This window comes from Homo sapiens, chromosome 1 (genome assembly GCF_000001405.40).
Source record: "Homo sapiens chromosome 1, GRCh38.p14 Primary Assembly".
NCBI lineage: Eukaryota > Metazoa > Chordata > Mammalia > Primates > Hominidae > Homo > Homo sapiens.
In genome coordinates, this window is record NC_000001.11 from 226,356,147 (window position 1) to 226,494,473 (window position 138,327).

General features: G+C 46.6%; 1 protein-coding gene and 3 pseudogenes across 1 annotated transcript, besides 29 other annotated features; 2 read left to right on the top strand and 2 right to left on the bottom strand.

Moving 5' to 3' along the window:
• Positions 1-4,544: 4,544 nt before the first annotated feature.
• PARP1 (poly(ADP-ribose) polymerase 1) lies at positions 4,545-51,947 on the bottom strand. Its single transcript, NM_001618.4, has 23 exons — positions 51,664-51,947; positions 46,068-46,233; positions 36,053-36,168; positions 34,264-34,478; positions 32,510-32,609; positions 30,180-30,296; positions 29,358-29,534; positions 26,890-27,037; positions 24,922-25,062; positions 23,776-24,018; positions 23,427-23,495; positions 22,996-23,128; positions 20,962-21,157; positions 18,080-18,208; positions 14,288-14,371; positions 12,053-12,175; positions 11,334-11,462; positions 9,808-9,906; positions 8,856-9,008; positions 7,797-7,924; positions 6,953-7,014; positions 5,823-5,937; positions 4,545-5,395 (listed from the first exon to the last, which is right to left on the bottom strand). The coding sequence occupies exons 1-23, from the start codon at positions 51,781-51,783 to the stop codon at positions 5,314-5,316; spliced, it is 3,045 nt and encodes a 1,014-aa protein (NP_001609.2). The 5' UTR covers positions 51,784-51,947; the 3' UTR covers positions 4,545-5,313.
• Positions 14,264-14,423: an enhancer, noted in NCBI's record as "active region_2648". NCBI's record gives its function as "activates an Ori minimal core promoter by ATAC-STARR-seq in GM12878 lymphoblastoid cells {active_cell/tissue: GM12878}" and the evidence as "EXISTENCE:reporter gene assay evidence [ECO:0000049][PMID:35858748]".
• Positions 15,174-15,233: an enhancer, noted in NCBI's record as "active region_2649". NCBI's record gives its function as "activates an Ori minimal core promoter by ATAC-STARR-seq in GM12878 lymphoblastoid cells {active_cell/tissue: GM12878}" and the evidence as "EXISTENCE:reporter gene assay evidence [ECO:0000049][PMID:35858748]".
• Positions 15,254-15,323: an enhancer, noted in NCBI's record as "active region_2650". NCBI's record gives its function as "activates an Ori minimal core promoter by ATAC-STARR-seq in GM12878 lymphoblastoid cells {active_cell/tissue: GM12878}" and the evidence as "EXISTENCE:reporter gene assay evidence [ECO:0000049][PMID:35858748]".
• Positions 22,963-24,162: an enhancer, noted in NCBI's record as "BRD4-independent group 4 enhancer chr1:226566810-226568009 (GRCh37/hg19 assembly coordinates)". NCBI's record gives its function as "activates an origin of replication core promoter dependent on BRD2, P300/CBP, MED14 and CDK7 cofactors, and independent of BRD4, by STARR-seq in HCT116 cells {active_cell/tissue: HCT116}" and the evidence as "EXISTENCE:reporter gene assay evidence [ECO:0000049][PMID:35650434]".
• Positions 46,782-47,683: an enhancer, noted in NCBI's record as "H3K27ac-H3K4me1 hESC enhancer chr1:226590629-226591530 (GRCh37/hg19 assembly coordinates)". NCBI's record gives its function as "activates a minimal SCP1, AML or CMV promoter by ChIP-STARR-seq in primed H9 embryonic stem cells {active_cell/tissue: H9 hESC(primed)}" and the evidence as "EXISTENCE:reporter gene assay evidence [ECO:0000049][PMID:30033119]".
• Positions 47,324-47,468: an enhancer, noted in NCBI's record as "145 bp 1:226591243 sequence used in MPRA reporter constructs". NCBI's record gives its function as "activates a minimal TATA-containing promoter with rs1417765 allelic activity by MPRAs in C283T melanocytes {active_cell/tissue: C283T}" and the evidence as "EXISTENCE:reporter gene assay evidence [ECO:0000049][PMID:36423637]".
• Position 47,396: a transcriptional cis regulatory region, noted in NCBI's record as "rs1417765 or 1:226591243 MPRA-significant variant associated with a GWAS melanoma risk locus at 1q42.12". NCBI's record gives its function as "allelic transcriptional activity by MPRAs in C283T melanocytes {active_cell/tissue: C283T}" and the evidence as "EXISTENCE:reporter gene assay evidence [ECO:0000049][PMID:36423637]".
• Positions 50,512-50,571: an enhancer, noted in NCBI's record as "active region_2651". NCBI's record gives its function as "activates an Ori minimal core promoter by ATAC-STARR-seq in GM12878 lymphoblastoid cells {active_cell/tissue: GM12878}" and the evidence as "EXISTENCE:reporter gene assay evidence [ECO:0000049][PMID:35858748]".
• Positions 51,522-51,621: a silencer, noted in NCBI's record as "silent region_1883". NCBI's record gives its function as "represses an Ori minimal core promoter by ATAC-STARR-seq in GM12878 lymphoblastoid cells {active_cell/tissue: GM12878}" and the evidence as "EXISTENCE:reporter gene assay evidence [ECO:0000049][PMID:35858748]".
• Positions 51,872-52,131: a silencer, noted in NCBI's record as "silent region_1884". NCBI's record gives its function as "represses an Ori minimal core promoter by ATAC-STARR-seq in GM12878 lymphoblastoid cells {active_cell/tissue: GM12878}" and the evidence as "EXISTENCE:reporter gene assay evidence [ECO:0000049][PMID:35858748]".
• Positions 52,162-52,291: an enhancer, noted in NCBI's record as "active region_2652". NCBI's record gives its function as "activates an Ori minimal core promoter by ATAC-STARR-seq in GM12878 lymphoblastoid cells {active_cell/tissue: GM12878}" and the evidence as "EXISTENCE:reporter gene assay evidence [ECO:0000049][PMID:35858748]".
• Positions 52,470-52,614: an enhancer, noted in NCBI's record as "145 bp 1:226596389 sequence used in MPRA reporter constructs". NCBI's record gives its function as "activates a minimal TATA-containing promoter with rs1341336 allelic activity by MPRAs in C283T melanocytes {active_cell/tissue: C283T}" and the evidence as "EXISTENCE:reporter gene assay evidence [ECO:0000049][PMID:36423637]".
• Position 52,542: a transcriptional cis regulatory region, noted in NCBI's record as "rs1341336 or 1:226596389 MPRA-significant variant associated with a GWAS melanoma risk locus at 1q42.12". NCBI's record gives its function as "allelic transcriptional activity by MPRAs in C283T melanocytes {active_cell/tissue: C283T}" and the evidence as "EXISTENCE:reporter gene assay evidence [ECO:0000049][PMID:36423637]".
• Positions 54,733-54,877: an enhancer, noted in NCBI's record as "145 bp 1:226598652 sequence used in MPRA reporter constructs". NCBI's record gives its function as "activates a minimal TATA-containing promoter with rs1104893 allelic activity by MPRAs in C283T melanocytes {active_cell/tissue: C283T}" and the evidence as "EXISTENCE:reporter gene assay evidence [ECO:0000049][PMID:36423637]".
• Position 54,805: a transcriptional cis regulatory region, noted in NCBI's record as "rs1104893 or 1:226598652 MPRA-significant variant associated with a GWAS melanoma risk locus at 1q42.12". NCBI's record gives its function as "allelic transcriptional activity by MPRAs in C283T melanocytes {active_cell/tissue: C283T}" and the evidence as "EXISTENCE:reporter gene assay evidence [ECO:0000049][PMID:36423637]".
• Positions 58,367-58,511: an enhancer, noted in NCBI's record as "145 bp 1:226602286 sequence used in MPRA reporter constructs". NCBI's record gives its function as "activates a minimal TATA-containing promoter with rs1865220 allelic activity by MPRAs in C283T melanocytes {active_cell/tissue: C283T}" and the evidence as "EXISTENCE:reporter gene assay evidence [ECO:0000049][PMID:36423637]".
• Position 58,439: a transcriptional cis regulatory region, noted in NCBI's record as "rs1865220 or 1:226602286 MPRA-significant variant associated with a GWAS melanoma risk locus at 1q42.12". NCBI's record gives its function as "allelic transcriptional activity by MPRAs in C283T melanocytes {active_cell/tissue: C283T}" and the evidence as "EXISTENCE:reporter gene assay evidence [ECO:0000049][PMID:36423637]".
• Positions 58,637-58,781: an enhancer, noted in NCBI's record as "145 bp 1:226602556 sequence used in MPRA reporter constructs". NCBI's record gives its function as "activates a minimal TATA-containing promoter with rs2695235 allelic activity by MPRAs in C283T melanocytes and UACC903 melanoma cells {active_cell/tissue: C283T | UACC903}" and the evidence as "EXISTENCE:reporter gene assay evidence [ECO:0000049][PMID:36423637]".
• Position 58,709: a transcriptional cis regulatory region, noted in NCBI's record as "rs2695235 or 1:226602556 MPRA-significant variant associated with a GWAS melanoma risk locus at 1q42.12". NCBI's record gives its function as "allelic transcriptional activity by MPRAs in C283T melanocytes and UACC903 melanoma cells {active_cell/tissue: C283T | UACC903}" and the evidence as "EXISTENCE:reporter gene assay evidence [ECO:0000049][PMID:36423637]".
• Positions 59,978-60,122: an enhancer, noted in NCBI's record as "145 bp 1:226603897 sequence used in MPRA reporter constructs". NCBI's record gives its function as "activates a minimal TATA-containing promoter with rs9426568 allelic activity by MPRAs in C283T melanocytes {active_cell/tissue: C283T}" and the evidence as "EXISTENCE:reporter gene assay evidence [ECO:0000049][PMID:36423637]".
• Position 60,050: a transcriptional cis regulatory region, noted in NCBI's record as "rs9426568 or 1:226603897 MPRA-significant variant associated with a GWAS melanoma risk locus at 1q42.12". NCBI's record gives its function as "allelic transcriptional activity by MPRAs in C283T melanocytes {active_cell/tissue: C283T}" and the evidence as "EXISTENCE:reporter gene assay evidence [ECO:0000049][PMID:36423637]".
• Positions 61,308-61,452: an enhancer, noted in NCBI's record as "145 bp 1:226605227 sequence used in MPRA reporter constructs". NCBI's record gives its function as "activates a minimal TATA-containing promoter with rs2695239 allelic activity by MPRAs in C283T melanocytes {active_cell/tissue: C283T}" and the evidence as "EXISTENCE:reporter gene assay evidence [ECO:0000049][PMID:36423637]".
• Position 61,380: a transcriptional cis regulatory region, noted in NCBI's record as "rs2695239 or 1:226605227 MPRA-significant variant associated with a GWAS melanoma risk locus at 1q42.12". NCBI's record gives its function as "allelic transcriptional activity by MPRAs in C283T melanocytes {active_cell/tissue: C283T}" and the evidence as "EXISTENCE:reporter gene assay evidence [ECO:0000049][PMID:36423637]".
• Positions 61,994-62,545: an enhancer, noted in NCBI's record as "NANOG hESC enhancer chr1:226605841-226606392 (GRCh37/hg19 assembly coordinates)". NCBI's record gives its function as "activates a minimal SCP1, AML or CMV promoter by ChIP-STARR-seq in naive H9 embryonic stem cells {active_cell/tissue: H9 hESC(naive)}" and the evidence as "EXISTENCE:reporter gene assay evidence [ECO:0000049][PMID:30033119]".
• Positions 68,498-68,547: a silencer, noted in NCBI's record as "silent region_1885". NCBI's record gives its function as "represses an Ori minimal core promoter by ATAC-STARR-seq in GM12878 lymphoblastoid cells {active_cell/tissue: GM12878}" and the evidence as "EXISTENCE:reporter gene assay evidence [ECO:0000049][PMID:35858748]".
• Positions 72,744-73,625: an enhancer, noted in NCBI's record as "H3K4me1 hESC enhancer chr1:226616591-226617472 (GRCh37/hg19 assembly coordinates)". NCBI's record gives its function as "activates a minimal SCP1, AML or CMV promoter by ChIP-STARR-seq in naive H9 embryonic stem cells {active_cell/tissue: H9 hESC(naive)}" and the evidence as "EXISTENCE:reporter gene assay evidence [ECO:0000049][PMID:30033119]".
• Positions 76,519-77,371: an enhancer, noted in NCBI's record as "H3K4me1 hESC enhancer chr1:226620366-226621218 (GRCh37/hg19 assembly coordinates)". NCBI's record gives its function as "activates a minimal SCP1, AML or CMV promoter by ChIP-STARR-seq in naive H9 embryonic stem cells {active_cell/tissue: H9 hESC(naive)}" and the evidence as "EXISTENCE:reporter gene assay evidence [ECO:0000049][PMID:30033119]".
• Positions 82,392-83,248, top strand: RPS3AP7 (RPS3A pseudogene 7; annotated as a pseudogene).
• Positions 89,792-90,025, top strand: RN7SKP165 (RN7SK pseudogene 165; annotated as a pseudogene).
• Positions 98,911-99,118: a silencer, noted in NCBI's record as "fragment chr1:226642758-226642965 (GRCh37/hg19 assembly coordinates)". NCBI's record gives its function as "represses an EF-1alpha promoter that drives an FKBP-Casp9 reporter gene in an ReSE screen in K562 erythroleukemia cells {active_cell/tissue: K562}" and the evidence as "EXISTENCE:reporter gene assay evidence [ECO:0000049][PMID:32094911]".
• Positions 129,003-129,173: a silencer, noted in NCBI's record as "fragment chr1:226672850-226673020 (GRCh37/hg19 assembly coordinates)". NCBI's record gives its function as "represses an EF-1alpha promoter that drives an FKBP-Casp9 reporter gene in an ReSE screen in HepG2 liver carcinoma cells {active_cell/tissue: HepG2}" and the evidence as "EXISTENCE:reporter gene assay evidence [ECO:0000049][PMID:32094911]".
• CDKN2AIPNLP1 (CDKN2A interacting protein N-terminal like pseudogene 1) lies at positions 136,292-137,348 on the bottom strand (annotated as a pseudogene).

Genomic DNA, 138,327 nt, shown 5'->3' on the forward strand with positions numbered 1-138,327 from the left:
TGCCTGCTGGCTCCATAGCTTGGGTTCTTGTTGGTTCACAGAAACAAAATCCTTTAAAATTATATTTCTGGAATCTTATAAAGTGCTAGGCAGACACAGAGATCACAACAGCTCCAAACTTTGTTATTGGCTCTAAACCAAAGTTGCACACTGGCTTATTCAAATCTAAAAAGCCCAGCCTGGTCCCTGGGTGAGTACCACATGGCTAAAATTAGCCTGGCCATCTGCTGAGACAGCAGCTGGGCTATTCTGAGCCCCAGCAGGCCTGCCTGAAGTGGAGCTGGGCCTGGGAGTAAGTGCTGGAGAGGCTGGACACTTCACAGTTAAGGGGACTACAGGGAGGGACATGGAGGATGAGGCCACACTGAGAGGGAAGGCCAGTGTCATGGTGATGGTTTCACAGGATAGAAAAAACACAGGATGGTTTCTGTGTCCTGTTCTCTAGTTTCTCCTCTTACCTGGAGCTTCCTTTTTGGATTCAGACTCGAGCAAAACCACTCTTTGGGATTTTAACAATAATGACTAAGATTTATGAAGCACTTATTATAGGTCAGGAACCACACGAAGTACTTTAGGAGAATCAGCACACACACTCTCAAGACAATTCTAAAAGGTAGGTACAAGATCTGGGGGATTCAGAATGGCCTGATTGTTCCTTTTACAGAGCCCATGAGAGAGGTTTGGTTGAAAGCACCAGACAGGCATGAGCCCTGGCTCAGACAACCCCAAGAATATAGGGATTCCCTTCTGTGGGCCCTGACCCCTGCCTGCCTTCATCTCTGGAAAGGACCAAGAGTATCCTCAGAATCCAGAATCCACTGAACTAAAGGGCAGGACTTTTAGGGGTACAAATGTGATGTACACATTTATAGGTACCCTATAATAAAGAACTCGATTTGAGTGTATGCATAGCCATTGTAACTCACCATCAGAAACCCTACACTCAGGCTAGACTTGTTCTGTGGCTTAAAACTGCAGCGTCTCAGCCGGGTGGAGTGGCTCATACCTATAATCCCAGCACTTTGAGAGGCCGAGGCAGGTGGATCACTTGAGGCCAGGAGTTTGAGGCCAGCCTGGCCAACATGGTGAAACCCCATCTCTACTAAAAACACAAAAATTAGCAGGGCGTGGTGGTGTGTGCCTGTAATCCCAGCTACTAGGGAGGCTGTGGCGGGAGAATCCCCTGAACCCGGGAGGCAGAAGTTGTAGGGAGGTGGAGGTTGCAGTGAGCTGAGATGGCGCCACTGCACTCCAATTTGGCCTGGGCAACAGAGTGAGACTCTGTTTCAAAAAACCCCAAAACACAACAACAAAACCCCCTAAAACCTGCAATGTCTCTGCCCCTCTAACTGGCTGCTTTGGTCTTTTTTTCTGTAATTGGTCATGAAGCCATAGTGGACATCTGTGACATTCCTTCTAGCACCCATTCCTTACTTCCTTTGCCCTCAGCCAGAACCTGTTGACTAGAGTGACCCAAGCCTTCGTTCCTGAAGGGTCTGAATTTTCCACAGTGCTGTCATTTTTTGGAGTTGCAGTGTTTTTGGTTGCTGTACTTCCCCTTGCCTTTACCACTGGACATGGTGGCACTAAAGCCCTCCCGAGAATCTCCTGGGCTCTAGACATAGTCCTGCTTGCCTCCCTGTGCAGCATCCCACTTTCCCCTTGGTAATCAGGATCAGTCCCTTCTGCCAGCAAGGTCACCCCCTCCTCTGCACATTGCTGCAGTGGTACAAGGAGCCCCAAACAGCCATATGGTAGCCTCATCTTCTAAGTCGATGAAACCATAATTGTGTTGTCCGCTAGAAGCATCTCTCCCTTAGGGACTAAGACCTCCAAACACAAGCCCTGTGAGGGGATATCAGATGTGGTGACAGCAAGAGGAACTACTCCCACCTCACCCACTGGTTCCCAGACCCATGTGCTTTGGCCGGGGGGGAGACACCAGGTTGGTCTCTGATTTCAAGCCTCTACTGCATCCGTAAGATGAAACCCCATCCCTTCAGGACGCTGTCTCACAACTGGCACCATCATGAGCCATTCTACTCTTCATTTAGGTCATTTCTGGGTGATGGGGCATGTGGCAAAACCAGTTAATTCTAAGTACAAGCCTGATGCTGAACTCTGTGCTGTAGAATGAGGTCGCTGATCAGAAGCAAAGCTATACAGAATGCCACAGTGGTGGGTGGCATTGAGTGCTCTGAGTCCACATGGCCCATAGGACGCACACCAGCTGTCCCTATTACCAGCACTGTTCCCTAGTCCAGTGGGCAACATTTTTCACATAAGGGCTAATTCGCTGAGGAGGAAGGTGTTTACAGGCCACATTTTCTTTACTTTTGAAGTCTCCAAAATATATCTTATAACCTAGATGACCTGCTCTAGAGAACAGTAAAGAGAAATGAGAAAACCAACATTGACCTCTTAAGCCATACAAATGGGCATATTTGGCACATGCCAAAGGGAAGCTGCCATCTAACCTTCCATGCTGAGGCTGAATGGCAGAAGTGAGGGGGCAGTGGGATGCTAAGCACTGTATCAGACCTCCCTAAACCTCAATGGCCTCAACTTAGACTCAATTTGGCAGGCCCTGCCTGATGAAATGGTGGAAACACTATGCCTCAAAAAAGCAACCACCAATCTCTGAGGAGTCAAAACAGAATTTAAGGGAAAGGCAATGACACCACTTTGAGAAATGCGAACTCCTAAAGCACCTGGGTGTACTTTATAGAGCGGAATAAAACCAGCCCAACAGGTCAGAGGTGAATGATTCCCAATGTTCAGATCTTAACAGTTAAGATACAAGGTTTCTGAAGGCCAAAAGACAATGCAGCTTCCAGGCTTTTGGTGTAAACAATTAACACTGAGTACATACTATGCCCGCACCAGGGACAAGGCCACCATTAGATTTCATTCCTAAAAGCAGTACTTGAGGTTTGCCCTAAGGCAAAGTTCTAGGCAAATCATTCTATAGCAGCTTCGCCTTAGAGCTCTGGGACGCTTGAAGGAATGGTTCTTCACCTCTTGTGTAGCAAGAGATAACCACTGATGCAGAATTCATTGGCTAGCACATTGGCTAAAACACTACTGTGTACGCAGCGCATCTTTTATAGATGTATGCATGCACCACTGTGTGCAACAGTGTGCTCTGACATGTGAGCCCAGTACTGCCTTGGGCAACTACTGTTGGCCAAGGGCACTTCCAGGCACAAAGGCGGGAGGAGGGCAGCTCACCAGGAGGGGCAGAGGGCTATACCTCTCTCTTCTCTCATGGAGCACCCCGAGTTTCTATGCAAGGTTGGCTTTAATTTTTTTTTTTTTTTTTGAGACGGAGTCTCGCTGTGTTGCCCAGGCTGGAGTGCAGTGGCGCGATCTCGGCTCACTGCAGGCTCCAACCCCAGGTTCACGGTTGGCTTTAATTTTTAAACGAAATTCTCACATTTTAGTTGCTACCCTGAGATAGGACTTGAATTTTTTTTTTGAGACCGGAGTCTTGCTCTGTTGCCACACATGATCTCAGCTCACTGCAACCTCTGACTCCCGGGTTCAAGCGACTCTCCTGCCTCAGCCTCCTGAGTAGCTGGGATTCCAGGTGAGCGCCACCATGTCTAGCTAATTTTTGTATTTTTAGTAGAGATGAAATTTTACCAGTTGGCGAAGATGGTCTCCATCTCCTGACCTCGTGAACCGCCCGCCTTGGCCTCCCAAAATGTTGGGATTACAGGTGTTAGCCACTGCATCCGGCCAGGACTTGAATTTTTTTAAAGTGAAGGGAGAAAAGCAGAATGTGTATACTAAAACATAAAGTGCTAATTTCTCTCTTTTGAAAGGAAAATAGATTGAGAAATGTGAATCTTCCTTAAAAAAAGAAACCAGTTTTGATTACAGGGAACTCACTAAGTAATCACTCCAACCTAAAAATACTTATTTCATCAGGTACTGTGAGGGTAATTGCCTTTCTCTGTGCTGATTAAAAAAAAAGGTAAAGAGTGCAGAATACTCAGGAGCCCAAGAGCCGAACAGCCTGGATTGCTGGATGATCAGGAGAGAGGGTCTCCAGGTCAAAGGTGCTGGTCTTGAACTCCTGGCCTCAAATGATCCTCCCACCTCGGCCTCCCAAAGCACTGGGATTACAGGTGTGAGCTACTACCTCACTTGTCCCCTTCCGTAAAAGGTCAGAGGTGACATAAGACACTGGCCCTGCTTTCAGGCAATTGAAACGTAAACATTTAAGTATGATTCTCAAATGCAGAGCAGTTGTACAAGGCAATGTGGTGTATGAAAGGCAGTCCTCCAGAGAGCAGGATGAGTTCATCACCACAATGCATCTGATAAGCCGAAAAAAAAAAAAAGTGTCTCCTATGCCTGGTGCTTGGCCCACCCTTAGGTGGGGCATTCCCATTAAGCAATGCTATTTGCTGCCTGGCACGTTCTGGGGTTTCACAGATTAAGGGTAGAAACAATCCCCCCAAAGTCTCTTGGGACCTTGCACTGTGAAGATTAACCATATCTGTAGTCAGAATGAGACCAGACACGCAATACACAAATAGAGAAGGCATCTGCATTTTTAATCGAGTATTACTATTAGCCCTTGGGTAAGTATATTTGTGGTAGAGTTTTAATTTGGAAGACAAAAGTGCCCATAAGAAAGTCAAGAATTTCAAATGCAACTTTTAATACTACATATTTCAAGAGCTCCCATGTTCAGTATTCCTGGAGAAGGAAAGCTCTTTTTGTTTCTAAGTATGAGAAATTGTTAGCGTTCCTTCCTTTGGTCTTCCCACACCCCTCACCACAAGAGGCAAACAAAAAAAACTAAAAAGGGGACAATAAGTGCAAGATAAAAAAGAAAATCTAAATAGTATGAAATTAGTTTTTATTTTTAACTAAAAATAAATGCTTAACATCTTTCCAAAATCAAAACTAAAGACGAACACTTAGAAAAAAGGGTGGAAGTGTATTTTTCCTTCCCTGGGGAAACCAGTAAGGCAGACATTCTAACGAAGCTTGGTTTTTTCCATAGGACTAGTCTATGCAACAGAATCTCTCTCCAGCCTTTTCTCTATGTCAGTTTTATCTACCTGGCAAGAAAAAACAAAAACAACCCCAAAACAACCCCTCCCCACAGACACAACACAAAACAAGGGACTTGAGAAGTTAGAGAAAACCTTTAACACGTTTCTGTAAAATCCTTTCTGAGGTGGTTTAGTACAGGTACTACCCATCAGCAACTTAGCGGCCAGGTGAGTTGGTGCAGAAGCGCTTCGGGTGAATTCATACCAGAGCCACCGGGTGTGACTCGGCTACCTCTCCCAATTACCACAGGGAGGTCTTAAAATTGAATTTCAGTTTCAGCAGATACTTCAGATTTACCTGAGCAATATCATAGACAATGTACCTGAGGGGAAGCTTGTTAAGGAGCCAACAGCCATACAACAGAGGGTATGTACATGTGCCTCATCTCCCCCAGGCTGGCAGGACGCTCAGTGCCAGCCTGAAAGTCACTCTAAGGCCTCTTCATGGGGCTGGGTTGCCTCATCTCCCCGGGGCTGGCAGGATGCTCAATGCCAGCCTGAAAGTTACTCTAAGTCTTCTTCAGGCAGACTGAGGAGAGGAGATCATCCTCTGGAAACTGGGGGAAGGCTCATACCCTGTAAGCCAGGCTATGCACAGGGAGGGACCACAGAAGGGAAACAGTCACCATGGGACACACTACAGGACAGCCTCTAATCCTTGTCTGCCCCAGGTAATCTGACAGCACATAAGTGACTCTGTAGCTCGAGAACATCCCTTTGTGCTCACACAGCATACTCAAGAAAGGATACTCGTTATATAGTAGAGAGGTGTCATTCACACCAGATGAAATCCCGGTCCCAAGAGGAACGTCTACACCATCCAGACTAATGTTAGCTGAAGGATCAGGGGTAGTTTTGCCCAAACCTGAAAAACAGAAGTCACAAGTGACATGAACTGTGAGTACAGATGTGGCAAAGCTTCCAGGGAGATGAGCTCTATTTGATGTTGGGTCCATGTGGTCTTTCTTTTTTTTTTTTTTCCTTTTTGAGATGGAGTCTCACTGTCGCCCAGGCCGGAGTGCAATGGTGTGACTTCAGCTCAGTGCAACCTCCGCCTCCCGGATTCAAGCAATTCTCGTGCCTCAGCCTCCTGAGTAGCTGGGATTACAGGTGCGCGCCACCACACCCAGCTAATTTTCTGTATTTTAGTAGAGACAGGGTTTCACCATGTTGGCCAGGATGGTCTCGAACTCCTGACCTCAGGTGATCCACCACACCCAGCCTCATGTGCTCATTTTAAAGACATGCTCTATCTTTCTTCAGATATAAAACTAAGGCAATAAACCAAAGTTCCCAGGGCATCAACCTTCACTGAGTTTAATGAGAACAGTGGCAGTACCCTCCCTACAGGATCACATTTCGGCTCAATAGAATTTCAAAGCGGCCACTTCAACCAGGCAGTGGAAGGTTCTAAATCATATGCTGCAAATTCTAGCAATCCAAGATGCTCCAGGCACTACTATGTCACGAGAGGTCCCTCACTGCTGTAGCTACAAGTTAGGTTAAAGCCGAAACCCGTGCATCTGGTTACTGGTGCCTGCACCAAGATTCTCCTGTGGCATCTGTGATACCAGCTGCAGCCACAGAGAGTGAACTGTTTTTAAAAATGAACCTCCTGCTATAGAGCTTGCCTATTTTTTTTTTTTTTTTACAAAAATAAATAAAATGAACCTCCAATCATGGTCAGTTGCAGCATATTAACCACCACCACCACCCCCCAAACAACAACAACAACGCACACACACCCCTCGAAAAGATAAAATGAATCTCCAGCTGTTTGACAGCCAGCCACAAGGCAGCCTTCTCAGGACAGCAAGCCCCCGGCTTCTGTGCTGTCCAGGGTGCCTCGGGCTGTAGCAACAGCTTTGGAAACACTTTACCTTTGACACTGTGCTTGCCCTTGGGTAACTTGCTGATATGTGAAGCGTGCTTCAGTTCATACCTATTCAAAAGAGGACAGTCTCAGAAGAGGCCTTCACACTGGGCTCTCGAAACCAACAGTTTGATTAGGAGAATAAGATCAGATACAGAGATGAGATAAAAGTCCACAAAACCCAGACCATCTAAACTGCTCAGGCTCCCTCCTGAGTTTCTGGAACTGTTCCAGAACCTGAAACTGCAGTTGCGGCTGAACATAGTTTGTGCCCAGCGATCACTGCTATGGGGCCATTTTCAAGGCAAGGCCCTATTTGGAGTGGTGGTCAGCAGCTCTAGGTTTCCGTCCACATTCCACAGTCCCCAGACCCCTGGCCTTTTACATGACCTTGTGCTTTTGGTTACAGTTCACAGGACTAGGGTCGATGTCCAAATCAAGCTGGACTAATCAGATCTTTCTCTATGGAGAATCTGGAAGTGGAATTAAAATTCCAGTTCCATTTGGGTTGGTCTAAGAAAACTGAAACACTGGTGAGTGGAGGAGGCGGCCTGGGGGATCATCCTTTGTGCAACTCAATCTCTCTGCTTCCCAGTCCATGGAGAGAAGACACTGCCAGCTCTGGAGGCCTGGCTGCGTTCCTGCCCTTGCATTTCCTGAAGTATCCTTGTATCTCCCTTGTTCCCTTAACTTGAATTGGATTCTGCTACTTATAAGAAAAGAATCCTAATTGGTGCGTCCAGTAACTGCAGTGGGGAATTTCTACTCTCCCAGCCAAGGGGAGTTCTGCCTATAGCCCATTCCACCTGTCCCCATGAAATGCCATCAGTCCCAGAGCCAGGTTTACTCACATGTTTCCAAGGGCAACTTCTCCCAACAGGATTAAGCCTATTGGGTCTCCCTGAGACGTATGGCAGTAGTTGGCACTCTTGGAGACCATGTCAGCGAAATAGATCCCTTTACCAAACATGTAGCCTGTCTGGAAGGTCGGAAAAGGGAGAGCTGAGAATCTTCTGATGGGAAATTAGGAGCAGCTGTTCACTGAGTGCCAACTTGAGCAAGCCACCCAGCTAAGTGCTGCAATCCATCACTTCTAATTCTCACAATGCCCATGGTGAGGAAATACCAAAGTTTTAGCTCACAAGCCAGGCTGTCAGATCCTAGCTCTGCCAGGTGCCAAGGAGCTGCAAGAAGCTACGTAACCTCTCTGGACTCTACTTGCCTCTTTTCTCAAATGGGGAACACAGTCTCATGGAGCTGCCATGAGGACGGAATGAGCTCATCAGTGTTACTTAAACTAGCGCCTGTCAACACCCAAGGAATGCAGGCTGGTATTTTTATTCCCTTTTGTAAATGAAACACGAGGTTCACAAAGGGTAGGCCATTTGCCCGTTATACACTACTGCACAGCCCCAGAGAGAATCATTTAAACTTCTCTCCTCCTCATTCTACAACTGTGAAACAAGAGGCTTAGAAGGTCCTGTCCAGGTGGACCCATCTAGAATCCAGCAGGTGGCATCACGATCCCTCGTGTCTAGGTAAAGCCTTACTCATTCATCGCTACGTTTTCCTGCTGAAGACACTGACACTCAGAGGTGGCCCGGCTGGGAAGTGGTAGAGATAAGCCTGGACTCAGCTTGGCCTGTAGCCACGTGTCTGTTCTTTGCTTGTCAACACACCCGATTAGCATCTGCAGCAGGCCCTGGCCTGGATGCTCTGCCTCCTTTGTTCCAGAAACTGTGTTTGAAACCCCTGACAGGGTTAGGGTCAGGAGGATAAAAGGGTGAAGGCCCAAAGAAAGGATGTCTGGCAGAATCCCCCTAAACCAACTAGACCTCTTGCTCAAAGTTCTTTATGGAGACACCTGCAGAGACAGGCATTGCCCACCCCTCGCCAGGCCAGGCACATACCACGGGCGCTTCAGGCGGGGCTATCCGAAGACCCTGGGACAGGATCCCAGCAAAGTTGGTGGTCCTGGACCCGTGCCACAGCAATCTTCGGTTATGAAGCTGCTTAAAGGGCTTGTAACGCTGGCATTCGCCTTCACGCTCTATCTTAAAGATCTGGTTGGAGTAGTAAACAAAGGGAAGGACAAAAGAAGCCATTTGTTACTCTGGTTGACTGAAAGACAGGACTGGATACACGAGAAATGACCGGCTGTCCCTAAGGCTAGAAGACTTAAGGTCTGCTGCAATGTAAAAAGTGTTTTCCACAAGGCTGGGATGGAAGGTCCAGGTCCTGCCCAGCAGCGCCCAGCCATTGCTGGTTAGTATTACTGTGCAGCAGATGTGCACTTGAGGAACTTTATCTTGGACATCTGATAATCTATGTTCTGAGACCAGGTTTGGGGACAGGAAATGTCCTTTAAAACAGAATAAAAAGCCATCCCCAAACTACTGTATAAGACTGCTAATTTTATAATCCCAGCACTTTGGGAGGCCAACGCAGGCGGATCATCTGAGGTCAGGAGTTCAAGACCAGCCTGGCCAACATAGTGAATCCCTATCTCTACTAAAAATACAAAAATTAGCAGAGTGTGGTGGCTCACGCCTGTAATCCCAGCTACTCTGGAGGCTGAGACAGGAGAATCACTTGAACCCAGGAGGCAGAGGCTGCAGCAGGCCGGGATTGCACCACTGCACTCCAGCCTGGGTGATAGAGTGAGACTCCATGTCAAAAAAAAAAACAAAAAACAAACAAACAAAAAAAAAACTACTAATTTTTCTGCTGAACAAATGAGTCACTTCTTTGGGTTATTTAAAGTAAATAAACTGCTCTTTTCTACCCAGGCCCAGGTTGGAGGAGTGGGCAGGGAAGAGCTGGCAGGACACAGAAGGAAGTGGGGGAAGAAGGGATTCTTACATCGATGACTTCCAAGTCATACGCATTGTGTGTGGTTGCATGAGTGTTCTTAACATACTTCCTGATGATCTCGGCTTCTTCAGAATCTCTGTCAACCACCTGGATAAACAGAATCTTGGGATTAGCACAAAAGAGACCCAGGAGAGCTACAGAGGAGGAATGCTCAGGCTCAGTCAATGCATAGCTCAACACCACACTCCTCAAAGGAAGCCGGGCATGACCGAGAGCCTGTGTCCCAGGCCTGTGGGCTGGGCAGATCCTGGGCCAGTGGCTCCACTTACCTAAGCCTCCACCTCTTCATCTACTTGGGCTGCTAGAGAATCTCAGGGTTCCTTTTTGTCTTAAAATTCTATGTTTTGGGATATCAGGGAAGCTAGAATGTGGGATTCACTGTCAGTGAACAGGGCATCTCCAGAACAAGCAATTGGCTCCTGGAAGAGAGTCCAGCTCAGCATGAGTTAAAACACAATGGGCCAGAGGAAGTCACAGCTATGATGTGCAATGAAAATTATCCCTGGCTCAGAGCACAGGCCTAACAAGCATCTGTCAAATAGCTGATGTAATCTATGCTCAGTAAGCCTGAGTATTACGGAGGAGACTAGTTATGTTTTATTTTCATATTTATATTCAAACTTCAGAAAACCTAGAATGCTGGTCTACCTCCCTGTCTTTTAATTAAAAGGCTTCAGAATTGTAAAAAGAGAATAAGAATCCCTTCACGAAGAACCACACCTACAGTTTTCCCATCAGGAAGGTGCTCTAGGGGCAAAACAAATGACATGTGGTGTCTTACCCTGCTTGGACCCATAGGTCTATACTTTGTCCTAGGAAAGAAGCCAAGGCTCTTTCTTTAGCGATGTAAACACCTGGTACCAGACTCAACATACTCTCGCCCACCCAAACCCCTGCAACACTGCAGGGAATGGGCTGAGGACAATGGGGCACATGAGTGTGGAGATAGGCTCAAGGACCGGGCCATCTAGAAGCTGAGGCAAAAATCCCTCCTCTAGTTGGTCTAAGCGGGGTGTTCAGAGACTGTGTGTGCCAACACAGTCCACTTCAGCACCAGAGAAAAATGAACGCAAGCATTGTGTTTTTATTACAGGTGCCATCAAGCATTTCCACTTCTGAAATGGACACCGGTAATAAGTCTTCTAAAAGTTCACGCTACAAGGGTTTAGAAAAACAGAGCTCCTCTCTAGATTAAGGAGAGGAAACAAACAAACAAACAAACAAAAAAGAACTTTTGGTAAGACCCTCAAAAATAAATTTGTACGCCAAGCTGAGGTGCTGGCTTGGAAGGCTGCCTTGCAAACAAGGTGCATTATCTACACGTGAAACGCCCAAAGGTTCTCAAAGGACCACCAGCAGCAATGTCCGGGAACTTGTTAGAAAAGTGAATTATTGGGCGCCAGCCACCTGTGTTTTAACAAGCTTTCCAGGAGATCCTAACACACATGGAAGTTTGGGACCGCTGCTCTCAGGATGAGAGGTTAAGATGCTTGAGGAAGGCCTGACCCTGTTACCTTAATGTCAGTTTTGAGCTTCTCATAGTTGACATCGATGGGATCCTTGCTGCTATCATCAGACCCTCCCCTGAGCAGACTGTAGGCCACCTCGATGTCCAGCAGGTTGTCAAGCATTTCCACCTTGGCCTGGAGGAGCAAAAGAAAGCCCCCGACTTAGGTATCATGGTGAATGAGACAGACTCACCCAGGTGGCAGAGAAAACCTACATGCAGAGAAGGTCCAACACAGTGAATGGCAAACCCTCCTGCTGGTCAGGGCCAGCCTGTTACCTGCTGCACATATTGAGAGCTCATAAGGACTTTCTGGAATGTTAACAAGGCCTTGTGGCCTGGGGGAGTTGAGAGGTGGAAGAACTGTCTTTCCTCTCGTACATGCTGACATTTGGGACCTACAGTGAAGGTACTTTAGACAAATGGGTCCTGAGCCAGGAGCTGTCTTAAAAGGCAGGGAGGGAAAATGGGGAGGAAGATGCTGTTATGAGGGAGAGGCTGTCCCTCTCCAACAGCTCTTTCCCCAGTGGATTTGGTAGAACAGGGGCAGGAAAAACAGCTCTGCCTCCATCAATGTGGGTAGAAACCCAACTTCAAAACAAGGGCAAGAGGGTGGCCCTCCCAGCATTGGTGCTGCCCTCAGGGATCATGATGGGGAGGGACGGCTGCAAGGTAGTCACACCCCAGCCCAGCAGACCTGCAGTCCCTTCTGAACCCTTGCGCTACCTGCACACTGTCTGCATTGTTCAGGAGCGGAGGCTTCTTCATCCCAAAGTCGTGGGGGATCAGGGTGTAAAAGCGATTTGAGAGATCCAGGATCTGAGAGTCGCTGCTGCCCTGAGACACCGCCTGGAGAGGAGGGGACAGAAGGAATGCAAGACTGAGGGAGCAGCTCCAAGCCCCCGGCCAGGCTTTCTCTTTTAGCAGGTGGGTGCTGCAGCAGGTCCAGAAGTAGCGTGGTATGTGCACATGCCAGGACACATGGGAAACGACCAGAAGACCATCTTCCTGTTAAAGAGCAGGGCAGGACCCCCATCCTCTAAAAGCACTGCTCAACACGTGATGGGCTTCTCCCATGAAGTTTCATTTGTACAAAGAACTGTGCAGTTACAGACATTTGAAACCCCGCCACAACTATGCAAAATGTTAACTGTAAAATCTAGGTGGTGGGCTAATGACTATTGCTGTAAAATTCCTTCAACTTTTTGTATGTTTGAAACATTTTCATAATAAAATGTTGGGAGGAGGTTGCCCATCGCTATAAAATTCAGTCAGGCTCCCTGCCTCCACTGACCTTCATTGGAATTAGTTTTTACTGTACCTGGAGGTTGAGGTGGCCAGGCACAGAAAGGCTAAGCAATCCTTACACTCACTGCCAGTGTCACTTGGTGCTCTATATGCAAAGGGTGCACAAAAAATGCACAGAGATGGAAGAGCGGGGCCACTGGGATTCCAGGAATTTCGCAGACAGCCTAGGTGACCACAGGAAGGTCAAGGGAATATGAAGTGGCACCCAGCAGGTCCGAAGCCCCACGCCTGCTTCTCGCTGTGACATGGACTTCACCAAGTTGTACAACTTCCATCTGTGCTGCCCAGGTGGCTCTGGCAATGGGTAAGGATGCTATTCCAGCTCTTCTTCCTGAAGACTATTGCATGGGAAGAAGCTGGGGCCGAGGAAAGCCTTGTAAGTTCTCAGTCAGTAAGGAACAAGGAGAGAGGTTCACTGCTCAGAGCCAGCTGTAACTGAAGTTGACAGATCCGGTTCAGCGCCTTTTCTCCAGCACCAGCCAGAAAGCCCGCTGCCTGGGCCCACTTCTGCTTCCTGTGTGCTTTCCTTCTTTCTACAGGCCAGGCCTGCACCCACCCACAAATATAAGCGGAACCCTCCAGCCCCTCCAGGATGTAGCTGGAAGGCTCCGGGACTGGTAGACCTTGAAAGATGCTCAAAGAATGTTGAAATAACATGAATGAAAGAGGCTTCCATTTGATGACTTCCTAGTAACTGCAAAATAAACTCTGCCTAACTCTTAAGGACACATAAAATAAAAACCACAACACAGGTGACCCTTGAACAATCGATTTGAAGTATGCGGGTCCACTTATACACAGATGTTTTCAATAAATACAGTTAGCTCTCTACACCTGTGGGCTCTGCAGTTGAGAATTCAACCAAACTCAGATAAAAAATATAGTATTCTCAGGCCAGGTGTGGTGGCTCATGCCTGTAATCCCAGCACTTTGGGAGGCTGAGGCAGGCGGATCACTTGAACCCAGGAGTTTGAGACCAGTCTGGCCAACATAGTGAAACCCCACCTCTACTAAAAATACAAAAAAATTAGCCGGGTGTGGTGGCCCATGCTTGCAACCCCAGCTACTTGGGAGTCTGAGGCACGAGAACCGCTTGAACCTGGGGATGGAGGTTGCAGTGAGCTGAGATTGTGACACTGCACTCCAGCCTGGGGGACAGAGCAAGACTCTGTCTCAAAAAAGAAAAAGAAAGAAAAATCCCACCAAAAAAAAAAAAAAAAAATCTCAGGATGCGAGACCCACAGATGTGCAGGGCCAACTTTTCTCCTCCATGGGTTCTGCAGGGCACTCTAGGACTTGAGCATGAGTGAATTTTAGTAACCCCGAGGGAGTCCTGGAACCAATCCCCGAGGATACAGAGGGATGACTTCACTTTTAACAGAGAGGGTAACCAACGTCTTCAAGTTTATGGTCAGTTTACTAAGTATCTGACAACTGAAAAATGTTGCTCTTCATTAGTTTTGTGATAAACTTTTGTAAGTAGCAGGCACTTGTCATTTATTGAACTGAAAAAAATCGAAACCCTCGTGAAGTGCAGTTCAGTACTTCCAGTTTCTTAACCTTGAGTAAATGTTACCCCTGCCACCCCCAGGTCTCACCCCCTAAGTCGGCCAGAGGAGGGTTCCAGGAGGCCCCTGGTAGCCCTGTGCTTACCTGCTGGACCTCACTGAGGATGGAGTATGCGGCCTGGATCTGCCTTTTGCTCAGCTTCCCCAAGGGCATCTTCTGAAGGTCGATCTGAGGAGACAGGGGATTTCGCTCTGAAAGCTGGGCACTGTGCAGTGTGATCGCAGGAGAGCTGGACCGGGCAGCCCACCCTCAGGCCCCCAACAGGAGCAGTCAGGAGCCTGCTGGGATTTCCTGAGGACACCAGTGACCCAAATCCAGAGTCTGTAGCCCCACCCCACCATGAGGGATGGCAGTGTGTCTGAAGATTCTTGCTCACTTCCTTTACGGCTGGGCTTAGCCAACCATGTCTCCTCTGCCCCTATGCCCAGTTTCAAACAGTCCAGCACGTCTGGACGAAGATATAGCATAATTCCCATCCAATTCTGATGTGCAGATGAGGGCTCATAAATCATGCTGACCACCCCACCCAGCGGCCTTCCCTGGGGTCCCAGAGCCAAGGCAGTTAGTTAAGTGCACCCCTGGGTTCCCACCTGGAAAAGAACCAAGAGTTTTCAAGTGTTGAACACTATTTTTAAAAAGGACACACTCCTGAACTTATGGACTTACATTCAAATCAATGCTGTCCCTTTCAGATCAGTCACCTCCAACAAATATTGCTACTGCTCATATCTTGGGAACTGCCTGCCATCAAGAGAAGCTGCAGTGGAAGAAGCATGAGATCTGCAGCCTTCATTTTCCATTTGTTAAGTGGGGCCACCTTCCTTAAAAGGCACTCACTCCCTTTTGCGAGCAGCCCTGCCTATTTGGCTCAGCCCCTGCGTGGAGACACCTGTGTACCAATGGGCCCCACACTCTGTATCCTGAGACATCGTCTCTGGGGCTTTGCCAATAGACCCTTCTGAGCTCCCTGGGGGCCGTGACTGCGCCTTTCCATTTCTGCATGTCCAGCACTTCCTGCAGTGCTTGGAACAAAGAACTGAACAAGAATCTTAGAAATGGAACTGCTATGGTGATAAAATTAAATAAAAGGATGTGAAAAGTGCTCACAGCTCATCAGACACCTACCAGGAGCCAACAGCTTCTAATAACATCCACAAGCCCTGGCATGGGCTTCCCTGTACCCTCAACACTGCAAACTCCATCCTAAGGGAAGATCTGATTTCTGGCAAGAATTAAGTAGCCGGAGCCACATCTGGGGAAGAAGGTGGATAATCTATTTCAAGCCAAGAACAAGGTACAATAAAAGAACAGAGTGACTTTGGTATGGACCCTCAATCAGCTCTGAAAGCAATTCTCAAGAAGGAATCCCAAAAGAAGTTCTGACGGCAGAGCATGGCCAGAGTGAGGGCAGAGCTCTGAAGGGCGCGACATTTTCCACGCTGTATAATTCTGGTGTTTATGTAAAAAAAAGAAAATACCTAGTTTCCCTAATTGTACACCCCTCAAAACATACGCACAGACTAAAAATAAGAGGTGGGCTCCATCCACACAGGCCGCCCTCACTACTGGAAAAGAAACTCAGGCACAGCGCTGGACAGCGGGCTGGGAGCAGTGGCTCCACAGCTGCCCAGTTGAGAGAGAAACAGAAAAGTGGGAGAAACACCTTGGCACTGGGGACCCACGAGCCCCAGCTGCAGCCAGGAGGAGGCTTCTAGGGCTGCAGCCTGGAACCCTGCCCCCTGCCATGTGTCGTGACTGCCCGGAACCCATTCCCTTCTGGACTCAGGATGTGCCCTCCTCACAGGGAGAGTCAGGTTCCCCTGGTGCTGGGGATGAAGCCCCGAGGGCCACTGTGTCTACTTCTCCACATGGTTACCCCAATCCCACGTGGACCCCGCTGAGGTCAGGAGTGGGCACCCCGCTTTCCACACACTTCCAGCTAGCTGCCTTTTAGCTTGTTTCAGCAAGCAGCGCCCCTGTCCCTTTTCTTCCTGCTAAACTAGTTACCTGTCCAGTGAAAAACATTAAAATGTCATTTCAGGCTGGGGGCCATGGCTCATGCCTGTAATCCCAGCACTTTGGGAGGCTGAGGCAGGTGGATCATCTGAGGTTAGGAGTTCAAGACCAGCCTGGCCAAAATGGTGAAACCCCATCTCTACTAAAAATAAAAAAACAATTAGCCAGGCACAGTCGTGCACGCCTGTAGTCCCAGCTACTCGGGAGGCTGAGGCAGGAGAATCGCTTGAACCCAGGAGGCAGAGGTTACAATGAGCCGAGATCGTGCATTGCACTCCAGCCCAGGCGAAGAGAGTGAAACTCCGTCTCAAACCAAACCAAACCAAACCAAACACAAAACAACAACAAAAACAACATTTCACAGGAAAGGACTTGGGTTTGAGAATAGCTGAGAACGTCTATGAATCACAGATAGACCAAGGTGTGGGAGACTGGAAATGAAGTGCAGGACTTCAAAACGTGAATGAAACGAGCCCCTCTTCTCCCTTACCGTAGCACCTCTCAACCTTTCCCTCCACCTCCGTCCCTCATTCTCAGTGAGCCCACCCATAAGTTGTTCACACTAGTGACCTCATAAACAAAAGTCAGATCACACAGCGATTTCAACAAGCACAGCGAACAAGCCCTGGCCATTTTTTAAACCCGTTAGAGGATGTAACTCAACACTCCACTCTACAACAGCACAGGCGTGAGCATTCCTGCCAGGCTGAGCTCTTGGCAGGGAGATACGGGGTTGGCCCTGATGTCCATGCGGCTTAGGCTGCCAGTGGTTTATACTGCCCAGTTTTGACCCCCTGTCCTCCCAGCTCTAAGGCAGGCCAGGAGGTTCTAGGAGGAAGGACTTGGGAAGACAGCAGAACGTGAGCGTGAAGGGAGCAACCCCATGGAGAAGGGTGGAATGCTTAAGGCTGATCTGAGACTCTTAACCTCCACTGGTTCCTAGGAGCCTAGAACAAAGGGAATAACCAAATGCATCACAGCTGCTTGTTTTTCAGAGCAGCCTGAAGCTTCTGGGTTCAGCAGCTAGGGTAGAGAGGAGAGGGTGTTTGCTGGCCAGGTGGGACCACCTCTGCTCTGAAGGCCCCCAGGGTCAGTACTTAAGAGCTCTGATGCTAGGAGCAGCAAGAACAAGGGGGCCGCCCTTTTGCACTCATCTCCCGGGCGGAGAGCGGAGATGAGAAGGAGAACAGACAGGAAACACGGAGCCTCTGCCTGCAGTCTCTGCCATTCTGCCCTGGACAGAAGCATGACTAATCCAGCAACCACCACCCCCACCCCACTGCCAACCTTTTAAAAACTGGTATGAATTTTATCTTACGAATCAAGCGTCACAGCAATTTTCTTTTACTCTAAGTGGGCTATCTTGCACTTCCCATGGTAACTCCAGTTGGTTGGTTTGGTTGGGCCACAAAGGAAGCATGGCTAATACACCTTGCCACAGCATGAAGAAGGGGAAAAATACAAAGGGTGGGCCGGGCACGATGGCTCACACCTATATTCCTAGCATTTGGGGAGACTGAGGTGGGTGGATCACTTGAGCTCAGCAGTTGGAGACCAGCTTGGGCAACAACATGGTGAGACTCTGTCTCAGAAAAAAAGTACAAAGGGGACTAGGGACCAGGAACAACTCTCTCCAACACAACACATGCTTCACTGCAAATCAAACAACCCTCTGCAAAAGTGCAACCACTCCAGGCCCCAACACTCACACAATTTAAGATTGAAGGACAGGTACAAGAAGCTGACAGCCAATGTATTGTTTTTGAAACAGAAACAAGAACAGGCAGACAGCTCTTCACTAGCTCAGCAAATAATCATCCACAGCAAATGCTCACAGATAAAATGATAAAGCGCAATAACCTCATACTCCACCATGGCTTTCTTCATACTTTCCACATCAAAGATCATCTTGATGAGGTCCTGAACTGGCTTGGGGAGCTTGGACTTGGTGCCAGGATTTACTGTCAGCTTCTTCACTGCCTCTTCATCCTTCAGGAAAAAAGCACATTGCTAAGAGACCCAAATCAACAACTCAAGCAAGGTATCTGCGTCTGTGGGGCTGGACTGCAGACAAAGGACACAGGCTAGAGTGCCACCAGCAAAAAAAGCTGAGTGTTAATCAAAAAGGTGTGGAAAACAGTGGCCAGGATGAGTGTGCCTGATGCTGCACATGGGTCAGACTCTTCCTGTGCCTGCCCTGAAGTTCTCTTGGCTGCTCCAGATTCTTATTCTAGTTGCCACTGCAGCGTCTGCATGGGCTGACCCACCCTGGGGTTGCTGGTCCCTGCCTGGGAACCTGTCTAGTGCCCACTCATGCCCAACCTGGAAGTGCTGGGCAGCTGTAGAAGCAAACTTTGGAGCAATGGGACATGAAACTGATGGACAAATTCCTTCTCTTTTCTCTTACACTTCCTCACACAAGGGCCAGTTGCAAGACTAAGTTTATATAGCCTTCTCTAAATTCCCAAAGTACCAAGCAACCAGTCCCATGCGCTGCCAGCCAGGCTGACAGTGTTAAAGCACATCGTAGCATTAGCTGTCCGTCCTCTTCCTAAGCTGCCTAATAGACTATTGAGACTCCACCCCCCACTGTCTGAAGAACCCAGGTTATATCAAGATCACACTGTACTGAAACTGCTTTAACTCTTTAGACTTGAACTGTATGAGGGTATAGACGGTGCTCTGTCCAGCACAGTGTCCCTAGCAACTAAAACGGAATTTGGTATTTGGAGTGAAAGGAATTGGCACTGGGCTTTGAACCTGGAATCAGACTGGCTTACCCAAGAGCTAACTTGCGTTGTTAGTGTTCATGGCTGCTGCTGTCACCTTCATAGTAGACCTACTCTCAGTGTTGAAACACCATCTTAAATGTACTCTGTTATCTTCTGGGTGTAACTTCATTGGAGGGCAAAGTATCTATGTGTTCAAAACCCCTATTTAAGTGCATCTACCTTATGACCCAGTACCTACTTGTAATGACAACAATCACAGAGGCACACAAATATTTAAATGTATATCAGCATCATTACAGTAAATGCCCAGAATCAATCTAAATGACTAACAGGAGGCAGGAAGCTGTTCTGATTAATGATAAATTCCAGCCCACGCACAGGACGGGATTCAATGCAGCCTTAAATAATGCTCTGGACTGGTGCAGCCAGTGGCCAATACAGTAGCCACTGGCCAAACTGAGGTGTGCTGTAGGTGCAAAATATACACCAGATTTCAAAGACTTAGTAGAGAAAAAACTAAAAGGGAAATTTTCTCATTAATAATTTTATTGGTATTGATCAGGTGTTGAAATTAGAATATTTTGGATATACGGGGTTAAATAATGCCAAGATTAATTTCATTGGCTTCTTGCTTTTTAAAATGTGGCTATAAAAAACTTTAAATGTATTGAAATGGCTTGAATTATAATTCTATTGGACAGCACTGCTCTAGAAGACATAAGGAAATGCTCCTGGTACATTAGGGCAAAAAGCAGATGGTTGTAACATGGTACATATGGTGGTGGGAAACGTACATATGCAGTGAAAGCTGACTGAAAAAGATATCTACCATTACTTTAACTGTGGTTAATTCCGGGCAATCTTAGTTTTTTGTGCCTTAGTATTAATATTTCTCAAAAATTTTTAAAGTATTTAACTCAGTAAGGGGCGCTACCGAGTCAGGCCAAATCTGTCCTGAAAGTCTACTGTCTGAGCCTCATCATTGTATAAGCAAGATGTAAATCCTATTTTTAATATGGAGAGTTCATGAGGCCCTCTGTAAACTAAAGAATTCCCCCTACGAGACATGCTAGGCCTCAAAGATTTAGAATTAAAATCTCTACCCACCTACAGATCTTTTTGTAAAATAAATGTTTTCTTTTATCTGATTAAAAAAGTGATAAATTTTCATTTTTAAAAAGGCAAGCATTTTGCAAAGAAAAAAGACAAAACAGAAAAGTTAAAAATGTCAACCAATAGACAAATGAATGCTGTGTGCTAACAGATGTAAGGAGACGCCCAAAACTACAGAGACAGCACTAGGAAATAATTTGGGACTAATAAAGTGTGACCTAGCAGAGCAGGTCAAGTTACTATAATTCTGTCATGACAGACCAGTCACATGATCAAGGGTGACCATGGGTTCAGATAAAAAGCCTTATCTGGAATCTCTGAATTACGTCCTATTGTTTCAGGAGTAACTGAAAAGACTGTTCCTCCTCGATATCTCAAAGATGCTACCACAATTCTCATTTAAGCTCTATCTCATACTTCAAGGTGTTGACTGTATTAAATGCTTTTTCTGCCATCTACTGAGATGATCATGTGGTTTTTGTCCTCCATTCTATTCATATATTACATTGATTTTTAAATGTCGAACCAACCTTACATTCCTGGGATAAATCCCACTTGGGAGTGGTGTATAGATCCGTCTATGCTGCTGGATTCGGTTTGTTAGGATTTTGTATCTCTATTCATAGGGTTTCTGCATGTCTATTCACAGGAAACTGCTCTGTAGTTCTCCTGTGCTGCTTTGGCTCTGGTATCAGGGTGGTACTGGCCTTCATGCAATGAGCTGGGAAGTATTTTCTTCTATTTTTGGGGGAGAATTTGTGAAGGACTATTATTCTCCTTTCAACATTTGGTAGTATGTTTACTATGATGCCACCTGATCCACGATGTGGATTTTCTAGAATAAGGTGTCCCTTCCTTTTCCTAGAAGCAGACAGTGTAAGGGCATTATGTGGTTACCTGGCCATAGTCAATCTCCAGGGGGTAGAACTTTTTGGGATACTTCGTGAAATTTTTGGAGTGCCAAGCGTTCCCGGTTTTTTCTTCATATAATTTCATGAAGTGCTCAATGGCATCCTCCTTGGACGGCATCTGTTCCAGTTTGTTGCTACCGATCACCGTACCCACACGGCCCCAGGACCTGAATATCCAATACCTGCAGTGGGAAGGAGGGTGTCAGATACACATGTGTGGGTCAGCTGTCCCATTTCAGGAGCTCCCCTTTCCTGCCATTACATTCACGTGGGGAAGAATTTTACACACCCCAAAAGGATGGTGATTAACACAGAACAAACACAACTGCTATAACAATAAAGGGTCTTTATTTTACTTTTCATTAAACTTTCAAATCATATTGACTACAAAAAATGCCAAAGAATAGTTTAAACTTGGTTCTGGCAGCCAAGCCTGAGGACTGAATCCTGGAGTCTGGAGACCTTTGCATAAAAATGATTCTAGTCCTCTCCCCAAAGAAATACAAAGTACTATCTGGAAGTCATGTGTTCAAGGAGTCAACCCTTACAGCTGTACCCTAAAAATAATGAAACTTTCAACTCAGATCCAAGGCCAAGACATGATGAAATGAGGGGGGCAGTGGCAATGGCTCCTCAGGTCCGGTGACCTAGAGATGCAGGCTGTCATGTTCAAATTCCATCTCAATTGAGGGTACACATCACACACACCCAGCTGCTGTGCTGCTCAGCTTTGGATGAGCTAATTTTTGATTAACTCAAAGCAGAGGTAATGCAACACTTAATTGTCATTTCATAATAAATATATATATATCATAAACCCACATACAAGATTTGTGTACATTTTAAAGATAGAACTACAGATTTCAAAGAAAATTTGGGACTCCCTGGCCATTCTCTGGGCTACTGAACAGGGGTATAAAAATTCATTCTCTGCTTGGTTTTTCCTGTGAAAATTTTTGAGAAGCACTACCTTGATCTACGTTGAAAATTTTTTCTGACCCTAACAGCCTACACCACCCTTTCACTTAACACCAGGAAATCTAAGCCACCAGAAAAATGTCCACATCCACAATCAACGTTAGAATTTAGTAAGAGTTCCTTCCACATGCCTTTACACTGACACATAAATGCTATTTTGTGGTGGCTGTACTGAGGGGCAATGAACTCACTAGATAAGGACCACTCTGCCTAGAAACATAAGGACAAAAGCCAGCCCAACCTCTCACCACCTCCCAGCTGCTGTACCCCACCATCCACACTCCAACCTTGCCTGTCTCACCATGTTAAAAAAAAAAAAAGGCAAATCCAACCTCTTTAGTTACTAGGGAGTTTGAACATTAAAGAGTAAGTTCAACGCTTGCCAACCTTTATTTGCTTCAAAGTTTTAAAACATATGTAAAATCAGAAAATCTTGATTCAAGTAGCTGAAAGAAAAGCCAGCTGGGGCTGGGTGCAGAGGCTCATGCCTGTAATCCCAGCACTTTGAGAGGCTGAGGCGGGAGGATCACTTGAGTCCAGGAGTTTGAGACCAGTCTGGGCAACACAGCGAGGCCCGTCTCCATAAAAAATAAGGCATGGTGGTGCGCACCTATAGTCCCAGTTACTCAGGAGGCTGAGGTGGGAGGATTGCTTGAGCCTGGGAGGTCAAGGCTCCGCTGAGCTGTGATTACGCCACTGCACTCCAGCCTGGGTAACAGAGCGAGACTATTTCAAAAAACAAAACAAATAGTTGCAAAACAACAACAAAAAACAAAACACCAAACAAAAAGAAAAGCCAGCAGAAGAATATGTGAAACCATACCTTGGGACAACTGTACAAGGACAGCAACGCTACTGGTTAGTAAGTGGCTTCTTTCTCCCCTTTAAGCAAAGGCCTTATAATTTGTTTTTGATCTCTGTGATTAGATTTCATTCCCCAGGCACTGGGCCTAACGGGTTTCACAAGGCTGATGGCACAGCACTAACCAATGCAGGACGGGCCCATGTCTCTGCACAACCAGGCTACACCTGCAGAACTCACCTGTTTTCCTTGTCGTCCTCCAGAAGCTGCAGCTTGTAGTAGGAGTTGGTTCCTTTAACGATGTCCACCAGGCCAAGGGTGGCACTGAAGACCTTCCCACCTTTCTCCAGGACATGCGCAGAGTGTTCCAGTCCTGTCCCAGAGGAAAAGCACCTACAGTTTTCTCTCCCCTTGAGGTGCTAGCACTCTCACGGAGAAGGGATCTGCAGGCCTGAGGTTCACGCCTCTTGGATACACTACCACCACCCTCGGGAGGCTCCCCACAAATGTGTGTTCTCAGGACTGGGGGAGCTGGTGAAGGAGGCCTGAGTGAGGACAAAGGCACGACCACACTGCCCCAGGTATGCTGCGGGCATTTGGATGTGTGCTCCTAGTCAGCTGGGGGTTGGGGGGCGGCACAGCCCACTTTGCTGGCAGTCCTGTTTGCTTACCAGAATCAGGATCCACAGCTGCTCCTCCTTTAAGAGTTAATTTCATTCTCTTTTCAGATTTGTTGATACCTTGGAGGAGAACAGAAAAATGTAAACATGAAGTTAAATGTAACTAAAAAGTAAGGGGAAGGTAGAAGGCAAATGAGTTGTTCTCATTCCCATCATCTGTCAACTCGGCATCTATATACACACTACTCCCGCCACCCCAAAGCGCCTGCCATTCTGTGTCCTGCTCTGCAGCACTCAACAGGCCATGTCAGGGACACAAAGGGAGAGGTTCCGTGGACAACAACCTGGCCACCAATGTCCCTGGCTTTTGGCCCTGGAGGGGGCAGCTTGGGGCCCTCACCTTCCTCCTTGACCTGGCCCTTGCTTTTTTTGGAGAGCGCAGCCCCTGACTTCCCTCTTGGGGCCACAACTTCAACAGGCTCTGCCTTCACCTCTGCCCCCCAAGGGGACAAGATGTGCGCTAAGAACAACTCCTGAAGGCTCTTGGTGGAGGCGGAGACGTCCTGGAGGAAGTCCTCAGACACAACTCGGATGTTGGCTTCCTTTACTTCCTCCATCTTCTTATTCATCTTTTCCACCTCCTCTGTTCAAATTGAAAGGAAAAAAAACCAAAATACAAGTTTAAAACAAAACTGAAACTTCAAATTACTACAGTTATATTTAGTGTGTACTTCCAAACCCTCAGCATTCACAGCTCTCCTTTGCTTCCAAGTCTAATGCTCCCAAGAGTGTTTTTATCAGCAACATTCCCCCTTTTCTAAGGTATGATGAGCCAGGGCAGCCTTCTCCAAACCATTCTACAGCACGATGTTAACAAACACTCCAAAGAAAAAACACCCTGATGTCAAATATGTATGGGAAATCCTGTATTCTATTTCTCTGGTTCCTGAAGACCTACAGTGGTAATCAGCATAATAAACCCACACAGAAACCTGTTTAGCTTTGTTTTACCCTACCTTTTCCAAACATACTTGAACCTTGAACTTCTGTTTTGGCAGATATCTATGCACATCTTACAGAGCAGTGCGAAGTGATGAGAATACAGGTTGAGCAGCTTCCCTTATCCGAGATGCTTGAGACCAGAAACCTTTCAGACCTTAAAATACTTGCTTCATATTTACTGACTGAGCATCTAATCCAAAACTCTGAAATCTGAAATGCTCCAATGAACATTTCCTTTGAGCATCATGTTGTCACTCAAAAAGTGTTGAATTTTGAGGCAATTTGTTTGGGCTTCGGGACTAGGGAGACTCAACCTATAGTAGCTTACCGTCTTTAGTTGAGAACACGCAATGCATGTGAATCTACAGTACAAAGCAGCAACACTGAGAGCAAATACTGGTTTCCCTTCATAAAGAACCACAGCGATGATGATGTTAAGATCCAGTTTTTCAGCGCTGTGTTCGACTCTTCCTCACTTACTCGTCATCACAATCATAAGATACAGAAGCATTGTCCCTGTTGCACAAATTCAGATTCAACTCACTTTTGGTGCTGATGCACAGGGAAGCCTTGTTGGCCGTCCCCGTCAACTTCCCCCCGAGTTTCTCAATCATGGCCTTCACTTCATCCTTGTTCCGGGACAGCTTCCCGAGAGTCAGGATCTTCATGTTGGATAATGGCTTATCTGGGATGAAAGGAGAGAATCATTCAGCAAGGCCAGCTCTGGTGCTGCTCCCCAGTAAGGGGAGGTGGAGGAGCAGGTGAGCCAAGCAGCGAGCTCCTGGGAAAAGCCTATGAAAATACACTCGCGAGAAAACAGGACGGGACAGCAAGCTGCCACCTGAGTACCTACAGATGTCCCTCAGCACAGAAAGGACTGGGCAGGGAGCAAGCCACAAAATGCCACTCCATGGCCAGGCCAGCCTCGCGGCGTGAGCCAGGCAGCTGCGGGTTACCCCAGGTCCGCGCCAAGGTCAGGCTAGGAAGGCTGCATCTGCGGACGAGGGACCAGGAGGCTGGAGTCGGATGGGAAGAGGGGTAAGGTCACATGAACCCCCAATTCCTTCTGTTATTCTCCCAAACAAACTGCAATTCTTATGAATTAACCCCATTTTAAAATGAGACATGTCCATGATAGTCCCTCAAAGCAGTGGCCAGCACAATCACACGGAGCTGAGCTAACTGATTCTAGGAGAAAAGCAGCAGCCTGGTGTGCACTGACCCAGGCCAGAAAGGCCTGGACAGGGGTGTGCCTTCTGTTCACAGCAAACAACACAGTGCAGGTGACACCCGTCCAGAACTGGAGTAGCTGCAAGGAAAAGTCCTTCCTGCCTTCCCTGTGAGGGCAAACAACTAGGAAACACTGACAGTTTAACTGAAACTGCTGAGGTCTCCAGAGAACAAAATTATTGACTCATGCTGAACTGCAAGTCAGGGGAAAGCAGAGGAGGGAACCCTCCATGGAGGGGTCAGAATGCCAGCCCCCAACTGGCCCTTCATGTGGGCACCTGGACCCAGGCTGCCAGCAGCACAGTGGACTCGGGATGACCACCAGCACACACTGCAGTGACCACTGGTCCCCTCTCAGGATATGAAAAGGAAGTCAATAACAGGTTTATGTTCAAGGAAGGAACCCTCATCCTCCACCCACCAAACTGTGACCTTCACCAATAGACTATGCCACATGTCTCTGAGTAAACAAGCAGCGGGTCACTTCTCCTGCCAAAAAAATACGTTGCTCTCACTGTCTTGGTTGGCTTGGGGCATTTCTCACTAGTGCTGATTAGTAACTCCCTCTGCATACAACAGAGACTTGAGCATCACACCAGGGCCCGGATGACTGGTGGGCGCAGGGCAGCCTGGAGAGTGAGGCCTGGGATGCTCCTCTGCAGTGCAGTCAGGCAGGAGACCCTGCGCCCAACTCCAGGTAAGGCTGTCGACCTAGCCTTTCTTAGGAGCCCCTCTCCTAGCCTCCCAGAGTAAGAGCTGCTTGTTCTTCTACAATGTTTATTTTATTTTTAGAGATAGGGTATCACTCCATCGCCCAAGCTGGTGTGCATTAGCGTGATCATAGCTCAGTGCAGCCTTGACCTCCCAGGCTCAAGGGATCCTCCGCCTCAGCCTCCTGAGTATCTAGGGCTAAAGGCACATACTCGGATTAATTTTAAACATTTTTGTAGAGATGGGGTCTCACTACATTGCCCAGGTTGGTCTCAAACTCCTGGCCTCAGCAATTCTTTTGCCTCAGCTTCCTAAAGTGCTGGGATTACAGGTGTGAGTCACTGCTCCCAGCCGATGCTATGTTCTTAACACTCTCCCACCTTGCTGTGGTCAGGGGTGTAACAAGCCAAGAGAAGAGGCCTATCCCCTGCAGGGCAAGGCTTCCCCATGGTGGGGTCAGCAAAGAGAGACCCTTGACGGATACTTTCTTCACCAGCTCCACACCACCAGCAAGTAGTGGGCAAACAATTCCTGCAAAGCAGCTCTAAGACCGGGGTCCCAAATGCTGTACCTGCTGAAGCAGAGGAGTTCACAGCAGCAGGAGCCGAGGCTGTGGAGGGCGGAGGCGTGGCCGCCACGGAGGCGCTGGTTTCTGGGGGGAATATACGGTCCTGTTTTTTAACCTTCAATTTCTTGAGGTAAGAGATTTCTCGGAATTCCTAAAAAATATTAAGTTTTAGTTAAGAAGCCAGCTCTCCCTTGAGGTAACCACCCCATAGACCAAAGAGGATTTGGCTTGTCCAAATCAAATAATCTCTTTTTTTCTTCTTACAATAAAGAGTAACAAAAAATAGAAAAATGTGAGGCTTTAAGGATGAAAGACAGTATTATTGCTGCTACAGTACTTATTTCCGGTACTTTTACATTTATAATAGGGCTAATATTGTGGCTGCTTTAAGAGAAAAATCTTTCCCTAAAAAAAACAAAAACAGAAACCAGTGGCCAATTCGGTCAGGGAACCACCACTGGAACTGCTGTATGACTACAACCTCCCTGGCCTCATTCCTGAGTTGCTCCCTTCGAGAGTTAATAGGCCTCTGTGGGATCACATGCCTACTCCAGAACTCCAAGACCCCGAATACTATATACACACTGGGAGATTATTACCCAAAAGGAAATCACAGTATTTGCTTTCCTTTTTAGAAGAAGGAAAAATGAATGCAGGGAGCCCTATGGTATTCACTATAAATTCTTCCATCAGCACAATTCACTCTTCACTCTGACTGATTTACAAGGGGCCTTGCTCTAAATGGTCACTCAATAAGTATCAAATACATGAAGCTCAGGGAAAGATACTGTGCTCCCAGGTCTTCATCCAATCAAGAAACTGCCCTTTCCAGCTATGCCTGTGTTCAGGATGTCAGTTAGATACAAGAGGTCACAGATTGCTTCCGACACACACAGACCACCTAATATGTGCTACCAACCATAGTCTGGTTAAAAAGACAGTTTCTGCTCTTCAGAAAGTATCTCATTCGTGACTGAGCATCAGCTATAGGAAGGTGAACTTTAACAAAGGAGCTAAGCTATGCCAGAGGTGTGCCAAGGTGATGTGAGACAGGGAATGCTAGCATGCACTTGGAGGCAGTGATCTGCTAAGCCCACTGGGAGCTGAAAACACAGGGGACTGCCTAAGCACAGCCATCTGAGTAGCACACGGTGGCATGTGGGGTGCCCTGGCTAGGCGCCCTATTGCTAGGTACTCCTAAAAAGAATGAGCAAGACTGGCGGTGGGGTGGGGAGAGGGGTATGTGAGAAGGAAGAAAAGGGTGGCAGAAAAAGGCTGCAGAAGGCCAGCAAAGCCGCATCACAGAGGGCTCTGAGGACAAGCTACAGAGCTGGCCTTGATTCTGTGGGACAAGTGCCTGGGGGCAACAGTGTCACTGCCTGGGCAGCAAGCACTGCCAGACCAAAAACTTGTCTCGCACATGCACATAACCTTTAAAAATGTATATAGATGCTCTACAATTGATATATAAAATACAAGGAATGGCACATTGCTTATTGCCATCTTACTATTTCCCCATCAAAGATAGTAAAAGAAATACAAATACCACGTAAGGGTCTGTAAGATTTGCATACCCAGAAAAATCGGGGAATCAGTCTAAGATTTTAAGGGTGGGGGAAGTGACAAGGTCAGATTTATTTTAGAGGAACCACTCAAACGCACAGAGAGAAAATTAGGAGGGATCATGCAATCATGGCAGTGAACAAGTGAGCCAGGGGCCAGTGGAAATGGAGTTCAGTTGTAGGTGTAGAGCGAGTAATGTCGATAGTTACTCAGGTAACGATTCCTGAGTGTGTACTGTGTGCCGCTGTTCCAAGTGCAACAGCGAGGGAAGCAGCTTGGTGAGTGGCAGAGCTCTGCACCTACCCAGGCTGCTGGGCCTGGGTCCTGCTGAGTCTGAGGGAGCACAGGCAAAGGCCTCGGAGCAGCCAGCCCCACAAAGATACTGCTAGAACCCCACCAGCCGGCTCCAAAGGAGGCTCCCCATGGAGGTATTTTGCGTTGAGAATTCCATAAGCAGTTCCATTAAAAAAAGAGAGAACGTGCGATACTAGGAGATACGTGAACCCTGGATCCAATTCTCCTGCTAGCACTAAGGCAAGGAAATGTCCTTGAAAAAACCTTGTATCAGAAAGCAGGAATTACTATCCATTTCTTCACCATATGTCCCTCAAGCCTAGAACTGTGCCTGGCACATAGGAGGCATTCAATAGATAAAAACTATTCATGGTCTTTGCAAGCAACATTTTACACCAAATGGACCTCTACTCCATACTTAGAGGAGCTTCGGTTCTACATTTGCGTAGTTTGCAAACATGTAATTTTATATTCTGGTAAACAGGATGACGCAGCTGTAAAGAAGTCTGAGGAACATGGCCCTGCAATCTCAGGGACCTGAAGTATAAACAAGCGCAGAAAGTGGGGCCAGGTTTTTCTCCCAACAGATCCCAGGATCTTCCCCTACCCCTTACCTTTGGGGTTACCCACTCCTTCCGGTTGGGTGTCTGTGTCTTGACCATACACTTGGTCCAGGCAGTGACGTCCCCAGTGCAGTAATAGGCATCGCTCTTGAAGACCAGCTGACCCGAGCATTCCTCGCAGGGAAGGAGGGCACCGAACACCATGCCATCAGCTACTCGGTCCAAGATCTGCAGCCAGTGGAGAAACATGTCAGAGGGCAAATGCGGGACTACAAAAAAGGACACTTACTAATGTGGGATGGAGGAACTTGCACAGATTCCACTCACTACAAAGAAGAGAGGCTTCTTGCTGTGGGCTTGCTATGGGGCTCTTAACACCCCACCCACCCTTGGTTTACAATGGAGCTTGGATTCTTGTAGGAGACCTTATTTCCAAGTGTTCCTGCAGCGCCCCCAACCCTCAGTGATTTAGAAATGAAGGGAAAGCAACCACTGGCATTGCAGAAAGTACAGTGCCAAGCCAACTCCCAAGAATGACAGCAGAGAAGGGCCAGCTGGGGACACTGATGGGAAACCATCATGCCACCCCTCAGGAGGGGGCTCTCCTCTCTTCACAGGCCTGGCACTCTAGAGCAAGCACTAACATGTGGAAGATGTCTGGTGGGGCGTGTGAATGCCGGCCCCATCCACCCCGGAAAAATGGTGACCACGATGGTGGTGATGACCGTGCAACACAACCACGATTTATACTCCTTGCAATTAATACCAGCAGGTGTTCACACGGAGGGCCTCCCACACTCCATTGGGACAGTCACTCCACAACGACGGGGTCGGCCTCACATGCGTGTCCCACTTAACACAAAGGCAGCTCACCGCCGACTCCCCAGAAGGCACTTGCTGCTTGTTGAAGATGAGTAGCTCCTTCAGGTCATTAGTTGAACACACTTTCTTTAGCTCGTCCTTGATGTTCCAGATCAGGTCGTTCTGAGCCTATGGACAAGACCCAGTGGCTGAGAGGCTAGCTCTTTTCAAAGGAAGAATCCAACTGGAGGAGGAGCCCTGGTCATGCTGAGCCTCCAGTTATACCCTTGTGCACCAGCGAGCTGCCCCTGCAAATCTGGGTGATTAGCACAGGATTTGACTCCCAGTCATGCTCCTGTGGACACCAAATTAAACCTGCTGTGTGGTCTCTCAGAGAATACTGTGGAAGGTGATGAGGAAGCCCTAAGGGTGTGGGGGAGACTGCACCAAGGCTCCTGGAACCAACCCTCAGAAATCAATCCCCAGAAACACCAGGTAAGAGCCTGGAGGTGCTAGGCTGAGCCCACGGCCCACGTTTATCAGCAACTAGAGGAGGCAGGGTATGGCCATTCTCCACCAATCTTAGAGTAGGAATGATTCGCAAACACCAATTTCCTTGATGGTATATTATATTCAGTATCATGCAGGAATGTATTTAAGCTCTTCTGAAAATGGAAGTTTTAATCTTTATTAAGTGCCTACTCTTGGTTGGATGCTTTTACGTGTCTTCTAACTTATTTTTTCTTTGAGATGGAGTCTCACTCTGTTGCCCAGACTGGAGTGCAATGATGCGGTCTCAGCTCACTGCAACCTCCACCTTCTGGGTTCAAGCAATTCTCCTGCCTCAGTCTCCTGAGTAGCTGGGATTACAGGTGTGCACCACCACGCCCAGCTAATTTTTGTATTTTTAATAGAAACGGTGTTTCACCATGTTGGCCAGGCTAGTCTCAAACTCCTGGCCTCAAGTGATCCGCCTGCCTCGGCCTTCCAAAGTGCTGGGATTACAGGTGCTCAAGCCACTGCACCCGGCCTCATCTCATTTATTCTCATAACAATCAAGCTTGCTGAGGAAGCTATCAGCCTCTCCATTTTAAAGGCTGAGGTAAGTCTCCTCCTTCCCCAGGAAAATGGGCAAGTTATTCGCCATCTCTGCTCAGATTCCACCTCTGCAAAATGGAGACAAAAATGCCAGCCCTATCATATCCTATAGGGTTGCTATTAGTATCAAAAGAGGATTTTAACTCCACTGGCAAAGGTACAGGCACACACGTCTGCACCTGTTTCCCAGCTTCATTTTTAAGGGGTCTCTCGACATCTCCTCTCCATCACACACAGCATACACTGGGACACCAGGAATGGAGACATGAGAGGATGAGGAAAAGGTCTAGTGATACAGGGTTAAATGGAAGAAGTACAACAATGTCACCTGGGTGACCAAGGGGGGAGAGCCAACAGACACAGATGTGCCACAGTGGGAACGCTGAGGGGCATTTTAATTTTCTGACTCTCTATACATCTCTGATACCACTAGGGAAGAGAGAAGGACACTAATCTCACCAAATGGCCAATGTGAAGTGGCACCACAGTTCTCCTGCAGCCAGTTTTGGTGCATGACAGACACTTTTTTACCATAAGACAATTGAACAAAATGTGTGATTCTTATTTAGCAACTAGAACCATATCAGAAACTGCTTTTAATTTTAGTACCACTAGTAAAAACTGAATACTCATAGAAGAGACACAAGCAGATGGTTCATAGAAATCATGTTCTCAAGAGAGACCAACTGTTCTCCCTCAATTTCCCAGACATCCAGCATTTTCTGATTAATAATTTTTGCTTTGCTTCAACATGTACATAATCAACACAGGGATGAATCTTTCTGGTCAAGGACCACTGATTTAATGGATAGTTTTCTTCTGTCATTATCAGTCTATTCCTTTTTTAAAAATGAAGATCTTCATTTAAAAAATGTGGAGACACTTGATCTCTTCAAGCCATTTGTCTATGCTAAGAATCTTTGGCATCCTCTAAGTATTCAGTTTCCAAAGTTTGCAAGTGACCACAAAGGTGCAGGGTGTACAGTTGTGCATAATTTGGCCAAAGCATGAATCTCTGTCATCCCAGTATGAGGCTGGTGAGCGGAAACAGAGCACTCAGCCCTTGCTCAAGCCTGGCTGCAGGTCAGACACCTACAGCCTAATGTGGATTCTCTTCCAAATAAAAATGGTTTCTTTTGGAGGAGGAAAAAGAATCTGGGGAAAAGCCATGCTATTTAATAACTGCCATCAATTTGCTAAAGGTCTTAATAAGTGGGACACAACTCCTTGAATTGTCTTCCCAGAATGAGAAAGAGAATCCAGACAGCAGAATGTCGAAAGGAGACACAGAGCTGAGAACTCACCTTTAGGGCTTTTTCAAGCTTACTATCCTTGTCTTTTTCTTTTTTAGATTTCTTCTTCGCCACTTCATCCACTCCATCCACCTCATCGCCTTTTCTCTTTCTGAAGGAGACACAGGATATGAGAGACAGCCAGAGCCATTAAAAGTCTGACACCCAATGACTTGCGGTGATGCAGTATCTTAATGTCATTCTATCAACTCCCTGTAGGGCCTACTCACACTTGTCACTCCCTAACCCCTGCCCCACTCAGTGCCCTTAGGCGATCACTGTCTACTCAGGGAGTACTTGCAGCCAAGATGGCAGAAGACACCATCCAATTCAGAACATACTCTCCCAGCCAGGGAGAGGGGCTAGGGTTGTTCCAGGGACTCAGAACAACCCATTACAAGAATCCAGGGCTCAGACCCCGTCTGAGGTTAAAAAAAAAAAAGAAACCCATGTATCTCCTGGCCTGGAAGGTTCTAGCCGGGACTAGGCTAGAGGTAAGCCCATGGCTAGGGGGTAGGGATTGCAGAAAGACAAAGCACAAGTCCAGGGAGCTAGGCCTTTTGAGCTAAAACACAGAGCAAGGGAAAGAGGCTGCTCACAGAGGTGGGGCTGTACTGCCATATAAAGCCCTGACAAGAAGTGACAGTCAAAGCAGTGCTAACCAGCCTGCCCCAGCTGGCTCAGCAAACACAGCTCTGAGGCTATCACCTGCCCCCAAAATACAGGCGCAGGACAGCCGCAGTGGTCTGTCAGTCTCAGCTATCACATAGACCTGAGCACAAACCCTTGCACTTTCCTCATCCATAAAATAGGGAAAAGAATACCATCTGCCTCACAGAACTCTGGTGATGGGCAAATGAAACAGTCCAAATACAGGGCTTCATATAGTGTCTGGCATACGAAATGTGCTCAACACATTCTGGCAGTTATCATGGCATAAGTGGGAGCTGATGAACTCCAACACCTATATCACATGCTGCAATGCCCTGTGGCCTTTTTGACCCATGGCCTGATTTTTCAGTTTTCTTCCACATTCTAGAGCCCCATGTGCTGCTGCAATGAACAGGCGTTATGAACTGAGATAATGTGTGATGGCTGCTTGATGGTTGCCCAGTCACCGTTCAAGGAGCAGGGTGCATACCAGGCTCTGCCACACCACCCCTGGTGTGCTTGTTAACAAGCAGTTCTCCAGACTGAGGCTGAGGGACCAGCAGAGGGTAAACTGGAGAGACCAAGAGGTGTCCATGGATTCAAGACAGTCACTGATGGTCCTTCCCATTCTAAATTTTAACACCATGCAAAACCCTTATCATTCTCAACTCTAAGCCAGGAAAATTATCCACTGCCCATCCCCTAACTAAAAATGGTCACCATTCTCCCAGCATTGTTCCGAATAGTGATCAACCCAGGCACAACAAATACCCAGGGAAGGAAGGTGGTCTTTTAAGTATCTAAAGGGTTGTGGTGGGAAAGTGTAGTTAGCCTGTCCATGGAGCTCAGATGTTGGAAGGGGAATAGACCACCAGGAAGCAGGTCTCACAGGGGAGAGGGCTCTCAGCAGAGGCCATGGGAACCCCTGGCTGTCTTTCCCTACCCTGTCCTTTGCCCCCACATCTCTGCTGTCACCATTCCTCAGTTTGCATCTCCCTGGCTTACTGACAGTCAGCGAAGGGAAACAGAGGAGTGGTATGGAACCTGTAGGGCCTTTGGGCCTCCCTTGAACCCCTCACTGAACCCCCAGGGCAACCCCGCAGTGCTCCACCCACCCTTCACTCTTGACTCCTGGGAGCTGCTTCTTCAGGGCTTCTTTATCCTCTGTAGCAAGGAGGCTGAAGCCCTTGAGCTGACTCGCACTGTACTCGGGCCGGAAACCCAGCTCCTCCCTGTTCTTGACAAAGCAGCCTGGATGGTACCAGCGGTCAATCATGCCTAGCTGTGGCTTCTCCGGGTCCACCATCTTCTTGGACAGGCGCACCTGGCCCTGCAGGAAAAACCATATGTGGTACCAAGGGAGCGACAAGCAAGGATAGTGAACATGATACGGGCAGCCTGTGCTCCAGCCAGTGAGGAGCTGAGGGTCCAAGCCAAGGCCTGCCCGCCAACTTGAAGACTCATGAGCTTTTGAGAGGTTTAGCTCTCTCAGGTCATCAAGGATTGTGTGTTACCCACCCTCAAGACTCAGGGTTCCTTAAATTCCAAATGGCTGGCAACCTACCTACCTGCCTGGACATGTGAAGAATTGCTAACATTCCCCTTAAGATGTTTCTGCTGACCTGGGGCAGGCATAAAAACACATGGTATGGTGTGCTGGGCAGAGCTAGAGCCTTGCACACCTGCGTGGGCTTCCAATGCAGCACTTTTTTTTTTTTTTTTTTTGAGACAGGGTCTTGCTTTGTTGCCTAGGCTGGAGTGCAGTGACTTGATCTGAGCTCACTGCAACTTCTGCCTCCCAGGCTTAAGTGACCCTCCTACCTCGGCCTTGCCTGGCTAATTTTTTTGCAGAGATGAGGTCTCACTATGTTGCCCGGGCTGGTCCAGAACTCCTGGACTCAAGCAATACTCCTGCCTCAGCCTACCACCCCACCGTGCCCAGCCCCCAATGCAGCACTTTTGTACTAGCAGGGACTTTCTGTCCACTCCCACCCTCCTATGGCCTCCTTAGTCTCTTTACAGATGACACCCCCTAAGGAGTAATAAACCCACAGGCAAGAATCCAGTCCTGCCAGCCTGCCCAGGTCCCCAGTCCCCAGGCCTGATATTCCCAGGAGAGTTCCAGGCCTGGGAGGCTCAATCCAGAGAATGCAGCAGGAGGGGTTCCTGGCATTACATAAAACCAGTAACCCAGCAGCACATACCATCCGGCATTCCCCTTGAGGTAAAGAGGATCTTAATGTTTGCCTTAAATTTTTGGTGGTTGAAGGTAGCTGGAGAAGATACAGCAATTCCATGTTTTTCTTTTCTAAATACCCATTGGCTCACCTCAGTTTTCTGTACAATACCTCCGGGAGGCAGAGACTTTCAATTAATGCCTTAAATGAATCAATTAATATGTGCATGTCACATTAGAGAAGGGTGAGAAGGCTGCGGGGCACAAGCCTTCCCTTCTACCTGTGTGTCCATCCATTTTCTCTGACTGGCTGTCAGCCTTCAAGGGCTAGAACTGGTGGGAAAGCCTGGTTAATGAAGTTCCTTTGATTAAACAGAAGGCTGGAGGCTCATAACAGGGTAAACACACTCCTTATACCTAATTCTACCATAAAACACAGACAAACAGTCTCTCCCCAGCCACTGCTGGGTCCAAAAGAGACTCCTTTTGTTAACATTTTCCAAGAGCAGATGCATACATACATGAGAACTGGACCGTGATAAGGAGGACCAGACCTGTCTGGAAGTCACTGACGTATCTGGTCAATACTAATGTCTTCACTTTATTTTTAATCACTTACGTTGAGCTAGCACCCTAAAGCCCCCATTTCTTCTTTTCTCTTGAGATAGCCAATAACATCATTGCAAGCAATCCATAAAGTTCAGGGATCTGGGCCCCCAAGATCTTACCTTTTCTATCTTCTCCATACACCCCTTGCACGTACTTCTGTTGGACTTGGCATACTCTGCTGCAAAGTCACCCAGAGTCTTCTCTGCCTTGCTACCAATTCCATCCTGGCCTTTGCCTGGAGAATCAAACAGACAGCAATGCTCATCTCAACAGCCCCAAAATGCAGCTCAGAGGAGCCCCGTCCTCTTCTACCTCCCCAGGATCCTTCCACTAGGACACCTTATGCCTTGGGAGACTACGATTGGTCCATCTCATCTGTCTGTTTGTAACAACCGTGGTCAGCTAATAGAGCTTCTTTTCTGGAGATAAATGACCCTTCTCAGACTGAGCTCCTTGAAAGAGCAGCATATCAGGGGGTGGTCAGCTGTCTGACATTCCATCTCCTCCCCTTTCTCTGGAGGCCCCTCCCACACTTTAGAAAGCACTTATTAGGTGCTTACCTTAAAAGCCTGGAAGCATACTGACGTCTCACTAAGGCTTCTAATTTCCATTATACTTCTATTTACCAAAGTGTTGAATTAAAGGAAATATTTTGATATAAGTCAGACACAAGTATATGTAAGAATTAAATATGTACTAAAGGTATCATTTCAAATTAGTGGGAAAAGGTTGAATTATTCAATAAAGAGTTCTGGGGATCACTGGCTAGCCATTTGGGACAAAAACTGGATTCTTCTCTTATTATAAAAATAAATTCCCAGGTTGAATGTTTCTTGCCTAAGATTAGGAATAAGACGAAGCTATCTTCCCATCACTTCTATTCCACATGGTATTGGAGGTTCTAGTAAGTGCATTAAGGAAAGAAAAAGAAACACAAGGTGTAAGTTTGGAAAATAGTAAGTAAAGCCATCTCTACTTGTAGATGATTCTATTTGATATTCCTAAGAGATATCTTAAGAAATCTATTTTAAAACCTACTAAATTAAGTGAATTTAGCAAATACGCAGGGCACACTGTCAATATACAAACATACAAAAATGTCTAATACTAGCAATAAACATACTGGAAAAGGCAAGGACACTGGTATTTAAACAGCGTTAAGATACATAAAACACTTAGATAAATTTAACAAAAGATGTGCAAGATCTCTACACTAAAAGCTGTAAGACTTTGCTGAAATCAAAGAAGACCTAAATAAATGAAGAGATGCATCATGTTCATGGACTGTTAAGATGTCAATTATCTGCAATTTGATCCATGGATCCAGTGAGATGCCAATCAAATTCCTAGCAGCTGTATTTGTAATAGCCCCAAACTGGCAACAACCCCAAAGTCACCTACAGAAAAATGGATAAACAAATGGATATATCCAAACAAAGCACTACTCCCCAGAAATAAAAAGAACTAATGACACACAAGATGACCTGGATGAATCTCACAGGCATTGCTCTGAGTGAAGAAAGCGTGTAAGAGGGTATACAATTCCTTTTCTTCCTGAAATTCTAAATCAGGCAAAATTAATCTATGGGGATAGAAATCAGAACAGTGGTTACCTGAGTCAGGGAAAAAAGACTAGAAAAACTACAAGGGAACTTCACAGGGTGACAGAAATGTCTATAACTCAACGGGGTCTATGCTAGATATGTATAAGCATTTGTCAAAACTCACTGAACTGTATACGTAAGATCTGTGCATGTAACTATGTAAATCATTTTTAATATTCCAGATATAATACCAAAGACACACCACAAATGAGAAGACAGACATGACTACACAAACGTTAGTGAAAGATGAAACTTTAATGAGGCAAAAAAATACAATAGACAAAACTAAAAGAAAATGTCAAACTTGGAAAAATATTTGTAAAAACATGTTATGACAAAGAATCAGTATCTTTTACATTTCCTTAAGAAAAACACAAGGCCAGGCATGGTAATCCCACCTCACACCTGTAATCCCAGCACTCTGCGAGGATGAGGCAGGAGGATCACTTGAGCCCAGGAGTTCAAGACCAGCCTGGGCAACATAGAGACCTCCTCCATTTAAGGAAGAAACAAACAAAACAACCAAACCCCAGCATGGTGGCGCACGCCTGTACTCCTAGCTACTTAGGAAGCTAAGGTAAGAAGATTGCTTAAGTCTAGGAGTTCAAGGCTACAGTGAGCTAGGATCGTGCAACTCCACTCTAGCCTTGGGTGACAGAGTGAGACCCTGACTCCAAAAAAAGGAAACACTTAGGAATGGTATGTTAGTAGAGAAATGGGTATATTATATACTGCTGGTATAGTATGTGCAATTGAAGCAACCTTTTCTGGAAGGCAATTTGGCACATACATAGAAAGCCTTAAAATTGTTCATCTCTTTGAACAGTAACTGCACATCTTAGAATTAAAGAAATAACTGTACAGGTGCGTGGGATGTACAAGAAGTTTGCAGCAGCTCTACGTGTAATATAACTAAAAGGTTAAAATTCTAGTCTCAAAGAAAGACAGGGCTGGGTGCGGTAGCTCACGCTTGTAGTCCCAGCTGCTCAGCAGACTGGAGGATTGCTTAAGCCCAGGAGGCCAAGGCTGGAGTGTAGGCTGTGATCGTTCCACTGCACTCCAGCCTGGGTGACAGAGCAAGATGTTGTCTTGAAAAAAAAGAAAAAAAGACAGACTGGATTTGAATCCTGGCTCAGGAATTTACTACCAGTATAACCTTGGGTCAGTTACCTAACTTCTCTGTGCCTGAACTTCCTCACCTGTAAAAACTGACAAATGACACGATTAAATTAATATGTCAAGTACTTGGAATACTGGATGAAATTTAGCAAAACCTCACTAAATGACTACTGTGCACTTGAATCTGTAACTTTTAACATGAGAAGAGTAAATATCAAGTTGTAAAAGTACTAACAGGTCAACATCACTAGTCGTTAGGGAAATGAAAATCAAAAACCACAGTGAGATACTACTTCACACACATTAGGATGGCTATTATTTAAAAAAAAAAAAAGTGTTCATACGAATGAGGACAAATTGGAACCCCCTTGTCTTGCTGGTGGAAATGGAAGAGCTGTTATAGAAAACAGGATGGAGGCTACTCAAAAAATTAAGCATGGAATTACCATGATTCAGTGATTTCACTTCTGGGTATACACAGCAGACAAGTGAAAGCAAGGTCTGTAACATATATCTGTATACCGATGTTCATTATAGCATTATTAATAATATTCATTATCATTATTATGAATATTATGAATACCATTCATAATAGCCAAAATGCAGAAACCTGGCCGTGTGCAGTGGCTCACGCCTGTAATCCCAGCCTGGCCCATGTGGTGAAACCTTGTCTCCACTAAAAATACAAAAAATTTAGGTGGATGTGGTGGTGCATGCCTATAATCCCAGCTACTCGGGAGGCTGAGGCAGGAGAATTACCTGAACCCAGGAGGTGGAGGTTGCAGTGAGCTGAGATTGCACCACTGCACTCCAGCCTGGGCAAGAGTGAGACTCTGTCTCAAAAAAAACAAAAAACAAAGTGCAGAAACCACCTAAATTTCCACAGACATACAAATGGGCAAATGAAATATGGCATATTCGTGCAATTAATGTTTATTATGTCTTTAAAAAGAAGGAAATTCAGACACATGCTGCAACACGGACGAACCCAGAAGAACTATGCTGAGTGAAGTAAGCCAGACACAAAAGGACAAATACTGTCTAACTCCACTTACATGAGGTGCTAGAGTTGTCAACTTCACAGAGACAGAAGCAACAGCGGTCATGAGGGGCAGGGAGAACAGGCAGTTATTGCTTAATGGATTGGGAGTTTCAGTTTGGGAAGATGAAAAAGTTCTGGAGCTGGATGATGGTAATGTTTGCCTAACAATGTGAATCTACTTCATGCCACTGAACTCTACACTTAAAAATGGTTAAGACAGGCCAGGCGCAGTGGCTCACGCCTATAATCCCAGCACTTTGGGAGGCCGAGGCAGGTAGATCACCTGAGGTCAGGAGTTCAAGACCAGCCTGGCCAACACAGTGAAACCCCATCTCTACTAAAAATACAAAAATTAGCCAGACGTGGTGGCGCACACCTGTAATCCCAGCTACTTGGGAGGCTGAGGCAGAAGAATCGCCTGAACCCGGGAGACAGAGGATGCAGTGAGCCATGATTGCGCCACTGTACTCCAACCTGGGCGACAGAGCAAGACCCTGTCTCAAAAAAATTTTTTTTTAAAAAAAGAAAAGGGTTAAGGTAAATTTTATGTTATGCCTATTTTGCCACCAAAAAAAAAAAAAAATCAAGTAAGAAAAGTGATACTTAGAGTAGGATCTCAATTCTGCAGGAAAGAAAGAAAATCAAGCACACTCACAAGCAAATTAGTATTTTCTATGGAGATATCCCACATGTTAATAAGTCATTTCTGAATTAGAGGATTTGGGATGAATTAAACTTTTCATATATCTAAAAATAGTAAGTTAGGCTCTCTGGATGAAAAATCCCTGGACAATTAGTAGGTAGTATCCTAACTGTATGGTTATGATGGTTTCACAAAAAGACACATTTTCAGTAAAATCATTATGCCTTTTCATATTATAAAATTACACTTAGGTCAGCCTGGCCAATATGGCAAAACTCTATCTCTACTAAAAATACCCAGCCAGGTGTGGTGGCACACACCTGTAATCCCAGCAACCCGGGAGGCAGAGGTTGCAGTGAGCTGAGATGGCACCACTGCACTCCAGCCTGGGTGACAGAGATTATCTATGTACTCAGGTATATTTAAATTATAACTAGATATAACATATCTATGCCCCTAAACCTACAACTTCCCCTATCCTGAATACAAAAGAGAAAACAGCCACAGAACAACAAAAATGTCAGCCAGGTGTATTTGCTCATGCCTATAAACCCTGTGCTTTGGGAGGCAGAGGTGAGATTGTTTGAAGCCAAGAGTTTGAGACCAGCCTGGGGTCTTGCCAAGCAAGATCCCTTGGGCAACACAGTGAGACTCTGTCTCTATCTTAAAAAAAAAAAAAAAAAAAAAGTTAAAAAATTAGTTGGGCAACTGTAGTCCTAGCTTCTCCAGAGGCTGACGTGGGAGGATTGCTTGAGCCCAGGAGTTAGAAACTGCAGTGAGCTAAGATCATGCCGGTACATTCCAGCCTAGGCAACAGAATGAGAGCTGTCCTCTGTTAAATCTGACATACTCACCCTCTGAACCCTTTCTTGGCAAATTTATTTACTTTTTAAAATTCCCAATTCTGAGCCGTTACTAACCTGTTTGCAGTAAGCAGCTAGTCAGACATACCAACAGCTGCAAGGACCAGCTGCTGCAAGGGCAGACAGTGATATGGTTTGGATCTGTGTCCCCACTAAATCTCCTATCAAATTATAATCCCGAATGTTGGAGGTGGGGCCTGGTGGGAGGTCACTGGATCACCGGGACAGATTTCTCCCTTGGTGCTGTGTCATGATACTTGTGAGTTCTCCTGAGATCTGGTTGTTGAAAAATGTGTAGCACCTCCCCTTTCACTCTCTTCCTCCTGCTCCGGCCATGTCAACTGCCGGCTTCTCCTCTGCCTTCTGCCATGACAGTAACAAGGTTGGAGGACTGACACTACCCAACCTAAAGACTTACTATGAAGCCACAGCAGTCAACACAGTGTGGTACTGGCAAAAGGATACGTAGATCAGTGGGACAGAACAGGGAGCCCAGAAACAGAGCCACACAAGCACAGTCCACTGATCTTTGACAAAAAAGTAAAGGCAAAAATGGAGAAAAGATAGTCTTTTCAACAAACGGAGCTGTAACAACTGGACATCCACATGCGAAAAAAAAAAAAGAAAAAAAATAAAGGAATCTAGACACAGACCTTACACCCTTCACAAAAAGTAACCAAAATGGATAACAGACCTAAATGTAAGACACAAAACTGTTAAACTTCTAGAAGAAAATCTATATGACCTTGGGTCTGGTGATGACTTTTTACAAACACCAAAAGCCCAATCCACTAAAGAAGTAACTGATTAACTAGACTTCACAAAATTAAGAACTTCTGCTCTGCGGAAGACCAGCCACACACTGAGAAAAAATATTTTCAAAAGACATATGACAAAGGGCTGTTATCCAAAATATACCAAGAACTCTTAGGACTCAACAGTAAGAAAACAAACAATGTGATTTTAAAAAGAGCAAAACCAGGAGTTTGAGACCAGTCTGGGCAACAAGGTGGGGCCCTGTCTCTACAAAAAATTTAAAAAAATTAGCCAGGCATGGTGGTGCGCACCTGTAGTCCCAGCTACTCAAGAGGCTGAGGTGGGAGACAGAGGTCAAGGCTGCAGCGAACTGTGATCACACCACTGCACTCTAGCCTGGGCGACGGAGCAAGACAGTCTTAAAAAAAAAAAAAAAAAGTGGGGGTAGGGGCAGGCAAAAGACATTTCACCAAAGATATACAGATGGTAAATAAACGTATGAGAAGATGTTCAAGATAATTACAGTATTAGGGAAATGCAAATTAAAACAATAATAAAATACTATATATCTATTGGAATGGCCAAAATCCAAAACAATGATAACACCAAATGCTGGCAAAGATGTATAATGATACGAACTCTCATCTATTGCTGGTGGGAATGGAAAATGATTCAGCTTTTTGAAAGACAGCTTGGCAGTTTCTTACAAAACTAAATATACTCTTACCACATGATCCAGCAATTGTACTCCTTGATTACCCAAAGGAGTTGAAAACTTATGTCCCCATAAAAACCTGCACATGGTGGGTGTTTCTAGCAGCTTTGTTCATAATCACCAAAACTTGGAAGCAATCAAGATGTCCTTCAGCAGGTCAATGAATAAACAAACTGTGGTAATCCAGACAATGGAATATTATTCAGTAATAAAAAGAAATGAGCTATCAATACGACAAGACATGGAGGAATCTTTTTTTTTTTTTTTTTTTGAGATGGAGTTTCGCTCTGTTGCCAGGCTGGAGTGCAGTGGCATGATCTCGGCTCACTGCAACCTCCGCCTCCCAGTACAACCAATTCTCCTGTCTCGGCCTCCCGAGTAGCTGGGACTACAGGTGCACACCACCACACCGGCTAATTTTTGTATTTTTAATAGAGACAGGGTTTCACCATATTGGCCAGGCTGGTCTCGAACTCCTGACCTCGTAATCTGCTGGGCTCGGCCTCCCAAAGTGCTGGGATTACAGATGTGAGCCACCGTGCCCGGCTCGACATGGAGGAATCTTAAGAGCACATTGCTAGTGAGAGAAGCCAATCTGAAAAGGCTACCTTCTGTATGATTCCAACTATATTATATTCTGGAAAAGGAAAAACTATGGAGAAAGCAAAAAGATCAGTGGTTACTGGAGGTTAGAGGGGAGGGAGGAATGACTAGGCAAAGCACAGAGATTTCCCAGGCAGTGAAAGGACTCTGGAGGCTACCATAAAGGTACATGCATGTCAATGTATGTTTGTTAAAACTGACAGAATGTACAATGCAAAGAGTGAGCCCTCATGTAAACTACAGACCTCGAGGGATAACGATGTGTCAATGTGGCTCATCAGTTATAACCATGGACCACTCCGATAACGATGTGTCAATGTAGCTCATCAGCTATAACCATGGACCACTCTGGTGGCGATGTTGATTGTGGACAAAAGTCTGTGTATGTGTGGGGTGGGTAGGGCTAGCGGGTATATGGAAACTCTGTACTTTACTCAATTTTGCTGTGAACCTAAAACTGCTATAAGAAAAAAAGTCTACATACAGAAGAATGTCATGAACCTGGGAGGCGGAGCTTACGGTGAGCCGAGATCACACCACTGCACCCCAGCTTGGGTGACAGAGCGAGAATCCGTCTCCAACAACAACGAAAAAAGTTTACATATAAAAAAAGGTTAAACAGACAATGGAACAGAAATTTTTAAAAGGACCCCAAAATACAGAGATTTTGTGCATGATACAAGACACCTCTCAATGGGGGAGATGAATAAGCCAATAAACAAAGTACAAAAAATTAGCTGGGCATGGTGGCAGGCACCACGCTACTCGGGAGGCTGAGGCAGGAGAATCGCCTGAACCCGGGAGGCGGAGGTGGCAGTGAGCCAAGACCATGCCACAGCACTCCAGCCTGGGCAACAGAGTGAGACTCCATCTCGAAAACAAAACAAAAACAAAAACAACAACAAAAAAACAAAGTAGGGAAACTAGATCATCATCTGGAAAAAAATAAAACTGGAGTCACGCCTCACACCACACATCAGCACACACCGGGATAACTCTCAAATAGAGTAAACATTTAGATGTTAAAAGAAATAAGGAACCATAAAATTACACGTACTGGATGTAGTTCATCTGTATCCCCAGGGTGGGCTACCTGACAGTGGCTGCTGGTGCCACAGCCTTGTTCCCTAGCACTGTCACTGCCTCAGGGTAAGGGCCACACCCTGGCATACCCACCCTGTAGTGACCACCACAGTAACAAACACAGCACTGTCACCAACAGGCCAACTCTTTCAAAACCAGGGACTGAGAGTCCTCCCGCCACTTCCAGATCTAGAGGCAGCTCTGGCTGCAGGGCGTGACTGTGCAGAGGCCAGGAACACAGTCTGGAAGTGCAGAGAACCACAGCACCTCCAGCGAGCTAAAACCAATGAGAAACAAGAGGCAGAAAGAACCAATGGATAATGCTGCTCCCTTCCTCCTGCTCCGAGGGGCTTTTCTGAAGCTTAGTGGCAAAGGACTTGCGTGAGGGCATCCTGCATGACCAAGCCATTGGCTGTTTCTCATGAAGCCATGGCCAGCTTGACAGCGTATGGCACTGTGCTTGCCCTCCTGCCTCCCCTTCCTCCCTCTCTCTTGCTGCCCTAGGATTACCTCTCCTAATAAAGCTTTTAATAGCTTTGCTTTCTGCTCTGCTATGTCACCTGACGTGACCTGTACTAAGACATGGGAGAAGACATAAAAGGAGAAAACTGTGGAGACAGTAAAAAGAGCAGTGGTTGTCAGGAATTAGGAGGGATAAACAGGGGATTTTTAGAGCAGTGAAACTGATGCAGGGCAGGCCAGCCCTAAATTGGGGATTGGCCTGGGCGGGTCCTTGGCTTCGCTCTGGAAAGCATTTAAGAGCGAGCTCGTGGTAGAAGAAAGCAGCTTTATTGAGGCAGCAGTGTTATGGCTCTGTGACTGCTCCTGCAGAGCAGGGCTACCCCACAGGCACTGTGCTGAGAGCAGCAGCTCAAAGGCAGTTCTGAAGTCATATTTACACCCACTTTTAATTATATGCAAATTAAGGGGCAGACTATGCAGACATGTTAAGAAACGGGGTGGTAACTTTTAGGTCATCAGATTGTTGTCACAGAAAGGGGTGGTAACTTCCGGGTATTGCCATGGCAATGGTAAACTGATATGGCACACTGGTGGGTGTTTTATGGAAAGCTGCTTCGTCCCTGTCCCTGCTTTAGTTAGTCCTCGGTTTGGTTTGGTGTCTGAGCCCCACCTCCTACCTCATTCCCCTCTCAGAGATGAGCTATTCTTCCTTAATCTTAAGGGGGCTGCAGAAGGGTGCAGGTCTGAAACTACTCTGTATGATACTATAATGGCAGATGCATGTCATCATACATTTGTCCAAACCCATAGAATGTAGAGCATCAGGAGTTTCTGGACTCTGGGCAATAATGATGTGTCAGTGTAGGTTCCTCAATTATAACAAATGTACTACTCTGGTGGGAGGTGTTGACAAGGAAGAGCCTGTGTGGTGGGAGGGGGAGGGGGTACTGGAAACTCTTTGTTCTTTGCTTACTTTTGCCATGAACAAAAATAAAGTATATTAAAAACAAAACAACTTTAAAGGCTACATTCCAAGCACCTGGAAAAACAAAATACCAAATATCATGCAACAGATGATGCTGAGTCCAGGAGGTGTTGCTGAAATAACATGGGCACCATACGCTTGATCTGCACATGTGGGAGAGGGCAAGCTGGGGGAGGTTTGCTTTGCTCTCTGAGACGAGGCCCTCCTGGGAGCTTCAGGGTGGGGGCTGAATGCCCATGCTGCCCCAGTATGTACACACCTGTCACTCCTCCAGCTTCCGCTGTCTTCTTGACTTTCTGCTGGTCATCCCACCGAAGCTCAGAGAACCCATCCACCTCAACGTCAGGGTGCCGGATGGAGTGGCCCACCTTCCAGAAGCAGGAGAAGTGGTACCAGTGTGGGACTTTTCCATCAAACATGGGCGACTAGAAGGAAGAGAAACAGAGGGAAGTAAGTAAGCAGTTAACTTTTGACTTAGACCCACTAGACCTTGACCTTGACCTCGACCCCAGTCCCAGCCCCAGCAGTGGGATAGCACATGAAACTTTTGTTCTCCTATCTGTGAAAGGAGGACAGCCTCCGCTCTCACATGAAGAGCTGCAGCATCCTTCTCACGATCTTCCCCAAGGGTCAGAAGACTGTAGCCCACTGTTCTTGAGCTCATTCTCTTAGGACACCAAACACAGCCACGAGAAAGGTGGCCTTTTACCACTGAGCTCTGCCCCACGTCCCTTTTGACCACACACTGCTACATTTAGTGGTGAGCTGCCTCATGGCCTAGTGAAATGCACAGAAGACACTTGTGCAGAGTCACAATCCTGCAGCATCTGCTGGGAATGGCCAGACAACTGCTCCAGGCTTGCCTGGACTCAAAGGGCCTGTGTGCCCCAGAAAAGGGCTCTTTAAGTGCCTCTGCAGTTAAGAATAACAAGGAACAAGTCCCAGATAATGAGCAAAGCAGAGAAAGTGTGTCAGAAAAAAGTGTCAAGCTTGCAGCAGCCACACAGATGGGAGTGGAATGAATGGAGGTCTTTGAGGCAACTGTGACAGCGGATGGTTCGGGGCAGCATGCCTAGAGCTGGAGTCAGCTGCTCACTGGCCTTCTGGGGCGCAGTTTCCCAGGCGTAGGACCTGAGAAGTCTGGCCACAGGGAACACAGTTCCCCTCTCCAGGTGGTTTGCTTCCCACTAGGCCTTTCATTGTGACAGGGTCAGGTTCTGCTCCCAGGCCTCGAGCACTGTCTGGCTTTGTTTTTGAGACCGAGTCTTGCACTGAGTGCAGTGGTGCGATCTCAGCTCACTGCAACCTCTGTCTCCTGGGTTCAAGCGATTCTCCTGCCTCGGCCTCCTGAGTAGCTGGGACTACAGGCACGTGCCACCCATGCCTGGCTAATTTTTGTATTGTTAGTAGCAATGGGGCTTCACCATGTTGGCCAGGCTGGTCTCGAACTTCTGACCTCGTGACCCGCCCGCCTCGGCTTCCCGAAGTGCTGGGATTACAGGCATGAACCACTGCACCCAGTCCTGGCTTTACAGAGTGGACGGTGACAGCGATTGGGAAGAAGGGGAAGACACAGTATGTAGTGTGTGTCCCTGCTCCTTTCATAAGCCATCCTGTGTAATCCCACAATCTGCCTCTGGGTGGGAACCAGCCCTTTCATTCACAGATGGAGACAGTGGGGCTGGAAATCCTTGCCTGGGGGGTTGGGAGTCACAGAGGCAGCAAATGAATGATTTGACACTATGATTCCTCCCACCACACTCCACTGCCCGGCAGGAAGAGCTACTTAAAAATACACCAACTGTGATCTGACTAAAGTAAGGGAAGTCCCAAACATCTGCTTTTATAGAACATAAAGCTAAATGTCACACAGATGCAATAAGACTATTAAAACAGCATTAAAAGTAAATGTGCTGAATTTTTAGGATGGAGTTGCGGGGACAGGGAAAATACTCTGGAAAAGCAATGATAAGGTACCCCACTATCTCTCTCCACTGTGAGTGGCCTCTTTCTGGATGTGATGTATTAAAATGCACAGCTAAGACTATGGCAGCACAAGGACTCCTCAACATCAGCTTTCCCCTGGGTCTGGAATGCTCTCCAGCCCTGTTCAGAGCACTCCCTCAGATCTCCCAATGCTCCTTCCACAGCTCCCCTCACTAAGAACTATGCATTTGGTGATTATTTCATAAGGGCCTATCTTGCTATTCTCTAGCAACATGTCACAGAGGGCACGCAGTGTTTGCTTAGGGCTCCAAGTCAGATGGAACAAAAAAGGAAGGATGGGGAAATTCCTGCTGTAGAAGAGACAACAAATGGCATTTCTGAGAGCATACTCATGTTCCAACTCTCAAACGTTCCACCAGATCTCAATTAGGCTGCTGATACAGATCCCTAAGCATCTGGCTATCATGGAATATTTGCAATGGCCTCGACCTGGCTCTGCCTGCTTGTCTACCCCTTGTCTACCCTTCCTGTGCAATGTTCCAGTTACCCTTGTATAAAGAGCACAGGTAATGGCTATGGCACTTCTTCCTGGCTCTGCCAGGGGCCCCAGACCTGCTGCCCTTTGGTCTGGGTGCTGTCTCCCCCAACCACCGGCACAGTGCTGGACACCCTGGAGGTGCTGCCCAATGGTGCAATCACAGCACAAGCTTAGAGGACAAGAGCCTCAGCAGAAGCACCCCTGACCAAAGCAATGCTTTGCCCTAAACTCAGGACTGAGAATGATGTGGCAGAAAGGCACCAAACCAAGGTCACAAGACTATCGACTCCATTTGTTAGCTGCACAGCTGAGGCAAGGCACAGAATCTTTGGCTGTGCACCCAAGCAAAAACTGAGCACCTAACATACCAGGGTCCTCACCCAACCAGCAGCTGGTGAACTGGGTTCCCTTCTGTGCAGAACAGGCCATGCTACCTGTCCACCTAGGCCACAGAGAGAATGAACTGACCTCACTGCATGCCTCCGGGTGCTCAAACCCTCCCAGGACAGAGCAACTCAAAGGTCTACCGCCATCCTCCTCCCACCAAAATGCTGGAGGGCCCAGCTCATCCCTCCCAAGATGCCCCAGGCATGAGGGCTAAAGTGTCAGGTATCAGATACTCAGAGAACAATACTCCCATGTAAATGTAAAAGAAGGTATTTAAATTCAAGCAAGTGAAAAGGCTTCTTTCTTTTTGGCCTTCACCAGCTCAGTCTACCAGACCAACTTTAAATTCTGAATTAAAACTCTGAATCCACCCTTAATCACCATTACATAAAAATCACAGTTACTTTTAATAATAAAGAGTTTCTTTCACTATCAAGTATACCAAAGGAAAGCCCAGAATGTTGTTATTACTATTTTTTTTTTCAGACAGGGTCTGGGTCTGGGTCTGGGTCTGTCGCCCAGGCTGGAGTGCAGTGGCACTATCTCAGCTCACTGCAACCTCCACCTCCCAGGCTCAAGCAATCTTCCAGCTTCAGCCTCCGGAGTAGCTGGGACTTAACAGGCACGCACCACCACGACCCGCTAATCATTGCATTTTTTTGTAGAGACAGGTTTCACCATGTTGGCCAGGCTGGTCTCAAACTGCTGAGCTTAAGTAATCTGCCCACCCCAGCCTCCCAAAGTGCTGAGATTACAAGCATGCGCCACCAAGCCCGGCCCCAGAATGCTAAACTTGATCAGGTTCAGTTTCCTCCATCCGGCCTCCCCCACAGCTAAGCCTCCTCTAACTTCCTCCACAGCGGTGTTGTTCTAGCCTCAACACAGTCTGGACTTGGGTTTTGTTTGTCTTTCCACCAGAACACGGTACTCTGCCCACCTGTTAAGGCGCCTGGATGTCCCTTTCTCAGAATAACATTTAAAAATGCGTAATAAAAAGGCTCGCAAATGGCCAGTCACGGTGGCTCATGCCTGTAACCCTAGCACTTTGTGGGGCCGAGGTGCATGGATCGCTTGAGCTCAGGAGTTTGAGACCAGCCTGGGCAACATAGTGAGACCCCATCTCAAAAAACAAAACAAACAAAAAGGCTCGAAAAGGAAACACTGAGATAATTATCAAAACATTTGAAAGGTAATTTGGGTACAGTAACCCGTGAGCTTTTAAGCATTAAATAACAAGATCTAGTACAGCCTCTAATAACTGTGATTTTTGTAGCAATGAGAGTAAATTATATTTTGAAAAACTTCCAACTGTAAAGTGATATGAAAATATCTGTAATTATCACTGGTGAAAAAAAAATAGGGACTGCTAATATGCCTTTGCTTTGCTGCTTACATTTATGATTAGAGGAAATAATTTTATCTAGAGGTTAGTGGAGATGGAGATATCAATTTTTTCTTATCTAAACTCATGGACCTCTTGCCTTCTACCTACCATCCCACAGACCCTGGGTTAAGAGCTCCTGCACCAGGAGTGAGAACTTCATAACAGGCTGCCTTGTATATTCAAAGTAAGTTCTAGGTTCCTTAGTGGGCAACAAGGCTCTTCAAATTGTAGGCCCTGTCTACTTCCCTATTCTCATCTTTCTGCTCCACTTCTGTGAATTAACGACTCCTAATCAAGCTTCCACCCTTAGCTGGGTCATCTCGGACTCCTAGGCACACAATGCCTAGAGCACAGCTCCATCAGGTGGCATCCATCCTCTCTTACGGTAACGTTTGTTTACCAGTCATTTCCCGTTTAACCAAACTGGAAATTCCCAAAGGTGGATTCTGTGTCCTTAAAACCTAACAGAGTGCTTAGAACTTAAAAAATGCCTACCAAATAAGCACTGTGTGCCACGTACTGACTTAGGTATGCCCCGAGGACACCAAGATGACAGGCATATTGTGAAATAAGATAACGGAAGTACACCTGGCACTTGGGTATCCACTCGGTAAATGTCGCCCTCCCTTGTACTAAGTACTGAAAATCCACTGAGGGATATCTGGTCATTCCTAAAACACATTACAGCTCATGGAAGGGAGGAAAATCAAGCTACCTTGACCATGAGCACTAAGCTTGGGTAATATGTTGGAAGCGAGGAGGAACAGGGCAGATGAGAACCAGAATTATTAATACAAAGGTAGACATCGGCAAACTGGAAGCTGGAGGCAGGAGCCCCTGGGAAATGACAGGGGCCTTCAAGCCCACCACCTCACAGAAGGCTCAGGAAACCTCAGAAGGGGATTCAATCTATCAAAAAGCCCACATGAGAAACCCCCCTGGAGCCACTCTTACTCAAACCAGACAGCTGCAAATGCACCAAGAGAACGCGTCTGTGAATCTGGAAAATTTGGGGAAAATGTTACTTTAAAGCACAAATTAGGCTCAAAGTGAATGTACTGTACAGAAATGACACCTTTCTGCATAGTTCTGCCTAATTAAAATAAAAAATGAGAGTGAGCGTTTAAATGACGTGTTGAAATGACTGCCAAAAATAGGTTTAACAAAAAAAAAAAAAACCCACATGTCAGTCGCCACCATCCATGTAGAACAAAAACCCTCCAGAACAAGATAGGTCAAAATCAGATTAGCTTAAAGAGACCATGTACAATTCCCCCCCAACCCCTGAGGCGAACGGCAGTAATAAAACACCGCCACCCAGAAAGGAGAAGAGAAGAGGCTCCTCGTTTTCACAAAGCGAAAGGCAACACCAGCTGCAGACTTTATTTCCCGGGCTTTTCCTGCAACATCAGCAAAACCTTCCGGAAGGGTCGGCCGGGCCGCTCGGGAGGAGGGGCGGCCGCGGCCCCATAGGCCCCAAGTGCCGCTCCGAGGGCCCGGGCCCGCTCGCTCCCTGGGCCCGCCCTCCCCCAGCCTTCCCGGACACAGTTAACCCGGGGCGCCGCGTCCCCGCCCCGCCGCCCGCACAGCGGCCCGCACCTGCACCATGATGGCCATCCGGAGCGAGTCCTTGGGGATGCTCTCGCTGCATTTCTTGCAAGAGGCGCGCCCGCTCTTGGCGTACTCGACTCGATAGAGCTTATCCGAAGACTCCGCCATCCTCCCCTAGCTGCCGCCAAAGCTCCGGAAGCCCGACGCCACGACCTAGAAACACGCTGCCGCCTCGCCGCCTCGCGTGCGCTCACCCAGCCGCAGGCGCCTGAGCGGCCAGAGCCGCCACCGAACACGCCGCACCGGCCACCGCCGTTCCCTGATAGATTGCTGATGCCTGGCCGCGGGAACGCCCACGGAACCCGCGTCCACGGGGCGGGGCCGGCGGCGCGCGCGCCCCCTGCCGGCCGGGGGGCGGAGTTTCCCGGGCGCCTGCCGGGTGGAGCTCTGCGGGCCGCTGCCCTGGGGGCCGAGGCGGGGCTTGGGCTGAGCTAGTAGCTCTTTGGAGGACCCGGCGCCACCCCTTTGATTGTTCTGTCCCAGGAAGTCTTACTTGATTTCACAACTAATTTTACCCCCAACCCCTCCCCCTTTTATTTTTGAGACTGAGTCTCACCGCGCTGGAGTGCAGTGCCGCCATCATGGCTCACTGCAGTCTGGAACTCCTGAGCCCAGCGATCCTCCCACCTCAGCCTCCCGAGTAGCTGGGACTACAGGCGCTCACCACAACTGGCTAATTAAAAAAAAATTTTTTTTAGGGACAGGGTCTCGCCAAGTTGGCTAGACTGGTCTCAAACTCCTGCTACAAGTGATCTTCACGCCTCAGCCTCCCGAAGTGCTGGGATCAGGGGCATGAGCTACCACGCCGGCCCCAAACTCTTAAGTGTGTCCTCTCTCCCCTGAGGGCAGCTGGGTCCGGGAAGCGCAGGCCCCCGCCTCGGGAATATAGTTGATTGGCCCGAGGTGGACCCTGCAGTGCTAGGTCCACCCTCCTGGCTTGGACGGGCGTTCTAACCTGCCGTCCACAGACCGTCGGGACAAAATACCAACTGAAACCTAGCATTTCCTTTATTATGAATTTGACTACAAATACCAGGAGTATTAGCAGTACCTGTGACTTTGTGGGCAATAGTCATCACAGACGTTTTCATGTTACTTTACAGTTGTTGGTGATAACTCGAAATATTATTAAGCTCATCACTACTCGAAATTGTGGTAATGACTGCACCTGTTGCTATCAGATATTTTGTGTGTGTGTGTGTGTGTGTGTGTAAAGAAAGAGATGGGGAATCTCTCCATGTTGCCCAGGCTGGTCTTGAACCCCTGGCCTCAAGCAATCCTCCCACCTCGACTTCCCAAATTGCTGGGATTACAGGCATGAGCCACTGCACCTGGCCTAGATCTTGTTGTTTAATATAGAACTATACTTCAAAATATAGTTTATTAAAATTGGTTTCTTTTCTAATCCTATGCATTTTTTTTTTTCATTTCAAAGATTGTAACATGAGTGTGCTTTATTTGAAAATATTCAATTCTGGTATAGAGGATAAGAAAAATAAGCAGATGAATAAAACTCATAAAAAGTGTTAACCATAGAGAAGAAGCTAGTGGCTTAAGAGACAAGGATGTTGAGTAAGCAAGAAGGTTGTGAGACATAGGCCGAATCCTAAAAGTTAGTAACCAGTTAGATACGTTGAAGGTAGGCTGGGCACAGTGGCTCATGCCTATAATCCTAGCACTTTGGGAGGCTGAGGTGGCCGGATCCCTTGAGCCCAGGAGTTCAAGACCAGCCTGGACAACATGGCAAAACCTTGTCTCTACAAAAATTAGCTGGGGGTGGTGGCAGGTGCCTGTAGTCCCATCTACTCGGGAGGCTGAAGTGGGAGGATCACCTGAGCCCTGAAGGTTGAGGCTGTGGTGAGCCATGATAGTGCCACTGGACTCTAGCCTGGGTGACAGTGTGACCCTGTCTCAAAAAAAAAAAAAAAAGATATTTTGAAGGTAAACAGAATAAGTGGAAAATATGATGGAACAAATAAAAGTTTTACTTAGAGAATGACCAAGTCAAAAGGCATGATCATGCCATCTCTGGGTTGACAACTATATCATCCCTAAATGGCCACTCATTGGTGATAAGATTATGGTCCCATCCTGGCACCCATATGCTCTGCCCCAAAAATGCAGCTAAAGTTCAGGTCTGTTCAGCAGGCTGATTGGTGAGCTGCAGCTGTGGCTGAGTGTGCTTGCACTTGTGTCTCTCTGATAGTGCAGTGTGAGTTGCTCCAGGTACCCTCTGTTGAGCCGCCTTGAGCATCCTCAACTCTGTCAGTGGGACAGGCTGATGCGGCAGAGAGAGGGAAAACATATCAATATTAGCCAGGTGCAGTGGCTCATGCCTGTAATCCCAGCGCTTTGGGAATCTGAGGCGGGTGGATCACCTAAGGTCAGGAGTTCAAAACCAGCCTGGTCAACATGGTGAAACCCCGTCTCTACTAAGAATACAAAAATTAGCTGGGCATTGTGGTGCGTGCCTGTAATCCCAGCTACTCGGGAGGCTGAGGCATGAGAATCGCTTGAACCCAGGAGGTGGAAGTTGCAGTGAGCCGAGATCACGCCATTGCACTCCAGCCTGGGCAACATAGTGAGACAGTCTCAAAAAAAGAAAAGAAGAGAAAAGGGGAGGGGAGGGGAGGATGGGAGGGGAGGGGAGGATGGGAGAGGAGGGGAGGAGGGGAGGGGAGGGGAGGGGGAAGGGGGGAGGGGTGGGAGGGGAGGGGAGGGGAGGATTCCCTAATTCTAGGTTCTGGTGGTGTGGTCCATCTGCCTCGCCTGTACCCTATCCTGTGTATGTTATGCACCCCATCGAGTTCTTGCTGTAAGTGGTTTTAAACTGATTCAATAAACCCTGCAATTCAAGCATCATAATTTGGTCTGTGAGGCTTTCTGTTTTGTAACTTGTGGGATAGTTTGCCTGATAATGTACCTAGAAGCTACTATTGCATTAAGGTAGGTTCCTCCACAATATTTATTCTGGAAAGGGCTTCATGGACCACCAAAGGGGTCCTAGGCACACACACAAAAGGTTAAGAATTCCTGCCCTAGAACCTAAGGAAAGCCAACTATCACCTACTGCCTTCTCAATATTTCAGTTTGGATGGCTTATATGCATCTCCATTTATGTCCAAAACTACCCTAGTGCTTCCCATCTCAGGAAATGGCCCACCATTCTTTGCATTACTTAGGCCAAATGCTTTGTAGTCAACTTGACTCTTCTCTTTTGTCCCATGTTCAATCCATCCCCGAATTCTAACTTCCTGACTTTGATCCTTTCTCATGGCCCAGCTGCCATCCTTTTTGGTGGCTCTGTATCCCTCACCAGAATGTAAGCTCCATGAGGGCAGGAGCTTGTGTCTGTTTTGTTGCAATAGCCTCAGTGCCTGGAACAGTGTCAGGCACTCACCAATATTTGTTGAATGAATGACTGAATCCCACAGTTGGCCCTCCCTTCGCACAGGCCAACAGTTTAATTAATAATGTTACTTCACATTTGTATATAACTAACTTATACTGTGCCTTAAATTTGAAATTCCCATGCTGATTTATAACCCCTATAGTATACCAGGCAAAGTTGGTGGCTATACAAAATACCACCAGGACAGGGTTGTCTGAAGAATTACTTGATAATTCTTGTTAATAATACAAAAACAGAAAAAGAACGCCATCATGCAGTTTACAAATAAATCTTAGGTGGCTTTACATTTCAATTTTTTTCTTTAAAAGGAATGAGCTGTGTCCAGGTAGGTTAAATGCTTTATAGACAAGAGAAAAAAAAAAAAGCTGCCATAGAACCACCTTATTTGTCATTATCATCGACTTCATTTTTTATTTTCCTTACCTTCTCTGTCTTTCTCCGCTTTGTTTTTTTTTCTTGCCTTTTTCGGCCTTGACAGCATCATTTTTGCCACATCAGCTTTCCTTTGGCTGGATATGCAGCATTCTGCTCTTGGTACTTTTCCTTCAGTTGAGAAGCCTTCTTTTTGGGCTGCTTGCCATCTGCAGCATGGTCACTCATGTCCCTCCCAGGTTCTTGGCATCACTGCCAGTGGACAGACCGGGATCTCCTTTGATTTGAGGGCAGTACTCAGAACACAAAGTGAAAGCCCAAAGGAGGCCTTTCGGGTGCATTAGAATCTCTGAATTTCTGTTTTACTTCTCTTTTAGGAGGGATATCAGTTTTCATTTCTTTTTCATAAAGGGCCTTGAATACTTTTGGCCATGCCTCCAATTTCCTTCTCTTTAGCAAGTAAGGTTTTCCACCTTTCTGAACATGTTAATGAACATTCTGAGAAGATGAATGAAGTGTCTGGTTGCTTCTCCTGTATCCTGGCAAGCGTGCGCAGAATGCCCGTGATGACATTTTGTCCCTGGGATCATTGGGCTCTCCTTCGCCCATGTTTAGTTATTTTTGCTCAGTGAGGCACAGAATCACTCAGTGTCCACTTGGCCCTCACTTACCTTGGCAGTGTCTCTAGGTAAGGAGTTCTAGATCAGCCTGGACAACATAGCACGACCCTGTCTCCACACACACAAAAAAGTAAATAAACTCACAACAAACATTTGGTGTAAGGTATGGGTCCAGCTACATTCTTCTGCATGTGGAGATCCACCATCTGTGGAAGAGACTGTCCTTTTCCCACTGAATGATCTTGGCACCCTTGTTGAAATCATTTAACCATATATGTTGAGGGTTTATTTTTGGGCTCTCTATTCTGTTCCATTGGTCTATATGTTTGTCTTTATTCCAACGCCACATCATAGTAAGTTTTGAAATCAGAAAGTGTGAGACCTCCAACTTTATCTTTATTTTACAAAGTTGATTTGTCTTGGTTTGGTTTTATATTTTGTCAAGATTGATCAGGAGTGGAAAGAAGAGATGGTGGCTCGTGCCTGTAATCCCAGCACTTTGGGAGGCCAAGGCAGGCGGATCACAAGGTCAGGAGTTTGAGACCAGCCTGACTAACACGGTGAAACCCTGTCTCTACTAAAAATACAAAACAATTAGCTGGGCATGGTGGTGCATGCCTATAATCCCAGCTACTCAGGAGGCTGAGGCAGGAGAATCCCTTGATCTTGGGAGGCAGAGGTTGCAGTGAGCCGAGATTGCACCACTGCACTCTAGCCTGGTCGACAGACCAAGACTGTCTCAAAAAGAAAAAAAAGAAAGAAGAGAGACACACAATTCTGACTGCTGGTGTATGTGTGTGTGGTGGTGGGGTGGGGGGGATGTCTAAAGCCCCACACCAGGGATTTCCTGTTAAGCAGGTGAGGCAGAAGTTGCACAGAGGAGCTGGGCTCCCATTTCACACCTAGAGACAAGGGAGATGGGAGTGCAGGCTAGCCTATGTCTGGGAAGAAGGCAGGGACAGATTTCCGTGGACAACTAGCAGTGTCTGCCACAGTTGTATCTTACATTATTCTTCTTCCTCAGGACTAAATGGCCCTGCAATCCAAAAAATCAGATCTTCAGATGTGGGGACACTTTTTTTTTTTCTATCATTGATTTGACTACTTGCTTTGCTTCATTTTTAGAAATACCCTCCCAATTTCATAATGTTCTGTTTATCTCTTTAACTTTTGGCGAGTTAATGAGAAGCTGTCTCAGCTTAATTTCTTGGGTCACTGACAAAAGCTTCTGCTGTGTCCATCTTTCATTAGATTAACAAATTTTAGCCATTACATGTTTTACTTTCCAGTATCTTGAGCTGATGTTTAATGAATGTAATATAGTCTAGAAGTTATTGCTCTCTTAATGATATGTCTTTAATTTTTAGGTTTTGTCAGTTCTGCTGAGTTTGGTGTAGTAAGACCCTTCCATAATGTCGTGTTCCAAAACACAAATGGTAAGATGTGGGGTTGTGTAATTGTGAGGTTAGTGAGAAGATTGCTCTGAGCCTCCAACTATAGCTGGTTCTCAGGATGTGGCTGTGGGTCCAAATTCATCCTGGTCATGGCTGTGGTTTGATACTCCCGGGTAGCAATTTTCCACCCCAGCTTACATATTGATGGGTTCAATTTGGGGTCTTGTGGCTTCCTGGGACTTATGGAGAGCAGCAGCGTTTTCAGGAGTCTCCCCTGTTTGTGGCCTGATCCAGGGAGAGTAGATCTGGAGAATCTTTGGGACAAGAAGGACCGTACCACTTCCTCCCACTTCTGAAGAGGGTCACGTGTTATTTCCCTACCTGGTTGTGCTCTCTTCCATGCTCTCCTCCCTTATCCCCTTATCGCATGACACGATTTATCTTGCTCCTATTTGAAAATGAGGTGTGGGGGAAGAAGGACGCCATCACCAGTCACCGTAACACTGAATCCGAGCTCACTGCGTTTATTGTAGGTGTCTTTCACAGTGTTGACGGTCTTCAACAATTCAGTGGTTCTTGCTTATCTGCTCATTTGTGTATTTGAGACGATCTTGATACCTATCTCCTGCTTTCTTTCCACAGCTACGTCTGGTGACTTTGTGTGTGGGGAGGTGAGGGTGGGTGTGTGCCCCTGCGATGGGGGTGCCAGTGGGTTGTCTCTGGCTGTGGGAGTTCCATCTTCCCCAGGGGTTGGTAGCAGCCTGGAGCCACAGAGCCTCCCTCATCCCCACACTGGCTGTGCCCACACCACCTTGACAGATGCCAGGACCCCCTCCTCCTTGCCTGGGTTTGCAGTTTCCTTACTCGCTCCTGGCTCGGCAGCAGGCCCCTCCTCGGCTGCTATCTGGGAGTCTCCCACATGCACCTAATCCTGTGTGCTGTCCATCCTGCAGGGCTTCCTGATATATAGGTCCACTGCAGATTGTGAGGCCTGTGATTCCATCCTTGGGCCTCACAGGGCCTAACATGAATTCCCAGGCACTAACTAGATATTTCCCCACCCAGCAGGAAAGGCTCCCCGCCAGCCGGTTCCCCAGTCAACTGGATCAGCTGTACCCTACCTACCTAGACCCCAACTTAATGGATTTCACCTTCCTGCCAGCTGGGCAAAAGATTCAAACAAGCCAATTGCATCCTCATGTGGGATCCAAGGGTCACCCCACCATCTTGTCACTACAAAGCCTGCCTCCCACAGTCCCTGCTGGCTCACTCTGCTCCCCACGGCAGCCCCTATGTGGCCCTGCAGGGTGGGCGGTGTCCTTCTCCCCCAGACTCTGAGCAATAAGCTGCTGCCAGCCTCTTCTGTCCAGTGTCAGGTACCATGTCCTTGACCATCACATGCTATTGAGGGCGGGAGATCCCTCCTCCACCAATGGGGTGAATAGGAAGTGATCCAAAAGCACTGATGGCACACTGCTGTATGCTTTTCCTGTTCTATTAGGGATACATTAGTTTACTTTAAGATACTTCTTCTCTGACTTCATGGGATTTGGGACATGAGGGGTGTTAAATGACATGTGCTCAGTCTATCTTCCCATAAATTACTTGGTTTTAAAAAAAAAATTAGATTGTTTCGGTTGTTTCCTTTTTTTTCTTCTTTTTCTGTTAAAAAACGTGAAAAATAGGCCGGGCACAGTGACTCACGCCTGTAATCCCAGCACTTTGGGAGGCCGAGGTGGGAAGATCACCTGAGATCAGGAGTTGGAGACCAGCCTGGCCAACATGGTAAAACCCCGTCTCTACTAAAAATACAAAAATTAGCCAGACGTAGTGGCCCACCCCTGTATTCCCAACTACTCTAGAGGCTGAGGCAGGAGAATTGCTTGAACCTGGGAGGTGGAGGTTGCAGTGAGCTGAGATCACACCACTGCACTCCAGCCTGGGTGACAGAGCGAGACTCTGTCTCACAAAAAAAAAAAAAAAAGTGAAAAATAATGCTGTCATTTTCACCCTTCTACATTTGTCTTTGTATACCTTTACTATGATTTCTTTGAGATGGATTCCTAGAAGCTGGGTTGCTGATGAGGTGTGTACATTTAAAATCTTTAGAGATTCTGGCAAATTGCCCTTTGGAAACGCTGTACCCGTTTATACATCCACCAGCAACACACCTGGGATTATAGGTGTGAGACTAACAATATCCACAGCTGTGAACATATGTGGAAATGCACAATCCTTTGAATTTTGAGAAGTAAATGGTTTTCTGCTTTTATTTTATTGTATTTCATTTTATTTAGACAGAGTCTCACTCTGTTGCCCAGGCTGAAGTGCAGCGGTGTGATCTCGGCTCACTGCAACGTCCACCTCCCACATACAAGCAATTCTCCTGCCTCAGCCTCCTGAGTAGCTGGAATTACAGGTGCGCGCCACTACGCCCGGCCTGTTTTATTTTTTTTGAGACAGGTTCTCACTTTGTCGCTCAGCCTGGAGTGCAGTGGTGCCATGGTGGCTCACTGCAGCCTTGACCTTGAGGACTCAAGCGATCCTCCCGCCTCAGCCCCCCAAATAGCTGGGACTAATTTTTGTATTTTTTGTAGAGATGAGACTTCGCCATGTTGCCCAGCTGGTCTGGAACTCCTTGACTCAAGTGATCCGCCCACCTTGGCCTCTAAAAGTGCTGCTGATATTACAGGCATGAGCCACTGTGTCTGGCCGATTTTCTAATTTTATTTGTAATGATGTTTTTGAAGAATAACATACATACAGTGACATGTGTGTACCTGGAGTGTACAGTTTGATGAATTTTTTACTGAGGGATTCACCTCTATGACCACAAGCCAGGTCAGAGTGTAGAACACTCCCAGCTCTTCCCCAGCCACAGTTCTGACTTCTATTGTTATAGTTTTGCTTTTGAGCTTTTTTATAAGTGGAATTATATACTATGTGATCTTTTGTACTTGACTGCTTTTACTCAACATTATGAATGTGAGGGTCACCCATATGGTTTCGTGTGGGTGCACTTTGTTCATTCTCATTGCTATGTACTATTTCATTGGGTGACCAGTCATCAGTTTACTTTCCATTCTTTTGCTGATGGAGGTTTGGGCTGTTTTTATTTTTTGGGGGCCATTTCAAGTTTTTTTGCTATCCACTTGAAGGTACATACCTTTTGGTTCACCTTCATATCAGTTTCGGTTAGATGTTTATTTGGGAGTGGGATTACCAAGTCATAGGGTTTGCATATGTTTAGCTTTGGTAGATTCTGCCAAAGAGTTTTCCAAGATGGTTGTATCAAGTCACACCTTCAAGAGCAATATATGAGAGTTCTAGTTGTTCCACAGTTGATACTTAATATTGTTGTATTATCAATTATTTATTTATTTAGAGACAAGGTCTCAGTCTGTCACCTAGGCTGAATGCAGTAGTGCAGTCATAGCTCACTGCAGCCTCAAATTCCTGGGTTCAAGTGATTCTCCTGCCCCAGGCTCCTGAGGAGCTGGGACTACAGGTGCACACTATCATACCCAGCTAGTTTTTTTTTTTTACTCTAGAGATGAGGTCTTACTCTGTTGCCTGGGTTGGTCTCAATCTTCTGGCCTCAGGCAATCCTCCCGTCTTGGCCTCCCAAAGCAGTGGGATTACAGGTGTGAGCCACCATGCCTGGGCTGTATTATCAGTTTTTAATGTGTGTTTTCTTTTTTGAAATGTTTTTTAGACAAACATCCTCAGGGTGTGGTTTTTGGATGGGGGGAATTTGCAGCGTCTCCTTCCCTCAATTATGTTTTTTTTGGGAAGGACAGTGTCTTACTCTGCCCCCCAGGCTAGAGTGCAGTGGCGTGATCTCAGCTCACTGCAACCTCAGCCTCCTGGGCTCAAGTGATCCTCCCACCTTAGCCTCCAGAGTAGTTGGGACTACAGGCTCGTGCCACCACGCTTGGCTAATTTTTTCGCCATGTTGGCCAGGTAGACCTTCTGGACTCAAGCAATCCCCCCTCCTTGGCCTCCCGAAGTTCTGGAATTACAGGCATAAGCCACCATAATATTTTTATTTATGTAGATTTTGGTTGGCAATAAGGTTGAATATCTTTTTATGTTTCATTGGCTGTTGCAATTTCTTCTGCTGTGAATTTCCTGTATCACCTTGTGCCCATTAAAAATAATTCCCAATGTTGTTTGCTTTAAGCTTCACAGTCTTTTTAAAAAAGTGATATAAACATGTCTTACTTTATTTCCCTTGTTTGCTCTTAACTTCCAAATGCTCTTTAACATGCATTATGTTGCCTGGTTTATTAAAAGAGTGAGACTAGAGAAAAAAGATGTTCTCGCACGATGAAGGAAGAAAGAAATGCTTAAGGGAGCCTGTGGTGGGTGGATTGAAGCCAGAGGCCTGTGAGGTGTGAGAGGCAGAGGGGGCTTGGTTTCCATGGCTGCCTCTACCACATACTGCCTCCTCTTCTTTTCTTTTTTTCCTTTTTAAAAAAAACCACAATGTAAACAGCCTTGTCTATTTTTCTGATTATATAAATAATGCACAAAGTCTGTGAAAACAAGACAAAACCACACTCTTTTGAAGTATAAAGAAGAACATCTAACACCTGCAATCCGACCCCCTTAACACTTTGGTGACTACCCCAGAAGGCAGGCATCCTGCAGGCAGGAGCCCTGGGTCTCATTCTCATTCTTTACTGTAACCCTCAAGCCAGGAGCAGAGCTTGGCATAAACATGACCTCATGGATGACCCCAGGGCTCTCCCCTTGCTTTGATGACTGCTTCCCAAGCCTCTGCAAGGGAGAGATGTATGGTTTGCACTAAAGGAGCATCTTGGGCACAAAGCCCTCCTGGGGCTCAGGGTGGAGGAAAGGGTATAGCCATGAGATTCTTTTTTTTTTTTTTTTGAGACGGAGTTTTACTCTTGTCACCCAAGCTGGAGTGCAATGGCGTGATCTTGGCTCACTGCAACCTCTGCCTCCTGGTTCAAGCGATTCTCTTGCCTCAGCCTCCAGAGCAGCTGGGACTATAGGCGCCCGCCACCACGCCCAGCGAATTTTTGTATTTTTAGTGGAGAGATGAGGTTTCACCACGTTGGCCAGGCTGTCTCAAACTCCTGACCTCAGATGATCAGCCCGCCTTGGCCTCCCAAACTGCTGGGATTACAGGTGTGAGCCACCATGCCTGGCTCTTTTTAAGTGATTGACAATACTTGAACATAGATCTGTTCCAAAGGGACAGCTGGGACAGGCTTCTTAGAAAAAACAGCCTCTCCAGAGAAGAAATAAACAATACATTAATTAAAGGCAACCCTCTGTAACAGTCCTTACCATGACAATTACATTTCCTTATTCCATTAGAAATTCTTTGAGGACTGACACTTTCTGCTCGAGAGTCTTACTCATTTTATATCCCCACTGCCTGGTGAATGAATGTATAAATGAGAAAATGAATGAACAGCACAGCCCTCCTACTTGGCAATATAGGTTAAGTTTTAACATGTGAAGTCTTTTGTATTCTTAACACTTAGCCTAGTACCTGGCACAGGTACTAGGTTGGTACTTAGTAAACATTTGTTGAGTGAATGAATGAATGATTGAATATGTATATAAATATGTCAAACCAATTTTTTGGACTTGCCTTTAAAAAAGTCAGGGCAAGTCCATTAGGGCATGATGAAAGGCAGAGCCCACTGGGTGGCATTGAGTTAATTCAGTTCAGCTGATGCTGGTTGACTTTGCCACGTGCAGAGCGCTCTGCCTGGCACCACCGCCGCAATTCTGCCCACGTAGACCAGTTCTACTGAGTACATTTCTCACCGAGCAAATAAGCCCAGTTATTTTAAAACATGAGGCCAGCATACAGAAACTCGCAATTGCCTCCAAAAATTATGTTCCCTCCAAGCCCACGCAATTGTCCTGGATGCTGATTTTCTGTCAAGAATGGGGCTTTGTTGTGATGGAATGAGACACCCTGGAAATAAATGCCAGGAGACCACAGCTTGATCTGTAGGGCTGGGGCTGATGTGGGAGCCTCGGCGGCCACAGCCAGCTGACTTCTCAAATGACAGCAAAGTCATGAGAAATGTAGATTTTTTAATTTCCTTGATTATAGTTTGAGAACCTTTGTCCTTGTTTTCTTAATGACTGAGTGGATCTTATTTTACTCCTTTCTTCTTTTAAACACACCATAAAGGAGGAAAGGAAAGAAAATAAAGCTACAGATAGTTTACCAATCCAAGAGGGAAATAGCTTCAAGAAACCACATTTGCATTACGACCCAGCTGGGCATCTTTGCTTTTATGAAACAGAGCTGCTTTGGAAATTGTTACATAATTCTAACCAGAGTGCAGATTTCCTGACCATATTTACACAGAAACTTTTTTCAATTGTTATGATTTATTTTTCAATAACTCTTCTTTAAAAAAAATAGCATCAAAATTCCATGATTCTTCTTTCTCTACAATTTCAGGGGGCAGAAAATTCAGCTAGAACTAAACACAAATAATTTAATGTTTTAAGATTTGATTTTTTTGAATTACAGTAGAACCCTATTGTGGTAGGATTTGTTATCTGACATATTGAAAAATAATTGAGTTGAATTTAGTTCTCTAGTATACAATTACATGTGCCAAAATCCTCAGACTTTTTTTTTTTTTTTTTGAGACGGTATTGCTCTGTTGCCCATGCTGAAGTGCAGTGGTGTGGTCAATAGCTCACTGTAGCCTCTAACTCCTGGGCTCAAGTGATACTCCTACCTTGGCCTCCCAAGGCGCTGAGATTACAGGCATGAGCCACTGCTCCTGGCCCAAAACCCCCAGACTTTTAAAACAGTGACGGTTTGTGGAGACACACCTGGTCTGCTAGATTTACAGCTGAGGCCAGAGGTAATTGCTTTTCCAAAGGTCACCCAAGGCCTATGCCTTCCTCACACTGGCCCAGCAGAGACAATTAATTTATGAGTTGAGGGCTAGTGTTCTGGAAAGAGGCATTCCATAATCGTGAGACGGTAAATGGGTAGGGATCTAAGGAGGTAGCCACGAGCAAGCCTGTGATGATTCCAGCTCAGGAAGCAGGGTTGACCCAAGACAGGGTTGGTCACCTTGATAATACCACAGACAGGCACAAAGCACAAGGCCCCTATTCAGAATCAGCAATGGGACTGTGTCCAGTGGACATGACCCAAGAGGCCCTTCTCTCAAAGCTGACCAGCCAGCTATAGTTAAGAACCCAAGACAGTGCACTGGCATTTGCGCAGAGCTGCCTAATCTAAACTCACAGATTTTCCCCTGCCATGCACTGAATCCTTTTTTTTTTTTTTTTTTTTTTACAATAATCTGCTCACATATCTGGCTTTCCCATCTGTCTTGGTCTGTTTGGGCTGTAATAACACAATACCATAGAACAGGTGGCTTACAAACAACAGAAATTTATTCCTCACAATCTGGAGTCTGGGAAGTCCAAGATCAACGTGCTGGCACATTCAGTGTCTGGTGAGGGCCACTTCCTCATAGATGGCGCCTTCTCACTGTAACCTCACATGATGAAAGGGAAAAAAACTTGTATTTTTCTTGTAGAGATGGGGTTTTGCCATGTTGCCCAGGCTGGTCTGGAGCTCCCAGGCTGAAGCAATCTGCCCATCTCGGCCTCCCAAAGTCCTCAGGTCTCTTTTATATATGGGCATTAATCCTATTCACAAGGGCTATGTCCTCACGGCCAAATCACCTCCCAAAAGCCCCATCTCCAAACTGTCACTTGGGGGTTAGGATTTCAACTTATGAATTTGGGGGTAACATAAACATTCAGTCCATTGTACCCTCTAACCTGTGAATTCCTTTATGACAAAGGCAGTATCTTGCTCATCTTTCAAACCCTAATACCTAACACAGTGATTGGCACAAAAATAACTCAATAAATGCTTGCAAAATAAATGAGCAGTGGCAACTACCCCATGTAGAGCCTAGGGGAGCATAAAATCATAGCCAGCCATTGCTTAATAAATGTGAACTTGATCGTCCTTTCTGAACTGTAATTCCAGCTCTAGGTTTATCCTAGGAAGGCTTTTCCAGGGGCACCAGGAAGACAGGAAGATTGCCAAAATGTTTATAGTAGGATTGTTTATAAGAGCCCCAAATGGAAACAACCCAAATATCTACAAACAGTAGAACAGATAAGTGTATTGTAGTATAGTCATTCAATAGAATACCATATGTCAATGTAAATGAATGAATTACAGCCCACATGTCAATACATGTGAATCTCAAAACACAAGCCTAAGTGAAATGAGTAATTCAGAAAATAATTCATTTAGTGTGGATCCACTTATACAAAATTCAAAGTCAGGAAAAATGAAACAATACTCTGTTTAAAGTTGCATACATATATTGTAATACATTAAAGAAAAGCAAGGAAATGATTAACATACATTTTCAAATAGTGGTTATTTCTGGGGTGATGGAGGGAAATACAACTGGAGAAGAAAATTCAGGGAGCTCTAAACTTATTGGTACTATTCCATTTCTTAAACTTGATGATGAGTACATGACTATATTATTACTAATCTTTAAAAGGGTTATATATAATATTCACATTCATATATTTCATAATAAAAGGGTTTTTTGTTTGTTTGTTTTTTTGAGACAGGGCCTCACTCTGTTGCCCAGGCTAGAGAGCAGTGGCGGGATCTCAGCTCACTGCAGGCTCAACTTCCTGGGCTCAACTGATTCTTCCACCGCAGCCTCCTGAGTAGCTGGGACTACACGCACCCACCAACACACCGGGCTAATTTTTGTATTTTTTTTTTTTTTGTAGAGACGGGGTTACACCATGTTGCCCAGGCTGGTCTCAAACCCCTGGGCTGAAGCAATCCACCTATCTCGGCCTCCCAAAGTGCTGGTATTACAGGCATAAGCCACTGTGCTTGGCCCAATTTCACAATAAAAAGTTTCAAACAACAAACCAAGAGCAGACAAACCCAACGGAAGCTCTCCGCAGCACTTCTGCCCTGGGTCTGTCTTTGGAGGTGGGAAGCAACATGTTGCGAAGCGCAGGGCTCTCGGGCAGTCTGATTGTCCTTGCAGTGAGTGAGTCTGCTGGAGTATGAAGCAGGATCCATTGCACTGTGCCCATCTGCTTGAGGGGTCTGCCTATAGTGTAAGCAAGGGCCATGGAAGGGCAGGTGTCCTTGGTCCAGGGAACAGTGTCTCTCCATAGGATCACTTCTTTCTGGGCATCCTTAAAGGGGAAATAAATTAACAGCCCTACCCTGTAACCGCAAACTATGGTTTCCCAAGGGTCTGTGCCCAGTGGGTGCTGGTGCCCATTAACAGGCAGCTTCTTTGGGGCCACTCATCAACAGGACCTTGTTAAAAGTAAGGATTGAGCCTCTGGGAGATTACAGAGCTAGCCATTCAACAAGTCCAGCTTAGAGTTTTCTCAGAAATTAAGGGAAGAAGAAAGCTTTTGACTAGGTCCCTGACAGATAATCTAGGTCCTCATTCCAGAGTCACACAAGGCATGCTAGTTAAATTGCCCAGGTTGTGAAATCCCAGGAGGACCTGCCTCTTGCTAGCTCTGTGTCTATAAGCAAAGTTCTTCATCTCTCTAGGCCCATCTGCTCACCTGTAAAATGGAGATAATAGTAGTATGTACCTAGGAGGCCAATGTGAAGATTAAGAAAGATAATGCATGTTAAGACTCTAGTGAGGCCCACAGAGGAAGCTCCATAAATATTTGATATTAAATGAATGCCCTCTGGTCAAGACTTGCCAGCCTGAGAAGAGGCCATGCTCTGAGCACTCACATTCTCGAGATGTAATTGTGATGGTGACAAGATGGCCATTCCACAGGGAGGCCAGTTGACTGGTGCTCAAGGAATGACCAGGTGGCCTGACCTTGATGGGCTCACCATGTTCTAGGGTCTGACACTGAGCTTTCTTAGTCTCGTAACTCAATTTTGTCCACGTATCCAGAAGGAATCCATTGGGAACCCATTGGGAGACTGATATGAAAATCAGGACACCAATTTATTAATTTACCATGGGAAATAGCAGTGCTTGGGGGCCAAGTGTGGTGGCTCACAGATGTCATCCCAACACTTTGGGAGGCCGAGGCAGGGGGATTGCTTGAGGCCAGGCATTCGAGACCAGCATGGGAAACACAGAGAGACCCTGTCTCGACAAAAACAATTTTTTTTTTCTGAGGCAGGGTCTCGCTCTGTTGCCCAGGCTGGAGTGCAGTGGCATGATCTTGGCTGACTGCAGCCTCCTCCTGTCAGGCTCAACTGATCCTCCCACCTCAGCCTCCCAAGTAGTTGAGGCTACAGGCGTGCGCAGGATGCTACAAGCATGCCAGGATAATTTTTGAATTTTTTGTATAGATGGGGTTTCGCCATGTTGCCCAGGCTGGTCTTGAACTCCTGGGGTCAAGCAATCCCCTTGGCTTGCCCTCCCAAAGTGCTGAGATTACAGATGTGGGCTACCACACCCAACCATTCTACAAAAAATTTTAAAAAGTTAGGTAGTCATGGTGGCATGGGCCTGTAGTCCCAGAGGTTGAGGTGGGAGGATGGCTTGAGCTCAGGGCTGCAATGAATTGTGATTGTGCCACTGCACTCCAGCCTGGGTGACAGAGTGAGACTCCGTCTCTTTAAAAAAAGACAAAAGAGAGAGAGAGAGCGAAATAGCAGTGCTTGGTAGACTGAAATTTGAAATCTGCTAGGCAGGGCTGTTGTCCTTTTAGGAAAAGGGATGGGAAACCAGCTGAGAATCTGAAGCTACAGGGAGAGCAAGGAACCAGCATCTGGGGTGAGGACAAAAGGATCTTAACGGCCAAAGTTACCTCTATTTGGCACCACCCTACTCCTCCTTTCCCTCTGGCCTATTGGCAGAGTGGAGCTTCTGAAGCAGGCTGCAAGTTGCCTTTGACTCTGATCTTGTTATGGGGTCAAGAACAATCTTTGCTTTTAAAATCTGGCTACTTATTAAATCTTTGAAGTTCGAAAGATTGACTAGGGCTTGGGGAGTTCATTCCATAGCCTGGAAATAAATTGCCCTATTGTCCACTAGATGGTGTTCAAAATACACACACTCACCCAGCACAGGCAACTCTGGAAACACACAAATCAACCTAATGAGGTGTGATGTTGATGAAAGAAACCCGCAAGATCTACTCCAGCCTGGGTTGGTTGTCTTGTTTAATTTGCCGGCAGCACACTTGGAGAAGAGATTTGGAAACTGGCAGGAGAGGAGGAAGATGCGCCTTTTAGACAATCCCTCTGGTTGCATTGTGAGGAAAGCTGCAAGGCTGCAGGCAGAGAAAATTGGGAGCTGTTGGAGCCATCCTGGTGAGAGGTGATGGCGGCCTGGACCAGGACAGTGGCAGTGGGAGGAGAGAAGAGGATAGTCCTAGGAGGCAGAAAAGGCAGGGGTTTGAGGGCAGACTGGATATAGCACTCTTTGAATTTGCTAGTTTCAATTTTTTTTTTTTATTTTTTGTTGTTTGTTTTTTCCTCTGCACGTTGTAAGCTCTGAAAGAGCAGAGATGTGGGCTTATCAGTGTATTTCCGGTGCTGCACAGAGTAGATACTCAATAGACTTTTTGGATAACAATGAATAACAGAGCTAACATTTTTTGCATGATAATGTGAGCCCTTCTAAGCACTGTACATGTATTAATTTCATTTATTACCCCTCAAATACACACCTGGGCCCTGGCCCAGATCCAAATCTCTGGGACAGAAACCTAGGCCAGTGTATTTTGAAAATCCTCCACAGGAAATCCTTTTCTTTTTAAATTTTTAATTATTATTTTTAGACATGGGGGTCTCACTATGTTGCCCATTCTGCAGTACGGTGATTACTCACAGGTGCGGTTCCACTACTGATCAGAACGGGAGTTTTGAACTGCTCCGTTTTTGACCTGAGTCAGTTCACCCCTCCTTAAGCAACCTGGTGGCCCCTTGCTCCCAGTGTGTCCGGAATTGGTGGGTTCTCGGTCTCACTGACTTCAACAATGAAGCCGCGGACCCTCGCGGTGAGTGTTACATTACAGCTCTTAAGGTGGCGCGTCTGGAGTTTGTTCCTTCTGATGGCCGGATGTGTTAGGAGTTTCTTCTTTCTGGTGGGTTCGTGGTTTCGCTGGCTCAGAAGTAAAGCTGCAGACCTTGGCGGTGAGTGTTACAGCTCATAAAAAAAGCGTGGACCCAAAGAGTGAGCAGTAGCAAGATTTATTGCAAAGAGCGAAAGAACAAAGCTTCCACACTGCAGAAGAATATCCCAGGAGGGTTGCCGCTGCTGGCTCCGGCAGCCTACTTTTATTCTCTTATCTGGCCCCACCCACGTTCGCTGACTGGTAGAGCCCAGTGGTCTGTTTTGACAGGGCGCTGATTGGTGCGTTTACAATCCCTGAGCTAGACACAAAGGTTGTCGAAGGCCCCACCAGAGTAGCTAGATACAGAGTGTCCATTGGTGCACTCACAAACCCTGAGCTAGACACAGTGTGCTGATTGGTGTGTTTACAAACCTTGAGCTAGAGACAGAGTGCCGATTGGTGTATTTACAATCCCTGAGCTAGACATAAAGGTTCTCCACGTCCCCACCAGACTCAGGAGCCCAGCTGGCTTCACCCAGTGGATCACGCACCAGGGCTGCAGGTGGAGCTCCCTGCCAGTCCCGCGCCATTTGGCCGCGCTTCTCAGCCTTTGGGTGGTCGATGGGACTGGGCACCATGGAGCAGGGGTGGCGCTCGTCAGGGAGGCTCGGGCCGCACAGGAGCCCATGGAGGGGGTGGGAGGCTCAGGCATGGCGGGCTGCAGGTCCCGAGCCCTGCCCCTCGGGAAGGCAGCTAAGGCCCGGGAGAAATCGAGCACAGCGCCGGTGGGCTGGCACTGCTGGGGGACCCAGTACACCCTCCGCAGCCGCTGGCCCGGGTGCTAAGTCCCTCATTGCCCGGGGCTGGCAGGGCCAGCTGGCTGCTCCGAGTGCGGGGCCGCCAAGCCCACGCCCACCGGAACTCCAGCTGGCCCGCAAGCCCCGCGCGCAGCCCTGGTTCCCGCTCACTCCTCTCCCTCCACACCTCCCTGCAAGCTGAGGGAGCCGGCTCTGGCCTTGGCCAGCCCAGAAAGGGGCTCCCACAGTGCAGCGGTGGGCTGAAGGGCTCCTCAAGTGCCACCAAAGTGGGAGCCCAGGCAGAGGAGGCGCCGAGAGCGAGCGAGGGCTGTGAGGACTGCCAGCACGCTGTCACCTCTCACCAGGAGGTCACCATATTGATGCCAGACTTAGTGTGGACACCCCACTGGCATAGCGCACTACAGCCCAGAACTCCTGGGCTCAATCCACCCTCTGGGCTCAAGCAGTCCTCTTGCCACAGCCTCCCAAGTAGCTGGGACTACAGGTACACGCTTCTGTGCCTGGCTCCACAGGCAGCCCCGAAATCCTTCAGACTGCTGCCCGTGTTCTCTTGTCTCCTTTCTCCCTTTCTTCACGGAACACTGCAAGCCCCACACAAGTCTCCTCATTCCTATCCCTCCTGGGAATTGTGCCCATCATGGAGTCAGCCCTGGTCCCTCATGCACAGAAGCCCTGCCCACTAGGTGGCCTCCAGGGAGGCAGTCCTTGGCACCCTGGCTCCTGACTCTCCTTGCAGGGTGGGTACCTGGCCTCTGACCTTACCCCTACACTTAGTCCTCAGGCCCACTGTTGCACATCCTGGCCTTCCTTGTACCTTCTTGCAGTTCACTTTCTTCAGCATCCACAGCGGCCCCAACTTCAGTCCCTTTGGGCCTCATTTCAGCTACCATATGCTCTCCTACCAGTGCTTGGAGCACACAAAGTCCAGACAGCAGAGCGGTGCGGGGACCTGGGCCCACAGGGGCCCACATATAGAGCCATTGGCAAGGCCTTAGCTCTTGCTGTTCCCTCTCCAACAAAAGTGCAAACCGTAATTGCATTTAGTTCAGTTCAACAGTCATTCATCAAGTACCTACAGTGCACCAGGCATAGTAGTAGGCCCATCACCTATTACCAAAGTGAATAAGATACCTGGTTTGCACCCAAGCACCTCACCTCTGCAGGTGCGGCCACATAGGCATCTAACTGTTACAAGGCACCTGCTAGAGAAAAGGTGCAGCATGTACAGGGAGAAGGAAGATATTGATTAATCTGGGGAGCTCCATGGTCCTTTAAAACTCAGCTCAGGCTGGACGCAGTGGCTCACGCCTGTAATCCCAGCACATTGGGAGGCTGAGGCGGGTGGATCACCTGAGGTCAGGTGTTTGAGACCAGCCTGGCTAACATAGTGAAACCCCGTCTCTACTAAAAATACAAAAATTAGCCAGGCGTGATGGAACACACCTGTAATCCCAGTTACTCGGGAGGCTGAGCAGGAGAATTGCTCGAGCCCGGGAGACGGAGGTTGCAGTGAGCCGGGATCGTGCCACTGCTCTCTAGCCTGGCCGACAGAGCGAGACTCTGTCTTAAAAAAAAAAAAAAGAAAACTCAGCTCAAATGTCATCTCCTCCCAGAAAACCTTAAAGCCCCATAGGCAGAGCCCAGGGTTGATGAAGAACCCCAACATTGGGCTCCCAGGCCCTGATAGCATTTACTGCACTGTAAGGAGTGCATGGTTCCCGGGGGTCACCTGTCTGTGAGCAGCTTCAGGTAGGCCCCAGATGTCTCCATCTTTCCCTTCCCAGAAACCAGGGCATGGTGCATAGTTGGTACTCTGTCTTTGCTTGTGGAGTGAAAAGGAGGTGCCATTTAAGAGGAGTCTTTGTGAACAGGGAGGATTTAGAAGGTGAAGACAGTGGTAGCGGTGCAGGGAGCAGGGTGAGATTAAGAAGGACAGAGGCAAAGGCATGAGGCCCGGGCTGTTTTGGTGTCCCCTCCCTGCCTTACTCTCTGGGGCATCTGAGCAGGAGGGACCCCCACTCTGCCTCCAGAATGCTGAGTTTTCAGGGACACCCTTCTCACTTAGAGCCAGGTACACATGCCCACGGTTTACACCACTGTGCCCTGGCTCTCTGCTGCTGGACGTTTGCATGGCCTCGAAGGGCAGGTGTGTGGTCAACCTAACATTGCTTTGCCTAAGTGTGTTCCCATCCTTTCTCTCCCTCCCCAGCAGCTGTAGCTGAGCCTGTTGGTCTCATCCCTGTGTGAACTTTAGAATCACCAGGGGAGCTTTTTGAAAATACAGATGCTTTATTTAATTGGTCTGGGGTGGGGCTCAGGCATCATTAATTTTTAAAGCTCCCCAGGTGACTCCAATGTGCAGCCAGTGTGGAGAAGCACTAGGCTAGCGCCCGCCTGGGGCAGAACTCTTCCTACCCGCACCTCTCCTCCAGCACTCTTTGATCTCTCCAAGCCTCCTTTCCAGTAGTTTCATCTCAAGCAGTGTCTCCCTGGGCTCCTTCGTGTCCGCACATCCCAGAGCCCTCTCAGCACTGAATTATACACATCCTAGCAGACAACTGCTGTGTGAATTACTGAGGGCAGAGCTGTAAAGACATCTCCTGGCAAATAAATTAAAGCGTTCAATCATTCAGCCAAGAGCCAAGGCAGAGAGACGCTGAGCCCCTAGAGAGAAGGGAGCTGGGGAGAGAGCGTGGGGGAAGGGGAGAGGGAGTGAGAGGCTGTCTCACTGAGAGAAGCCACAGGGGTCGGGGGAGGGAGGAGTGCAGGAAGTGTGCTGGGGGCACATGTCACAGCGAGCCAAAAGGGTCCTCCCTCCCTTGAGTCACCTCTTTGGTAGGCTGGGATGAATGACACATGTCTGGGACAGGGAGGGAGGCCCAGGCAGGCAGCCGCCGGTGTGCCCACTGCTTGGGGGATGGACTAACTGGGCACAGTCACTTCTCCAGGTGGGCAATGTGCTGTTAGCCTATTAACAGTGGGGTGTCTGGACTGAGTATGGTGGCTCTCAGCACTTTGGGAGGCTGAGGCAGGGGGATTGCTTGAGACCTGGAGTTCGAGACCAGCCCGGGCAACATATGAGACCCCGTCTCCACAAATAATACAAAAATTGGCCAGGTGTGGTGGTGCTCACCAGTAGTCCCAGCTACATGGGAGGCTGAGGCAGGAGGATCACTTGAGTCCAGGAGTTCTAGACCAGCCTGGGCCATAGAGAGAGACCCCATCTCAAAAAAAAGTGGATGTCTGGAATGCTGCCCTCCTTGCCAGGCAGCCTGTCTATTCTCTGCAGCCATTCGGGGTCTGAGCCAGAAGTTTCTTTCCTGAGGAACAAGGATCCTGCCTCTCCAGGCCTAGGACACAGGCCAATAGGACTTCTAGGGGCAGGGGCTCCTGGGAGCTCACAACCCACTCTCGTTTAATGCACTGCTAAGTGACACCCCCAACAGCAGCACTGGCTTTGAGCAGAGGACTGGGACATGATCAGATGGGATTGGCTCCTCAGCCTGACACCCATGCACCAGGCACTGGGGGCTCAGTGCTGATGTCTTGACCTTGAGGAATCACGGCCTCATGATAGAGGCCTGGGGATCCCCGCGGGGCACAGGGAGATCAGAAGTGGTGGTGGCACATTTGCACTCACTGCAACACATCATTACAGCATGCCTGTCTTTCTCTGTCAGCAAGTATCTGGGGCCTTTGTCCAGGAACTCTCATCAGGGAGTCAGCTACTGGCCATAGATCTGTTCCACAAGGCTGTCCTGTCTGCAGACTCTGCCGGGCAGTGTGGTGAGAGAGCTGGCGAGGCATGGTGACCTTGGGATGGGTGCCCCGGAGCAGTGCTGGCTCTGTTCCTTGACCATAGATGGTGCCTTGGCTGGCAGTTCATCATCTATGCCCTTGGTGGTCGTGGTGGGGTGCTGAGCCAAGCCTTTTCCACTCACCAGACAATCAGATGCCCAAACACACCGTTGCAGGCCAGGAGCTTCATTGTAACACCCTAAGGGCAGCTTGGTTCTGGTTCTGGAAGGCCCTCAGCAGGCAGTGGTAACCCCAGCACGAACAGGAATTGCATCCTAGTGGGGGAGAGTTCTGTGAAGTCACTGATAGACCAGCTGCTCGGTTAGGTGGCCGGTGGGTGGCACTCTTAAAGTTTCATGGTTACAAAAATTAGACGATCATGGTGGTGGACGCCTGTAATCCCAGCTACTTGGGAGGCTGGGGCAGGGGGAATTGCTTGAACCCGGGAGGCGGAGGTTGCAGTGAGCTGAGATTGCGCCACTGCACTCCAGCCTGGGCAACAGAGTGACACTCCGTCTCAAAAAAGAAAACAAATGTTTCATGGAGTATTTGCGAGCTAAACAATGGGTACATGTGGACACAGAGAATGGAATAATAAACACTGGAGACTCCAAAAGATGGGAGTATAAGCAGTGGGTAAGGGCTGAAAAATTACCTATTGGGTACAATGTTCACCATAGTGACGGGTTCACTAAAAGCCTAGACTTTACCACTATGCCATATATGCAAGTAAGAAACCTGCACTTTTACCCCCCAAAATGTATATATTAACATTCTACAATTCACTTTAAACATGTGTAACTTTTATTTGCCAATTCTACCTCAACAAAACTTTTTATTTTTTATTTTTTGAGACAGTGTCCGGCTCTGGCTCTGTCACCGTCACCCAGGCTGGAGTGCAGTGGCACAATCACAGCTCACAGCAGCCTCGATCTCCCAGGCTTCAGCAATCCTCCCACCTCAGCCTTCCAAGTCGCTGGGACTACAGCCATGTGCCACTAGGCCTGGCTGATTTTTTTTTTTTTTTTTTTTAAGTAGAAATGAGGTCTTGCTGGCTGGTCTTGAACTCCTCAGCTCAAGTGATCCTCCCACCTCGGCCTTGAAAAGTGCTGGGATTATAGGAATGAGTCACTGCGCCCGGCCAAAAAAATATTTTTTTTTTAAAAAAACAAGCAAACAAAGAATTTCATGGCATATATGCCTAAGTTTGGAATGGCTAATTGTTAAATTAAGTCAATACTTTGCTTGGACCATGTTTAAGAGTTTAAATATACATATATATCTACAAAGAACACAAACAAATTTACAAGAAAAAAAAATCCCATCAAAAAGTGGGCAAAGGATATGAACAGACACTTCTCAAAAGAAGACATTTATGCAGCCAACAGACACATGAAAAAATGCTCATCATCACTGGCCATCAGAGAAATGCAAATCAAAACCACAATGAGATACCATCTCACACCAGTTAGAATGGCGATCATTAAAAAGTCAGGAAATGACAGATGCTGGAGAGGATGTGGAGACATAGGAACGCTTTTACACTGTTGGTGGGACTGTAAACTAGTTCAACCATTGTGGAAGACAGTGTGGCAATTCCTCAAGGATCTAGAACTAGAAATACCATTTGACCCAGTGATCCCATTACTGGGTATATACCCAAAAGATTATAAATCATGCTGCTATAAACACACATCACACGTATGTTTATTGCGGCACTATTCAGAATAGCAAAGACTTGGAACCAACCCAAATGTCCATCAATGATAGACTGTATTAAGAAAATGTGGCATATACACACTGTGGAATACTATGCAGCCATAAAAAAGGATGAGTTCATGTCCTTTGTAGGGACATGGATGAATCTGGAAACCATCATTCTCAGCAAACTGTCACAAGGACAAAAAACCAAACACCACATGTTCTCACTCATAGGTGGGAATTGAACAATGAGAACACTTGGACACAGGAGGGGGAACATCACACACCGGGGCCTGTTGTGGGGTGGTGGGGGGGATAGCATTGGGAGATATACCTAATGTAAATGATGAGTTAGTGGGTGCAGCACACCAACATGGCACATGTATACATGTGTAACAAACCTGCATGTTGTGCACATGTACCCTAGAACTTAAAGTATCATTAAAAAATAAAATAAAATACAATAAAAACAGACTATTAAGCAACATTAAAATATATATATATATATGAAAATAAAACATTTAAATCCAACTATAAATGGGAAGTAAGTGGGCTGTCCATATCTCCTGGTTAAGAATGTCATGCTGCTCTGCACAAGCTGGAATTGCACAGGGATCATGGTGGGGGCCTAGAGGGTATGTTTGGTGTTGCTCCCGGTTTGGGCAAATGGACACACAGCCCTGCTTGAGGATCCAAGTCCCACAGGCTGCCGGCAGAGCCTGTTTATCCCTCACAAAGAGGTTGTCATCAATTTCCAATTAGCTGGAAGCTTGGCGGGCAGCTTCAGGCTCCAGACTCCATCATACTAATGAAGGCGGGGCCCCTGCTGGAGACAGCGCTGAACGAGGATGGAAGTCAAATTAGGTTATTCCTATGGAGGGATATCCAGTCTTTGTTTTGGGGCTGCTGGCTTACCTCTGCAGGGAGGGGAATTTCTCTGGACTCGTAGGGTGAACTCGACCCAACATCTTCCTCTGGGCTGGGGTGCTGGGAGTGAGAGGTGAGTGAGCCTCAAGGCTCTGTGTCTTCCTTCCAGAGGGGGCAGGCAGAGCTGAGGACAGAGCTGTGGCATTGTCTGTTGCCTTGGACTTGTAGCAAGGAGAAACACTGGGGTCCCGGAGCCTGGGGGAAACCCCTAGAGGGGGCTGCATCATCTGTCCACGGGCAGATGAGGTGAGGGGAACTGGGAATGGCTTCTCCTTCGGAGTGACGGGGGTAGCCCAGACTCCATCATGGGGAGCTGACTAAACCTCAGGCCCTAGGTGCACTGACAGGACGGGGCCTGTTTGCAGTGGCAGGAAAGGAGAGGCCAGAGACCTTCATTCTCTAGTCGGCAGTCTGAAGGGTGGCAGCAGGCTTCAGAGCTGTTGCTGGGGAGTCTGTAGGAGCAGCTGCGCTCCCTTCTTCACAGGCAGTGCCCTGGGAATACCAGGTTTCCTTATTGATTTGCCCTAGTCTGTCAGATGCAAACAGGCTTTCATAGAATCCAAGGAAACATCTGCTGAGAAGAATTACAGTGGGCAGTAAAGCATTTCTCTGGGGAGCTTGTGTGCTCGTTCTTTCCTCCCCCTTCTCCTCCGGCTTCTGGGAGGGGTTTGAGATATGGAGAAAGACCATTCTGAGCTCCCTCATGGTGGACCGAGGGTCAGGACCAGCCCTTTGCCTTCTTGCCATGGATTCTCAGGAAGGCGGAAACAACCAGGTGCCTTGATGGGCTGCGACCTAGCAGAGGGGCAGGCACGCGGCTCATCCTGACCCCATGCTCAGCGTCAGGGTCTCCACCTCGGGACCCCCATCAGCCTCCTGTGTGCTGAGCATGTCCAGCACTACACAAGGGGATTATGGGAGGAAGGGGGAAATGCAGGACAGAACTGAAATAATACTTCTTCAGTGAAGACTTGGGGCTAAAGAGCCAAGGCCCGGGACCTGCATGCACAGCATGTGAGATGGGCAGAGGGGCCATGTCCCGTTGGCTCCAGCATGGAGGCTCCTGAGTGGAGCCATGTGTGTCCACAGGCATGGGGTCAGTGGCCTCCACATACGTGATCTCCTGCGCCCTTCACAGAACCCCTGCTGGCCAAGCTGGTCAGGCATCACCTCCACGAAGCAGAAGGGTTGCTGCCAATGAAGTCATGGCAGAATGGGGACAGGAAAGGAGAGTCCATCATGAAACCCCATGCTTCCTACACATGTTGCCTGATTCCAGTGGTTCTCAATCTTATTCTTATTTATTATTTTTTAAAGAGACGGGGGTCTCTGGGAGTTCCAGGTTATAGTGTGCTATGATCACACCACTGCACTCCAGCCTGGGTGACAGGGTGAGATCCTGTCTCTAAATAAATAAATTCATTAATTAAAAAAAAAAAAGAAAAAAAGAGACAGGGTCTCACATCTCATTCTGTTGCCCAGCTGGAGTGCAGTGGCATGATCATGGCTCATTACAGCCTTGACCTCCTGGGCTCAAGCAATCTTCCCATCTCAGCTTCCTGAAGACCTGGGATTACAAGTGTGAGCCACCATGCTTGGCTTGTTCTCAATCTTTAGAGCCTAGAAGGATCATGAGATGTAAAAATGAAATTCCTAGGCCTCACTCCCATAGATTCTGATTAAGAAGGTCTGGGGTAGGGTTCAGGGATCTGCCTTTTAACGGAAGGGGGCAGATGAAACCATAATTGGAGAAGCATTGTCTCAGTCCAGTAAAACTAACAGATATCCACAAAGATCTGCAGTTGCTTTAAATTCACCAAGAGGCTTAAATTAATTAACAAGCATTTTCTGAGAGCCTATAATTATGTCCCCAAGTTATTAGGGCCTGCTTCATGGGTGAGCGCATTGCACAAGGCCCCACACTTGAGGTTTAGTGCTCTGTGGTGGCTGTCCTTGAAATTCTCCATGATTTACTCTTTGCGTCTGTGCTTTTTGAGACAGTCTCACTCTACTGCCCAGGCTGGAGTGCAGTGGCGAGATCACGACTAGCAGCCTTGACTTCCTGGGTCCAAGCAATCCTCCTACCTTCCCTCCCGAGTAACTGGGACTATAGGCCTGCTTGGCTAATTTTTACATTTTTTTGTTGAGATATGGTCCCGCCGTGTTGCTCAGGCTGGTCTCAAACTTTTGGACTCACATGATCCTCCTGCTTCAGCCTCCCGCTTCAGCCTCCCAAAGTGCTGGGATTATAGGCGTGAGCCACGATGCCTGACTGGATCTGTGCTTTTGTAAGTGAAGTCTAATGGGACAGTGGAGCATATGAGGGGTCTTGGTGCCTGGGCCTCACAACCGTTGCCTCTGGCCTGTGGGTTCTTAGCCTCACTGTTCTCAGCCCATCCCAAGATCGCAGCCACCAGCCTTCCCAGCAGGAGTCTGGGCCCAGGCAGGAAGAGCCAGTGTCTGGCATGGGTACCCCATGGTGTCTTAGAGCGGGCCATGGTGGCAGCTGGCCAGCCTACCACCCCTGGCCCCAGGTACTGATGTGTTCTGGTGTGCAGATCTACACATCCTAGGGGTCTCCTCTCTGCCAGGTTGGAGCAATGGGTCAGTGGGAGAGGCATATGCCTGCCTGGACTTCCCCAGACCTGGCTTCCTGACCTCTAGGAGGTTACAACTGACGTAAATGGAGAGGAAGGAAGCTGGCATTGATTGAACGCACACTCCTCTCTAAGACTCATTTGCTTTTCGCTGATATATCCTAGTGCCTAGGACATTGGCATGTGGGCAGTGCTCAAAAACACTCAGGGAAGGAATGAATACATGGAGAAACTCTTTGAGGTCGATTTATATTTCTTCCATTTTACAGATTAGAAATTAAGGGTTAAGGAGGCTAAACAACCTGCTGGAGGTCTAAAATCAGTAAATGACAGAAATAAGATTTAAATGCAGGTCAGAATTCCAAAGCCTTTGCCCTTTCTGTGTCACAAGTCTAAAGACATGGCTTAAGCACACTGGCTGCTGGGCCAGGATTTGACCAATGATGCCAGTACTGACCCACCAACTGTCCAATCGCCACCAAGTCAGAGCTTCTCCTGGGAGTGGTTTCCTGGTTGTCCCTGGATGTCCAAGGAGGAGAGGGATTCTGAGCCCAGTAAGAGATTTGTGATTCGGATTTTCACTGGTTCTGCTCTTCGTGGACCATGTCTCAGTCCAAGGAAAAGAGAGGACTAAAGAGATATATTCATGAAAATCCTCTAATTCAACTGACTCAATTAGGACTTTCCAATTGCTCAAATTGAAAATCTCAACCCAAAATGAGCTAAAACTATTTAATCTTATTTCATGTAACGGAAAAGTCCAAGCCTGGGTAACAGAACTTGACCCCATCTCTACTAAAAAAAAAAACCAAAAAAAAATTATCTGGGCACGGCAGCATGCGCCTGTAGTCCCAGCTACTCAGGAGGCTGAGGCAGGAGGATCACTTGAGCCCAGGAGGTTGATGTTGCAGTGAGCCATGATTGTGCCACCTCACTCCAGCCTGGGTGACAGAACAAGACCCTGTCTCAAAAAAAAAAAAAAAAAAGAAAAAAGAAAAGAGGAAATTCCAGAGCTAATCAGACTCCAGGTGAGTTGATTCCAGGGCTCACCAAGGACCCAGGCTCTTGCCATCTCTTAATGTTTCATCCTCAGTGTTGGCAGCTGCAGATGTGACATCTAGAGGAAGTTATTGGGACTGGGCTAGACTATTCATCTGGGGCGGAATGGATGTTGAGGATCAACTACAACGTCACCACATCATCAGTGCACAAGCAGCCCTGCTTTAGGACCTCACTGGAAAACATCCCAGGAAGAAACTGTCCATCCTACATTGCCACAGACCACTGCCCAGCCCAGGCAGCCCGAGGGGTCTAGCATATCAGTCACACCAGTGGTGGCAGTACTGGTTGTACCAGCAGAGCTAACTGGGTGCTGGTGGTGCTTGATCCCAGAGGAAGCTGCAGTGTACCTTCACAAGGCTCGGTAGTCAGCCAAGGTCCCAACAGCAGCCATCACCAAAGGAGGCTGCACCTGGACAGCAGCAGTAGGAGGAAGAGTGGTAGCTGGCACATGACACCCAGGACTTATTTGTTAACACATCTGAGACGCCCCTGGGGAACTGCAGAAATAATTGAAGTTCCTGCAGGTGGCTGGCATCCAAGCATAACAGATGGGGCAAGGTGAGCTAGCGAAGCTTGGCTTTTCTTGCTAAAGGAACTCTGTCAGCCCCGGACACTGGTTATGTGTACAATGCCTGAGAGAGCTGGGTGAGAGAGCCTCCAGCGTAAGGCTCCCGTCAGCTCTGCCCCCTCCCTGGGTGGGAGTTATCACAGCTTGGACACAATTCCAGGGGAAACCCGGGCCAAACTCTTCTCTTTGAGTGTGCCAATGGTCACGTAATGTTAATGCTGGTTGTTCCTGGGTGGTGTGATTAGATTACTTTCTTTCTTTTCCTTTTCCTTCCCTTTTTTCCTCATTGATTTTTCCCTTTCCTCCCTTCCCCTTCTTTTCTTGCTTTCTTTCTTTTTTTTTTTTTTTTGGTAATTTTCTGTACTACTAAATTAAAAAATGTTTTATTAACCTTTTCTGAATAGATGCTACATCTCATGGTTCAAAACTAAAAAAATACATTTAGAAAGTAATCAATGAATCAGAAGCCACATGTAGGGCTTGTAAATGAAACCAACAAGCAAACAAACAGTGAAGAATCTTCTTTATATCTCTATCTGCCCAGTTTCCCTTCAGCCCTCCTCTTTTCCATTATATTCTTTGGTTTATCCTATAATAACATGTGTATGCTTGCAGAGTTTCTTTATGCATATACAAACAGGTGAAAATATATTTTTATTTTCTCCCCCTTTTTTGCACATATATACTGCTGTATACCTTACCTTTTTCACCTAACAACATACCTTGGAGATCTTTATCAGTACATAAAAAATCCTCACTTTCTTGTATAGCTGCCCTTTGTGATAGGGCATGATAATACCACAATTTTTAAAAATCGTCTGCTATTGATGGGCCTTCAGTTTGTTTTCAAACTTTTGCTAATCCAAATGATGTTGCATCAAAAAAACTTGTGCATACATTATTTTGCATATATGTAAGTATTCCTGTGGGATAAACTCCCAAAAGTGTAACTGCTAAGTCAAAGGGAGTACGTGGTTGTGATATTGACTGATTTGGCAAATTGCCCTCTGTAAGTGTTGCATTAATTTATACCACCACCAGGAGTATCTAAGAGTGTCTTTTCCCCACAGCTTTGCCAACAGAGAGTGTTATCAAATTTTTGGAATTTTGTCAGTCTGATAGGTGAAGGTTATCTCGGTGTGGTTTTAAAATCATCCTTATTGGGCTATGATTTTAATACAACAGAATGGACTCATTTTAGTCATACAGTTCAAAGAGTTTTGAATCAATCAAGGTATAGAACGTTTCCATCACCCCAAAAGATTGACTTGTGCCCCTGCCCAATCAACACCCTTCCCATCCTGTCGGGAGAAACCACTACTGTGATTTTTATCACTATAAGTCAGTTTTGCTTTTGGCTCTCTCAGCTCTTTTGGCTCTCTGAGCAGCACCATGGCAGTTGGCAAGAATAAGCACCTTAAGAAAGGTGGCAAACAGGGGGCCAGGAAGAAAGTGGTTGATCCATTTTCTAAGAAAGATTGGTATGATGTGAAAGCACCTGCTATGTTCACAAGAAATATTGGAGAGATGCTAGTCACCAGGACTGAAGGAACCCAAATGTATCAGATGGCCTCAAGGGTTGTGTGTTTGAAGTGAGTCTTGCTGATTTGCAGAATGATGATGTTGTATTTAGAAAATTCAAGCTGATTACTGAAGATGTTCAGGGCAAAAACTGCCTGACTAACTTCCATGGCATGGATCTGACCTGTGACAAAATGTGCTCCATGGTCAAAAAATGGCAGACAATGATTGAAGCTCCTGTCAATGTCAAGACTACCAACGGTTACGTGCTTCGTCTGTTCTGTGTTGGTTTTGCTAAGAAACACAACAATCCGATATGGAAGACCTCTTATGCTCAGCATCAACAAGTCCGCCAAATCCGGAAGAAGATTTTGGAAATCATGACCTGAGAGGCGCAGACAAATGACCTGAAAGAAGTGGTCAATAAATTGATTGCAGACAGCATTGGAAAAGACATAAAAAGGCTTGCCAATCTGTTTGTCCTCTCCATGATGTCTTCATTAGCAAAGTAAAAATGCTGAAGAAGCCCAAGTCTGAACTGGGAAAACTCATGGAGCTTCATGGTGAAGGTAGCAGTTCTGGAAAAGCCACTGGGGACGAGACAGGTGCTAAAGTTGAACGAGCTGATGGATATGAACCACGGTCCTTGAATCTGTTTGAAGTTAGGACTTACAATAGTGGCAAATAAAAAAGTCTTATTTGTGAAAGAAAATTAGTTTTGCCTGTTTCAGAATTCACAGAAATGGAATCAAATAATGTGTACTCTTTTCTGACCAGCTTCTTTTGCTCAGCATGTTTTTGAGATTCACCCATGATGTTGCATTCCTTTTTATTGCAGAGTAGTATTCCATTGAATATTCAAATATACCACACCTTTTGGGTTTGTTTTTCATTCATATGTTGATGTTCATTTTTTCCTATAAACTTTATAATCAGTTTGTCTGGTTAAAAAAATGGTGTTTGTAATAGACTGCATCCCCTTTATCAAGTAAATTATGGAGAACTGAAGTTTTTATTATGTTGAGTCTTCCTCTCCAAAAACATGGTATATTTATTCCCTTTGTTCCAGCCTTCCTTTATGTTCCTCAGTGTGTTTTAAAGCTTTACCCAATTCTGGTTATAGTCATTCCTAATTGTTAGCAGGTGGCAGGTTTGGCTTTTTTCCCCAATTTTCCTTGCTTAAATTTAGAAAAAAAATTGAATATGTATACTTTTATTTTTTATTTTATTGTATTGTATTTTTTGAGATGGAGTCTTGCTCTTTCTCTCAGGCTGGAGTGCAGTGACGTGATCTCAGCTCACTGCAACTTCCATCTCCTGGGTTCAGGTGACTCTCCTGCCTCAGCCTCCCAAGTAGCTGGGGCTGCAGGAGCACACCACCATGCCCAGATAATTTTTGTATTTTTACAAAAATACAAATTTGATGGATATATAATTTCCAGCTTGGGACTATTATGGATAAAGCAGTTATGAACAATAATGTACAAATATTTTTGTGTTTATATGCTTTCATGTGTCTTCAGTAATTTCCAAGAAGTGAAATTTCTGAGTAATATGATACAATGTATGTTTAACTTGGTAAGAAACTAGCCATCTGCTTTCCAAAGTGGTTGTACCATTTTATCCTCCCATCAGCAAAGTACAAAAGTTCAATAGTCACATATCCTTATCAATACTTGATATTGTTATTATTTTATATTTTGGTCATTGTAGAAGATATGTGGTGGTATCTAATCATAGATTTAATGTGCATTTCCATGATGATTAATGATGTTGAACATATTTTCAAGTACTTATTGGCTATTCCTAATCTTTGGTTTGTTTGTTTGTTTGTTTTCTTTATGAGACAAGGTCTCTCTTCCAGGCTGGAGTGCAGAGACTGGTGCAATCATAGCTCACTGCAGCCTGGAACTTCTGGGCTCAAATGATCTTCCCACCTCGGCCTCCCAAGTAGCTAGAACTACAGGTGACTGCCACCATGCCTGACTAGTTTTTTAATTTTTTGTAGAGACAGGGTCTTGCTACATTGCCCAGGCTGGTCTCGGACTCTTGGCCTCAAGTGATTCTCCCATCTTAACCTCCCGAAGTGCTGGGGTTACAGACGTGAGCCACTGCACCCAGCTCTCTTCTTAATCTTTTGCGGAGTGTCTTGTCAAATCTCTTCCCCATTTTGTATTGAGTTATTTGTCTTTTTAATACTGGGTTATTGGAGTTCCTTATATAACTCTCAGTGAAGTTTTAATTTGCCTTCTTTTGTGATGTATGACATTGAGCATCTTTTCACATGCCTAAGAGCCGTTTGTATTTTCCTTCCTGTGAACTGTCTATTCATATCCTTTGCCTCTATTTCTATTGAGTTGTTAGTCTTTGTCTTACTGATTTCTAGAAAGTCTTTATACATTAGAAAGGTTAACCCTTTGTCTGAGATAGGAATTGCAATTATTTTCCCCAGTTGCTTGTTCACTTTTGACTTAGCTTATTGATGCTCTTTGCCATGCAGAGGTTTTAATTTTTATGTATTTGAACTTATCAATCTTCTGTGGCTCCTGAATTTCTGAGTCATGGGTCTTCCTTATTCCAGGATTCAAAGAGATTCTATCATGCTTTATTCTATCATGTCTTCTCTCATGTCTTAGCCCAGATTACCTAGAAAACAGATCTTTTTTTTTTGTTTTTTTGTTTGTTTTTTTTTTGAAATGGAGTCTTGTTCTGTGGCCTAGGCTGGAGGGCAGTGGTGTGATCTCAGCTCACTGCAACCTCCGCCTCCCGGGTTCAAGCGATTCTCCTGCCTCAGCCTCCTGAGTAGCTGGGATTACAGGTGCATGACACCACGCCAGGCTAGTTTTTTGTATTTTTGGTAGAGATGGGGTTTCACATGTTGGCCAGGCTGGTCTCTAACTCCTGAGCTCAGGTGATCCACCCACCTCGACCTCCCAAAGTGCTGAGATTGCATGTGTGAGCCACCACGCCCAGCCGGAGAACAGATCTTAAAGCAAAGCAATAGAGAGATGAAATTACAGTGAAGCAAGAGAGAGTAAAAGGGGATGGAGAAGGCGAGGCAGGAAGGCACATGCAAGGTGGCTGGCCAGGCTTCACAAGAAACAGCAGGATGCTTCCAAACAGTTCTTTGGCCACAGGGGGAGGAAAGGAGGGGCGTTATCCATTGTTTCCTTCTATCTCTTTTCTACCATTGGTCCGAGCTTGTCCTGAGGCTGCTACTGCTCTGCCCTTCAGGTATGGGCGTGTTTCCCAGTTCCATTTACTGACAAGTTCCTCTTCTCCATTGATTTGAAAGGTCTCTTTTGTTATACACAACATTTCTATTTTTTAATTTTCTATTTAAAATTTTCTTTTCTATTCCATTGGTCTTTCTCTTCAAGCTGTTTTATTTATTTATTTATTTATTGAAATGGAGTCTTGCTCTGTTGCCCAGGCTGGAGTGCAGTGGCATGATCTCGGCACACTGCAACCTCCACCTCCTGGATTCAAGCAATTCTCCTGCCTCAGCCTCCTGAGTAGCTGGGACTACAGGTTTCTGCCACCACACCCGGCTAATTTTTGTATTTTGGGTAGAGATGGGGTTTCACTGTGTTGGCCAGGCTGGTCTTGAACTCCTGACCTCAAGTGATCCACCTGTCTTGGCCTCCCAAAGTGCTGGGATTACAGGCGTGAGCCACTGTGCCAGACCCCAAGCTGTTTTAATTATTGAAATTTTGGAATATGTTTTAGTATCTGGTAGGCCTCGTTCCTCATCTTCTTTATCAGTATTTTCTTAGGTATTCTTATTCATTTTTTCATAAACTTTATAAACAGTTTGTCTGGTTAAAAAAATGGTGTTTTTAACAGACTGCATCACCTTTATAAATTAAATTATGGAGAACTGAAGCTTTTAGTATGTTGAGTCTTCCTCTCCAAAAACATGGTATATTTATTCCCTTTGTTCCAGCCTGCCTTTGCGTTCCTCAGTCGTTTCAAGGCGTTTTAAGGCTTTACCTGATTCTTGTTATAGTCATTCCTCGTGTTAGCAGGTGGTAGGATTGACTTTTTCCCCCAATTTTCTTTGCTTGAATTTAGAAAAATAATTGAATCTGTATACTTTTAAATTAAAACAATAAATAATTAATTTTTAAATGGTAAAATAAAGGGGAGAAAGGATAGTTTTTTTAAAAAAATAAGAACATACTATGTACCTCATAAATAAGTACAATTATTGTATGTCAATTAAAAAATAAGATAAAATAAATTTAGAAATAAATAAAAATTATAAAACGAGAACAAACACCAAAACCAAAGTTTTGTGTGTTTTTTTTTGTTTGTGTGTTTGTTTGTTTTAGAGATGGGGTCCTACTAAGTTGCCCAGGCTGGTCTCATACTTCTGGGCTTAGGTGATCCATCCTGTCTCAGCCTCCCAAAGTGCTGAGATTACAGGCATGAGCTAGCATGCCTGGCCCCAAACCAACATTGTACTTTCTCCGGTCTGGCGAGGCTGAGTTCTGGTAGCCTGAAAATGCTGACGCAGCCATTGACTGGGTTTGACCCAGGAGCTCTGAGGGGCCCTGAGAGCTCACAATCTGGCAGGGGAGGGTGGAACGGATGAGAGGTTGTTGCTTTTGCTCGGCTAATGTGGGAGTCCACATTAGTCCGAGGCTATTCCCAGGGCCACAGAATCTACTTTACCCACTGCCCTCATCTTTGGTAAAATGCCTCTCCCAACTGAAGAATAAACACACTTACTTTCTCACTTACTCTTTATTTTTAATTTTTTTTTTTTTTTTTTTTTGTAGAGAAGGGTGTCTCATTATGCTGCCCAGGATGGTCTCAAACTCCTGACCTCGACTTCCCAAAGTGTTGGGATTACAGGCATGAGTCACTGCACTCAGTCACTCTCTCACTCTAAGAACCTCCTTGCTCAACTAAATTTCTTTCTTTTGATGCCAGGAAGTCATAGGCTGGGAGCTGGCATCAGACTTGCTCTGGAATCTATTTTTATTACCTATGTATCACTATGTGAGTCAATGACTTTGCCTGCTGAGCATCAATCACAAAGAAACCGCTTTTCCCAGTCAGAGTTCTGGGTGGCGATCTGGGGGACAAAGGCAAGGAGAGGAAAACTTGGGAGGTTTTCTAGGTGTTAGTTCTGCCCTGGGGTCACACAGCAAGTTGCCTTCCTTTCCATGTGTTCTCTGTCTGTGTCTTCTCTTCTCCAGCCTTTCTGCTTCTTTAGCAGAAGACATCTGGCCGAATGTCACGGAAAGTGTTTCATTCAATGCATTTAAGAAATGAGATCAAAGTTTCTTTCTATAATTGGCTTACACACACTGTTGAGTCAGCTTTGCTTTTCCCTGTCTTTCCCCGTTTTATTTTTTTAATTTTTTTTGAGATAGGGTCTTCCTCTGTCACCCAGGCTGGAGCGCAGTGGCTCAATCACAGCTCATTACAGACTCGACCTCCTGGGCTCAAGAGATCCTCCCGCCTTGGCCTCCCAAATGTGCTGGGATTACAGTTGTGAGCCACTGTCCAGGCCTCCTCTGTTTTATTTATGCAAGTATTTCAAAGGTATTTCAGGGAATATTCGCACCTTATGACTTTGTTCTTCAGAGAAAGTTAAAGAGTCTTATCTGGGAAAGATGAGGCAGGAATCCAGGAGGGAGGGAGAGATGAGGTTCTGGGTGCCTCTGGAGCTGGCTTTGGCCAGTTTTTTAGAAGAATGTAATTCTTGCCCCCTCTCTTCAACCCAATGCCTGTCCCCGTCTCACCAGCACATTTACTGGAGGGACAATCTAATCCCAATGGCCAAGCCATTCTGTGCAAAACTCTTAAGCTCTTCCCAGCACCAGTCTTATTTTATTACCTTTTTCTTTTCTTTTTTTTTTAAACTCACACCAAAAGCCACATTCAAAGCACCAGTCTTATTAGCTCACCTTTTCTCTCTTTCTCCTTTCTCTTGTGGTTGGAGAGGCTTTATGGATGGGAAGGACTGAAGTGAGTTAGCTAACTAGAGATTTATTTGGTTTTGAGGGACCTTGTTCCACCTATTTTGGTTCAGAGTCTAGTCAAATAACTTTATTAAAGAAGATAAGCTTGTTGTGTTCCGTCTTAGGATACCAAACCAACATGCCTGTCTCTTCAAATGTTCCTCAAATGAGGTAGTGCTTCAGTTAGGTTGCCCGTGGCTGCAAGCAATGAAAAATACAGCTCTGCTCACTTAAACGATAAAGACAGCTATTGTCCTGTGAGGCAGTCAAGGTGCTTGGCCCCCTAAATCACTGACATGAGGCAGATTGACTAATAGGAGAGAAGACATATGAATTTGTTTAACATGTATACACAGGAAGCTTCAGAATGAAGACCCAATCCCCTAGTGGGGTGCAGAAGCTTATGCACCACCTTGAGGTTGCAGAGAGAATGTGGGCTCAGAGCATGGCCCCAGACAGGTTTCAGTGGCAACACAGGTTGTGGGAGGAAGAAAGGAAGTGGCTTGGCTAGCAAAGGCAGTCCTGTTGTGTAGATGAAACCTCACGGGGAGCAACCCTCAGAAAGAGCAGATGGCGGATGCTTCTTTTCAGACCTGCAGGTGTCAGAATCTCAGTTAATCTTTCCAGACAAGGGAAGGGCTGGCTGCATTAATGCAGAGTCTCTACAGATCTACAGGTGCAAATTTCTCCCGCAAAAGACAACCTTACAGGCCACTTCAGAATATGTCAAAGAAATCTGTTTTGGGGTAAAGTATTAATATTTTGATTTCCTTCACCTGCATACTCAAGTCCTGAGGGGAGGTGGACGACAGGATGGACACCACACAGGCCTCTGGATCTCTTTCTCTGTCAGCCTCTCCCCCAGCCTCCTCTGGGCACACACTTCATCTTCAGGGCTGGTGCAAGATGGCAGCCCCAGTTCAGCCTCAGTGAGAAGGAGAATGTTCACAGGAAAAAAGTGCAAGTAGAAAATAAAATCCTAAGGCCCTCAACCAAATGAACAGACCCCATTTTGGCCAAGGGGATCCCAGATAAACCTTAAAAACAGTGCCCAGCTGTGACAGGACAGGAGGTCAGACAAGCCTCATTACACCCCCTCCCTTTTGCGGTTTAGACGCAACAACTGACCAGCATTAATGATAAAATAGAGATTACAAGACAGACAGAAGAGGCTCTTTTTGGCAATAAGATACCAAATTATACATAGGACCTAAGGCCATGCCAGGTAAGGGTTAAGCGTGCACAGTTTATTAAAGAATAAACTATGTTCTCAGATGTGAGGGTGATCTGGCTGCGACACCTGTCACCCCATGGATCATCAGGGTTGATTCGGCTGATCCGGCTGGCTAGGTGGGTATCCCCTTCCTCCCTCTCTCTCCAAGTACGTCCCTCCCAAAGCTGCGCACTCAAAGAGGATGACCATCCCCGATGGAGGAGGACCCAGCTTTGGTCAAGGATGTATGAGTAGCCATGCTCCCCTGCTAGAACCTCCAAACAAGCTCTCAAGAATAAGCTATGTTCTGTCATAAGGTTTTTCTTTTTTTCTAGCAGCTGAACAAGCAATGGCCTCAAGATAAGCAAGATGAAAATAATCATAGCTCCCCGCCAGATGCTGACTGACCCTCTTCCTCCAGCCACAACTACAGCTTTGACTGGACAAGAAACTGATGGCTGTGACTTTCTCTTGATAAGAGACCACTGACCATGAGCTGGTTCTAGCTGGTTTACAGAGCTTGTGCACTTGAGTGCCCCCATATCTCTGCTTCACCTTTTGATATATAGGGCCCAACTGTAATACATTTACGTGTTAAGTCTCTGCCTCTAAATGAACATGGGTCATATGTAACATGCATTTTTATTCAGTATGCAGGTGTTCATGAACCACCTTCATGAATATTCATAGCTCCTCCTATCATCTGTTGAATATATATACTTGGCCAACCCATTCAACATAAATCCCTATTTCACCCTCCCCTCTTGAAGTGCCTACTTTCAGGGTCTGCTGGAGGCTACAGTTCCCAGCCTGTGGGATGGCCAGTCTACAGGTTGTGACCCCTATTATAAGAAATAAAGGCTCCTTTTCTAAATGTATAAATCTCAGGATTTTTTTCAGTTGATAAAATTGAGGCTAACTTCCTAAGAGCCATGCACCTCATTGGCTTGTATGAGCATGATAGCTGAACTAAACTGGAGTTCTGTCAGGAGTGGGGAATGCAAAATGGGTGTTGGGTAGGCGACCAGCAATGTCCACCAGAGATGGGCTCCAGATCCTTCTCATTCTTGGTTGCCCTTGCGAAAATAAGTAGTTCAAAATCTAAGCTGTTGGAACTCTAAATTATTTTGAGCCTTAAAGAAATCTGGCTGGACACGGTGGCTGTGATTCCAGCACTTTGGGAGGCCGAGGCAGGGAGATCACTTGATGACAGGAGTTCGAGACTAGCCCAGCCAACATAGCGAAGCCCCATCTCTACTAAAAATTCAAAAAATTAGCTAAGCGTGGTGGCACACGGCTGTAATCCCAGCTACTCGGGAGGCTGAGGCACGAATTGCTTGAACCCAGGAGGCGGAGGTTGCAGTGAGCAAGATTGACCCACCACACTCCAGTATGGGCGACAGAGGGAAACTCGGTCTCAGAAAAAAAAAGGAATGTAATTATGGAGCCTGAGTCATGTGACAAGCAGCTGTAACCTTTGTTTCTCTGTTTATAGATGAGCCGGCTTCCTTAGCTGCATTATTTTGTAAAATGTACTGAATGACTAAAAAGCACCAGGGAAGATCTCCTTTCCTCTTCACTATTGATCTTCATTATAGATTCACTTCCATATTACCTTGCTTTTCTTTTCTTTTTTTTTTTTTTGAGACAAAGTCTCGATCTGCCATCTAGGCTGGAGTGCAGTGGTGCAATCTTGGCTCACTGCAACCTCCGTGTCCCAGGTTCAAGCAATTCTCCTGCCTCAACCTCCCCAGTAGCTGGGATTACAGGCGCCTGCCGCCATGCCTGGCTGATTTTTTGTATTTTGGGTAGAGATGGGGTTTCACCATGTTGGCCAGGCTGGTCTCAAACTCCTGACCTCAAGTGATCTGCCTACCTCGGCCTCCCAAAGTGCTGGGATTACAGGTATGAGCCACCTGTTAGACATACCCTTTTAAATTGGAAAAGAAATGAAAACAAGATGTAGGGAAAAGAAAACACACTGAAACTAATTAATTTGTTGTAATTCATAAACCAACCTTGAATAGAAAATGTAATCCTGTTAAATTTCTTTGTTTTCTGCCTATACAAGCAACCATGTAACTTTTAAATTTGGAACAGTGACCCTATTTCTCTGGCGTCTGTGTCTCCTGAAGAGCCATTTCCAGTTTTTCCCTTGAATAAACCCTTTAAAATTGGAGTCTAAGGCCAGGTGGGGTGCCTCATGCCTGTATTCCCAACATTTTCGAAGGCTGAGTTGGGAGGATGATTTGAGGCCAGGAGTTCATGACCAGCCAGGGCAACACAGTGAGATCCTGTCCCTAAAAAAATTTGAAAATCAGCCAGATGCGGTGATGCACGCCTGTAATCCTAGCTATTTGGGAGGCCAAGCCCAGGAGGTCAAGGCTGCAGGCAGCTATGATTTCACCACTGCACTCCAGCATGGGTGACAGAATGAAAAAAAAAAGAAAAAAAAAGATTCTGATCCTTTTGATTATTTCAGGTTGACACCCTCTTCTGCATCTTTTGTTAAAATCAGCCTTGAATGATGGCCACAACTTGAATACACAGAGAAGGAGGTAGAGAAGGGACCTATTGTGTGAATATGCAAGAATTTCTTAAGAAGTCTGTAGCCCTGTTGGAGAGGGTGCTCTGACCTGCATAAATGACTATCTGACCACTAGACAAGCATGATTCATCTCATTTTTCCAGCTTGATAAAAATAAGCAACATGACTATCCAAGTTCATTCATCTTGTTTCATATTTACCCAATGGTCTTCTTAATTAAATTTCTACAATAGATTTTCTTACTGTGAAGACAATATTCAGACTGGCCAAAGTAAATTCTCTAACCCTCTTGTCAATTAGATAGTAAATGTCATATTTCTCATTCTAAATTAATAACTAGTCCTTTTTGCTCCTTAAGCAATTTCTTTGGAATTTTGGTTTAATCAGTTTGTGGCCTGATCGCCCCTGGTGAATTGAGGACATGTTAATCTCCTGAACTAAAGAACTAGAGGAGGAAGTAACATGCCTTAGCATATCTAAAGAAGTATAAATGCATGCTATTATCATGATTGTGACTGTTGGCATTAGGTTCTTGGTGACTGTAACAGAGTGACAACAAGCTGGGTGGACTCATTCTAAAAACCGTTTCCGCTTTTTCTTTTCTTTTTTCTTTTTTTTTGGGGGGGGACAGGGTCTTGCTCTGTCGCCCAGGCTGGAGTGCAGTGATCTCTGCTCACTGCAGCCTCAACCTCCTGGGCTCAAGCGATCCTCTCACCTCAGCCTCCCAAGTAGCTGGGACTATAAGCGTGCGCCACCACACCCAGCTAATTTTTGTGTTTTTTGTAGAGACAAGGTTTCACCATGTTGCCTAGGCTGGTTTCAAACTCCTGGGCTCAAGCAATTCCCCTGCCTTGTTTCTCAAAATGTTGGCATGAGCCACAGCACTGGGCCTGTTTCCTTTTTTTAATCTATACAAACCTGGTTGGCCAAGGTGACAATTAATAAATTAACAGGTAAGAAGACTGTGCGAGAGACATTTGGACATTTTCTAGGGACATGTTGCAAAGTGGGGAGGTGGTGTGGAAGCTGGTGTAAACTACAGTCCTTGGAACTCTGTCCTATGGCCTGGACCCATTCGAATTAGCTTAGCTGCCTTGTGAGGGCAACTGTGGGTATAGGAAAATGTGAGCTACTGTATACCACCTTTGCTTAGTAAGTAAATGAGCATTTATTAATCATTGCCTGTGTGAACATGAGAACATATGGAAATAGCATGAATATACAAACATCATATTATCAGAACTTCTGGGTTTGACAGGAAAACCACACTAATTCCTTTAGAAATAGAATTCCTATTTGCTTATTTAACAGGTCTGTTGTTACTTTAGGCACAGCTAGATTCAGTTGCTCCGATAAGGTTCTCAAGGTGTCCTCTCCCTCTTTCCATCTGGTCTATCCCACCCCTGCTTGTATGCAGGTGCTATGGCTGCCACCTGGACTCACATTCTCCTGGCTTGACAACTCCAGTTGAAAAAAAACAAGTCTTAGTCTTACCCAATGTTTATAAATTAATTCCAGAGAAGCCTATGATTGGCTATAATTAGGTCACATGTCTTTTTCTAAACCAATCACTATAGCAGGAGCATGAGGTACAACGATTGGCCCATTCTGGGTCAGCCCTACCCAGACCATATAGGATTGTGCTAGAGGACACGTTCTGCCGTTATCATCCAGATCATTTGAGTCCCTGTGCAGTTGCCTGCGGAAGATCTCATGCTAGTGATGTAGGAAGCCAGACATGGTCCCTGTACTCCACATGTTTACAAGCTCTGTCTTTGGCTGGGGGACTATGCGATTAGGGTCTGGTTTATTCCCCACTCGTGAAGGGGCTTGTTGAGAAGGGGGAGTTTGAAAAGCACTGAGAGACATGGCATTGCTCTTAGAGGTTTGGTTGTGTTCTAAGGGACATTAAAGTATGTTTGTGTAGAGGAAAAATAAGAACTATGACACAACGTTGAGAAATAAAATCCTAAGCCCCTCAACTGACTGAAGGGACCTCCTCTTGGCCAAGGAACCCCAGAGTAACCTTGAAAACTGAGTTCTCAGCCATGATGGAATGGGGGACTCAACACCTTGTTATACTCCCTCCCTTGTTAATCACCATTAGGCTTTCTTCCGAGGGCTGAACAGAAACCAGCCCTTTCAAAAGATTCCACACTGATATCAACCAACCACCTGATGCTGCCCCTCTTTTTTTGCCTGATAAGAGACCACCAACCACAGAGTGGTCTTGGCCAGTCTACGGAGAATGCTCAGTGAGGGTCTTCATGTCCTCTGCTTCACCTTTTGATGTCAGAGGGTAGAAAACTCCACCCCCAGATCATTCTAACACAGCCATTTTTTTGTACATGGGTCCTACGAAAGGGTATGAAGCTCAGTTGTGCATGAGCACGTTTTTCCTTCCATAAATATTCATGACTCCTCCTCTAGCTTACTGAATATGTATAATCAGCCACCCTGCTCAGCATAAATTCCTGACCCCTCTGCCCCTCCCTTGGAGTATCTGTTTCTGGCTTCTGACTGGAGGCTATGCTTCCCAATCTGTCAGAATGACTACCCTGCAGGCTACAGCCCTTTATGAGAAATAAGGCTCTCCTTTCTAATTGTATGAACCTCAACATTCTTCAGTTGACAATACCAACCCATGAGAGCTGTCTGCATCCTAAGGAAGGGTATCTCAGCTACATCAATATATTAGGGTGGCCTAATTTGCATGTCTGCAAAACCCACCACCAGATGTGTGGGGGTGACAGAGGCAGCAAGCACAATGATCAAATCTAGGATCATTGTAATTAACTTTCACATACAACCCATGATAGCAAGGGTGCGAACAGCAGGACCCCTACAGACACCAATCTCAGAGAGGGAATCCCACCATAGCGTATAAGAATGTGCAACTCTCATAGCTTGGTGGCACTTGCTCTCACTGCAAGATGCATGCCATCCTCTGCTAAATTAGCTAAACTAACACCTGAAGGTTCTGGACATTCTCTGAAGAAAGTCTTCATACCGGGTCCAATGCACAGGTTAGCCTACACAGCTGTGGGGTAGGGAGAACAGCTGTGTTACAAGTGACCAAAAGGAACCCTTGCAGACACCCCCCTGGAAGTTAAGGTTCTGAGTGACCTTTCACTTTTATTCCTCAAAGGAATGTGTGTGCATTTTAAATAAAGAGTTCATTTAGATAATTTTATACTGGAAATCTTTATGTTGAACAATCCTATAACAAATATAAGTACAGTCATTTGAAAAGCCTGCCTCTTGCTGGGCTCCACTAATTACTATATCAAAGCCAGTGATTGTAGCCAGGGCTCCTGAAGGTTCACCTGTATCAGGCCCCTCTGATTTGACAACCCCCAGTTGAGGCCCCATGCTACATCCACTTGGCCCAGTGAGGGAGTGAAGAGGAGGATTCTTGAACTTCATCAGCACTCCCTGGGGAGAACAAAGGCTGTTAGGTAGGGGCTGGCTAGTTCACCCTCAGCACTACCCTAGAGTCCACACGTTCCCTGCACAGGACGCCCAGCAATGCCAAGTTCAAGGTCATTTATTTCCCTCAGTGTTCCTGGGGGCTGAGGGCAAAGCTTGACTTCCCTACCTGCTTCCACACACCTGGATAATGAAGGTCTGTACCTCCTACAGTTTTTTTGTTTGTTTGTTTTTATTGTAGAGACAGGGTCTTGCTGTGTCACACAGGCTGGAGTGTAGTAGCGTGATCATAACTCACCGCAGCCTCCAACTCTCAGGCTCAAGCAGTCCTCCTGCCTCAGCCTCTCAAGCAGCTGGGACTATAGGAATGCTACAGTGCCTGACTAATTTAAAAAACATTTTGTAGAGATGAGGTCTTGTTACGTTGGCCAGGCTGTTCTTGAACTCTTGGCCTCAATCCTCCCACCTTGTCCTCCCAAAGTGCTGGGATTACCGGCATGAACCATGGAACACCAGCCTCACAGTTTTTACTACTCTTCTCAGATATTGCTCAGAAGAGATGGAGGCATTTAGGCTATCTGTCCCATTTGTCTTTCTCTCCAGGCCATAGAGCAGGGTAAAGGGGCCATCATTTCAGATCTGAGGGCACTGAGGCACTGAAGGGGAGGAGCTGGGCCATGGTCACGGTCAGGTGGTGGTGATGGCTGAACCGAATCGCTGAGCCATCTAAACCTCATCACCCACCACCCAACAAAGAGAGAGGGAGAACTCCCATTTCCAGTGGGCAGTCTTTTACAGAAAGCTCTTTGTTGCCGAAGGAAGTTTCTGAATAGCAGAAAATAGCCTTCTGGACTTGGTCAAGACCTGCTCTCAGGACAGTGGCCCAGGGTGGGCTGACTTGGGGGAGTCTCCCTGGGTGCTTTATCAGCACTTCCCTGCACTGTACCCTATTAGCTCACACTCTCTTACCGAGAGCAAATTACAGACAGCATACTGTGGAAGGAAAGAGGTTTATAGATTCTAGCACTGTAGAACCCCTTTTCTGTTTTTAATAGTATTAGGACTTAGAAAAGAGGATAGCACACTTCAGGGCTTGTTGGATTGGCTATTTTTACTTCTCCTTTGTTAGATTTTAAGCTTGCAGAACATTTTACCTTCGTAATAGTCATAATAATCCTAATGCCATCAGTTTGCCTGTGCGGGGTGTCTTTTCTTTTAGAGCAGCCTCACTTTCATCGTCTCATTTGAACAATCCTGGTAATCCTCTCTGAAGCCTCTCTAGGGGATCTACAGCCAGCACTTCTGGGGCTCTTTGAGGCCCAGGAGGCAGGGCCTGGGCCAGGGTGGGGGATATGTAATTTGTAATTTGACAAGAGCAGATTCTTCCCTAGAGTTCTCTGCTCCAGCCCAGCACAGGGCCTCTGGCTGAGTGTTGGCAGCTTAACAAGCCAAGACATATCTTTCTTCTTATGTCCTTAAATCCTTCAGGGTAAGGGTTGTGAGGCTCCTGCCTCATGGTTTGTTAGATGATGTATCTATTCTGGGGGCTGAGTGTCTGTTACCATGTGAGGCTAGCTGTGCAGGGCCCACCAGGACAATGTCGCTAAGACCTTGGGCTGCAGGGGAAGAGAGGGTGAGGGGCCGGGGCAGGACTGCCCACCTGTCCACCCCTGCATACTCACTGCTGACGGTGGGCACAGGAGCACCCGACTGGAATACTGATGAGACAGGCCTGGGCCAGGCCCTGACTCTGGGCCCTGTCAGGCTCCTAAGGGAAAGCCAAATGAGCAAGTTCAAGTAGAAGGTGTTGAAGAAATCGATGGAGAAAACAAAGAATTCTTTAAGGGCATTTTTGAAAGCAGGTAGGGTTTTTGTTTTTTTGTTTTTTTTCTCATTTTTGAAAGTAGGTGGCTAGGGAGGCAAGTGCACTGGGAGACAGTGACAGGTTCAGATGAGGCTGTACTTGCTGGGTGATGGCCAGGATTCATGCACAGGGATCACAAAAGTGGCTGTCAGGCACATGGGGACAAAAGCAGGCTTTTCCTGGCCCAGGAGGAGGGGCAGGATTTGAGGGTGGGTGGGGAAGAGATAGAAGTGACTGTCTCAAAGCCTGTGAAGAAATATGCTAGTCATATGCAAATCAGGTACAAATGAACTTGAGACCTCATTTCACACACATCTTTGACCCTGGGGAAAAGTCTTAAATGAGATCAAGATTTTCTCTGGAGCAGAGGCTGGCAGGGATTAAGGGGTGGTGGGTACCTCTGTGGTCTGCCCAAGTGGCTCCTGTCACTGGTCAGCTACAACTGGGCCATCGGCTGGGCTGGGATGTTTTCTCGGAAAATTTCATTGTTGGGTTAATAAAGGCCCATTCGTGTTCTGTTCTGGTTCCCCATTTGGCAGAGCAGCCGTGGCAGGGGAGGCCCCAGGCCAAATGGACAATAAGGCTCGTGTGTGTGTGTGTGTGTGCTGCACACGTGTGTGTGGCTATTTATGGTTACAGCCTGGTCTATACAGCTCTGTGCCCTGCTTGTTAGGCTGTGCTGAATGGTGCAAAAAACTCTTACTTAGGAGTCCAAATAGGTGGGCTGAAGCCGCAGTCCCATCACTTCTGAGCCAGACTGGGGCTGGCCTTTCTATCATGAGCCTGGCCTTTCTATCATGAGCCTGAGTGTTTCAGGTAGAAGTAGACATAGTGAGTCATTCCTTCCCTTGACAGCATCTTTAAGGGATAAAGACTAAAACTCCCTCCCTTTCCTCTCCAACCCTTTTCCCCAGACGTTAGAGAGATTTGGATAATGCATAAGAATACTTGAAGTTCTTGGAGAAGCTGTTATTACATTTCCTTTGTCAACTTCCATGGCTGCAAAGCACTTTAAGATAATAATAAAGACAGCAATAACAACTTGTACTTATAGAGGGCTTCTGCTTTCAGGGAACCTCTACCCTATTATTGCATTTTAAACAGTCACAGGATTCCACTAGATGACCAAGTTTTGGGATTTTTTTAAACCCACAGTTGATCTATTCAGCAATTGAAGAACATTTGGGTTGTTTCCAATTTTTTCTTTCTTTTATTATTATTTTAATTGATACATAATAATTGTACATATTGATGAGGTACAGTGTGATATTTTGATACATGTACACAATGTGTAATGATCAAATCAGGGTAATTAGCATATACATCATCTCAAGCCTTTATCATTTCTTTGTGCTGGGAACAATGGCAAGTTGTTTTGGGGAAGGGCCAGCAGTTCCGGAGGTTTACTGGGTCCCAGGCACTGTGCTGGCGCTTCACACGTGTTCTTATTTAATTTCCACAGCCTCAGACCTGGTTACCAGGATACCTGGACACCTCTCACCTGGTGTCAGGAGCCCAATTTGTCAGAGGAAGAAAATGAGATTCAGAGAGATTAAATGTTCTTGCCTCACCTCAAGTCACTTTTTTGCAAAGTGGCAGATATAATTAATCAATACAAATAAAAGCCACTCACCCAAGGCAACCTTGTAGAATCCTCGACCCCCACAGTTCTGACTTGGAGCTGGGTCGCATCTGAAGATGCACTTACAGAAACAGAGTAAATAATTGAAGAGTAATTTTCAGCCTTGAATCTTCTGAAGAACGTTTAGGAGGATCCAATTTCTAATTCCCAGCTGTATCTCTAGTCACTCCCGTTTCACCCTCTAATTCCAGTCCCCTGATACTCTCTGGAACTCCACGTTCACCCCAAAACTGCTACCCTCCTCTGGCCCAGCCACCTTTTACTCCCCGTTTTTTCTTTTCTCTTTTGTATTCTTCTTTTTAAAATATTTATTTATTTATTTAATTTTTTTAGACAGAGTCTCATTCTGTTGCCCAGGCTGGAGTTTAGTGGTGCAATCTTGGCTCACTGAAACCTCTGCTTCCGGGTTCAAGCGATTCTCCTGCCTCAGTCTCCCAAGTAGCTGGGACTACAGGCACATGCCACCATGCCCGACCAATTTTTGTATTTTTAGTAGACACAGGGTTTCACCATGTTGACCAGGCTGGTCTTCAACTCCTGACTTCAGGTGATCCACCTGCCTTGGCCTCCCAAAGTGCTGGGATTACATGTGTGAACCACTGCACCCGGCCAGCTGCGGTGTCTTCATGGAGGTGTTGAACATACCAACTGTGCGCCTGCTATGGATAGTGTAAGAGGGCCACACGTATCCTCTGCTGACCTGTTGCTGAGACACATCCCTCATTCCTCACCTCCAACAGCTGCCCCTCCAGGCAGGGCCGTGGATCTCCCCCTACTACACATACGCGCGTGCACGCACACACGGCCTCCACCCCAAGAGCCAAGCCTACCTTTGGAGGTCACCTTTTCCTTCTCTTTCTGCAGATTGACTTAGCCTCTCTCTCGCCCTCTGTCCCCATCTCCCAGGGCTTGTCTAGACTTTCTGGGTACCTCCTCAGATTCCTTCTGCAGCACAGGAAACCTCATTGCTAGCCTCAGGGACTGTCACAGAGAATGGCAGATTCTGCTGGCAATTACAGGCTCTCTGGGGCTTAGAGGAGGGGGCCTCTGTGAGGATTTCCCGCATCAATTTCAGTTGAGAGATTCATTCAAATCCAGATGTCTTTGACTTAACACTTAGGGTCTCCTCATTGTCCTCAGGACCCCTGTATTTATGGAGCAGCTGTGGTATGCTCAGTGCAGGCCTGGGAAGGAAGAAAACGGAGAAAGCAAGCCGCAAGAAGGACATTAGAAGGACATTGTTTCTTTTCTTTTCTTTCTTTTTTTTTTTCTTTTTTTTTGAGACAGGGTCTTGCTCTGTCACCCAGGCTGGAGTGCAGTGGCATAATCACGGCTTCGCAGCTCACTGCAGCCTCGACCTCCTGGGCTCATGGGACCACAGGTGCACACCATCACAACCGGCTAATTAATTTTTTTTTAAGAGATGGGGTCTCATTGTGTTGTCCAGGCTAGTCTCAAACTCCTAGGCTCAAGTAAACGTCCTGCCTCAGCCTCCCAAAATGCTGGGATTACAGGCATGAGCCACCACACCTCGCCAAGACATTGTTTCTGTTCTCAAGAATTTCCCATCTAGTTGGGAACCCAAGGCTAACACTGATGCGAATATAAATAAAAATAATCTCCTCTATTTGTCTAGCACTCCACAGTCTACAGAGTGTTTTAACATAGTTCTGTTTTTCTCAGCCATTCCCCAGGAGCAGTCCCTAGTAGCCCAGGCACAGGATGGCAGAGGATGGTGATTTTTCTCTGAGGTGGTATCGCCCAGTGCAGCTTGTGTGCAGGTTTCAAATCTCTCTAAAGTCTGCTGTTGTCTTAAATACTTGTGGGGATTTCTTGTTCTACTCCATGCTGAACCTGTGTTGGCATAAATATAATAATAATGTGCTAAATTGTTTTCCTTGGAGTAAAACTGAGGTTCCTGCTGATCCTTTAGTTTGAGACAGGAAGATACCCCCGCTAACCTCAGCCCAGGGCGGATGCTTACTACTGTTTGAGATGCACGTGATCGCCCAACGACTCCCTGGGTAAAGGATGACTCCTCCCATGTAAACAAGACAACTAGTTCGCAGAGCGAAGAGACCAGCTCAGTTCCCCTGGCTCAAAGGGGATGGGGCTGGCCGTTCAGTCCAGGTCTTCTGGTAGAAGGCTCTTTGCACGTGCCACCCAGCCTGATGGGCAGGGAGCCACAGCTCTGGTCTCGGTGGGTGTAACTAACCAAGAAGAGCTTTAATGTAAGGTCTGTAGGGGGCGCTGCCAGGGCTGCCATGGAAGAGGGCTCTTTTTTCCCTCCGTCTAACACAGGAAGTTGAGCAGGGCATATTCTTTCGCTGAGTAACGGGGAGTCAGTGACTTTTTCTTCCGTGGTAAGGTACATTTGCAAAGATAAAAAGCCCTCAGCCATTTGGTTTTGATCATCTCAGGAGCTGCCAATGGGCTTCCAGAAGCTTGAGTGGCAGCCGTAGAATGGAGCCTGCCTCACTTTCCCCCCATGGCTCTGGCCGCCTGACCTTATCCTCTGCAGTCAACAACCCTCAGCCACATAAACAGTCCCAGGTGCTGGTTCACCAGCTGCTGGCTGGGCCCAACAACTGCTTCAGGTGTGCTTTTGTCAAAAGGCAACATTACAGCAAAGTTAGTTTAAAGATCTCAGCTGGCTTTATTTGCGATTGTAGAATCCATAAAATAGAATAAATGCCCCAATGAGTTGAACAGAGGGGGTTGGTTTTTATGGACAGAAGAAGGACTGAAGGAAGCAGAAACAGATAACAAAAAGTGGATTGGCTGTTTAAAGGTTATTTTCCTTGTAAGGGGCAGAGCCAGACAGAACAATAGAGAAAGAACTGTCTGGTTAATAGCAGGTTAAGGACTAGCGCAGAGGGAACTTCGTTTTGCCCACTGAAGATTGAAACTGGCCTGCTTGGGAAATTGGCTGTTCTCTCTCTCGCCTCGTTTCTTGAAAGGTTAGATGACAACTTAGTTTAGGTTTGGTGACATGGAACTTTAGCATAGGTGACTCTATTTTGATTTTTAGTCTGGTCTGTTGGGGCAAAGTGCAGGAGCTTGGTAAAAACTGATGTCCTCTTGGGAGTTTTTTAATTTTTAATTTTTAAATTTACTTCTAGAGACAGCGTCTTGCTCTGTCTTCCAGGCTGGAGTGCAGTGGTACAATCGTAGCTCACTGCAGCCTCAAACTGCTGGGCTCAAGTGATTTTCCCATCTCAGCCTCCAGAGCAGCTGGGACTATAGGCGGTGCCACCATGGCTGGCTGATAGGAGTTTTTGTTTAACATGTTGAAGGCAAATGTTTGGTGGAGGCCCTTTTACTCAACCTCTGCTTAGCACAGTCACCTAACTGACCTTCACTCTCAGGCCCTCTGTAAAAGATAACTGCCCACAGCCTACGGGCACCTGGCATGCTTTTGCTTCCATAGTTGATATGAATTATTTCTTACCAAGAATTCATTGTTCCCAAACCTGATTATGCCAGTTGGACTTGTTACTACACTTACATAATTTAATTGAATTAATATGTATAACGTGAGTGCAAAAAATTTTCTTGGAAAACTAACCTAAAAGCTTTCAGAGGATTTAATAAAGGCAAGTCAAATCACACACACACAAATTAGATGTGGATGAGAGAATCGAAAAGATTGGGGAAAAGATACTAAAAAACTAGGCTTCTGAACTGGGATTGCCTCATAAGTGTCTTCACCATTGATAGCGAAAAGGGCTTATTCTGCTCATTGCTCAGTGTGCCAATCACTGAGACTGTGAGTTTTGCAGCAGAGAAAGGGTTTATTCACAAGGCATCTGTGATGGCTAATATTAAGTGTCAACTTGATTGGATTGAAGGTTGCAAAGTATTGTTTCTGGGTGTATCTGGGTGTTTCTGGGTGTTACCAGAGGAGATTAACATTTGAGTTCGTGGACTGGCAGAAAAAGACCCATCCTCAACGTGGATGGGCACCATCTAATTGGCTGCCAGCCCAGCTAGAAAAAGCAGGAAGAAGAAGGTGAGATGAGCTGGCTTGCTGAGTCTCCTGGCCTTCATCTTTCTCCTGTGCTGGATGCTTCCTGCCCTTGAACATCAGACTCCAGGTTCTTTGACCTTTGGACTCTTGGACTTACACCAGTGGTTTTCCAAGGGCTCTTGGGCCTTCGGCTATAGACTGAAGCCTTCCCTACTTTTGAGGCTTTGGAACTTGGGCTGAGCCACTGCTGGCTTTCTTGCTCCTCAGCTTGCAGATGGCTTGCTGTGGGAATTCAACTTGTGATTGTGTGAGTCAATCTCCTTGATAAACTCCCCTTCATATATACATCTATCCTGTTAGCTCTGTCCCTCTGGAGAACCCTGACTAATACAGCGTCCAAGCAAGGAGGTGGGAGAACAGGTCTCAAATCCACCTCTCCAAAGATGGGGTTTTAGAGATATTTATGGGATGGAGCACCTAGGCCCTCTGAGGCATCAGAAATGGTGATGGGGGTAAGGCAAAGTGAGGTAATCGGTGATCTTCGCAAGCTTAGTGGGCTTTGTGGCTCTTCATAGGTTGCGTGTTCACAAATGGCATGATTAACATGATCGGAGGGAGGGTTTTTGGTCTTCTGGTGTTAAAAGGTCACCCACCGGCGACTCACACAGGCCCAGCTGAAGGGTCAGTGGTCTTAGCTGGTTCGAACTGGACAAGAGCTGACCCCAGGTTTCTGAAAAACAACTTAATTACTGTGGCGACACATATGTCAGAGAGGTTATCTATAAGGAAGCTAGTGGGGGTTTAGATATATATTGTTTAGCTACATGACTTTTAGTTATATGGGTTTTAAAATCAACTAAAAGCAAGTGACTAAAAACAAAGGAGGCAAGTTTTTAAGTTCTGCAGACCCAACCAGGTTAGCCCTGGGTTTCACCATCTCCCTTTACTTTAAAGAAGCAGAGACTGGAAATCCTCAGGGATAAATAGTAGGTCTGCTACCCATGAGAAAGAGGACTCGTAACTCCACGCCGCAGATCTATGAGCAAGGAAGATACCTTTAACTCCACTCTGAAAGATTGCAGGAATATTTACACAAAAAATAATTTTTTTTTGAGACAGAGTCTTGCTGTCACCCAGGCTAGAGTGCATGGTGCAAATCTCACCTCACTGCAACCTCAACCTCCCGGGTTCAAGCGATTCTCCTGCCTCAGCCTCTTGAGTAGCTGGGATTACAGGCACACGCCACCATGCCCGGCTACTTTTTGTATTTTTAGTAGAGACTGGGTTTCACCATATTGGCCAGCTGGTCTTGAACTCCTGACCTCACATGATCCTCCTGCCTTGGCCTCCCAAAGTGCTGGGAGTACAGGGGTGAGCCACTGCACCCAGCAAAAAATAAAATGTTTAATGGATATATATATATGACACACACATATATAATTTTTAGTGAATTCACTCTTCGACTGTTTTGATTAACATACCAATTTCTGTATATGGTTGTGATGGATATGAGAGCTCCACTTACCACAGTTATGGGATGATGGGGTGCTGATCTACTGAATCATTGGACTTCAGAGAGGGAGGTGAATGGGAGCCTGGGAAATCAATGGTATGTAGACTTCATGTTAAACGAGGTCAGCTCTGGGATTGTAATGTTGATGTTACACAACCATAAGCTAAACTATTTTCATATGTGTTTGCTCCCCATTGCATCTCCATAGTGCCTGGCACGTAGGAGGCTCTCAACTACCATTGACCCAGTGAATGAATACATGAAAGAGTCTTGTGAACATCAGAGAAGTTCCTGGGTTAGCTGTGTTTTAATAAGTCCAGATCTACATCCCCTGAAGGTAGAAGGTAGAACAAGAAGAAATGTTCTAAGGACTCTCCCTTGGAGCTGTCTGGGAGCTGCATGATAAAGTGGAATAGCTACTGATGTTTCACTTATCACATCTGGCAAATGGAGATGAAAAAAGAAAGTCACTTCCCCTTCCCCTGATTGAGCACGTAGAGCATAGGAACTCACGCTGACCGAAGCCCTTTGGTCAATATGAAGTGTTAAACAAAAAGTGGAACACATATAAGGTATTGATATATTAAGTTATGGTGCAGTCCCCGACTTAAGAAAGCTCATATTTAAAAAAAAATCTGAGTTAAGGTACAGATAGACCAGGGAACAGTTGTTTGCATCACAAGAATGTCTTCACTTTGCAAATAAAGTCAACAGAGGTGATTTAAAAGTAGTTTTGAGCACTTAAAAAATGCAGTGCAATTAAAAATAGTACAATGAAAAATATTTTCCAAATTTAGAAATGGTTGTAAGGCCAAATCTCGTCAGGTCAATTGATAGTTGTGTGTGTGTGTGTGTGTGTGTGTGTGTGTGTGTGTGTGTATGGTAGGTGTTCCTGCAAAGGCTTTTGCCTCACCTGACAAGCTTCTAGGGGTCATAGACTCGGTCTTACACATCTAGAGCGTGGATCATCTCCCACACAGCTGGTGTATCTGTAAAATGTGCATAACAGAATGATCTTGCAGCATTCTTGGGAAGACATATGTGTAGTATGCTGAATAATGGCCTCCAAAATGTGCAGGTTGCAGGGATTAGGATCTGATATCAGATCTGATCTAATACCTGTAACTTGTAAGTTTTACTTTATTTGGAAAAAGGATCTTTGCAAATGTGATTAAGTTAAAGATGTCAAGATGGGGCGATTATCCTGGATTATTTGGGTAAGCCTTCACGCAATCACATGAATCTTCATAAGAGGGAGGCAGAGGGAGATTTGGCCACACGCAGAGAAGAAGGTGACGTGAAGAAGGAGCAGACAAGATTTGAAGACTCTGGTCTTGAAGATGGGAATGATGTAGCCACAAGCCAAGGAATGCTGGCCTGTGGATTCTTTCCTAGCAGCTCTGGAGGAAGCATGGCCCTGCTGAGACTGTGATTTTGGCTGAGGGATACTGATTTCAAGTGTGTGGCCTCCGGAAGTATGAGAGAATACATTTCTGTTGTTTTGCTTTATTTTTAAAAAGAGAATGTTGTTGTTGTTTTGAGACAGAGTCTGTCTCTGTTGCCTAGGCTGGATTGCAAACCTCTGCCACCCAGATTCAAGCGTTTCTTGTGCCTCAGCTTCCCGCATAGCTGGGATCACAGGTGTGCGCCACCATGCCTGGCTAATTTTTGTATTTTTAGTAGAGATGGGGTTTTGCCATGTTGGCCAGGCTGGTCTCGAATTCCTGGCCTCAAATGATCTGCCCTCCTCGGCCTCCCAAAGTGCTGGGATTACAGGTGTGAGCCACTGTGCCCGGCCTACATTTCTGTTGTTTTAAACCATCAAGTTTGGGTTAATTTGTTGCAGCAGCCATAGGGAACTCTATATGATATGCAAATTAACGGACACAGTGCCTGGACCCAAAAAGTTTTTAGGAATCTGACCGATCTTGGTTTGAATTACCACTTCATCTATTGCTCTGTGCTTTGGGTAAATTACTTAATCTCAGTCTAAGCATTAGGTTTTTCACTGTAAAAGAGTAACAGCAACTGTTTCATAGGATTGTTGTGAGGGTTAAATGAGAAAATGTAAAGTGCCTAGGATAGAGCAGGATTTGCCAACCTTGGCACTATTGACATTTTGGGCTGGATGATTCTTTATTGTAGGGGGCTGTGCTGGGCATCGTAGGCTGCTTAATAGTCTCCTTAGCCTTTACATACTCAATGCCAGTAGGGTTCCTCACTATAGTGCTGATGGTAGGAAAATGTCTTCAGACATTGCCACCTGTTCCCTGGGGGCAACATCACTCTGATTGAGAAGGACTGGTACAGAGTTTGGCTCTTAGAAAGTGCTCAGCAGATAGTAACAATTATTCTTTACTGAATGAATGGGAGGCAGTAGAGTATGGTGCTTAGGAACTTGTGCTTGGGCCTCCGACTCCCTGGATTCTAATCCAATCTCTACCGCTTACCAACCCTGTGACCTCAGTTGTGTTATTTAACATCTCTGTGCCTCAATTACTGGTCTGCAAAAAGGAAATATAATAAGAGGTACTTCATAGGGTTATTGTAAGGATTAGATGAGATGATTCAGATAAAGCATTTATGATAGAATCTGCCATATTGGCTGGGTGCAGTGGCTCACACCTGTAATCCCAAAGCTTTGGGAGGCTGAGGCGGGTGGATCATTTGAGGTCAGGAGTTGAAAACCAGCCTGGCCAACATGGTAAAACCCCCTCTCTACTAAAAATACAAAAATTAGCTGGGTGTGGTGGTGCATGCTTGTAATCCCAGCTATCCAGGAGGCTGAGGCACAAGAATCACTAGAACCTGGGAGGCGGAGGTTGCAGTGAGCCTAGATCATGCCACTGCACTCCAGCCTGGGCGACAGAGTGAGACTCAGTCTCAAAAAAAAAAAAATCTGGATTATGTTACTGAGAAGAAGGGGAGCATGGGTGCTGGGAAAGGCAATCAGCAGATCTTGTCATAGAGGGTTGAGTAAGTTTTCCAAGAGAGGGGCAGTTTCTACTGCTAAATATTGTGATTTTACAGAAGAATTTTGAAGTCCAAAGTTGTAAACCAGAGGAGGTACATCTAGGAGATAACTGGGGAGCAGATGGTAGAAGGAGAGTAAGTGAGGCTATCAAGCTGTCCATATACTCTCCAGCTAGCCATTAGAAATCGACATTTCCCCTGTCTAACTGAGAGGTGACAATGGCTAGCAGCCCTCGTTTGCTCTTGGCACCTCCTGGGCCTTGGCGTCCACTATGGCCATGCTTGAGGAGCCCTTCCAGCCCGCAGCTGCATTGTGGGAGCCCCTCTCTGGGCTGGCCGAGGCCGGAACCGGCTCCCTCTGCTTGCGGGGAGGTGTGGAGGGAGAGGCGCGGATGGGAACCAGGGCTGCGTGCGGCCCTCGTGGACCAGTGCGAGTTCCAGGTGGGCGTGGGCTTGGTGGGCCCTGCACTCTGAGCAGCCGGCTGGCACCACCGGCCTTGGGCAGTGAGAGGCTTATCACCTGGGACAGCAGCTGTGGATGGTGCCCCGGGTCCCCCAGCACTGCCCTGGCTCCCCCAGCGCCTCGCTGGAATTCTCACTGGGCCTCAGCCGCATCCCTGTGGGGCAGGGCTCGGGACCTGCAGTCCGTGGCCATGCCCCGGCCATGCTCCAGCCCCGCTGTCTAGGTAAAGGATTGTAAATGCACCAATCAGCACTCTGTGCCTAGCTCAAGGTTTGTAAATGCACCAATCAGTGCTCTGTGTCTAGCTAATCTAGTGGGTATTTGGAGAACTTTTGTGTCTAGCTAAAGGATTGTAAATGCACCAATCAGCACTCTGTGTCTAGCTCAAGGTTTGTAAACGCACCAATCAGCACCCTGTCAAAATGGACCAATCAGCCCTCTGTAAAATGGGCCAATCAGCTCTCTGTAAAATGGACCAATCAGCAGGATGTGGGTGGGGTCAGATAAGACAATAAACTCAGGCTGCCTGAGCCAGCAGTGGCAACTTGCCAGGATCTATTTGGGCACTGTAGAAGCTTTGTTTTTTTGCTGTTTGTACTGAATCTTGCTGCTGCTCACTCTTTGGGTTCTCACTGTCTCTATGAGCTGTAACACTCATATGAAGGTCTGCAGCTTCACTCCTGAGGCCAGCGAGACCATGAACCCACCAGAAGGAAGAAATTCCGAACATGTCCGAACATCAGAAGGAAGAAACTCCGGAGACACCATCTTTAAAAACTGTAACACTCACTGCAAGAGTCTGCGGCTTCATTCTTGAAGTCAGTGAGACCAAGAACCCACCAATTTCGGATACATAACCTCAGACCAATATCAAATTAATACCCTATCCAAGCATCCCTTCCTTAACACTAACCCTACCGCAATCTCATACCAACCCTAAACTCTTCTTCTTTTTTTTTTTTTTTGACGGGAGTTTTGCTCCTGTTGCCAAGGCTGGAGTGCAATGGTGTGATCTCAGCTCACCACAACTTCCACCTCCTGGGTTCAGGTGATGCTTCTGTCTCAGCCTCCTGAATAGCTGGGATTACAGGCATGCGCCACCATGCCTGGCTAATTTTGTATTTTTAGTAGAGATGGGATTTCTCCATGTTGGTCAGGCTGGTCTCGAACTCCCAACTTCAGGTGAGTCACCTGCCTCAGCCTCCCAAAGTGCTGGGCTTATAGGCATGAGCCACTGTGCCCAGCACACCAACCCTAATCTTAACCTGATGTTCATGCTGCCCCTGGGCCTGTAAAGATAACATCCGTGATGTGGTTTTGCGCACTCCTCCCCATTGTGCCAAGGCGAGGATCCTTCAATCCAATTGGTATCCTAACCTTAACCCTAACCATAACCCTAACCCCAACACTAACCCTAACATTAACTGTAACTGACTCCAATCCTAATCCTCACCCAGACTGTAGCCCAAATGCTGACCTTAACCTTGATACCAACCCGAACGTCTTAACTCCCCTTCAATACTAACCCCATCTCTAACCTCAATTTTAACCTTCTTATCCTTTTTTGAATCTTAACTCTAATTTCATTGCTAACTGTAACCCCTTCCCTAAATTTAACCCTAAATGCAATCACAACTCCAAATTCAGCCCAAATTCCAACACTGATCCTAATCTCCAAAAAGAGCCCATTCTCCCTCCCAAGTCAACTTTACCTCCGCAGATGGGGTGTCTAAAAGGGCCCAGCTGGGTAGTGGAGAGAGCATAGACCTTGGGCCTCATCCAGCCACCCTGCCTCGGCTCACTGGGGTTAACAACATTGGACATGCAGGAATCATATTGGAATGTTATCATCTCAGACTCGAGTCTGAGGCGTGAATTCTGGTGGGAATTGCTCTGTAAGATGGCAAAACCATGGAATGCCATTTCACCAATTTGGCCTTTCCATTGAGTTTAAATATAATTGCAGCAAATTGTGCTGATTTGTATTTCACAGGCTTGGATTTAGTGGCTTTTGAATTCATCATCTAAATGTGTGTAAATTATCCACTCTGGCCCAGAATCCAGCAATTTTTATAAGAGGACTGTAATTTTTGTAGGAGGGCTTTACGCCACCTCCTACTAGCACTGACTAGCTGGGCATGGGGCCAGCTGAAGATTCAAAGGAAGCATGAAAGAGCATTAGCGAAATTCATAGGAACAAGGAACACTTTTTAGAGAGCAGAAGAAAAGCAGTAGATGTTCTTGATTCTATACAATGCAACAAATGTTGCCGTGTGAGGCACTGGGATTGGCACTGCAGGAAATCAAACACAGGAAAGATTGTTATTAGGCATGGGGCGTGGGGAATGTGGGGAGGGGAAGCAAGACCCGCACAAACCATGTCTCACTCCCTCAGTTCTCTGCCTCAATGTTACAGTACAAGAAAGGCCATCTTGTGCACTTGATAAAAAATGACCACCGTGCTGCCTGAGTCATGGTCCCACAGGAAACAGAAAGTACGTTCCATAGGGATTTTGAAGAGCATTCAGGAAAAGGTGGAAGCAGGAAAAGGGAACTAACTAGGGACACTGAGGCTCCCAGGGACCAGCGTCATTGAGAAGCCATTCCCAATCCTGGGCTGGAGGGGTAGGAGAAGGGAATGGTGTATGTGCATCTAGTTGCAAGTGGATGATGGAAGAGGCTCTTCTGGATAGAGCTGTAATCCTCGAGGGATGCAGCCCTGCCTGAACTGAGGGTGGGAGGAAGTAAGGAAGACGCTCCTGGATCTCCCTCCCCTCTCACCAGTGGTGTATTGGAACTGGCCCATACCGGTTTATGAGGACTGATTGTATGCAGTGCATTCTAACTCCAGTGTCAAGATGGCAGTTTGGAATCTCTCATGGTGGGAGTATTTGCACCACAGAAATGGGCAAATACTACAAATCAGGACATATTTTTCCCTGGAGAGCTGGCTGATAAACATTGACTAGCGCACCACTGCCTCCAATTCACTCATCTCCTCGTCCTGCCTCTCATTGGCTGAATCCAACAAGAAGTCAGAGGGCAGGGGAGCTTGAGGGAAAGTCATTATGGGTCAGCACTTGGGGTCACAGAGCTCTGAGGGAGGAGAATGGATGGGAAGGAGGGGCAGCATGTGGAGAAAAACCAACACACCCCATTGACACTTTTTTATTTTCTTGCTCTGCTTTAATTTTTTTTTAGGAACTTATCACCTCCCGCCATATTGCAGAGTTAATTGTTTACCATCTGTCTTCCTCACTAGAGTGGAAGCTCCATGAGAGAAGGGATTTGTTTTCTTCTCTAAGGTGTCTCTGGCACTTGGAGCAGTGTCTGACAGCTAGCAGATGCTCAGTAACCTGTTGAATGGAAAACTACAAGGCAGAATTTGTTGAATGGCTTAAGCAAAATTGGAAGTGCTGGGTTATGTGGGGGAGAGATTCCCTGCAGTGTGGAGTGTGAGGTTCCCGTGGAACACCTAGAGAGAAATGTCTAGCAGACAGTTGGAAATGCAGAGATTGGGGCTGAAGATGCAAGCTTGAGCAGCTGATCGTGGAGGACGCCAGTCCTCCTAGATGAAGGGACTGTTGGAAGAGGAGACAAATGACAAGGATAGAGACTTCAAGAATTCCTATACCTAGGAGGGAGCAGGAGGAGAAGACCCAAGGCAGCAGACAGAGAAAAAGGAGAATGAGGATGAGATGCAGAAGTTAAGGAAGGAACATCTCAGGGAGAGGAGGTGAGTGATGCCAATGGGAATTGGCATTTAGTCAACACTCGGCTGTTTGTGCTGAATGAGGTTGAAATGAAGCTTGAGAAATGGCCACTAGACTGTACAATGACTTGTGGCTCACACCAGGGTCATTTCAGATGAGCTTGGGTGTGTTCACGGTGGTATGGCTGTAGACAGGGTCATTTCAATCAAGTGGGTTCAGAAGCACGAGTCGAGTGAGCTGAGGAGTGAATGGACTGCTTGCAAAAACATGATGCTGAGTGTGAGGAGCAGACAAGAAAGATCACATATTGTATGATTTTATTTACATGAAATTTCCAGAATACGCAAATCTAAAGAGACAGGAAGTAGAGGAGTGGTTGCCCAGAGCTGGGAGCGTGGGGTGGGAGGAAATGGGGAGTGACTGCTAATGGGCAAAGGGTTTCTTGTTGGGGTGATGAAAATGTTCTAAAATTGATTGCGGGATGGTTGTACAACTCGGTGAATATACTAAAAACCATCAAATTGTACACTTTAAATGGGTGAATTGCATGGTATATTAACCTCAATAAAGCTTTTATTTAAAAATTAATTATGAAGTACTTTGTATATATGAATATATACCCTGTATTTAGTCTTCTCTGAGCTACCATTGACTGTCAGAAGCATCATTATTTTATGTACCACAAAAAGAGATAACACTCTACCAAATAAACTAAGGCTATTTTTTTCTTATCATGTTGATGTGAGATGCATCCCAATTTCAGAGAGGTTAAATTTTAAAAATGTGTGCCTTAGAATCAATGAAATAAGGTGCATAGCATGTATGTGTGGTTGTGGAGGAGAAGGTGGGGTTGGATATAGGCAGTGAACTAAACAAATATCAAAGAATGAGCACCCAGGACACCAATAGAATGTGCAGCAGTACAGCTGTAGCCCTTTATGTGTCCTTCCCAGTTCTGTCCCTCCCCTCTGGTGGCCACCATTCTTGATTTTGTTTCCTTAAATGTGGCATAAGTATACATAAGAGAAAATTTGCCATTTTAACCATTTTTAATTGTATAGCTCAGTGGCATTAAGTCTATTCATATCGTTGTACAAGCATCACTCTCATCCATTTCCAGAACTTTTTTACCTTCCCAAACCAAAACTCTGGACCCATTAAATAGTAACTTCCCCTTCCTCCGGCCCCTGACAACCACCATTCTACTTTCTTTCTCTGATATGGTTTGAATGTTTTGTCCCCTCCAAATCTCATTTTGAAATGTGACCTCCAATGTTGGAGGTGGGGCCTGGTGGGGAGTGTTTTGGTCATGGAGGTGAATCCCTCATGAATAGCTTAGTGCTGTCCTATGAGTTCATGTGAGATCCAGTTGTTTAAAGAGGCTGGTACCTCCTTGCCCTCTGTCTTGCTCCTTCTCTGTTGCTGGTTCTCACTGTGTCATATGCAGGCTCCTCTTTTGCCTTCTACCATGATTGTAAGTTTTCTGAGGTCTCACCAGAAGCAGATGCCAGCATCATACTGCTTGTACAGCCTGCAGAACTGTGAGCCAAATAAACCTCTTTTCTTTATAAATTACCAAGTTTCAGGTATTTTTTAATAGCAACACGAAGTAATACAGTTTCTATGAATTTGACTATTCTAGATACCTCAGATAAGTGGAGTCATATAACACCTGTATTTGTCCTTCTGTGTCTGCCTTACTTCACTTAGTGTAATGTCTTCACCACGGTTTATCCATGTCGCAGTATGTGACAGAATGTCCTCCCTTTTTAAGGCTGAATAATATTCCATTGTATGTATAGACCACATTTTGTTTATCCATTCATATGGCGATGGACATCTGGGTTGCTTCTACCTTTTGCCTGCTATGACATTGGTGTAAAGCCAGGCATGGTGGCTCATGCCTGTAATCCCTGCACTTTGGGAGGCCAAGGTGGGTGGACCATTTGAGGTCAGGAGTTTGAAACCAGCTTGGCCAAGATGGTGGAACCCCATCTCTACTAAAAATACAAAAGTTAGCCAGATGTGATAATCCCAGCAGGCACCTGTAATTCCAGCTACTTGGGAGGCTAAGGCAGGAGGATTGCTTGAACCCAGGAGGCAGAGGTTGCAGTGAGCTGAGATCATGCCACTGCACTCTAGCCTGGGTGACAGAGCGAGACTCCATCTAAAAAAAAAAACAACAACAACCAAACAACAACAACAAACAAACAAAAAAAGACATTGGTATACAAATAACTGTTTAAGTTCCTGCTTTCAATTTTTAAAAATTATTGTTTTTTACAGAGACAGGGTATTGCCATGTTGACCAGGCTGGTCTCAAACTCCTGGTCTCCAGTGACCCTCCCACCTCAGCTTCCCAAAGACTACAGGTGTACACCACCATGCCAGGCTTCAAGTTTTTGTGTGTATATATTCAGAAGTGGAATTGCTGGAGCAAATGTAATTCTACGTTTAATATTTTAAGGAACTGCCATTCAGTTTTCCATATGGCTGCACTATCTTGCATTCCCACCAGCAATGCACGAGCGTTCCAATTCCTCCACATTCTCACCAACACTTTTATTTTCAATGAGTGTTCTTTAAAATACTACTCATCCTAATGGGTGTGACTGCCATCTTGATTTTGAATATACAGTTCCTTTGTTTTTCTTCATGGTTTTACTAAACGTATGTACCTCTAAATAATACATTGTTTAATTTCACAAGGTTTTGAACTTTATTCCAAGAAATCAATTCAACAAATATTCACAGAGCGTCTGCTGGGTGAAGGCAATGACAATGAATAGGATGGGTGAGCAAGGCCCTGCCCCATGGGGCTGGTGGCCTGGTGAGGACAGTGCTGTTCCTATAGGGAATTACAAGAAGGATGCAGTTCCAAAGGGGGTTTGCAGGAGAGAGTTGCTGGGGGTTTAACTTAGTTCATGGGGTCAGATAGGGCTTTGGAAGGAGTCACGTTAAGTTTGATGATAAATAATAGGAACTGAATAGAGAACAGCTGTGTGGAGGGGAGGCCGGATCAAGAGGTTTTTGTTTTTGGAAGAGGAAATCTGCCCACAAGAACAAGAGAAGGGGAGCGTGAACAAGCCCTTGTGTTGCCCAGGCCCAGAGGCGACAGGCAGGTGGAATGTAAGTCACTGACCACATGGCCGGCCGCCACCTTTCTGCAGGGCTCTTAGAGGGATTGGAGAGGTCGCCTCCCAGAGACACTGATTCTAAGGCCTCAAGGGACAAGCTCCCTGTGCTCATTCACCCCATAGCCTCACTCCCACAGGCCTATGCAGGAACATGGAAAAGCCAGATTCTGAATGAAGCAACTCTGTTCAAGTGGGCTGAGGGGCTGGGAGGAGGGAAGGGGAAGTGGGGTGCTGACAGCAGCAGAGTCTCTCACAACCACCCAAAGCACAATTGAGAACTGCTCCACCACCCCCTGCAATCTGCCACGGCGGTCACCTTCTGCCTGGTTCTATTGATAGGCCCAGGGCATGTGTTCTACTTCAGGATAAAAACAAATTGGAGATCATTAAAACATCCTCTGTGTGCTGTGAATGGGGAGCTGTGGGGTAGGAAGGGCTCATGCCTTGGGGTTCCTGCCCTTTTCCTTTAACCTTTTCTCTTCTATGACCAATGTGCTGGGAATCCCACAGGGAGTCCAAGGTTCAGGCCCTTTTCCACTGTGCTCCAGAGCCTGTGGGGTGGAGCTGGAAGGGAAGGGAAGGTCAAAGGTGTCTCGGTGTTGAGGAACCCAGGACACCTGGAATGGCCAGGACTTCTAAGGGAAAGCCGCACACCGCAGCATCACTTGGTGGAGCTGATTTTGCAGCCAGACTTAAGTTCAAATCCTAGCTCTTCCACCTCTCAACTGTGTGACCTCTGGAAAGTTACTTAACTTCTCTGAGTCTTTCTTGCCTCAACTATAAAGTGGAGATCACAGTCCTCTGCAGATCAATTTGAAAATGAAAAGAGGTAATATATGTAAAGTTGTTGGTATAGTGCCTGGCATGTAGGTTAGCACTTAATAAAAAATATTTATGTTCATATAATGGGATACCACTCAATAATAAGAAGGACTGAATTGCTGATACATGCAGCAATGTCGATGAATCTCAAAATAATTATGATGAGTGAAAGAAGCCAGACCAAGAAAGAATACAAACTGCCTGATTCCATTCATATGAAACTCTAGAAAATGCAAACAGCTCTAGTGACAGAAGGCAGATCAGTGGTTACCCGAGGATGGGAACACAGGCCTGGGGAGGATTACAAAGGGTCCTTGGGAAGCTCTTGGGGGTGACGGCTATGTTCATTATCTCGATTGTATTGATGGTTTCATGGTGCGTACATGTGTCAAAACTTATAAAATAGAAGACCTTAAATATGTGTGGTTTATTGTATGCAAATAATATCTCAATAAAAATTTTAAAATCAACTAAAATGTAATGATGAGGGTGATGATCTTATTGAGTTGTCCTTCCCCACCCCCACCCTCTCCACCCTCCGTACCCAGAGGATCACCATTCTCAAAAATCACAGAACTTCTCCTGAGTGGAGGGGCTGACATAGAAACATCAGCAGAACTCCTCCAGATTCCTAGCAGGGAAGAGATTTGGAGAGAAAGAGCCCCAGGGAAAGTTCTATGGGTTTCTGGGATGTGACCCCCTTTCACTGAGAACTACAGGCAGGAGGAGCCATGAGCAGGGGCTCCTGCACCTCTTGGGAGCTCACCCATCAGTTTATGGGCAAGAGGCTGTTGGGGGGATGCAAGTGGGGCACTTCTACCCTTTAACTCGGGGTCATGGACCCACAGATGACAGCTCTGGAAGCTCCCTGGGCCCCTTTAGAGCTGTGCTTCTCTTCTGTTGTTTGTGCTCTACATATTTGTTAGATAATAGTGGCCCACTATGGCCATGGTTCTAAGTCTGGGGCTGAACCTCAGAAAGTGGAGGATCATTGGTTCTCATCAGAAAAGGTGTGAAGTGGAAGGACGTGATTCAATTCAAGTGCCACACCCCCAACCTTTTTTTGAGAGTGTCTCACTCTGTTGCCCAGGCTAGCATGCAGTGGCATGATCATAGCTCACTGCATCCTCTATCTCCCCGACTTACATGATCCTCCCCGCTCAGCCTCCAGAGTAGCTGGGACTACAGGTGTACACCATGATGCCTGGCTAATTTTTTTGATTTTTAGTAGAGATGGGGTCTCCCTATGTTGCCCAGGCTGATCTTGAACTCCTGAGCTCAAGTAATCCTCTTGCCTCAGCCTCCCAAAGTGCTGGAATTATAGGCATGAGCCAACGTGCCCAACCAAGCCCATTTTTGCTCAGGGGAGACAGAGCCCCAAGGAAGCCAGGAGACTCTAAGTCTCATGGCCATCTCCTCCTGCTCCTCCCCTGTGTAGAGGCTGAGCTGCCCAATGTCAGGCACTGTGCTTGGACACTGGCTTCTCCCTGGCAGACATCTGCGTGGAGCTCCTCTCTCCCGGCTGCCTAGCTCGTGCTTGCCACTCTCCTTGCCAGGCTGGAAGGGCAGCCAGCCCATTGTCAGGTTCAAGGACTCAGGGACGCAATATCCCTGGGGTGCTTCCTGAGCCTGTGTGTGTTCAGAAGGGGTGGTGGGACACAAGGAGACCTGGAAGACTCTGCCATGGCCAAGTTCCTAATCCCTGCAGGTGGCGGGATCCTGGTCTTAGAACTATGCCAGGCCCCAGGCAGAGGGTGCAGACTGGTGAGAGGCCCGCAGGCTGATACAGACTGATTGGGTCTGGTCCACACATGTGTTTGTTTTTGTTCTAATTGCTTTAGCTGCTGCATTAATCAGGGTTCACCAGAGAAACAGAAGCACTGGAATAGGTAGATGGATGGATGAGAGAGGATTTGCTAGGTGAATTGACTCCTGCAATGGTGGAGGCTGAGTGCCACGCACCATAGGCCATCTGCAAGCTGGAGAATCAGAGAAGCTGGGAGTATGGCTCAATCCAAGTCAGAAGGCCCCAGAACCAAAGAAGCCAATGGTGTCACTCTCAGCCCAAGGCTGAAGGCCTGAGAGACCCTGGAAAGCTGCTGGGGTAAGTCCCAGAGTTCAGAGGCCAAGGACTGGGAGTTCTGATGTCCAAAGGCAGGAGGAAAAAGGCACGCCACTCTGGAAGAGAGAGAGAGCATTCACCCTTCTTCTGCCTTTTTGTTTCTTCCAGGTCCCCTGCTGATTGGGTGATGGCCACCCACGTTGAGGGAGGATCTTCCCTCTCAGTCCACCCACTCACACGCCAGTCTCCTCTGGAAGCACCCTTGCAGATACACCCAGAAACAGTGCTTCACCAGCCATCCAGGCATCCCTCAATCCAGGCAAGTTAACACCTAAAATTAACCATCACAGTTACTAATATGGGAAAATTGGAGGACTACTAATAAAACTCAGATTCTCAGCTTCTTTTGATGATTGGAAGATCTGACATCACTGTGCCCAGCTAGCTGAATGATAATAGTTGTCTGGGACAGAGTAACAGCTGCCCTGCTAATAGTAAGAATAATAAGGATGACAAGAGCTAACACAGAGCTCAGACAATGTGCCAGGCACGCTTCCCATGCAATTCACTTACCATGGCCTCCTAGGGCCCACTTCCCCTATTTAGGTCTCAGCCTGAGCCTGTAGGAGGCTCCAGGTGTTAACCCTTGCTCCAGAGGAGGAGGGAAACCCTGGAAGGGGAAGCCCTGGGCCCCAGTCAGCCTCCAGGCTGCTGCCCTGGGCTGAAAGAGCAGATCTTCTTAACGCTGTGCCAGCCACTTTTCAGATTCATTTTAATCTTCTCACTTCTGCCACTTGGCAGCTGCCATCATACTTTACTCCCTGCCTGCTACCACTGCTTCTTGTCACTTCCAAACACCATCAGCCTTTTGATCTGGCTTTCAGGAGGGCAGAGGAGCTCCTTGATTGGGGCCAGACCCATTCACCACATGTGACGGCTTAGGCAGGACTTCGGGAGTGAGCTTGCTGGACTCATGTTGGTTTATTACTTAGGGACCTTGGGAGGCAAATCCTTGATGAAATCTCATGCGGGGATGTAGCCTTGATTTTAGCAAGGCATTTGATGAAATGTCTCAAGTCCTACAGCCAAGCTGAATAAATGTGAGCCAGCTGGTAGCAGGATTTAAGTGGATTTTTAACTAGTAGAAAAACTGCACCCAGACAGATGAGATGATTGGATGCATGTCAGTGTGGCTCACTGGAAAGAAAACAGAAAATATGTTTGCCACGTGTTTAGAGGACAAGCCTTGAAACACCGAGGTGGAGAGTCTCCATCCAGAGACAGCAAAACCCCTTTGAAATACCAGCTCTGCCACACACTGGCTGTGTGGTTGCGGGCAGACTTCCTCTGCCTCCCGGGGGTTGGTTTCCTCATCTATTCAATAAGGATAATAGCAATACGATCTCCAAGGGGTGCTGTGAGGATTAAATGGTTTAATGCCCAGGGGACCTTCAGAAAGTGTCACTGTGGTAGTGATCACGTTCACAATGACAGGTTGCTATGGAGAAACTGAGACAGAGAACTAGGCTCTGAGTCCTAATTTTTCCCCCAGTTAAGTTAGGTAGATATGTGCCTACCTCACTGTTGCAAACACTAAACTCTGTTGTCCACCTGGGACAAAGGTAAATGGGAAGGATACTCACAGGTCTTAGCCCCTGTTGGGCACACAGGGACATGACTGAAGCCCAGATGTCACTGGGTGAGAGGGAGAAAACAGATTGTAACTAAGAATAAAATGGAAGCTAGGAGAAAGGGGACAGAGAAAGATGAGTGAGAGCAAGGGAGAGAGACACAGAGGGGCCCCCTAACTTTGTCCGCTCATGGGGGAAGGTCTTACGGTTTGACAAACGATGACCTTGAGAGGGCTTGGCAGTGTCTCAGAAGGGATTGATGAGGTTCTACTTTTTTTTTTTTTACTTTTTAATTTTATTATTATTTTTTGAGATAGAGTCTTGCTCTGTCACCCAGGCTGGAGTGCAGTGGCATGAACATGGCCCACTGCAGCCTGGGACTCCCGCTTTCAAGTAATTCTCCCACCTCAGCCTCCTGAGTAGCTAGGACCACAGACACGCACCACTGCTAATTTTTTGTATTTTTAGTAGAGGCAGGGTTTCACTATGTCCAGGCTGGTCTCAAACTCCTGGCCTCAAGCGATCCACCTACCTCAGCCTCCCAAAGTTCTAGGATTATAGGCATGAGCCACCGCACCTGGCCCTGATGAGGTTCTAGGAGGGGTGGGTGACTGTGATAAGGTGGGTGCACAGCTGCCAGGGCTGCCTCTCACTCGGATCCACTGGAAAGTAGGACTTGAACACCGGATGAATTCCCAAATCCCCAAACTTGGAGGGTGCCTCTGCTGCTGAGCTGCCTGTTTTCTGAGGGGGCCAGCAGCCCATTTCTCTGCTGAGTGTCTGGGAGAACTGTGCTCATGTTTGAACTCATACATGAAGAAGGACAGGTGGACTATTTTGCCTGAAAAGAGAAGTGTTCTTTTTCTCAGAAGCCCCAACCTTCAAGCACCTGGCACATAGTAGACGCTGGTTAAATGTTGAGCAAAGGAAAGAATGAAGCCTAGAATGGAAGTAGGGGTGGCAGCTCAAAAGGGACTTGAAAGCCTGTTCTGATGGTGGTGAGGACAAGCGGGGTTCTCACGCAGCCAGCATCATCCCCTGCAGAGATCACAAAACCCTTTTTTATAGCTATCAAACTATGATGTTCACATGTTTTTTTTTTAAAATCACAGGGTCCTGAAAGGCTTAAAACGAAAGCAGTAGATCCTTGCACTTTCCTGTCCTACTTCCCAGAGATGACACTATTATGACTCCCCTCAAACATATTTATTGCTGCGTCATTTGTAACAGAAGAGGGTTGAAATGAACTAGATGTCCACAAAAAGGTCAATGAATGCTATGCAGCAGCAGAAAAACAATAAAGAATCTATGTACCGATGGAAAGTGATCTCACTATATATTACCTGCAAAAAGCAAGATGCAGACGAGTTTGCAAAGTGTGCTACCAGTCATGGGAAAAAGGGGGAGAAAGATATGTGTGTTGCCATTTGTATAGAGCACTCATGGGAGGCCCAGGCGGCAATGTCACACTTGAGCAACGAGCTGAAAGAGTGCAGAGTGACTCATGTCTATGGGCGTATGCATTATATACATTAAATCATTTTGTTAGATTATGAAAGAAACCCATCATATCTGTTGCCTCCCAGGCGAGAGAACTGGCTAGGAAACAAGGGTAGGAGGGACTCATTATACTCTTCTATGTATTTCGGATTACTTAATTATAAAAAATAAAAAGGTTAATAATCTCATTGTGGCCAATAGATTTTAGGGTGGCCCCAAAGATCCCCCTATCCTGGTGTTTACACTCCTTGGGTGAGGTCAGGATTTATATGGTAAAGGTGATGGAATAGTACTTCCCTGATGTTTTACACAACTCCATCTTAGCAGAAGCAGACTGGAGGCTCCCTGGGGTGAGGGCAGGAGGCAGCATGACAAAGTCAGTAGCCATGTTGGAGAAGCAAGGAACTGGGGGTGGCCTTCAGGGACTTTGGGTGGCCCGTAGGCCTGAGGGAGGCCTCTAGCCCACCGCCAGGAAAAAGCAGGTACCCTCAGTCAAGCAACTACTAAAAAATGAATTTTCAGCTGGACATGGTGGCACACACCTGTAGTCCCAGCTACTCGGGAGGCTGAGACAGGAGGATTGCTTGAGCCCAGGAGTTTGAATTCAGCTTGTGCATCATTGTGAGACACCATCTCTAAAAAATATTAGGTTGGTGCAAAAGTAATCGCATTTTTTGCCGTTATTATTTAATATTCAAAAAAAGAATTCTGCCAACAATCTGCTGAGCTTGGAATACGATTCTTCCTCAGCTGAGCTCCAGATCAGAAAGTGGCCAGGCTGATGCCTTGATTTCAGCTGGGGGAGGACCTGCGGAGGACCTCACTTGAGCTGTGCCCAGACTCCTGACCCACAGAAACTGTGAGACGCTAATTATGTGCTGTAAGTTGCTAAGTTTGTGGTGATTTGTTATGTAGTAATAGAAAACAGATACCCTCTTTGAGCTGTTTCTTCTGGTATTTACCTCTGTATTTCTAAATAATGTGTTTATATTGCTTTTCTTGATTTATCACGTTTAGAAATTATCTACTGCTGTCCTGTTATGGCAGAGAAGGGTGTGTTCTCTTCCCATCCCATTCCCTCTGCTACTGAGCAAAAGAGGCTAGCTGCCCGAGGTGCTAGAAACCAATGCTATGACACCAGGTTTTTTTTGTTTGTTTGTTTTGTTTTGTTTTGTTGTTTGAGATGGAGTCTCACTCTGTCACCCAGGCTGGAGTGCAGTGGCACGATCTTGGCTCACCACAACCTCCGCCACCTGGGTTCAAGCGATTCTCCTGCCTCAGCCTCCCAAGTAGCTGGGATTACAGGTGCCTGCCACCGGGCCCAGCTAAGTTTTGAGGTTTTAGTAGAGACGGGGTTTCACCATCTTGGCCAGGCTGGTCTTGAACTTGTGACCTCATGATCCACCCGCCTTGGCCTCCCAAAGTGCTGGGATTACAGGCGTGAGCCACTGCGCCCGGCCGACACCAGGTTTTTAAGAAAAGCTTCTTACAGCAAGTTGACTAACAAGGAGACAGGAGTCCAGCTCAAATCTGTCTCCCTATGCTGGCTCTAAGGCAGGAATTTTATTCAAAAAGGTGTATGGGTGGGTTCTGGGATTAGCAGTGATTTGATGGAAGGAAAGGGGAGGTCTAGAAAGGCATGCACGCTTTAGATAAGCCATCTCCCCTTTCCTCCATTCCACCAATCCCTACCTATGCAAGGAAGGGGGAGGTCCTTGGGTGTGCACAGTTATCTCTTCCTGCTACTTCGTGGATTGCATGTGTGAATTTGGGGAGCGTTGCTATGAAACATAGTGAATGTTCAGGCTGTGACATCAGCAAGCTCATTCTGTGCAAACTCCAGTTGGCCGTATTAGTGCCCATCAATTTCAGCCAGTTTTTTTTTTTTTTTCTTTTTTTTGAGATGGAGTCTCGCTCTGTCACCCAGGCTGGAGTGCAGTGGTGTGATCTCGGCTCACTGCAACCTCCACCTTCTGGGTTCACGCCATTCTCCTGCCTCAGCCTCCCGAGTAGCTGGGACTACAGGCGCCCACCACCACTCCTGGGTAATTTTTTATATTTTTAGTAGAGACGGGGTTTCACTGTGTTAGCCAGGATGGTCTTGATCTCCTGACCTCGTGATCCACCCGCCTCGGCCTCCCAAAGTGCTGGGATTACAGGCATGAGCCACTGCGCCCAGCCAATTTCAGCCAGTTTTTTTAATCTCACAAGTAGGGGGAGTTTCAGCGTCTCAGCAAGTTGTTTCTTTTTCTTACCTGCCATCCTGCAAACTCAAGAATTTCTGCTGGTCATTGGTTTCCTTAACTCTTTGGGCCTGGTTTCACCTCCTCCTACGCTCCCAGGATAGTGACTTTAATATCTTAATTAAATCAGTAGTCAGTGTTTAACTATTACAACAGTGTACATATTGTTTATGACAGAGCAATTCCTGTGCAGTGATTATATTTCCTTTCTTCCTTTGTTTGTCCTAGGATTAAGAATGGCCTCATCTAAAAGTTTATTTAGTGTTCTCTGAACCTTGCCTTATCTTTTCCCCAGTTGCTCCTGTAGCTTGGGCAAATGCCTGATGATCTTGTTTCTGCATGGCAAGACCTGTCGCTTCATGTACTGATCCCATATTCCCCCTGTGATCTTCCTCCTGCCCCAAACTGAGCAGCTTGCATTTGAGTTCTGAGCACAGCTGTCATCCGAGGTCTTGAATTCAATGCTCTGCTGAATCCCACCTCCTGTTTCCTGAGCCCCATCTCTTCTTTCTTGGTTTACAGCCTAGTTTTAGTGGTGTACAATCTCCAGCAGTTTCTTAAGACAGAGTGCATGGGAGGCTGGTCGATTTGTTGTGAGTCCCTGCACATCTGAAAAACATCTTTATTCTATCCTTGCACTTACTGATAGTGGCTGAATGTAGAATCTCAGGTTGAAAATAACGTTCCCTCCCTTTAGAATGTTGAAGGCATTGTTCCCTAGACTCCTGGCTTCTAGAAAAGCCAATGCCATTCTGATTCCTGGTTTTCTTCTTGTGCCCTATTTCAGCTCCCCAGAAGCTTTTTGGATCTTTTCTTCATCCTTGGTGTTCTGAAATTTCAAAATTGGTGTAGGTCTTTTTAAAATTTGTAGTGATGGGCCCAATTTCCAATCTGGAAATTCATTTCTGTTCTAGGACTATTTTATATACATATTTAAAAATTATTTCCTCCTGTGATGGCTAATTTTAGGTGTCAACTTGACTGGATTATGGAATACCTAGAAGTCTGGTAAGGTATTATTTTGGGGTGTGTCTGTGAGGGTGCTTCCAGAGATTAGCTTGGGAGTCTGAGTGGACGAAGTGGGAGATCTGCCCTTGATGTGGGTAGGCACCACTCAGTCTGCTGTGGGTCAGAGAGAACAAAAACAGACAGAAGGTGAGTGTGTGGAGCTGCCTTCTGGAGCTGGGATGCACTCTTCCTCTTCTGTCCTTGGACAACACTTCCAGGCTCCCTGGCCTTTGGACTCCAGGACTTAAACCAGCACCTCCACTCCCCCACCTCACCCTGGTTCTCAGGCCTTTGGCCTCAGGCTGAGAGTTGCACCATCAGCCTCCCTGGTTCTGAGGCCTTTGGACTTGGACTGAACCACGATACCAACATCCCAGGGTCTCCAGCTTGCGGATGGCCTGAGTGGGATTTCTCAGCCTCTGTAACTGCATGAGCCAATCCCTCTAATAAATCCCCTCTCCTGTCTCTCTCTCTCTCTCTCTCTTTATCCTATTGGGTATCTCTGGAGAATCCTAACTAATATACCTCTCATCTGTTTTCTTTTTCCTCCTTGTCTTTTAGTTCTCTTTTCTGGCAGATTTCCTTTTATTGAATGTTTATTTCAATGGTTATGATTTTTTAAATGTCCAAGAGTTCTTTCTTGTTCTCAGATTATTTCCTTTTCTGTAAAGGGCAAAGCTTTCTTTTATTTCTCTGAACAGTTCTCACTAGAGTTCCTTTTGAAATTTTCTTCTGGTCCTTGCACTGCTTCTGACATCCTTTGACACTCACCCCACTCCTGGCTTTGTTTGGATCTTTTTCATGTTGGAGTCCTTCCTCAAATATTTGTTGATCCTTGACTGTTCATATTTCAGAGAGGCCCTCAAAGCTGATCGGCAGCTCTGAATGCTTTCACAGAGCATGAGAACTCATGGGGCTTTTGACACTGGAAATTGCCAAATGTTAGTAGGTAGAGATCTTGCTCTCTGGGGCGTTCACCTACTCAAGAGAAGAACCCTGTAATCTCTTGCCCTGGGGAAGGTTGCAGGCAGCAGGAGCAAAACACGGGACTTTGGAATCCACTGTGAAATGTTTAGACTACTGTCCTGAACCTAACCTCCCCCCGCCCCCTGCCTCACTTTGCCAGGTGTCCTGAAGTTGGGAGTTCTCTCATCTGCTTCACTGCAGAGCAAGCCGTGGGCTCTTGTCTGGGGCATGGGGAAGAGAGATGCAAGCTGCCCAGCTGTGTGGGTGAAGGAGGGAACTGGCGGGGGGGTGTCTAGCTCAGCATACAGAATTGCACTTTAGCCCCTCTTCTCAGCCCTACACTTGACCTTAACTTCCCCCTGTACCTGTTGCCTCTGAGTTCCAAGCCCCTCCTTGGGCTTTCTGTGGGGCAAATCAGTTCCTGCTCATCTGGATCCCCCTTTCTAGGCACTTTAGCTCATATCTTCCTCTGCTAATGTTCCTCCTCCCTCTGCTTTCTGTCTTCCAGACTTTGCTGAAATCTCTATAATTGCCTCCTCTTACATTCTCCTAGTCTTTGGGTTTATGCTGTCAAAAATGCATTTGCTTTCATTTTAGTGGGGTTTTGGGAGAAAGGATAAACACAGGTAGTTACGTTTAGTAGGAATCTGTGTTTCTTATTGCTCCAGGCTTCTCCCCCATCTCCTGATGGCTCTGAGCAGAGGTTGTGCTCTTAAGGGTTAAGACAGCTGCAGTCCCAATCCTGGAGCCCTCCCGGCACTCCTGATGGTGTTGTGTCTTTGGAGTCTCATATCAGAAAGTTAGAACTTGTAAGAAATAAAACACCACCTCTTCTCCCACCCTGGGGACATTGTGACAGTGATGAGCAGAAGCCAGCAGCCTTTGCCTGTCAGGGCCACTTCCAGAGTGATGATGAGGCTGCTCATGAGTGTCTTTGCCTGGACTTGGTCTGGCCTGGAGGAACCAGACAACAGAAGCTGCCCCCAGAGCAGGTGACATGACGGATCCTGGCATCTGATGACAGCAGAGGCTGGGGAGGCAGGGCTGGTGGCCCTCAAACACGCAGCTGTCATGGAGATAGAGGCGCAGACAGCAGGCACTGAGCACTGGGTCAGGCACATATGGCAGCAGATGGGGCTGGCGGGCTGGGCTGACAGGCAGTTGGCCTCGCGGAAGTCCAGCCTCTGGTGGGGGGATTCAGCTCAAGGACTGGGGTCTGAGTCTGGGGGAAGGGAGGATGCCCATTCCCAGGGGATGACTCAAGGCAGGGATACATAGACAGATTGTGGTAATACAGGGGACAATTCTGGGGACTGAGATACAGGAGCAAAGAGGGACAAAGGGACAGGCAAGGGCCTTGGCATCTGAGCTGGAATAACAGCAAGTTGGAAAAGCAGGCCCCCGGGAGGGCCTTGGGACAGGGTTGATTCCCAAGCTCGGGTCAGAGCACCGTCCTGGAGCTGATGTCAGGTGGACACAAGGACATGGAGGCGGGTGATTGCAGAGGAGCCTCCTCCTCCACCAGTACCTGAACTTGAGCAAACTTGCATCTCACAGGGTGGAGGCTGGGGAGAGAACCAACTATGACATCTCACTAACTCTGGCAGGGTGGGCAGGAGGAAGATGCACCACCCTGTGCTGGGAACCTGATCTGTTTGGTGGTGACGCTGATGGTGTCGATGAGTTGAACTCAGGGAATGAGTTTTGTGGAGCAGGCACTTTACAGGCATAACCTCATGGAGTCCTCACATCAGGTCTCTGAGATGGTCTTGTCACCCCTGTTATACAGATGAGGAACCAGGGCTCAGAGAGGTTGAGCAGGTTGATCAGGATCACACAGCTCGAGAGTGGCAGAGCCAGGATTCAAACTGTGTCTGCCTGAAGCCAAACACAATCTCTTCTCGATCCACTTTACTGCCTCCCGAGAAGTGACTCACGTTCCTTCAAGATATGAGCAGGGTCCAAACCTTGGTTTCAGGATCTCCTGTAGAAAGACCCAAAGCAGCCGTTAACATTGCACAAGGCCTGGGATCAGCTGGGGGAGGGGTCCACTTCTCTGATGACACAGCTCACCCTGGAACCCTGGTGTGTCACAGGCAGCTAAGCACAAGTGCTGTGTCTGCCTGAGGATGTGGGAAGTGCCCTCAGTTCTTTGGAGCCAGTAACAGGATTTAATTTGCAAGCCTGTCCTGAGCTCTCTTGCGTCTGCCGAGTTAATTGGGTCTTGGGCATCTGTGAGCTGTGATGAAGTGTCTACATCGTGCAGGGAAGGCTGGTCCTGCCAGTCCTGTTAATATGTCCAAAGCCCCAAACTCAAATCTATCTCCAGCTGTTGCCTGGAACCACGTCTGCTCAGGCTGTGAGGGAAATTCAGATAGAGGGAAAAGCTATATAGGGAGATGATGATATAGATGTAGAAATAGAAATAGATATATGGATGTAGATGTAGGTATAGAAACAGAGACAGATATAGACATAGACATAGATATAGATATAGATACAGAAATGTGGATGTAGATGTAGTTATAGATATACATGTAGACATAGATACAGATATAGATACATAGAGATCACCAAAGACAGCCCAGGCAAAGGCACACTTTGAAAATAGCTACCACTTACTGAGCTCACTTAATCCTCATAGCAACCCTGTGAAGTAGGAGTTTGTTTTGTTTTGTTTGTTTGTTTGTTTTGGTAGAGAGGGGATCTCACTATATTGCCCAGGCTGGTCTCGAACTCCTGGCCTCAAGTGATCCTCCACCTTGGTTCTGCAAATTGTTGGGACTACAGGTGTGAGCCACCATGCCTGGCCAGGTAGGAATTTTTATCCCCTTTTCTTCGGATGAGGAGCTACGGCTCCCAGAGGTTGAGTGACTTACTGAAATCACATAGGGATGAAGATTAGGAGGGGGGGTCCTGATGGGTCCAGATGTCCTTGCGTGAAAGCCTCAGCCACGGCCGTAGCCTCCACTGCCCCCAGACCTCCTGCTGTCAGCCCTGCCAGCCTTGCTTAGCCTTCCAGGGCAGCAGAGAGGCAGCCCAGACTCCATCCTCTATGTAGCCTCAGTGAGGGAAGAAATGAGGTCCAAGGGGGAATGAGCAAAGTGAACCATGGGGAAAAGAGTTCCCAAAGGAGAGCACGTCCTAGCCCAGTTCTGCTTGTCACCCCTGCCCCTGTCTCCCCTTATTCTTTGGTAATAGAACTCTGATTTTCAGCCAGGTGCAGGAGCATTCAAGATAATGGCATTTCCCAGCCTTGCTAGCTGTGTTGTGACTGAGTTTTGGTTGATGGGGTGTAAGTTGCAGTAGTTTGGGCAAATTCTAGGAAGTATCCTTAAAGGGAAGTGTCTTTTTCTGCCTCTTTGTTCTTTTAGCTGCCTGGCATGTGGATATGATGGCTGGTGCTCAAGCAGCCGTGGAAGCCATGTGTTGAGGAGGGCAGAGCAATAAGAGAGGAGGGGCCTGGGCCCCTGGTGATGGTGCGGTGGCCATACTGCTCCAGGCTGCCTGTTTGCATGAGAGACAAATACAATCCTACCTTGCTGAAGCCTCTGGGTTTTCTGGCACAGTCAACCAAACGAATCCTAATATTCAAACTGTTTAATTCCTTTCACTAAAGCTGACATCCCTCGTTACAGAGGTCCCATTGTTATCCTCTAAATTTCAAATTTGTTTGTTTCAGATCTTCTCTACTTTGTAGGCTAAATGAATGTGTTCAAGGGGGGTAGAGTTGGGTAGGAAGCAGAAAAACGGTTAGTTTTAATTTGGGAAAGCCAGAGTGTGCTGTGAAGATGCAGGAGGGGCAGCCAGAAGCAAGGGGTGCTCAAACTCCATCAGCCACTGCCTGATCCCTGGTATACCTATGGCTGCCTCTCAGTGGCCAATCTGCTGGCCCTCTAAAACCTGCCCTGCCTCTGGGCAGGAAGCCTGTGAGGAAGCCGGCCAGCTTAGGACTGAGCTCCGTGCTCCTTGCTGCTGTCCCTTAGCTGGTGCCTGAGCTGTGCCTGGCACAGGGTGTGTGTTTGGTGGTTATCTGTTGAATAAATGAGTGAATGTGAGGCAGCCAAGTAGAAAGGTGTCACTGGAGAACCTCCAACTGGCCTGTGCACTGGGAGGAGTGCACACTGTGATGGAGCCTCGGGAAGTTCCGCTATTTGCAGAGGGAGGAGCCTGGCCTCTCCTGTTGTAGGGTGGAACCTGGGATTCAATCTGTGGGGCGGGAAGCCCATACTAGCGGGACTTTCGCTACATGCATACAATGTGTGGTGAGCAAATCAGGGTAACTGGGATAGCCATTGCTTCAAAATTTTAACTTTTCTTTGTTAGGAACATTTGAATGATTTTCTTCTAGCTATTTTGAAGAAGATAATAAATTATTATTAATTATAGCCACCCTCCTGTACTATCAAACACTAGATCTTATTCATTTGATCTAACTGTATCTTTGTGCCCTTTAATCAACTTCTCTTCAACCCCACCTTCCCCCTACCCTTCCCAGCCTCTGGTAACCACCAGTCTACTCTCTATCTCCACGAGATCCACGTTTTTAGCTCCCACATGAGTGAGAACATGTGATACCCGTCTTTCTGTACCTGGTTTATTTTACTTAACATAATGACCTCCGGTTCCATTCATGTTGCTGCCAATGACAGAATTTCACTCTTTTTTATGGCCGAAAAATATGCCATTGTGAATAGGTACCACATTGTCTTTATCCATTCATCTGTTGATGGACACTTAGGTTGATTCCGTGTCCTGGCTATTGTGAATAGTGCTGGCAAAAACATGAGGATGCAGTTATCTTTTTGATATATTAATTTCCTTTCTTTTGAATTTATACCCAGCAGTAGGATTGCTGGATCATATGGTAGTTCTATTTTCAGTTTTTTGAGGAACCTCCATGCTGTTTTCCACAGTGTCTGTACCAATTTAACATTCCTACCGACAGTGTGTAAGACTTCCCCTTTCTCTGCATCCCTGCCAGCATCTGTTGTTTTTTGTCTTTTAGATAAAAGCCATTTTAACTGGGGTGAGATGATATCTCATTGTGGTTTTGATTTACATTTCTCTGATCATTAGTGATGTTGAGCATTCTTTCATGTACTTGTGGTTCATTTGTATGTTTCAAGAAATGTCTATTCAGATCTTTTGCACATTTAAAAATCAGATTATTTGTGGTTTTTTGCTGTTAAGTTGTTTGAGTTCCTTATATTTTCTGGTTATTAATCTCTTGTTGGATGGATAGTTTGCAAATATTTTCTCCCATTCTGTAGTTTGTCTCTTCACTTTGTTGATTGTTTCCCTTGCTGTGCAGAAGCTTTTTAGTTTGATATCATCTCATTTGTCTATTTTTGCTTTCCTTGCCTGTGCTTTTTGAAGTCTTACCCAAAATATCTTTGCCCAGACCAGTGTCCTGAAGTGTTTCCCCAAAGTTTTCTTCTAGTAGTTTTATAGCTTCAGGTCTTAAATTTACGTCTTTAATCGATTTTGATTTGATTTTTGTATATGGTGAGAGATAGGGGTTTAGTTTTATTATTCTGCATATGGATATTCAGTTTTCCCAGCACCATTTATTAAAGAGACTGTTATTTCCTTAATGTATATTCTTGATGCTTTTGTCAAAAATGAGTTGGCTGTAAATGCATGGATTTATTTCTATTTTCTCTATTCTATTCTATTCCATTCATGTCTGTTTTTATGCCGGGATTAGGCTGTTTTTGTTACTATATCTTTGTAGCATATTTTGAGGTCAGGCAATATGATGCCGCCAGCTTTGTTCTTTTTGCTCAGGATTGCTCAGGCTATTAGGGGGTATTTGTGTTTCTGTGCTTATTTTGGAATTGTTTTTTCTATTTCCATGAAGAATAGCATTGGTATTTTGATTGGGATTGCATTGAATCTGTAGATCACTTTGGGTATTGACATTTAACAATATTAATTCTTCCACTTCATGATCATGGAATCTCTTTCTCTTTTTTTGTGTCCTTTTCAATTTCTTTCATCAGTGTTCTGTCATTTTCCTTATAGAGACCTCTCACTTCTTTGGTTAAATTTATTTCTATGAGCCAGGTGTGGTGGCTCACGCCTGTAATCCCAGCACTTTGAGAGGCCAAGGTCAGCGGATCACTTGAGGCCAGGAGTTGGAGACCAGCCTGGCCAACATGGCAAAACCCTGTCTCGACTAAAAATACAAAAATTAGCCAGGTGTGGTGGCTAACACCTGTAATCCCAGCTACTTGGGAGGCTGAGGCACGAGAATTGCTTGAACCTGGGAGGCAGAGGTTGCAGTGGGCTGAGATCGCACCACTGCACTCCACCCTGAGTGACGGAGTGAGACTCTGCCTCAAAAAATATGTATATATATAGAGAGAGTTCTATGTATTTTATATTTGTTGTAGCTTTTGTAAATGGGGTTACATCTTGACTTTTTTCCAGACTGTTTGCTGTTGGCATATATAAATGCTACTGATTTAATATGTTGACTTGTATCCCATACTGAATTTGTTGATGCACTCTGAAGGTTTTTTGGTGGAGTCTTTAGGTTTTTCTAAATAAAAGATCATATCACCTGTGAACAAGAATAATTTTACTTCTTCCTCTCTGATATGAATCCCCTTTATTTCTTTCTCTTGCCTAATTGCTCTGGCTGGGACTTCCAGTCCCCAGCTCTTTATTCCCCCTTTTCCCCACTTGGGGCCACTGACTGCATTTTCTCTTCTCCCTTGCCTTCCTGTGTTGACTCAGCCCTACTCGGCCCTGCCCTGTGCCCCTTTGCCAACTATTGACCTCAGGCTGAAAGAATTTAAGTAGACCTGTCCCAACATTCTGTAACTCAGTATCGAGCCATTATTGGTGGCAATCAGTCCTAATCTGGGGCCCCACTTCTGACATGTGGGCTTCACCTTGTTTCCAAGACTCAAACCCTCCTCCAGCAGAGTCCCATTTTGGAGCACTGGACTCCTGTCTTGTTCTTGGGACCTGAGTCCCACCAGGGTGAGTGGCCTAGGCTGGGAGGCCTCTGCGATTTGTTCCTTCCTTGTTCCTGGCAGGTCCTACTCCCTTGGGAATGGAGTCCTGCTGCCCCCTGGAAGCCCTGCCTGCCCTGGACTCCCTGGCATCTGGCTCTGTCCTTCTCTTGGGGCCTTTCTAACACCAGTATTTTAACTTAAACCCTTCATTTATTAATGTAGCTGAGTCTTTTCTACATACCAGGAACTTCTGTGGGCACTGGTGATATAGTAGAGAATAAGACAAGGTGGTCCCAGCCCCTGGGGAGCTTATAGACCACAGTGTAGAACTATATTAAACATTATGCTGTATGGTGGTCAGTGCCATGAAAATCCTGAGGGCTGTGTGCATGACCACTCTTCAGGTAGCCTTGGCCAGAACCAGTTCCTCTTCCTTTCTTGCTTGTATTTCTCGAGAATAACTGTAGAAAGTGCTGGGAATGCAACATCCTGAGATAAGGAAGAACTGGCCAGAACAGCCCGGGATCTGTTCCTGTCCTTCCTAGAACAGGATGCCCTACAAAACTTTAACCCAGCAAATCAGGTTGCTGGTGGAGTTTAAATCCAGGTGGTCTGCTTTCTGAGGTCCCTTAGCTGTGGTGCAAGTGGGGACTTGTAGACAAGATTCCATCCACCCCGGGCAACTTTCCTGAGCCTCAGGGGACTGGTTCACCACAAATCCTAGGTTCCTACTGTCCCTTGCTGCCTGTGAGTGATAAAGTTGCTTTATTTAACTTGCTGTGTGAGTGGTCTATTTCACTTGACTCGTGCAAGTGGTAGAAATTGCGGCCCAAAACGTGGTGGGCTGAAGTGGTAACCAGAGCATAGCAAGGCTGCTTTGTATGGTGAGAGTGTTTTATAGGGGAACCTGGGCAGGTCTGAGGGGGTCAGGGAAGGCTTCTCGGAGGAAACGATGTGAAAGTTGAGGTCTGAAGGAAGAGCAGAGGCTCTAGGTGGAAGGGGAGAGTGTTCTCAGGAGAGGTAATGGAATGGGCAAGCTTCTGAGGCAGGAAGGTGGGTGGCAGAAAACCTGAGAGTTTGAGCACAATCAATGAGAGGAAGAAGGGTGCATGGTAAGGCTGGAACCTGGGCGGGGTCTTCTGATGGCCCACGGAGCATGCTTCTCCGGGCCTCCCCCTGGTGTGGGCCTGAGCCTTGCCCCTGCACACCCAGGTAGATCCTATCCAGGTCTTGCCACTTCCAGCCGCCCACAGGTACGGGGCCATGCCTAGCTGGGTCCCAAGTTCTCACATCTTATCTCTCCCTCCTCATAGACCCCTTCCTGTTGCCACACAAATCTTGGCCACACTCAACACTGCAGGATCCCAGGCCATAATTTAGAATCTCTTTTAGGAGGGTCAGCTGCTTGCCCTTAGAACCTCAGGACAAGAGAAAAAAACCAAAAAGCAAAAAAGGGCAATCCCCTTCAGCTATGCTTCAATGATAGGGACGGAAATTCTGGGTTTGATCTTCCCTGAGTTTTGTGGTGGCCCGGAGACTCGGCTGTGACTCAGCCCACTGCCTCTGCTACCTGTGAGCTGCCCACACAGAGGGGTGAGTCACCTGAAGCCCCCTCGTGGGCACAAGCCTTGTGGGGAGAAAAGCGCAAAGAGAAAACATGAGAGGGACATCATCACCAGGCCCTGCTGGGAGCTTCACTACATCCTGCAATTCTGGAACCAGATCGGCTCTGTTACTTCCTTTGATTAAACTTCTGTTTTCCCTCAACCCACTGGATCCATCTTTGAGTTATTTAATTCCAACTGTAATAAAAAATCCATTGAACCGCGCACTAATGCAATATGAGGCTGGGAAGCAAACAGCAGGCCTGGGAGGGTGGAGCTGAGCAGAGCAGAGTCTACAGGGCTTTGTCCTTTTTATGAGGTCTGCTACATAAAATCTGATCGCATTTTGACTCAGAATGTGGGCATAGGAGACATATTTGGTGTAAGCTGGGGGCTTTGTGGGTGGGAGGAGAGACCTGTGCTGTCCTTGCTGATAGCAAAGATTTGCCCTTTTCCTCAGACACAGCTACTCTCCTTGTAGCTTTACAGAGTGTGCCGGGTCCTAGGCCTCCACCCACCTGTGTCTTAGGGGCTGCTGGCTGTGTACCAGGCACCCTTACAGTATTCACATCTTTAAACTGGAATCACAGGCTCTGACCCACCTCCCAAAAGCCAGATTGTTCTTACTCTCCTAGCTTCTGCCTTTGAGGCTCACTTCCCTCTCTCCATGCCACAGACAGCTTTGACTTCTGACTTTTTGTCTTCTGATCCCTTCCAGCCACTGTAGAACTCTCCCCTGGACCATTCTTCCAGCCAGTCTGGCTCACCAGAGTACCATAACTTGCTGTAGGCACGAGTGGTGTTGCCTGGCCTGGTTACAGGAATCACTGAAAGAGAGAAGGCTGCCCCAGTGAACCCCTTGCTTTGGGGACCACTCCTTCTGTGCCTGTACAGCCTGACCCCACAGCCTAGCCCAGATGCAACTTTCCTCTGGGGTCTGCTTAAGGAGGACTGCCTCATCCAGGGTCCCAGGAGCTGCTTTCAGACCAGAAGTTTCCATGAGAGGGCTGGACCCAAAGGGAATTTCAAAACAATGAGAAACTGGTGTGCCTGGGAATGGACCAAGCTCTGGGCCATCTCCCTGGAACAGGGTCCTAGAGCCCCTTGCAGGGCCAGGTGTTAACCCTTGAATGTGGGACTGGGGAAGCTCCTGGATTCCACTGGAGGGTCCTGAGTGGTCAGGTTGATGGGGCCTAGGAGGGGAGATGTCAGGGTAGCAGCTACTTGCTAACTTGTGGGAATATACTTCAACATTTTATCCACAGGTCAGCTGTACAGGTGCACACCAGCTGATTGGCAGTCCTGGTTGGTTCTGCTGAGCATTTGTTGGGTAGAAAAACAGGTCTCATTTCTAGAGCTGCTTTCTCATTGGAACTGCATCCTCTTGAGGCTTCCCCAGGGGCTTGTCAGGTTGCTGACCTCAGATTCCTGTCCCTATTTGCTCTTTCTTTCTTTCTTTTTTTTTTTTTTTTGGTTATAAGGAGCAGAGAGTTTAATAGGCAAGAAAGATGGGGAAAGGCAGAAGATAGAAGCTCCCCCATACAGAGACAGAGGGAGGGGGGCTCCAAAGCCAAGAGAGGAAACCCCAAGTGGGGCAGAAACCAGCCAGGTGTGTATATATAGAGGCTGGAGGAGGCAGTGTATATATAGAGGCTGGAGGAGGTGGTGTCTGATTTGCATAGGGCCCAGGGGATTGGTTTGACCAGGCATATCATTCACGTAGCCTGCAAAAAAGCTGGCCCTCCCACCCTAGCCTTTTAATATGCAAATGCAGGGCACCAAGATATTCTACACACGTGGGGCTATGTGGGGGTGGCCATGTTGCCAGGAACATGTGGGGCAAGGGCAAGAAGGCCGAGGGAATCGCCATGTTGGGTAGACTCAGTTTCTAATGGACTTCATTTGTATATCAAAGGTTGCCGGCCTGGCTCTCAGAGCTGCGGCTTTACAAGAAACTTTTCCGCAGATGCTTTTAAAAATGAAAACTTCCCAAGGACTCCTTTCTCTCTATCTGCTTAAAATAATTTCTTAATAACTCCTACCACATTCCTCCCTGTGGCGATATCACACTAACTGCTGTTACAGGGTTTTGGATGATGACTCTTTCTGGCTACTTCCTGCTGAAAAGGGGTGTTGAATGGGGAACAGCAGCTAGGGCTTCTCCTGGGGTGGATCTAAGGGTCCCCAGAAGAATGGCGTGTCCATGTGTGGTTCAGTTTGCAGCACTATTTGGAGTTTGATTGCTTCTGTGAGTTGGGTGATCCTCTCCTCTTGAGGTTCCAAGATAAACTCGCAGCTTCCAGACCTGTTAGAAAGTGACATTCTTCACTGACCACAGGTTAGGAACCCTGTGTGGGGACTGCGTAGATAAGGTATGAGGCCAGTTCTCCCCAAGGGGCTTTTATTGGCTCTGCATGTCAAGCTTTGTTCCTTAAAGGGAAACACACACTTTCAGTCAAAGCCTTGGTAAAATAGCCAGTTTTTCCAATTGTGTCCTGTTGACAAAGAAAAATGATTCTTTTTTTTTAATTTAAATTTAAATTTTTATTTTTTTGAGACGGTGCTTCACTTTTGTCACCCAGGATGGAGTGCAATGGAGCGATTTCGGCTCACTGCAACCTCCGCCTCCCAGGTTCAAGTGATTTTCCTACCCCGGCCTCCTGAGCAGCTGGGACCACAGATGTTTGTCACCATGCCCAGCTAATCTTTTCTGTGTTTTTAGTAGAGACAGGATTTCACCATGCTGGCCAGGCTGGTCTTGAACTCCCGAACTTGGGTGATCTACCCACTTTGGCCTCCTGAAGTGCTGGGATTATTACAGGTGTAAGCCACTGCGCCCAGCCCAAAAAGGCATTTTAAACAAAAATTCTGATATTTAAAAACTGAAAATATGAGCCCAGGAGTTCAAGGCTGCAATGAGCCAATACTACACATTTGTACTCTCTCCTGGGTGACAGAGTGAGACTTGTCAGTACTGAAAATAGCAAAGAGGGCTTTTACAATGTTGATGATGTCATCTTAGAGTGCATGATTTATAAATACACAAATATCCATGTATACTTTTACAGTGATAACTACTGGAAAAATGAGAATGTTAAAAAAGCCAATCTAGACAGAGTCCTTCTCATTCCACCTGCCTCTTTATGTTGGTAATACCAGGAGTCTTAAGAGAGCTGCTGTGGTCTATGTCACATTCATCCCAGCCTCCTTTCTAATCCTGTAGCTGATGATGAAAATGTGATAAATCCTCTGGCTTAGCTTTGATGCTTTTTCATTAATTCACTTCTGGTAGTAAATTGTGGCAGGTCCTCCACTTCATTCCCATCAGCCATTTCCATCACCTTGTCTAAAAGGGCTTTATTGTAACTGCAGCCCAGGAAGAGGTGGTTGGCCCAGACCATGGAGAGGGACAGCAGTTGGTCCAGGCAGCCACCGCCATTGGGCAGGTCATGGTAGTCGGGCAGGTGGCGCAGGATGAATTCCATGAGGGCCTTCCATTGCTTCTCACTCAGTAAGTAGGAGCGAAACTGCTCCGCGAACTCGGCTGCCTGCCTGCCCGAAGTGGTTGCTAAAAGAGCTGGGTTGATCTCACAACGCTTGCAGAGGTTTAGTAGAAATGCCATGCTCTTGTGCAAAATAAAATGAGTTGTTTTCTTTAAAGTTCTGAGGTTAAGGAAGTTACAGCACTCCAGAGGGGTGGGTGCAAGATGAAGATAATTTATTACCCATTTAGAAAAAGAAGCGAGAATAAAACCATCCTCTTACTCCCCTTCCTTTCCATATGACCCAGAGTAGAGGAGAAGACAGGAAGCGTCTTCCAAATGTCTTACCTCCTTGGTTTCTGGATTCCGGAACTTTTTAAAATATGCCCCCCACCCCACCCCTCCCCGCCATGGTTGTAGGCGTGGTCCTCCAAGCCATGGAACCGGATGAACTAAGTGATGGGGCTAACCATGCGTCCCACGCAGCCTTAGTTTATCCGCCTTGTGTGATTTCCCTTTGACTTCCTAGAACCTGCGTGATTTGCCTGACTCCCTCTGGAGACACTGTGTTGCCTTTGGGCAAGGCTCTTTTAACGGAGGCAGTGTGCTAGATTGCCTGCTATTATAGCCCGTGCTAAAGCACTTACTCTTAAAACAGTTCTGGTTAACTTCCGAACTTAAAATTCCCTTACTAATTAAGTACTCTCTTAATCGGAGACAAAATAGATGCCTTAAAAGAACGTAGGAATCAAATGGCCGTTTTCCCACTGATGGGACAATACGGGGACTAAAATCTGGCTGCCAAACACATTTTACTCCTAACTGTTAAAAGCAGAAACTTCCCGTTCTCAGAAGAGGCCTAGATCCTGATTTAAGCACTAGGTGGCTTAAAAATACCATGTGCTTGCCAGAGAAACCGTAGAGAGAGTTATTGAGTTACTGCCTGCTGTGATTCGCGATCTTTTCTAACAGACCTATTTCCCTGAACTGTAAAGATTCCTGCGCATTAGACATACAGAGAGAGAGAGTAAGAGACCGTGGATAAAAAGAGAAAGAAA

Bases quoted from the DNA above. Each gene is read 5' to 3' on its own strand.
- PARP1 (NM_001618.4), bottom strand. From the start codon at position 51,783: ATGGCGGAGTCTTCGGATAAGCTCTATCGAGTCGAGTACGCCAAGAGC. The intron at 46,234-51,663 runs GTGCGGGCCGCT...TCTTCCTTCTAG, and splicing joins GGATGGCCATCATGGTGCAG to TCGCCCATGTTTGATGGAAA. The intron at 5,938-6,952 runs GTAAAGTGTTTC...TCTGTTTTTCAG, and splicing joins GGGCAAGCACAGTGTCAAAG to GTTTGGGCAAAACTACCCCT.